The sequence below is a fragment of the Trachypithecus francoisi genome, unplaced genomic scaffold (assembly GCF_009764315.1).
Source record: "Trachypithecus francoisi isolate TF-2019V2 unplaced genomic scaffold, Tfra_2.0 Lachesis_group0, whole genome shotgun sequence".
Classification (NCBI taxonomy): domain Eukaryota; kingdom Metazoa; phylum Chordata; class Mammalia; order Primates; family Cercopithecidae; genus Trachypithecus; species Trachypithecus francoisi.
In genome coordinates this window covers 190,188,536-190,332,714 of record NW_022681453.1, presented here as the reverse complement: position 1 = coordinate 190,332,714, position 144,179 = coordinate 190,188,536, and the positions used below count along the sequence as shown (strand labels likewise).

General features: G+C 36.1%; 1 long non-coding RNA gene across 1 annotated transcript; it reads right to left on the bottom strand.

Moving 5' to 3' along the window:
* Nucleotides 1-74,406: 74,406 nt before the first annotated feature.
* Nucleotides 74,407-126,826, bottom strand: LOC117084387. Its single transcript, XR_004437427.1, has 11 exons — nt 126,695-126,826; nt 120,626-120,686; nt 117,677-117,869; nt 116,054-116,133; nt 113,254-113,381; nt 112,999-113,121; nt 110,624-110,700; nt 103,942-104,041; nt 91,358-91,442; nt 77,626-77,683; nt 74,407-74,463 (listed from the first exon to the last, which is right to left on the bottom strand). It is a non-coding gene; the product is annotated as an uncharacterized LOC117084387 (long non-coding RNA).
* Between the last annotated feature and the right edge of the window lie 17,353 nt (nt 126,827-144,179).

Below are 144,179 nucleotides of genomic sequence, written 5' to 3'. Positions count from 1 at the left end.
CGTCTGAGAGCCCCACAGGGGGACTCTGTTGGCCTTCTTTGCCGGAGGCCGACAGACCTCTTCCCCACACCTTAGGTGACCAAAATAAACTTGTAGTTTTGCTCCTACACTTGCCTACTCCCTGGTTCTTTTGTGCCCGCTCTGGTGGTCTTAGAAAAACAAATCACTGACAAACGCTATGATGAAAAACAAAGCTGGGATACAAAGCGATGGGAAGGTGCCACAATAGACACATTGCAGGGATTTGGTCAGGGTGGTGGGAGTCATTGTAAAATAAATACAAACCTTCTTGGAAGGCTGGAAGGTTTTTGTGAAAGCCTCAGAATAGAGTTATGGCTGAAGGCAGCCTAATCTTCTTTAAGCTACAACAAGGGTAATTAACACAGGAATGTAGAGGAGTCTGTCTAAATAGCTTGTTTACTCATGTGGTTCTAAGACTGACCTTTGACCATTAGTGGGTGCATGATTGCTCTCTCCTCCAGGGTCAGCAACAGTAATTACCTTCTAGTAGGGTTTCCTTGAGACTCTGTCATGTAATGTGTGCTGAATAAATACCAGCAGGGCCAGGGGGTCGAGGCTGCTGCTGCAACTCTTTACAGCACCTTCCTTACTGTGTGTAAGTGGCCCGGACCCACAGCTGGATGGATAAGCAGAGTATCTGTGTCAGTGTATGTTATTCATCCGTCATTGGGTTAGGGTCTGTGGGTGACCCATGCAACACATTTTCTCTGACGTTTTGAAATTTAAGCAGAGAATTTGAATAAAGAAGAAGGTTGAGTTATATGAAGATTTGTCTATGTTCATTAGCCTGAGAGAATATCAAATGCAAGGACCCTGAGTGTGCTTGAGGGTTCTAAGAAAAGTAAGAAGGCCATTGAGGGTTGAGTGGTTAGAGTAAGAAAAAGAGTTATAGGAGATGAGTGTGAGATGATACAGGACCTTAGAAATTATGTAACAGACTTTTGATTTTATTCTGCCTGTAGTGGGAAGAACTGGATAGCTTTGAGTAGAGAATGCTGTGGTGAGATGTAATTTCTGTTTTAATTGGAATGTATCTTTTTTTGTAGATGGAGTCTTGCTCTGTTGCCCAGGCTGGAGTGCAGTGGCACGATCTCAGCTCACTGTAACCTCCACCTCCCGGGTTTAAGCAATTCTCCTGCCTCAGCCTCCTGAGTAGCTGAGACTACAGGCGCATGCAGCCACACCTGGCTATTTTTTTGTATTTTAGTAGAGGTGGGGTTTCACCGTGTTGCCCAGGCTGGTCTCAAACTCCTGAGTTCAGGCAATCCACCCACCTCGGCCTCCCAAAGTGGTGGGATTACAGGCGTGAACCACCACGCCCTGCTGTTTTAAAATGATTACTTTGGCTGCTAAATAGAGATCTGCAGCAGGTTGGTTTGGTGAGGAAAGAAGAAAATGATGGTAGTTTGGATGGTTTTTCATTGACTGTGTATCATTCTTACAACAAAAACATATGATTCAGCAATTAAAAACTGGAAAAGTTACTTGTTGAATTTATAAGTGACTAAGGTTATCAAATCATTCTTATAAAACTTCATACAATTTGATGAAATTAATACTAAAACCTCAATAGTTAATTTATTAAATGTTAGCACAGAGAGATTATCTTAATTAAACAAACCTGAAGACATGCATACTCACAAGTGATCACAGTAAAGCAAACAAAAATATAACAATTCCAATTATGTACTTCATTAACACAGTTTTTTGAAACAGCAATGTACAAATTTAATAAAATACAGTGAAAGAATATTTCCATACATTGTTATTTTAGTGTATATTAGTCCTAAATATGTTTATGCTCTTTGACCTACTGATTTTACATCTCACAGCATATCATATGGAAATAGTAAACTTAGATAAAAATTGATTTATGAGTAGAAGTGTGCCAGCAGAATTTATAAAACATAAAACTTAGAAAAATTAATTTAAACAACAGGGATGGAATATTATGAAGTTGTTAAAACTGTTAAAAAAAAAAAAAAAAGAAAAGAAAAAACCTGACTGCCTCATGTGAAAAACTACTCACAGTTAAGTTACAGAAGCAGGTGAAAAAATTTTATAAATAATGTAATTATAAGCACGTATTTAAAAGTGCTATGGGTATAAAAAAACTTGAAATTAAATGTATGTATGTATTGACATTGGTGATATCTTGCTCAGGTAAATATATGCTTTCATTTTTTGCTTTTTTAAATTTTCAATTTATTTTAATGAGGATATATCACTTATATAAGTATAGATTTTTTTGGATTATGCTAAATTAATTGATTGCATTGCTTAGTAGCTATTACTCAAGTGTGATTTGTAGAACACAAAGATCTTTATAAAGGGAATTGTAACTAATTGGTGTGACACATAGAGGGTGGAAGCATCTGGCTGATTGGGTGGATGGATCAGAGATCAGAGTTCAGGGCTCTGAACAGCTCAGAATGGCTGTGAAATTGAGGAGAGCAATCTAGGAATGTAAATCTGTACAAAGTGAGAACATTGAACTAGGCATAAAATGTCCTTCAAATCCTAGGCCAATTCCTGAAGTGCACACATGTGAGTGAAGGTCCCAAGGAAAACCACACTTGGAAGCCTAATATAGCCAAGGAGAGATGTGAGCAACAATGTGGTTCTATGTAAATAGTGTAGTAAATTCCAGGACTAAAACCATTTGATCTTGGACACAAGACAAAAACAAAAGAGATCCACTCTATAATGTCAAAAGTCATGTTTTCACATGAGCATCATGATCCGTCAGTAATGTAAATGCCTGTTGGATTAAAACGTAAAAAACTCAATGCCTTTCGTAGACAGAATTCAGAGTCATTACATTGTTTAACTCACAGCATACAGTAGACAACGGAAAATTACTAGCCAGGTGAAGAAGAAAAATCTGGAGGAACGTGATCAAATAACTTCCCAAGTCATCATATATTATACTTTATTTTTGAAGAATCATAATATATAAAACATACTTAAAGTTTTGTGAGGTCTACAGGAAAGATATCTGTTTAACCACTATTTCCCAAACTGATGATGGAAAATTTGTTCATGAAAACATAAAACTCTTAAAATATGAACATCCTGAAAGCAAAACTCTCACCCACTGTAATATATAATAGCCATTCTAGTTTGATAATCTGATTCTAATAAAAGGTGTAAGCTTGTAGTGCCTTTCCAAAAACATTTGAAAATACATCAAGGTAGCAACCTACAATCTCCCAGAATCATCATATATAAAGAAAGCACCTTCTCTTTAGAGTCTCCTGTTATAGGCACACCTATACTGGATTATTTCAGTAAGTACTATGATTTTCTACATATTTTATATTTTAGTTGTCTACTTCTCACCCAAAATTCTCATTATGTTTATATGACTGAAATTTATTTAAACCTTCCAAGATGTTAAAAACCATACAGTACTATGTTAAAACATTTGTATAATCATATTTAAAACAAAATGGTATTTAAGTTTTAAACATATGTTCCTCAAGAGAGCTCCTGATTGCTCTATTTTGCATTTTTATGCTTAATCTCATTATTATTTTCTCCTACTCTAGACCTTAGAGAACATAATGTTCTTCAAAAACTTTTCTTTTTGCCATCATGTATAAAACTTTTGAGACCATGTATATAGAATTATGATGATTAATTCTTCTGGGCGCTTCTCTAACTCAAACTACTAAAGTATACACAAGGACAAATAACCGTAATTAGACATTTCTATAAAAGGAAAAATTTGAAACTCAGTTTTCAAAGACAAGAAATGTGTTTTGAATAGTTCTCATTAAGAAAAGAGGAAATAAAATTATTATTAACTCAACAAATTTCAGAGAGACCAAATAACTTCCTATCTATTTAATTTCAGAGGAGATTAAATAAATTCCACTCCATTAAATTTTTGGTTACATGCATTGAGGTGTTTCAGTCTATATTCTTTATGCCAGAATTCCTGGCATAAAAAACATAGACAAAAAAACTCAACACATATAACCAAAAAAATATGGGAAGATATTTAAAAACACATTTACTTTAGAGGGAATATTCTAGTGCTTTACTTCCAGCCTGTTTTGCATATCTGCAGCCCACCTGCACAGACCTAAAATGGAAGCTTGTGTATCACTATGACCTGCAAACTTAACGTAAAAATCCTAATTAGTGTTTTTATTCAAGAGGGGAATTCTTTGATATAGAGATACCATTCTTCAGAAGAAGCTATTCATATATAATATGGATCAATGACCATGACATATGGAAAACATACAGTTTGAAAAAGAACTCAAAGAAACAGATGAACATGAAACACTTCTCATTCATATCTTAGGGAAGATTTGAGAGACAATTTTATTAATTGAAAAAGAAAATAGATTGCTATAAAAAGACAAGAATCAATTCTAAAATTGATCATCTCTAAAAGTGCTACAACCAGGCATTGTGTTTTTATGAGTTACAATATGAAGTACATAGCACCGCTCTGAAGTAAACTTGCCAAGAATATGAAACCTGAACATAAGCAAGCCTTTATCTCTAACTTTGAATTCACAGGAAACATGGCAGACAAAAAAAAGAAAATTAAGATACACAATAAAGATGCAATAAGACAAATCCTAAATGTAGACCAAAGAAGACAAATGATACGACTTTTAAAAACAAGTTAATGAAAGACAAAAACAAAAGAGGAATAGTGAACAAGATTAAAAGAGATTTTATCTGAAATTTTTTCTGTCCAAGTATAAAAAGTTACCTTGAGTACAATTTGGAAAAATTGAAAATGGACTTCATGTTCTAATATACTGATGTATATTTGTATCACTCAAGAAGAAAAAGAACCAAAAAATAAAATATGGCACAACACTAATTGTGGATTCATTTCAACTTCAGAAATATTAAGAGCTGAAAAGATACCTACCCGTGCTTAGAATTAATAAAATTTGGTATGTTTGTAATTTTTCATTAAAAAAAGAGGAAAAAAGAAATGCGTTTTTGGAAGTTAACAAATGTATGTGAGTTAGAGGTGGAATAAAGTTCAGAAAAGTGAGTAACCCCAAATCTTTTTAAAAGAACTCCACCTGGTAAAGGGGTAACTGTGCCCATTCCTGATGGAGGAGGTAGGTTAAACTACCCCGTATTATGTTTTGTGTATTCGTCTGGGGAAACAAGAGAAAGTGCACCATGGCTCATGACTCAGTACAGTGCTTGGGAGACACTTAGGAATTACTATGCTAGTAAAGCAGGGGATCCAGAGTGCCCTAGCTTTTACATTTTGGGGGAGAAAAAGCCCCAAGATAGGAAATAACTTTTTCTGGAAGGATGCAGTAATTTAGTGGGAGAGGAAGTGTAATAAGGTAATTCAAAACAGAAATCTAGCTTTTCCTCTGTGCATTCCCCTCTTTTCTTTCTCCTTTATACTGTTATGAGCACTTTCTCTTCTTCAAGTCACTCCAAAGCAAAAACAAAGCTTCAAGGAACCAAATTCCTACCCTATTTACAAATGCTTACATAACAGGGAAAAATCTTGCTTAGAGCATGTGTATATGTATTTCTCCTAACAAGAGCCAGATAAGCCTGGACCTAGGAGGAGAAAGAAGAGAGAAGTAGAGTGTGGTTTTTGTTTTTTGTTGTTGTTGTTGTTGTTGTTGTTTGAGACAGAGTCTCGCTCTGTCGCCCAGGCTGGAGTGCAGTGGCCGGATCTCAGCTCACTGCAAGCTCCGCCTCCCGGGTTTACGCCATTCTCCTGCCTCAGCCTCCCGAGTAGCTGGGACTACAGGCGCCGCCACCTCGCCCGGCTAGTTGTTTTTTTTTGTATTTTTTAGTAGAGACGGGGTTTCACCGTGTTAGCCAGGATGGTCTCGATCTCCTGACCTCGTGATCCGCCCGTCTCGGCTCCCAAAGTGCTGGGATTACAGGCTTGAGCCACCGCGCCCGGCCTTAGAGTGTGGTTTTTATGGATAAATGGAAATTAGAGGATGGTTGGGTGAAGAAGACCAAGGGTGGAAGGAACTCAAAGCCCCTCCTGGGTGTGGGCTTTCTCCACAAAGACCTTGTACCTTTGAACAACCTGCCATTTGACAGTCCTAGACACTTGTCAGAGGGAGGGTGTTTGGGTTCCTAAATCGTTGGTACAGACAGATGATTGGACCCGAGTTAAGTCAGACAAATCTAAAACAGTGTATGCACCGGGCTATGACTTCTTTCCAGGTAATCTTGAGGGCAAGGCTAACTATATACTTGGGTGGCAGGCCGGGAGACTGTGATAGGGTAAAGATCGATTTGCACACACAGAGGTTGCTGAACAAAGAATGCAGAATCACAGACTATTCCGAGTTCCGTCCACAGGAGTTGTCTGGGGTGTCTAGAAGACGTAAGCAGAAAGATCTGGAATCAGTCCCCCAGGTGTTCCTAGTTGCAGAAGGAACCACTGCAATCTACCAGCAGGAATAAAAAAGCATCAAGCAACTAGAAGCTAAAGGGCTCAGCAAGAAACCTGTGAAGAGCTGTTAAAATGCCCCAGTAGAGAAAGGTCGTCTCTGAACACCCAGCATGCCCAAAGAACTCAAAGCCGGCATATTACAGTAGAAGTTCAAGTAGGAACTCACCCCTCTGCATTTTCCTTATATCCACCTTGGTGAGAAAAGCTACCAGCAGCCAGTGAGGAAGGGAGGAGGCGAGCACAAAGAAAGAAGATGCCAACTTTGCGTGATTTTCCCCGCAGTCTGCAATGGCTTAAGCTGAAAAGGGAGGAAGACTGTAAATGAGTGTGGATGTTTGCTGTTTCAGGAGACTGTAAAATTATTTAGTATCTAAAATTAGGTACAAATCATAACTTTGCTGGAGTTTTTAATCTAGAGCTAGAAGTGCATTATCCCTACTCGATGAAGATTTAAGTGGAAAAAGCATACAAAAGTAAAATTGTTTTATTTTGTCAAGAATCATGCTTTTCTGTTACCTTGCTGTATGTGAATACTGCTCTTTTTAAATCTGGAGAAAGCTCCAAATCAGCTCTTCTCAGGAGCAAGGCCAAATGGGTATAGGACGGCCCAGCCCAATCCAACACTGGGTTATGAGGTGAATTTCTCCCAAGTGACTTTATGTTCTCAGGTTGCATTTGCTGGACCACTGAGGTCAACTGGTCTCCTGATAGAGCTAAAAATAAGATTTCTTTATCTACTTTCCTTCCTCAGGTAATGGGTTCTGGGAACATAATTTTGCCCAATAAATCTGTTATGGGGCAGCAGAATTTATTCTCTGGAATAGTTGTGGGGTTAATGCCCTGATCTTTTGCATCCCATTAACCCTCAGGACTTCTGAAAAGTGAGTCACATCAGAGAATAAGCATTGAGCTAACACAGAATCTGAGACCCTGAAGCTAGTTTAGGCTGAGAGGCAGCCTACATGTTGCTGCCCCGAGGAAAATCAGTAATCCCCAGGCATCAGGCACCTTCTAGATGAGACTGAGCAAGATAAAGAATTCAAAAGCGGCCAGGCATGGTGGCTCACACCTGTAATCCCAGCACTTTGGGAGCCCGAAGCAGGTGGATCATGAGGTCAGGAGTTCAAGACCAGCCTGGTCAACACAGTGAAAATCCGTCTCTACTAAAAATACAAAAATTAGCTGGGCATGGTGGCACGTGCCTGTAGTCCCAGCTACTCGGCAGGCTAAGGCAGGAGAATTGCACTCCCGCCTGGGCTACAGAGCGAGACTCCATCAAAAAAAAAAAAAAAAAAAGCACTGAAATTTCTTTAGACATTGAATATAGTAAATAATTTTATATTGAAACTTTAATTATTTTAGATTTTGGTTTCTTTGTCTTTAACTTCCAAATAATTTTAATCTTCAGGATTTTGTTTTCCCTAGGAGTTTCATATGACATTAAAATTTGGGGCATCTTCGCATTCCTGATTTTTATTGTTGGAATGTCTTCATGAATTAAAAAAGTGATTGAGACATTAAAAATTAATATATTTTTTCTGCATATAGAAGATGGAGGAGGAAAATATTCTGAGTGCTTAAGCTTGAATTCTCTTTATTTTAAAGGTTGCTAAAAGATGGGGAATGTATATATGAATTTTAAATTGTAAACTAATTACAGTCACAATCAGTTTTGTACTTTTGAAAAGTTATCTAGAGAGTGAGCCAGGCATTGAAGACAGAAGAACTAGAAACAGAGAAACTTACTGAAAGGCTGTTGCAGTCTCTGTGAGAGATGGAAACAGGAACTGGAGTGAATGGTAATGGAGGGCAGATGGAGGGCAAGGAAGGAGAAAGAGAGAGAGACATAGTTCAGGATTCAGACTTAGTGGTCTTAATAGTAGGAGATAAGGGATAGGGAAATGCAGGGTGATGCCTTTATTCCCAGCTTGCAAAGCTGGGTAGATGGTGATGTCATTTACTGAAACAAAGACCATTACACAGATAGGAATTTGGGTGGAGACAGAGGTGATTAGGTTATTTTGTGATTTATTAAATTTGAGTTGTCTAAAGTATCTGCAACACTTGGGTGTGAAATCGTCGTATCTGGTTTTAGATATAGAAGGCAGGTCTTCAAGAGAGATTTATCTTGAACACACAGACTTGGAATTTTAAATAATTGAAATCATAGCAATAGATGAGTATGACTCAGCCTGAAGTTTAAAGTGATAAGAGGAAGATAGAATTATGAGGAGACAAATGTTTAAGGGAAGGGCATAGGAAACTTGTTAAAAGGAACAGGGGGAATGACCAGGAAGAAATACATCTTCCTCGTGGTGTGATTAAAGCTTCATCCCAGATTACTCCTGCACTGTTCCTGCAAAGTCCTGGATTTATTCCCTAGCCTCAAGAAAAGATTGCTTCAGCTCTTCCATAAAGAACATGAAGCACCCTAAAACATAACTGCTGTGTGTCTCATTTGACCTGTTCTTTGACTAATTTATTCACACTTTCTCCCGCCCACTCCAGTTACAGAGCAGTGACTGGGTCTTAATCATCATCACTAGACCTTTTCTACCTCATGGTTTAGAGTTTCTTGTAAAGACAGTCTCACTGTCTGATCTGCCATTCTCAAACACATATGAGGTAGTCCAAACAGTGGTTCAAATTATATTAAAGCAAATGGTAACATAGGAAGCACTGTGCTAAAACTACAGTGGATGCAGAGAAGACTTCCTAGTCAGCTGTGGAGATACTCAGTCCCACTGGGAAGTAAGACATGCACATAAGTGGCGACTGTTAAGCCAAAATTGGAACAGTGCTTTCATGAATAGGGTGTTTACCCCTATTTTATTTATTTGTTTATTTGTTTATTTATTTGAGATGGAGTCTTGCTCTGTTGTCCAGGCTGGAGTACAGTATCGTGATCTCGGTTCACTGCAACCTCCACCTCATAGGTTCAAGTGATTCTCCTGCCTCAGCCTCCCAGGTAGCTGGGATTACAGGTGCGTGCCACCACCACACCCGGCTATTTTTTTTTCTTTGTAGTTTTAGTAAAGATGGGGTTTCACCATGTTGGCCAGGCTGCACTTGAACTCCTAACCTCAGGTGATCTGCCCACCTCGGCCTCCCAAAGTGCTGGGATTGCAGTTGTGAGCCACCGTGCCCAGCTGCCCCCAGTTTATATATGAGTGGAGAGGGATTTAGATTCAACAACAGCCATCATGTAATGGGCATTATTCAGGCTTTCCATATGCATTTCCACTAATACTCACAATAAGCCTGGAAGAAAGAATATTACGATCTTTAGTTTATACAGATGAGAGCAGGAGTAAATGAAATGAGTAAAGGGGAAGGGTTCATCTGCGATTGCAGAGCTAGTTAGGAGAGAAACTGCCATGAACTCATTTTGGCTGGCCCCAGATATGCCATATCCTTTCTACTCAGACAAAATTCCTACCTTTTCAGATTCTGTGACCTATTCCAACACTTTGGGCATTTAAAGAGCATTTGTTTATTTAACTGTATGCAATTTTCTGAAATTGAAGCAAGAATACTACTTAAGGATATTTTCTGAACCATAAGCCTTTTCTATTTGACTGTCTCTGGGTTAACTGTACATAGTTGGTGAGTGGGGTGAATTACTCCAAATAGGCTGTCTTCCTGTTACTAGTAAGGTTATGATTGTTTGAAAAGTACTTGAATTTTGTTATATTATGGTGAGTGGATGAGAAGTGTGCTAGAAAACAGGCATGAAGACTTAAATCTTACAAGGAGCAAAACATAAAAACAAGTCCTAGTGAGCCTTGGAATAATATTCCATTACAGTATGTTTCTTGCAACATCTTTGACTCACACACATACACAAGCACAAATTCAAAAACAAAAATCCAGAATATGTTGGGATTCTTTATAATCGACAAATTAATATAACAAAAATTATAATGATATAATATTCCTATCTTCTGGATTGACAATATAGTTTAAAAGCCTAAACATATAACACACTGGAATAGTCAAAAACCTCTATTCTCAGTGAAGTTTGGTGAAGTGAGTATTGCTAAAGCTAATTTAACCAGGTAGTAATGTGTGTGGGTTTTTTTTTTTTTTTGTATTTTTGTATGTGTGTTTGTTTGCTTGCTTTTTATAGGATCCAGAACAATGTACTATAACATATATCTTCCTTGCTTTTTATTTTACTAAACTTCATCAGAGTAGCTACAGAAAGGCATAGAGAATATTTCCCAGTAGATGACTAAATTTCAAATCAAAAACTACCTACAAGACTCACGGGTTCAAGTTGTGCTTCTGCTTAGGATATCGGAAACTGCAAGATAATGTCCCTTCCATCCTAACAATAAAGAAAGTCTAATAATCTAAAAAAGTGTAATTTGTTTAACCCTCCAGAGATCTTAGGTTACAAATCAACTAAGTGAAGTAAATCCCAAAGAGTTAAAAGACCCTTGAGAAGAAAAGGGACAGTGAGAACATTTACTTTTGGCAGTAATGGTAGGAAAACGTAGCCCGCATAGAAGCACGTTAGAAACAGTTCACTAAATATTAGAGAGCTCATAAAGGTTAGGTGGTAGTAGTCCCAGAATCAAAGCTCTTTTCTTCTATAAGCCTCCATTGGGTCTTCAGAAAAAAATATCTAAGGCAGTGCAAGAGTCTGGAGAAAGGCCGGTCCATGTCATACGCTGCTGCTGGAGAATAGGCACAGAACAACACCTGCATATTAAGTAAACAAACAAACAAAAAACTTGAAATATGGGAGAAGGGGCATTCAATATTCTTTCTCCAAGGCAAGGGTCTACTGATTCTGGTGGAAGGGTAAAAACAAAATCTGTTGAAGAATAGGGATTCTTCCCATCCACATCCAGGAAATAGGCAAAGATCCACTACTTCTGAAGGGATTTGTTGAAGCAAAAGTGCTCCGCTCTAGAGAGGAAGAGAAAATCACCCGCTACAAGAATAATGCACTAGCACAACGAAGAAATCTGGTACTAGTAATGGAAGAAAAGAAAGCTCTCCAACCCAAGTCCTGCCACAAATATAAGGCAGAGTTTGGCTGACAAGGGTGTCAATTTTCACGAAGAAGTTATTGTCCTTTTGTACCTATCCAACTGCTTAGCTTCAAAGAGCATTTTTTAAAAATGGTAGAAATGAGAAATAGACAAATCCACAATTACAACTGGAATCTTTAATACTCCTCTCTCAGTACTTGATGGGAAAAGTAGACAAGAAGTCTTTAAGACTATTAATGACCTGAAAAACATTATGAAGATATTTGACTTAATAGACATCTGTAGGACATTCTACCTATCTACAATTGCACACGGAATACTCACAAAGATAGATGATATTCTGTGTCAGAAAAATAAACCACAACAAAGTTAAAATAATGGAAACAATACAAAATGCTTTTGTTTCTTACCACAACATAATTAAACTAGACTTCAATTATAGAAAGATATGTGGAAAACATCCAAATATTTGGAAACACTGATAAAAAAATGCCAACTCTTCAAAAAAGTTTTCTGAAAATTAAATAATTGGGAAAGTTTTCTAGTGAATTTTATGAGGCAAGAATTAGCTTGATTTCCAAATCAGCCAGAGACATTTAAGAAAAGGAATCTGCTGGACCAATATCCCTCATAAATGTGGAAATATAAACCATACGAAGACATTAGTAAGTCAAAGGCTGGCATATACAGACAGAACGATCCGTCATGAACAATTAATGTTATCCAAAAAGTCAAAGTTTAATATAGCATTAAAAAATCAGTGGAATTCACCATGTGAACACACCAAAAAAGAACAGCCATATGATCATCTCAAGAAATGCAGAAAAAGAAGTATTTAATATCCACCATTCATTCCTGAGTAAAACTCTCGGTAAGCTGGCAATAGAAGGGAACATCTTCCATGACAAAGAATATCTATGAAAAACCTGCAACTAGTATCGTATTTAGCGGTGAAAGACTGAATACTTTCTCCCTAAGAGAGGGGAACAATGCAAGAATGCATTATCTGGCTGGGCACAAGGCTCACGCCTGTATCCTAACACTTTGGGAGGCTGAGGTGGGAGGATCTCTTGAGCCTAGGAGCTTGACATCAGTCTGGGCTACATAGAAATACCCCGTCTTTATCTTTGTTAAAAAGTAAATTTAAAAAATTTGGCCAGGCACAGTGGCTCACACTTGTAATCCCAATTTTGGGAGGCCAAGGCAGGGGGACAGCTTGAGCTCAGGAGCTCAAGACTAGCATGGGCAACATAGACAACCTGTCTATACAAATATTTTAAAAATTAGCCAGGTGTGGTGGCACACCTCTGTAGTCTCAGCTGTTTGGGAGGCTTAGGCAGGAGGATTGCTTGAACCCAGAAATTTGAGGCTGCCATGAGCTGTGTTCCCACCACCGCACTCTAGTCTGGGTGGGTGACAGAGTGAGACTTTGTCTCAAAAAAAGGAAATAAATAAATATATAAAGTATCATCACTCCTATTATCTAGCATCACACTGAAGTCCTATCCAGTGCAATAAGGCAAAAGAAAAGAAAACAAAACATACAGACCTAAACAACAACAAAAAGTGGTAAGACGAACAAAACTCTCTCTATTCACACATGATATGTCAATGTAGAAAACTCTAAGGAATCTACAAAAGAAGCTACTGAATCCAATGTCTGATCTTAGTAGTTAACAGAATACAAAGCCAATGTACTAAATCTAGTTGTTTTGCTGATTACTATAAATAAAATATTTGAAGATTAAATTTAAAAAGTATAATTTATTCCAGACACAGTGGCTCATACCTGTAATCCTGGTGTTTCAGGAGGCTGATGCAGGAAGACCACTTGAGGTGGTCTTTTGAAACTAGCCTGGACAATACAGTGAGACATCATCTTTACAAATAATTTAAAAATTAACAAGGCATGGTGGCATATGCATGTAGTTCTAGCTACTCAGGTGGCTGAGGTAGTGGGATCACTTGAACCCAGGAGTTCAAAGCTGCAGTGAGCTGTGATTGTGCCACTGTACTCTAGTTTGGGTGACAGAGTGAAATCCTGTCCTCCCAAATATATACACACACAGATAGATAATAGATAGATACAGATATATAATTTCAGTACATATATTACTATATATATAAATTATGTGTAGATATATACCATATATGATATGTGTACTGCAATTATATATAGATATATATACTGATAATTATATATACTATATATAGAGGACAATTATATACATAATTATATAATCTATAGAAAGAACATTATATATAATTGCAGTATACTATATATAATTATATACTGTATATAGAATTACATAAACATATACTGAAAATTACATGAATTATCTATTATATAGAAATATAGTATATATATCTACATATAATTACAGCATATATAATTTGCAATAGCATCACATCTATAAATACTTAATAATAAATATAAGAAAATACGTGAAATATTTGTGTGCTCAAAACTACAAAGCATCGATTAAAGAAATTTGAGGAACTTTAAAAGATATAAATTAGTGCAGAGATATGCCATGAATAAAGGTCCGAAGGCCCATTATTGTTAAAATGTCAATTCTTCTCAAATTGATATATAGATTCAAAACAATCCCTATCGTAATCCCATCTGTTTTATTTTTGGGAGAAATTGACAAGCTTACTCTAAAATTTATGTGGGAAATGTAATGATCATGAACAGAAAAAGTCATATTGAAAGAGATGAACAAAATTGGAGAACTCACACTGCCTGATGCCGAAATTAACTGTAGTGAAAGCTATAGTCATCAAAGGAATATGATCTTACTGTGAAAATATTAATATGCATCAATGGAATATAATAGAGGGTATAAAAATAGACTCATATCTATGTGCTTAATTGGTGTTTGAAGAGGTACAAATCAATTCAATGGAAAATAACCCTCCAACAAAAAAATTCCTGATATTTGACAGCATATTCAGTATGATAAAAATCTTGTTGAATCAACTCTCTTATCATATTAAAAAAATGTTGAAATAAGTCATTGACATAAATATAGAGAGTTAAAAGTTATAAAAGCCCTAGAAGAAAACAGAGGAGAAAATACTTGTGACAGGGTTAAGCAAAAATTTTTAGGACACAAAAATCATGAATCATAAAAGAAGAAATAAATGATTCAGGCTTCATCAAAAATATAATCTTATGCCCTACAGATATATGTAGAAATGTAAAGAGAAGCTACATATTGGAAGAGAATATTTGCAAGACAAGTATATAGTAAAGAAATAAAGACATAGTTCAAAAGGGATCCTTACAACACAAGGATAACATTGTAAACTAATACATAGGTAAAGGATTATGATTTGAACAAATATTTTAATAAAGATGGATATGAATGACAAGCACATTTAGAGATGCTCAATATAATTGGTCATCAGGGAAATAAAATTAAATTGAAACTAAAATGAGATACCTGATAGAGTAAACTGAAAAAGAAAAGACAGTACACAGTTCTGAGAAAGATACACAGCACTTTGACTTTTCTTGTTTTTTTTTCACTTTGACTTTTCATACGTGACTTGTGGGAATGCAGCATCTTTAGAAAACTGTTTGGAGGTTTTTTATAAAGTTGAATCCTAGGATGCAACAATCCTGCTTCTTAATATGTACCTAGGAGATATGAAAAACTACAAAGGGCTGTACAAAACGTTTATAGCAGTTTTGTTCATAATAGCTGAAACCTACAAAAACAAAACAAAACAAATAGTGAAAACTCAAAGGTCATCAACTGATGAATGGATACATCGAGGTACGTTCTTACAATGGAATACTATTCCTTATACAAAAGAATTGAATTACTGACGCATGCAACACCTTCATTAATTTAAAAAAGAATTACCCTAAATGAAAGAAACTCAATACAAATGGATACATAATGTGTGAATCCTATGGCATTCTGAAGAAGGCAAAACTACAGGCGTAAAAACAAGAGCAGCGACTGCCTAGGACAAGGTGGAGAACAGAGCATACCGGAACTCTCCAGTGATGTAAATATTCCACATCTTGATTGTGGTGGTGGTTACACAACTGTATATGCTTGTCAAAACTCTGCACTGAGCATTTAACTAAAAAAGAGTGAATGCTAATGTATTTCAGTTCTACATCAATACACATGACCTATAAATGAAATGTGAATTTCAGTTGTTTTCTTTTATGTAGCTACTGACCCTGGGAAATCTATTGCATTTTTTTTTTTTTTTTTTTTTTTTTTTTTTTTTTGAGGCGGAGTCTCGCTCTGCCGCCCAGACTGGAGTGCAGTGGCGCAATCTCGGCTCACTGCAAGCTCCGCCTCCCGGGTTTACGCCATTCTCCTGCCTCAGCCTCCCGAGTAGCTGGGACTACAGGCGTCCGCCACCTCGCCCGGCTAGTTTTTTGTATTTTTAGTAGAGACGGGGTTTCACCATGTTAGCCAGGATGGTCTCGATCTCTCTCTTTTTTTTTTTTTTTTTTTTAAGTCTCTGAATCTTAGATTCTTCACAAGTAAAATAGTGGTTTTAAACTAAGTATGCCTAAATGTTCCATCTGATAATGGCAATTACATTAACTCTTACTTGGTGAATCCGCAGGATTAATGAAGCACACTTCGCTGCTTTGTAACTTATTGATTGAATGTTTTTATCCAAAATTTCCATAGCCCTTGTATTTCTCGGACCACATGCAAAGGAAATATCTTGAGGGTACATCCCCAATGGCTCAATTACTGAGAATAAGAAAAACCCTTATCTTAAAGTCTAGATCCAAAAACAAACTGGCTTTTCTCTAAAGACTATTGTCAAAGAGATTGAATCCCATCTCTATCGTGAAGAGAAAGTGCTCAGAACTTAACTAAGTCCTTATCTTTTAGTTTGCGGATGTTCCACAAAAATATAGTAAGAGAATGAAAATTTATAGATAAAGAAAATACTAAAGTTGGTCTTACTCTGGTTACTAGCAGCAATGAATTCTATTAACACATAAAATCATACTTCATGTCACATGAATGATTCAAAAATTGATAATTGAAAATACTAACAGAAATAAAACTTTGAAGGGGATGCAGACTGATATCTAAGTAATAGCATATTTCTGAGGATAAATTTGTGTTTTATGATTAGATGTTGAAACATAGCATTTTCTGCGAGGAGCAAAATCATAGCATCTCATAGAAAGTATTTTTTAATATAATAAATCATCCCTATTTAATCTGTGCAGCAAACCACCATGGCACACATTTACGTATGTAACAAAACTACACATCTGGCACATGTCCCCGTGAACTTAAAATAAAATAAATAATCACCCATCTTTAAAAATCCATCTTTCAGCTAAAACAACTCTTTGTCATCAGGGATTGTGTATTTATTTCTTCTCTGCCTCCTCAGCACCTAGCACAGTGTCTAAGGCTGTATATACTATATGTATACTATATACAGTATACATTCATATTGACATTCTTAAATAGTAAGTCTGGACTGTTTAACTATTAATCACCTATTAACATCACATTCACCTATCTTAAGCATACAGTAGCCCTTATATTTAAAGGCAAATGAAAGCAATCAGCTGCATTTGTAGGTAAAACTAAAAAGGAGCTTTTAATATACAAGAGCTCCAGACAGGATGGTGATGCTTAATTTTGATGAAGGTAATATTTCTGAACATTAACTATCTGCTCAATTACTTAAAAGATCTGAAACTTTGCCCTGACTTTAAATTGCTCTGTGGTAATTGTCTTGATTTCTGGAAGTACCAAGCTTCGTTTCTCCTGACTGATGATACCAATTTCTAGTTCACGTATTAAATTTGAAGTAAAGCAGATAATTTAGCACAGTCATTCATCTCATCTCCCAAGATGTCAGTAGGGGGCTTATCCTTGTTCCTCCCATTTCAAAATAACCATGTAGCTTTGATTTTATTAACTAAATATCATATTTCCCAAATATATTTCCTCCTCTCAGTTCCTATCACCATTCTCATTATCATTCACATGCTTACTGCAAATGTTCTGAAGGCTTTCAGTCTTGCCCATTTCAAGGCATTCTCCATATCCCTTCCAGAATTATCTGCCCATAGTCCAACATTTAACTATTTGACTCTACCACTGATTGCTCATCAGTGACTTCAAATTGGCTACAAGTTCAGGGAAAGGTTGTAATATACATTGTAGGCTCTACCTAATCTGGCCTTGCCTATTGCTAGCCTTATTCCTACCTGCTCTCTGCCTCGACTGATACACACCAACAGGTGATTATATGTACAATTCTTTGTACAAACTACTGTTTCTTGCCTCTTTGCCACTGTTTACACTATTCTTCTTCCTGGAACACCTTTCACCTGCGAAACGTCGTCTATGAAAGAGCTGGAATGTATTTGAAAATTTCAAGAATTATCTTCTACAAATTTCTCCTGCTAGCCATAACCTCCAAGTTTGGATTAGCTATTTGACCATTATACTGCTATAATATTCTGTGCCTATCTTTATCATTACATTTTCCAGAGTGTAGTACAATCATCTTTCTATTATTGTTTCCCTCATTCTGTTTAGATTGATGGAACCGCAAGGTTATACACTTCATTTTACTTCCCTTATGTTCACAGTGCCTAAAATAAAGTTTGGCAGCGGACAGGAACTCAATAAATGCTTAGAGAATGAAGAAATGAATATACGAGTGTTTAAAGTGCCAGTTAACCACTTGGGAAATCAATTTCTTCACATCTTTGTGAATTCCTCTTAACTAGAACACATTAAAAAGAGTGACATTTAGATATCTGGAACAACACAATAGAATGTACTGATTTCTAATTTATAGAACAGCCTCCTACTATAACATAAGGCAGCAATTATATTTAAGTACATATAATAGCCTAGAATGACAGCAATAATCTACATTTGTAAAATAAATTTAATTTTTTCTGATATACTAGATCATCAGCCAGAATTTTAATGCTTACTTTGGATAAAATTGTTAATTGACCTAAAATTAACTACCTACTTGATTACCTAAAAGATCTGAAACTTTTCCTTGACTTTCAATCAATTTCTATTGGAATGCATTGTGCTGATTTCAGAAAATGGTTTAGTTTTTTGTTTATTTTTGGTAAAGCAAAGAAAACAAACAGAAACTAATTGTGTAGAAATACAAGAATAAATGTGCTCCTAGTTCAGAAGTTTCTGGGCCACTACCCCAAAATTGTGCTATTCAATGTTAAATTATTTATAAAGAAGAGAATTGTTGCAAGTAATTTTTAAAGGTAGAAATTAGATATAACATGTACTGTGTTAATTATATCTAAAAATATTCCAAAGATTTTTCCTTTAACACATAAACATCTGTTGGCATATGCATAGATTCTCTTGGATTCCACAATAAATTAAATGTTTTCCTTGAATATGATCTAGAATGTGACAATAGACTACTAAGATAATTGTTTAAAAATTGTTAATGTTAATATCTGCCAGCAAATTGCTTTGGCATTTTTCAATGCTTTAGCATTTGTATTCTTTGTCTTGACATCAATATTTATTCTTATGACCTCTAAATGAAATATGCAGACTATCAATAAAAAATTATTTAAAATCTAACTTTAATATCAACCATCCACACACTGACCAAAATTATTTTGTGGTGCTAATGCCTGTAGACCAGATTCTTTCAAAGAGTTGTGTGGCATTAACATAACTATATAATTATCTGTCTTCTTAATTGCTGTATATTGAAAAGTAGTTTACTAAGAAACCATCTGTAATATCAGAGCAGTAGATTATGTTACAGTCAATAATCACAACATGTAATTTAGTTGTTCCTCAAACAACTCCTATCTGCTATTGCCAGGCACTGTACTGAACAGTAAAGGAAGATAAATAATTAGAATGCGATCCTTGCTCAAAGAAATTCAATTTTGCAGAGCAATAGATTTAGAAGAAAGAATTTTGAAGAATATTAATTTTAATTCAGCCAATACAGCCTAAGCATTCAGAACGATTACAATAGAGGTAACCATATACTATTGGGAGAAAGGAAAAAGCACAAAAATCTATACTGCCATTTATTTTTAGAATGTAAACATATTTCAAAAGTTTATCATTAATCAAATATGTAACAAAAATGATCAGTTGTACAGTTTATCAATTTGGTGGGAGTAACCTTACTATTTGCAAGGCAGGCATGCTTAAATGTAAGTGAAATAGGCATATCTATGTAGTGCTATTTGGCAAACTCCTGAAAAGGCCTGTCCTTGTCGGACACCCAAAGTCCTGAGTTTCAGCCTTAAAGATATATTCCCCTAGGACAAACGTTGCTACTTCAGCCGAACTTTTGTAAACTACATACACAAGAGGGAGAAGGAGAGAAGGAGTATTACAAATTTGTCTTCCAATATTTTTTTCTGTTTTATTGAGATGTAAATTATTTTCCATCATTGTTGGATATAGAGGTTGGCCGTACTCCCTGAGAGTAGTTTATTAATGGTAAAAGTAGGAATAGACTACTAGTTCTCTGTGTATTGATTATCCTACCTCACAGAGAAGGCACAGTATCTTTGTACCAATTGTTGGGTTTCAATTTTAAGAAACTGTTGATTTAGACAACATATTGAAGCCCTGATGTAAATTTTTAGGCTCTTACTGCCTAAGCTGGCATCATGCATCTAAATGTGGGGAAATTGTTTATTTCTTCCTTTCTTGTATTCATATGGAAATATTTGAGAAAACTTTGGAAAAGCTGAATTGGAGTTTACCCGGCAGAAATCATTTTGAACTGGAGGTAATTGATTTGATTTTGCACACTAACAATTTTATTTGTTATTCAGTTTATCCATATCCTTATGCCATTTTTCTGCAATTGATAAGAGATGCTGAAATTTCCTATTGATTATTGATAAGTCTCTTTCAATTTTATTTCTGTTCATTTTATGTAGTTATCTTTTTAAGTACATGAAATTTTAAATTATTATTTTTTCCTGGGGGATTTAATCTTCTATCATTATGTAGCATCCCCGTTTATCCCTGGTAATGCTTCTTTGTTATAGGCTACATAGTATAGCATAGTTACACCAGATTTTTAAAGGTCAGTTTTTCTATCATATATCTTTTCACTTTCAATTTTTTTTTGTTTTTGCTTTTAAGAAAGACATATAGTGGATAGTTTTAAAATTAATATGACAATAGTTTTCTTTTAATTATATGTTCCATTAACATTTAATACAACTACTGATCTATTTTAATTTATATCCACCATCTTGCTTTTTTTACTCCATATATTTTCTTTCTTGCCATCTATAGAAACAATCAATATTACATTTTAGCCTAATTTATTATTTTTTACTATAAATTTAGTGAATGTACAAAGAATACCAATATCATCCTTGACTTATCACAGTCTAATAAGAAATTAGTACTAGTTTATAACATACTTTGCAAACAATGCTAAGACCTTAATGCTTCAATTTTATTTAGGAATTCTAACATTTTGAGTTACTATAGTCAGACGTTTTAATTTTATATAGACCTTAAAACACATATGACATTATCATGCTTGGGTTTTTAAAATTTTTAATATTTACTTTTGCCCAAATTTTTGTATTTCTATTGTTCATTATGTACTTTCCATATTTCTGTGGTGCTACCTGGGGTCACTATTCTATTGTCTGAAATGCTCCCGTTAGTATTTTATTTTAATACAGCTGTCCTAGTGACAAATTATCTTAGTTATTTGCCTAGAAATGTCATTAATTTGCCCTCTTTTACAAAACATTATGTTTGCTTGGTATAAAATTTTGGGTTGACGGTTACATTTTCAGCAATTTAAACATGCCATTCCATTGCATTGTAGCTTCCATTATTTATGTTGAGAAGTGAATCATAAGTCTATTGTGGCCTAAAGTCTTTTTATTTTATCTGCTTCTAGTATTTTCTCTTTACTCATTAACAGTTTTACTATGATATGCCTAGATATTCTTTTTTTGCTGAAGGTTTATCTTATTCTGTAACTATTGATTCTGTAAATTTGAGAAAATTCTTAACCATCATCTATTCAAGTAATACTTCTACATCATTCTCTCTCTTCCTTGCAGATATCCAGTTGTATGCATTTTGACATGTATTTCCTGTCCCATTGTGTCTTATATTCTTTTCTGTTTATTTCTCTCTGCATGCATCGATCTAGTTATTTTTTATTACTCTACATTCTAAATAACCACTGTCCAATAGAAATACAATGCAAGCAACATATGAGTTCTCTATTAATTACATTCTAAAAAGTAAAAAAGAAAAATTAATTTTAACCATATATTTTATTTAACTCAAAGTGGTATAATTTTAATATGTAATCAATATTAAGAGATTAATGAGATAGATTACTTTTTTATCTAAGTTTTTGAACTCCTATCTGTATTTTACACTGACAGCACATCTTGTTTCAGAATAGCCATTTTCCAAATGCTCAGTAGTCTAGTGTTTACCATTTTCACAGTAATCTCATTAAGTATGCTCTGCTATTTAATTCTTACCTTCAATTATTATATTGTCAACTATGTAATTTCTTTTTGATTATTTTAAGTCTTTAAAATTCCTAAAAAAAATCCATCTCACCATCTATTTTCTTAAATATAATAATTACAGCTGCTTAAAAATGCTTATCTGATAACTTACAAAGATCACCTGCGTATCTGTTTCTATTATACATTTTGTTTCCCTTGGTTCATTTTCTTTGTATGCCTGGTGACTTTTTGCCAATTTCCAGACAGTGTATGTAAGAAGTACAGAAATTTCCTCTGAAGTATGTTTCCCTTATCCTCTGTAAGGTGTCTAGAACAGGAGGCTCTCCTCTCAGTGTAATCAGGTTTGGGGTTGCAGTTCATTTTCAGTTTTAAAGATTCTGAAGATGTTGGGTTTATCTGCTACTTTTAATGTGTAGTCTTCGGGAATTGGAAGAGAGCATGACTGGGACATTCACCAGGGTCTTCAGCTTTGGTAGGGCCAGAACTCTAGCTTTTTCTTCTTGGCACTGTCAGTCTTCCAAGAGTTCTTCTGAGTTTTCTGACTATTTCTTTATAGCCTTACATACTATTGGCTTGTACAGTTTAATAATTCACAGAAATATTGAAGAAAAGTACAACTCAGAAAGTTAGGCTCACTTTTACATGCTTCCTTTCTCTCCAAAGTCTTTGTTCTAGCGGCCAACACTAATTTCTATCTCCTTTGTCCCTAATCAGTAAAATCACGGAAGTCTCTGCTATTTCCTCTGTCTTGTATCAAGTTTCCTCTCCCCAACTTTTTAGACTGTCACGATTTATGATTTAAGACATAACTAGTAACAAGGAGACATTGGGCACACAGCAGTGAAATTACTTTTTTACTGAATTCATGGCCTTTTAATTTCTGAATGTCTTTGAAACTCTCTAGGCTGTTCACACAATTGTTGCTGTTGTTTTTCAGTTATTCTTAATGTGAGTGCTGGTTCGTTACAAACTACTCTCTCATAGCTGGAAGTAGATGTTAAAAAATATATTTTTCAATTTGTATTGATTAATATGTTGGGAATTTCAAGTAAGTGGATATTTTTGTAATTCACAAGAGAGTAAGCTTTTTGCTATTTTGACTAAATTATATTAAAATTTCTAATATTATTGCATTATGTTCAGAGAATGTGGCCATTACAAATCTTACATCAGGGAATTATCAAGTCATGAAAAATGAAGCCTTTCCATCTTCTGAAAAGGAAAGGAAACAGTTTGGTATTGGTGGAAAATGTAAATTTCAGGTGTAGTGAGAGATACTTGAGTTCTCACTGGATGGCTTTTATTTTCTGCAGAAAATGTGAAGCAATAATATTCTCTACAAGTTATGGCAGTGTATTATTCTATTGCCCTGCAGCCAATTATCACAAGCCATTTAAAACATCACACATATATTATGTCAACATTTCTCTGAGGCAGGAGTCTGGGCATGGTTTAGCTGGGCCCTCTACTTAAAAACTCACTAGGCTGAAAGCAAGGTGTCAGTCAGACTGTGCTCTCATATGGAAACTTGCCTGGGATCGCTCTTCTTATAATTTCATTCAAGTAGCTAGTAAATTAATTTCATTACATTTGTAGAGCTCGTCAATAGTTACATCTTCTTCAAGATGTAACTGTGTCCAATAATGTCTCCCACTATTAATGTGTGATTATGTAAGTGTCTTTGTAAGTCTCTAAGAACTTGTTTTATGAGTGTGGGTGCTTCAGTGTTGGACATACATATATTTAGGATAGTTAAGTCTTGTTAAATTAAACCTTTTATTATTATGTAATGCCCTTCTTTGTTCTTTTTGGTCATTGTTGGTTTAATGCTTGTTTTGTCTGAAATAAGAATGACAACTACTGCTGTTTTTTGTTTTCCCTTTGATTAATATATTTTTCTCCATCCCTCTACCTTGAGCCTGTGGGTGTCAATGCATGTGAGATGGGTCTTTTGAAGGCAGCATACAATTGAGTCTTGTTTCTTTTACCTACTTGCCACTCTGGGTCTTTTAGGTATGGCATTTAGCCCATTTATATTCAAGGTTAACAACGATATTTGTGGACTTGATGTTGTCATTGTGTTGTTAGCTTGTTGTTATGTAGACCTGATTGTGTAATTGCTTTATAGATTAAATGTTTTATGTACTTAAGTATGTTTTTGTTGTGGCCAGTTATGGTCATTCTTTTTCATGTTTAGTGCTCCCTTAAAGGCTTCTTGTAAGGAAGGTCTGGGTAATGAATTCCTTTTGCTTATCTTTGTTTAAAAAGAATCTTATTTCTCCTTTGCTTCAGAAGCTTAGTTTGGCTGTATATAAAATTACTGATTGGAGATTTTTTTTCTTTAAGAATGTTGAATATAGGCATACCATCTCTTCTGGCTTGTGGGGTTTTTCTGAAAGATCTGCAGTTAGCTTGATGGGGTTCCCTTTGTGGGTGAACCTACTTCTCTCTAGCTGCATTTAATTTTTTTTTTCTTTTGCATTGACCTTGAAGAATCTGATGACTATAGATGGTCATCTTGTAAAGTATCTTGCAGGAGTTCTCTGAATTTCCTCAATTTGAATGTCAACATCAGTATCTCTAAAGAGGTTGAGAAAATTTTCATGGACAATTGTGTGACTGACTTAATTCAAATAACTGGTCTTTGAACTCTGAGATGCTTTCTTCAGCTTACTCTCTTCTGATATTAATAGTTCCAATTATGTTATGGAATTCCTGTAGTACATTTTTAGCTCTATCAGATCAGTTCAGTTTTTTCTTAAAATGGTTATTGTGTCTTTCATCACCTGAACCACTTTACTGGATTCCTTAGACACTTTGGAATGGGTTTGACTTTCTCCTGAATCTTGATGATCTTCATTGCCATCCATATTCACTGAGAGTCTGTCATTTCAGCCTTTTCATTCTGGTTAAGAACCATTATTAGGCCGCCGTGTAGTCATTTGGAGGTAAGGAGATGCTGTGGCTTTTAGAGTTGTTGGAGTTCTTGTGCTGGCTATTTCTTTTGTATGTGGGCTGATGTTCCTTTAAATGTGCTGTAATTTGAGTATCCTCAGTTGGCTTCATTTCTGAATGCCTTCAGAGGGCTGAGGCTTTGTGCAGGGTCTTTATTCATGACTGAAATTCTTGTACTTGGTTTCACAGGTGGGTATATTAGTAAAGTATTTGGGGGTTGACATTTGGGCTGTGATCCAGTAGATGGTGCTTAAGTGTAATGGCCGGTAGACAGGCTCATACTCAGCCATGTGGCTTCTCTGTATTTCCTGGAATTTGCAGCCATGCTCCCTTTCAATGCGCTGAGTGTGTGGGCTCTTCTCACACTTAAGTGCTGGCTACAGATCTCAGCTTGGAACTCCTGAACTAGGCACTGTAGCCTTGGGATGATCTCAGGCTTTCTGTTCCCTCTCTAACTCGAAGGACAGCAGTGGGGACTGCTGGCAGTGGCAATGGCAGAGGGCCTTTCATTTGTCTCTTGGGGCTCCTCCCCAGAGAAAGGCAGAGCTTCTGCCAATTGGAACAACCAGCTGGGGATGGGGCAGCTGCACTGTGAGCCCAGGCAAAGAGGCCCTGCCTAAGAAAAAAAGGGTTGGTGTGGGTGGAGGGCCAGTAGGGAAGAAAGTCTGACCTTTTCTCTAGGGTGGCTATGGCATGCGGGAGGTGCAAGTAAAGCACTCAGGCTCTTCGTTCCTTCTTTAGGCTGGTGGCAGCAAGACAAGTACTGCCCAGTACTGCTGCAGTGCCAGTGGCAGAGGGGCTGTCATTTGCCTCTAAGGACTCTACCCCAGAGTGACAGAGAGCTGTTGCCAATGGGAATGTTCAACTAGGGGGAGAGTTGCTATGCTCTGGGACCAATGGGCATGGGGGCAAGGGCCTGTCTGTTGAAGGGCAGAAGGTGGGGGCTCACAGGCTAGAGAGACTGTTCCTTCTGTATGGTGGCTGTAGCATGCTGGAGGTGCCAGCAAAGTGATGAGGATCTTTATTCTTTTCCCAAGCCAATGGTCAGAAAGGGTGGTACCACCGCAGGGGCAATGGCAGAGTCTGGATCGTCCCTGGAATTTCCTTCCCAAAGAAACACAGAGCCATCACTGACTGACATGATCAGGCGGGGGCAGGGCAACTGTGCCGGGGACCCAGGTCAGGAGGCCTTGCCTAGTGAGAGCAGAGTCAGGGACCCATGTGGAAAACCATTTGGCTGCTTTTCTACAAGGCAGCTGTAGTGTGCTGGAGGCCCACAGTAGTTCTTGGGCTCTTTGCTCCCTCCCTAGCCTGAGGACAGTAGGGGCATGGGCTGCAGAAGCAGCAAAAGCTGTGGGTCTGTCAGTTACCTCTGGGTGCTCCATCCTAGAGAAATGCAGAGCTGCATCTGGCCCAAGTGCGCAGTCAGAGAAGGGGTGGCTGCACTGGGGTCCCGGCTTGTGGGCTTTGCCTGATAAATTGTAGTGGAGGTGAGGCCAGTAGTCTGACCACTTTTCAGCACCATGGATGGGGCTTCTATTCTAGGGGCATGCAAGAGAGCCTGGCCTCCCTTGGTGAAGCTACCACAGCTAGTGCCAGTGTGCTCAGGAATCCAAAGCCCTTGGGCTTCATGTGAACCTGAGTGGTGGCTCTGGTCAGGCCCCGTGCAGCTCTGTGTCAGTTTGGAGGCCCCAGAGGGACGGATCAGGGGAGATCACCAGTGCTCAGAATTGCAAACCTCTGTGGCAAAAGCGTAGGACCCCAGGCACTCCTGCCCACTCACCATTTCCTTGTGATGGGGAGCCTCCCTTGCTTTCATGCCAATCCTGAGTGGGCAGCTGTCCTGTCTCACTCCTCTCTGCTCTCCATGGGTCATGGTGCTTCCTTGATGAATACCAACCAGCGTGTCTTCCTGGATAATCCATTTGAAGAGCTAGTGTTTACTGCCCACTGGATCTCCTCTCCATGAGAGTAGCACACACTAGCTGCTTCTCATCAGTCATCTTGGCACCTCCCTGTCCTGTGTATTTATATAGTATATATAATAATATTTACTGTGTCTAGTCCAAGTGTAGTGGTGATTCCAACTGATTAGTCGCAATGAGTTACAGATGTCTTTGTTCCTTCTCCACTCTCAATGCTTCACTTGACCATATATACATATATATACACATATGCACACACATATATAATGTTCATCATATATACAGTTCATCACATATATATAATGTTCATCATATATTTTATATGCAATGTATATTTATATACAACAAATGCAGTTGTAAACACCACTGCATTTGGAGGAGACACAGTAAATATTGAAATCAAATGAAAACATTGTATTTTCAGCACTCTTTTATTTCAGCCATTAGTTGACTACAACATTCATTTTTCCTCTTCCCTCATTCAGTTTTAAATACTTGTTAAAATAATGTGGGATTTTAAATTCAGCCGGGCACGGCGGCTCACGCCTGTAATCCCAACACTTTGAAAGGCTGAGGCGGGCGGATCATGAGGTCAGGAGATCGAGACCATCCTGGCTAACACAGTGAAACCCCGTCTCTACTAAAAATACAAAAAAACTAGCGGGACGTGGTGGCAGGCGCTTGTAGTCCCAGCTACTCGGGAGGCTGAGGCAGGAGAATGGCGTGAACCCGGGAGGCGGAGCTTGCAGTGAACTGAGATCGCGCCACTGCACTCCAGCCCGGGCCACAGAGTGAGAGTCCATCCCAAATAAATAAATAAATAAATAAACAAACAAACAAATAAACAAATAAATAAAATTGTGGGATTTTAAATTCTTTTGTACATGTTTAGTCTGTAAGTTGCCCTTGTACACACCATTGTTATTAGAGATTACACCATCCCTATCTTGGGCTCTTAAATTTGCCTTGTCAGTTATTTAGAGTGCATTTTCTGGTTTGTTTAAGAAGGACATGCAATTGTCATTTTTTTTTTCTGGCGAATACATTTTTCAGAGTCTTTCTGTTTCCTTAATTCAGAAAGAACTACTTGGCAGCATATGAAAAATCTAGGCCGGGCGCGGTGGCTCAAGCCTGTAATCCCAGCACTTTGGGAGGCCGAGACGGGCGGATCACGAGGTCAGGAGATCGAGACCATCCTGGCTAACACGGTGAAACCCCGTCTCTACTAAAAATACAAAAAAAACTAGCCGGGCGAGGTGGCGGGCGCCTGTAGTCCCAGCTACTCTGGAGGCTGAGACAGGAGAATGGCGTAAACCCGGGAGGCGGAGCTTGCAGTGAGCTGAGATGCGGCCACTGCACTCCAGCCTGGGTGGCAGAGCAAGACTCCGTCTCAAAAAAAAAAAAAAAAAAAAAAAAGAAAAATCTAGGATGACAATAGTTTTCCTCAAAACTGATTATTTCTCCTAGATGTTATTAATATTGCTGAAAATCAGAGGATACACTTATACATTTCTAATTTCATTCTTTTAAAGTATCAATGTATATAAAATTTTTTATGTATTGGCATAAATATCTTTCCCATTGTTTAACCTTCAAGATACTATTATTTTTTGATCTGCATTGTCAGATCTTAGGTCAAAGAAACTATTTTTCTGCTATTGTTTTCAATTCGTTTATTTCAGACTTTCATTCAAAATCTTGCATTAGTTTTCCAAACGAAAACTTCTACAATTGTGATCTTCTTTTACATAATTTTAATATTGCTTTTTCAGTATATTCTGAAATCCCCAAACTGGTACTTCATGCTGTTGATACATACGCCCTCAGAATAAATTTTGATTTTTTTTTTTAACCATTTCCAATGCTAACTTATTTCTTTTACTACATTTTACTTTCTTTGCAATCCCTTTCCTATGTCATCCATTTATCTTTTGTATAACATTGAGTTGCCCTTTAAGTTCAGATCATTTTTTATGTCTGTTTCTAATTCATGGAGTTGTATATCCTACTGCTATATTCTGAAAACCACAATGAGATACCATCTTATGCCAGTTTGAAGGGTGATTATTAAAGGGTCAAGAAACAACAGATGCTGGTGAAGCTCTGGAGAGATAGCAATGCTTTTTGTTTGTTTGTTTTGAGACAGAGTCTTGCTCTGTTGCCCAGGCTGGAGTGCAGTGTATAATCTTAACTCACTGCAAGCTCCGCCTCCCGGGTTCACGCCATTCTCCTGCCTCAGCCTCCCGAGTGGCTGGGGCTACAGGCGCCCGCCAGTACACCCGGCTAATTTTTTATATTTTAGTAGAGACGAGGTTTCACCGTGTTAGCCAGGATAGTCTCGATCTCCTGACCTCGTGATCCGTCCGCCTCAGCCTCCCAAAATGCTGGGATTACAAGCATGAGTCCCCGTGCCTGCCCAGGAATGCTTTTACACTGTTGGTGGAAATGTAAATTAACTCAGCCATTGTGGAAGACAGTGGGGCAATTCCTCAAAGACCTAGAACCAGAAATATCATTTGACCCAGCAATATACCCATTACTGGGTATATACCCAAAGGAATATAAATCATTCTATTATAAAGATACATGCACACATATTCATTGTAGCACTATTCACAATAGCAAAGACATGGAATCAACCCAAATGTCCATCATTGATAGACTGGTAGACTGGATAAAGAAAATATGATACATATACACCATGGAATACTACTAGGCAGCCATAAAAAGGAATTAGATCATGTCCTTTGCAGGGGCATGGATGGAGCTGGAAGCCATTATCCTCAGCAAACTATTGCAGGAACAGAAAAACACTGCATCTTTTCACTCTTAAATGGGAGCTGAACAATGAGAACACATGGACACAAGGAGGGGAACAATATACACTGGGGCCTGTTGCGGGGGCAGGGGAAGGGAGAGCATCAGTGAAAAATAACTAATTCATGCTGGGCTTGTTACCTTGGTGATGGGTTGATAGGTGCAGCAAACCACTATGGCACACGTTTATCTATGCAACAAACCTGCATATTCTGCACATGTACCCCAGAACTAAAGTAAAATAAAATAAATTTTGTTCAGCTTATACATTATTTTCAGAGGAATTCTGTAATTGTGAATCTTCATTTTTCTTGTTGTGTAGTTTTTAATTGGCCCCTTTAAAAAAATCTTTATGTATCCTCAGAGAATATGGAATCTATACATATGTTCTATTTTTAAACAAATGGGGTATGGATTGCTTTTGTCTCACTCTCGGCCTATTGATATGGCTGCTAAGTGCAATTTACAGGTCTCCAATGGAGAACAGATTAAAATCTATACCTCCAAGTTTCCATCAGCCTCCTATCCAGGTTCTGTCTGCTCTTCGGTAGTGCTTGTCTTCACGGCATGACTTTCCAGTACTCTGGAACAGCCTTAATTCCTAGTGGTTATTCCTGCCTGGGCTCTTTCTGTTTCTGCCTTTCCCTATAATGCTTGTTCAGTACCCGACAAATATTCCACAAATATGTAGTTTAATTGTCTGCTGTGTGCCAAGTATTCTGCTTGGTGCCAACGTACAGTGGTGATCAAAATAAACAGTACATCACGTCCGTAACCTCATAAAGAGTATTGATCACAGGGGGATGCAATCAAATAACTACACATAGAAACAAAAACACAACTAATAAGGCTCTGATGAATGCCATTTAGTCACTAATTCATTTAGTCAATGAATATTCACTAAATGCATTCTTAAAAATAACCACTATTCCAGGTTTCGTGGCTAGATTACTAAAGAAACACAAGTTTCCTGCTCCCATTATAAGTGTTTTCTTTCTGAACTAGCTCATTGTTAAGATCAAATATAAAAAGTTATCTGATCTACTTTAGTCCTTAGTAAAGGCTTCTCTTAGGCTATGACTTTTGTACCTAGATATGAAGAATCGAATCAGTCAAACCATCAATTTGTTAAAAGTGAGTAGGGTAAAAGGAAGAATATTCCAGGCAGGAAAACAACAAATGCAAAGGTGCTGAGGAAGGCTGGAGCAGAAAGCTGTGTAGCAATGTATTTTTTTTAATTCTGAGGAGCAAAATCTATTAAGGTTCTTCTAGCCAGATGACATTTTAAACGGCAGATACTAAGTCCCTTTGTAAGAGCAATTTTAGTTTCTTCACACTGTTTCTTATCTCATGTGGTTCTCTCTTTATTTCTGCCTCTCAGCCAGCTGCCTTTTCATCTCAGTCTGTTTTCTCACATTGTTGTTTTATCTCATCTTTGAACTCGTTTCATAGATTCTATGTTTACCGCATTATATTGGCAACAAAATCCAGAAGCTGTGTTAAATTGATTTGTTTCCTAAAGTAAATCTACAAATAAATGTTCTTCTTCTATCATCCTTTAGTATTACATGCGTCTCATTCTTTTAGATGGCAGAATTTTTTCATAAATAGCCTATCAGTTGTACCCATTCAATCCGTCTCTGACCATTTAGAAAAACAAATAATTCGACCTGGAATTGAATTATTGAGGACTGGAGAATCTGATTCTCTTGGAATCTGAGTTTTAGTCTAGCCCTGGATCCCATACCATGAGCTAAAGTAAAACAAGCAACCAAGGGGATCCACTTACCCCTGTGTTGAAATTGATTGATACACACACATACACACACACACACACACACCAACACACACACACACACACACACAAAAGATTTTATTTACGTACATCTGTCAAGTGGCTACAACAAGTCTAGGCACTAGAAAGAGGTACTTAAAATTTCACTTCATTTGATGTTGCATGTATTAAGTCACGTCAAACCATTTTTAACAAAAACAAAACAACAAATAATATGTATAAACGCAGATAACAAAGTATGTGTGCATAATGTATCTATATGGGAACAAGCTTCATTCTTGTCAATCTATCGAACCTAGAAAGATAATTTTCAAGTCATCCGAATACTCTGATCAACTCTCAAAAAGTAGATATTAAGATGAGTAATCTTATTTCCCAGGTACTTCAAACACCAAATCTTGGATATCAAAATATCACCTTCTAGTCATGGAAAAGTTAGTCTCCCCCATGCATTTGGCTTCTTTCAATTTCAAATAATTATGATTAATGTGAATCAATTCCAAAAATTGATAGCTTTTGATGGAGCCCATAGATAAACTATCTGCCCTTGTAAAACTAAAAATAAAACTCTGGGCCATCATGACCTCGGAGAAGAATTGCTCCTGAGAGGAAAACCAGATTTGTTCTCTTTATCATCCTTTTAGCTATAATACCTCTAACCAGAGCCAGCTTAAGCATTGCTAAACTCTGCAGCAGTGCTAAAATCTGTAGCTCCCAACACATTGACAACCCTTTAACTGCCAAATATCTTTCTTTTTAAATCATCATTGTGCTCAAAATGCCACTTTTCAAAACTAATTGATTTTTCTCCCAAGAAACCTCCATTAAAAAAAAAGAATAGACTTGGAAACTATGTTACTACTTTAAATCAATCTCAGATAATAATGGGAGCACGTGCACTCAGTAATTCCAATGAGTAATAAGATGCTTAACTCAAAATAATCGTCACTCAGCATAGAATTTGGGGAATGGTGTAGTAATATTTTAATATATGTCTAAAAATGTTTGTTGAATCAATTTTGGGAGAAGCAGTATTTTGGTTCCGGGCCAAAGATATTCAGGCAGCAGGAACAGAATCGATAATTCCCACACATAAGCAGCTTTTGTTCAAGTAGATAAAAATCTATGAATTTCTAAATAATCATATCAAGATAGTAAAAACTTATTTTAATAAATTATAATCTGGTGGTTCCTACCTTTAGATATTGAATATTAATTTATAGGTGATAAACAAGCCCTGTTTTCAGTCATGGAAGAAGTAATATTAGGAAGGAATATGATTTCTTATAATTGAATTATGTTTCCATCAAAGTTAAAAGTATACTATTTACAGATGCCCATAAATTTTTATATTTCATTTTTCACTGTCATATTCCATTCTATGTATCTTTTATGTCAATGACATTCCACTCTACAATGTAATAAAATTGCTATGAAAACATTAAGTAATCACATTTATCTATTTTATGACTAAATATACTATAAATTAGATTTCATTAAAATTTTCCTGTTTTAGGTCTTTAAAAATATGAATATTTTGTTGCTGTAAGAATGATTAATTTGGTGTGGGTGTTTATAAAAGAATTCTTATGCACAAATAAAAGACTTCAGGTTTATATTCATTGCATTCTTTCCTTTAAACGTTTACAAAAATATAAACTTGGCCTTACAAATCTTTTAATTAATAGAAGTCTAAATTTGAAACTGTGCACTTTTCATTTTCATAATCGAGATATCAAGAACAAAATAATGTGGCACCTTGTTCTGTTTCACGAAGTTTGCATTAAAAAGGGAAAATATAAGAAACCAGCATCCTTTTTCGTTTAACGAACACATGATATGTTCAGTGAATTGTGCTGATATTCTAAGTCACAAAACTGGGAGTAAGGGACTAAAAGAAAGATGAGGGGATTTCATCAGAGGAAAGAATCTCTCTTGATCACAGCTGTCAGCCTAGGTAGATCTTTTGAATTCTATTTAGTAATTCCCTTCTGAAACACCATCACTCCAAATCACTTCAGTAATATTTCTCACCGAGCTATTTCGCCTTGATGAGATTCTCCTGCAGTGTGAAGGCGTCTTGCTGCTATACTACCTGGGGCTGCTGCTTCTTTGTCATACTTTAGAGCTGCAGTGAGGAGGGTTTGCTTGGATGGCTGCCCAGAAAACCAAATAGGAATTATGCTTTTCTTCTCTCTGAATCACATTTCTGCTTGACCCTTAAAGTTGGGCTGGGTTGTGGGTGTGGAAAATATAAAGTCTAAATTTCTAATTACTTGCAGAGATACATAAGAGATTTCAGTCTTTGGTACATCATCAATAAGATGTAAAAAGTAGATTTCATATTAGATTCCATAGGCAATAACTACTGATTACTGTTCAGTTTCCTAAAACTTAATAAGTCATCAATATGGCCAATACTTTCATCCCTGCTTATTTGCCACTAAAGACTATACAATATTAATACTGATCTCTTCTCATTTTAATGGTATACTCATTTCACTTGATACTATTATCTTGATTGGGCTTGCTTATCATAATCAGCTTTGGAAAACCAAAACAATTAGCCTTAATCCAATAGAAAAAACATAGAGGGACACTTTATTAGAGCATATAGATGCATACAGTCAGGACAGAATGGCTAGTTAAGCAAATGAACAAGCAAAACAATAAACTGCATACTGAAATGCTAAAATTGTACATTACTGGTACATATTGCCCTTACGTTAAACAAATGTACAGCCACCATTACTGGTAGTTAAGAATGTATGCTCAGTGTGTCTGTGTGTGTACATGTCAGTATTTCTATACTCCGTAACACTTAAATCTGCCTAACATTACATCTTGCATGATCCAGTGTTTCAGTTCATTTCTTTCGTAGGCAGAGGAAGAGGTGGAGCTTAAACATTTTCACAAAGAACATCATGAAATGAAAATTTTCAATTATGGCAAAATAACCAGAGGAAGAAAAACAGGACTGGATTAACTTATTATTATTTTTATTAGCAGTGTGTAAGAAAGGGAGGGAAAATCTTTGTATGGGCTATTAATACACAAGGTATACCAATGGTGAACCTTTAATGGAACAAAGAGGTATTGTATTTGCGGTTTCATAATCAACTCAAATAGAAAATACTTCTGGCTATAAAGGTCTGCTCAGCTCTGAAAGCTCCAGTTCTTCTGGGTAGATATTACTTTCTCTATCACAAGACCTAGAATATTAGCTTCATAAAAAGGAGTAGTGTCCACCAGCCTGACTGGGGATTTATCCACGCTGCCTTGTTGTGCTCTACCTTGTTAGGAATCTGTTAGTCTTCCATTAAAAACAAAAAGTCTGTGAAAATTGACACAGTTTTCTTAGCAGCAGGGGTACTAGAAATCTTTTGATGAATATCTCTCATTTAATGGATCCATAACCCTAAAAGTTTGGTGCTTTTCTCCCATTAAATTTGAACTGGAACCAAGATCTCCCCAACTAATGCTATTTCATTTATACTTTGCAGCATCGTCCAGAAAAAACTTTTGAGATGGGAATAGAGATCTAGCACATTGTGATTCTGATAACCACAGATGTAAAATCTTAAATCCTGGGAGACTCTAAGAGACAGGAGTGCTATATGGTGAAATGATCAGGGAAATAAGATCCAACCAAAAGTCTCAGCTTCTCCACTTATTTATGGCAGATCATTTTATCAATCTCTAAATTTGCTTCCCCACTTATATAATAGAAATAAAAATCTGTGTTTGTTTTACAATCCTCCAGGATTGTTGAAAGGATTAAATAAAGTAATCAAATAAAGACATTTTGCACATCCATGAAATACTGTCTAAGTACGATGAACTGTTGCCTTGTAGGAAACACTACAAGCTATTAGTGGCTGTTTTATTAGCAGATTTTTCTCTCTGCATAAAAATAAATCATCTTCATTTTTTTAAAAAAGGAAAAAAAGTACTTATTGTAAATAAACTTGATTCACCACCCTCCTTTCTATTGCGTGATGCTCAAAGGTAATTGTAAAATGATAATACTCTGTTTATCTGCATTAACGTTCTTTTCATTCTGCTGTCCTCCAGTGCCCGTTAATATGGTTGATGTATCAATTAACTTTTGGCCCAAAGCTTATTTTTTTGAAAATATTATTAAAAAGAAAAGACCCTTTTTCAAGCTTAATCATGAGGAAATGTCTAATGATTCAGTACAGCCATTATAAAGCAACAGCCGTATGAAGATCTGGACCATTAGAAGTAACAGCACAAAGAAAGGCCCGGAGGTGCCTATAATTTACATCTGTAATTAAAATAAATTTCTAAAGAACTAGAAAAATAGTTCTCTTATTTTTCATGAAAAAATCCTGATGTTTCTGTGATCTCATGAGATAAAATTTATTATCTATAAAATAACTAATATCTGTATTTTAGTATCATTTGTTTCCATGAACAATTTTTAAGTATCTCATCCTTTACTGAAATGAAGACTTTTTTTATTTTTATTTTTGAGACGGAGTCTCGTTCTGTCCCCAGGCTGGAGTGTAATGGCACAATCTCAGCTCACTGTAACCTCCACGTCCCTGGTTCAAGTAATTCTCCTGCCTCAGCCTCCCAAGTAGCTGAGACTACAGGTGCGTGCCACAACGCCCAGCTAATTTTTTTTGTATTTTTTTTACTAGCGACGGAGTTTCATTGTGTTGGCCACGAGGATCTTGATCTCCTGACCTCGTGATCTGCCCGCCTCGGCCTCCCAAAGTGCTGGGATTACAGGTTGAGCCACCGCGCCCGGCCAAAAATGAAGACTTTCTAAGGAAAAAGGGGAATCAGGGAAAATGAGCCTTATGAACAGTAGCAGAGCGGATTCTTACCCTGACAGACCACCAGCTTGCTGCGGGACCTTGAGAAGTCCCTTACTTCTGGATATTAGTTGCCTCATTTGTAAAAATGGGCAGCTTAAAATGCATGATTCTAAGTTAAGTGAGTTCTAAAGCAAGTTAAAGATCTAAGTTTTACTTCACGTCTTTTATGATTCTAAAGTATTTGAGGAAGAGTATGCAAAAAACAAAATCATTCTGCATGTATCACGTGAAGTGCAGAAGAAACGCTTTTTTATTCCTCTTTTAGACAACTATCCTGTGGTTTCAGTAGCTTCTTTTCAACTGTCAGCATTTAAGTATGAAGATTAATAGCTGTATTATTTTTATGTGCAAAAGCTAAGAGCTTCCTAATTGTTTTGAATGGAACATTTTAGAAGAGCTCTATGTTTTCTACATTATAGTATATTTTTTCACCATAAGACCTCTGATTTAACACAGTGCAGAAAAAAAGAGATCACTTTTAAAATACTGAACTATTTAAATCAAGCAAATGTGTAATTATTTCACCACATAATTATATTACCATGTATTAGGTTGGTGCAAACGCAGTGCCCCAAACTGCAACTACATTTGCACCAACCTAACAACTTTGACTCAACTGTGGATAACATTCAGAATGCAGTTGATAAGACTTGTGTTCTTCCCAAAAGGACAGTTTCATACCAGGACTGGGTAAGAATTTTCTAAGTAGGTAGGTCAAAATATTGCTACCTTATTTTTGGTGAATAGCCTGTAATGTGGAAAGAAAGGCACTAAAATCTACTGAAAATTCAAGAAGATCAGAGAAGACTGGCAAAAATGTCATTTATTTGATGCATTTCTAAACATAAGTAGCCTCTCTGAATGAGCCACAGCATCAATAAGGGCCAGAAAGCATAATGGAGAGACCTGGAAAAGCTTTAGTTAACCATAACGAGGATTGCGTTGAGAATAGAATAGAACAGAACTGAAGATTAGGTTGCCTCATTTCCATTCTTTTTTCATTTATACAAAGAGTTGCATGGAAAATCACCTCCTTTATTAAAGTTGTTTCCTCAACTGGTAAGAAAAATATGGACTTCCTACATCTTATCCCACAGCCTTACCACCAGAATCTACTCTCCAGCAAGCATTTAGCTTCTCAGGAAACAACACAACCATGTACAATTACCAGGCATGACAAGGTCCTATGTCCTGTGACCCTCTATGGCCTCCTTGCTATCCACCTGCCTATGCCCTGCATTTGTTATTCCAACCTCTGCACCATCATTTCCATTTCTTGAACATCCCAATCTGACTCTAATCTCAAAGATTATCACTTGTTCTTTTTGCTTAGAACACTCTTCCCTAGTAGAAAACATCACTGGCATCTTCTTTTTATATTGGTTTTAATTCAAATATCTCTTATTAAAGAAGCTTTTTTAGCCTAAATTAACTGCTGCTTCAGGACTAAAAGTTACATGCACTTATTTATTTTAAAAATCTATGTAGTGTCTCTCTGCACTCAAAAAGTATGAACCCCATAGGAACCAGAACTCTCCCTATCTTGTTCACTACCGTATCCCAATATCAAAGAACACCACCCAACACATAGTAGAAAATCAATAAATATTTTTGATTGACTAAGGGAGATGAGTTGAGTAACCTGTAAGGTTTTATCTGCTTGATATTTTGTAAATGCTTGATATTTATGTAAAAAGGGGAAATCGTGTAAATGGCAATGCTTTTTCTACACACCTCCACTGCTGGAGGTGTCATTCAGGTCTCCAATTCTATAATTGTGAAAACTTGTAATTGTTCCTTGGTTGTCTTTTTTACTGTCATCATGCTTATTCCATTTTATTGCTGTTTTAATAATGAATCCAACAAATACTGTAGTAGAAATTGCAGGAATACCAAGAGGAAGAAAGACCATAAAAAGATAAAATGAGGATGGGAATCACTTCCCTTCTGAAGAAGGGAAGGACATCAGAAAAGAAAGTAGAATTCCAGACCACAATAAGATAGCAGCCACTGGTGAAAGGACTTAAGAGAGTTGATATAATTCTATTAAACCTACGATTGATATGCCTTGGAAGACCAGAGGAAACTAAGTATGGCTGCTAGCTTTCACAAGGTAAAACTGAATCCAAAACAGTCCAGGGAAACTAAAAGGTAGAAGTAAAATTGACTATTTGACTGGAATAGAGCTTCAGGATGCATTCTATCTCTCTGCAAGTCACATCGCAAAACATAGTGTCCTGAAGAAAATATATAAATCCTAAGCCATGAATCTAGTGCATCTCAGAATGTTATGTGCCATAAAGGAAAAATAAATAAAATGATTTAGGTGAATAGGTTCACAGCCAAAGTTTAGTCTGGATCCTCACTCTCCATATGCAAACTACATAATTAAAGTTGATGTTTGTGACTATCCTGTTCATCAAAGGATGATATCATTAAGTGAACACATTCAGACGTTTAGAAAAAGGGGATAACAGTGCCTGGCAACATCTCAGGGAACAGTTTCCTGGAAGGAATTATGAAATATGACAGGACTTAGTAAGTTACCTTGTTAAAAAAATCTTAAAGAGAATGCAAGTCACAAGGCTGCTGGCAGATCCACAGACAGATCATCAAACACTAATCATAGAGGGTTTTCCTGAGAAAAGAACAAAATAACAGTTTACTGAGGAGTGAAAAGAAATATGGGTCACATCTTATCCTTTAGGCTTAAGGTTCCATTTTAAGCTTGAGAGTTTTCATGTTCCCACTCACTGTCAAAATGTTCTATGCTTTGTATAGAAACATCGTTGTCATCCAGAAGCTTATATCTTTATAACCATTAGAGGTCCAGAAACAACTATAATGCCGAATGCGTGTATATTTCTCATATGAACTAGCAGTTTCTGAAAGGCAACTATATATGGATACTCTTTTAAGTAATATAAACATATTAACCTATTTAATTCTTTAAAAAAAAGCTCTTATATGTAGGAATATTATTTTCCCCACGTTGCGGATGAGAACACTTATGTTCAAAAGGTGAATTACCTATTCTTTACACAGCTTTCTAGGGCTTTCCTCTTCACTCTTTAACACTTGTCAGAGTTTCTAGCTCATTTTTACACAAGTATATGACAATATTTTCCCATAATCCTTACAGTGTTCCTATGAGGGAACAAGTGGGTTTGACGCAGGGCAGGCAAGACCCAGGACTGGGGCTTAGTCTGGGAGAGTTCTTGGATTCACCCAGGAAAGAATTCAAGGGCAAGCAGTGGTGTTAGTCAGCAACTTGTATGGAAGTAGCAGCACCCAACAGCAGCAAAGGTGCCGCTCCTTGTGGAGTCGGACTACGCTGTAAGCAGTGTGCCCAAAGTAGCAGCTCAGGGGCGGTTCTGCACTCATATTTATACCCACTGTTAATTACATGCAAATTAAGGGGTGGATTATGAAAAAATTTTAGAAAAAGGGTGGTAACTTCTGGGTTGTTGCCATGGTAGGGGGCAGTAACTTCCAGATGTTGCCATGGCAATGGTAAACTGCTGTGGCACCGATGGGTGTGTCTCATGGAGAGGTGCTTTCACCTCTTTCCTGTTTCAGCTAGTCTTCGATGTTGTCCAGAGTCTGAGCCTCACCTCTGGAGTCAAGTCCCATCTCTTACCTTGGGTTTATTCCCATTTCACAACTGAGAAAATAAATTCATAGACTGGAGAACAATATTACTCCCTCCTCCCCAGGGTTTAGTTACTGGTAAAGCTAGAAATCAGAAGTTTTAACTTAATAGTTTAAATTTTCTTTTTTCACTGCATTCAGTTATAGTATCTAAAAACCTGCTTTTCCTATTAAGAAAGTCAGCCAGGTCAATGTCATGGAATTCAGTGAGGAAAACTAATAGAGTGTGATTGTAAAATCCCAGAGAATTGCTGAACGATGCAGTCTGCAGTGCTTTCTTTTCCTGGCATGCATTATAGAAATAAATAAATCAGAGAGGCATCCTGTGTTTGCGGAGAGGGGAGAGAGAGAGAGAGAGAGAGAGAGAGAGAGAGAGAGAGAGAGGCAGAAGTGGTGATCCATTATGCATTGTTTCCCAGAGTGGGACACGGATCAGTCAGCAGTGCCAGAGCCAGAACGTAAATATTCATGAGGATGTGGGTGGCTACCCAGAATAGGTCGCACTCCAGGGAAAGCCATCCCACATCTTCTTGTCACAAGATGCACTCTGCAGTCACAGAGAAATAACACTCTCCGAAGGGGAAAACCCTGGGTCCCCTTAGAACAGTGTTTAGTAGCTTCTACTCAGGAATAGTAGCAAAGTCTGGGAGAGATGGTCTGATGGAATCTGCAAAGAAATTTCCTTTGCAGAAAGCTGGGGAAATTATGGAATTAGTGTTTCACACAGGCTTTATGCCTGTGATTCTCATCATTTGCTTTGCCTCTAAATCTGATATGGCTCTTGCAAAACAGCTTCAGTAATAGAGCCAATGTTCATACAGTTTCTCAACCATAACAATAGAAAATACATTCTGTGATTATTGTGATCTTGTTATTTTAAAAAAGAAATTATATCTCTAAAATAATGCACTTGGGTCCAAATAACAATATTTATGATTTCATGGGAAAAGAAGTGATTATTTTATAAGAAAAGAGAATTCCAATTTTCTCAAATAAGATTGATTGGGCTTAAATAAACACATATTCTAAGACATGTGAATAAGGAAGAAGATTACAAAATAATCCTGTAATACACTATAAATAGCTGCCCAAGGGCATGTTAAATATCTTACATTTGTTTTTACATTTGTTATGTACAACAAACAGTTTTAAAAACATTTAAATCTAAACAGAAAAGAGAGAAAGAGTAAAGGCCACAGAGAGAGAGAAAAAAAGAGAGGGAGAGAGATATAGGCAGAGGGAGGGGAAGGGAGAGAAGAAAATACAATTTTTGTCACTAAACAATACTACTATTATTATGTGTAATGCATGCTGATATTTTCTATTCTATTCCATTTTGTTCTATTTGATTCTATTTCCTGAAATATGATTCATGACACCTTAAATTGACCATATGATCCACCATTCAGTCCCTTTAGATTTCAGTAAAGATATGTAAAAAACTCTCTCAACTAAAATGATTAAATTGCTGAATCACAGGTTAAACATATGTATATATTTCTTTATGTGATATATTCTGGAAAAGTAGCAAGTGCCAAAATTTGCCTCCACTTTAAATACATCCGTGTAACTCTGGAGAATTGAGATTTTATTTATGCAACTTTTCAGTGTGTGGATATCAGGAAATAAACCGAAGTACCAGAAAAGGGTATCATATAATAGGAAATGCCCACAATTAGATGAGACCCCAAAAAGTTATAAGCAAAATATAATGGTGACTGAGAACTAAGCAATGGAGCTCAGTAAAGCAAAGCAAGACATACTCATCAGTTACGAGAACAAAAAAGTCTTCCTTGAAAAGCCAGAATCATAAACAATCCTCAATCAACATTCCAGTCTGAATTCAGGTACTAACATAGATAAATAAGCCTCTAAAAGATGATTTAAAGTGTTTTAGGTTTTTAATTACTCTCTCCTCACAAGCAACCAGCAAATGCAAGTGTAATTCTTAACTTCAATCTAAGACTCAAATCATTTCCACAGAAAAAATTCCTAGATAAATAAACAGGTCAAGAGTCAAGAATTACAAAACATAATACAAAAAAAGCAAGCCACTATAGGTGAATACAGAAAAACAAAGAAACAAGAAAATAATACACAGTTGAAATAAACCCAAAAGATCTTGAAATACTGACTTTTTTTTTTTTTCAAATAACATGGATGACAGAATTAGCTAACTAAAAGTTATGTCCAAAGAGACAGGATCCAGAATGTAGCCAGAGAGTAAAAAATTGCAAAGAAATTATGATAAATTAAGAGCTATGGAGGTTAGAGTAAGGGAATCTAATGAATATAATCAGAATTTCAGAAAAAAAGATAAATGAAAGAATGGGAAAGAGGTAAAATTGAAAGAATTAATGGCTGATAATTTTCCACTGATGAAAAATACTGACAGATCCAAAAGCCCCAAGAAAGATACATAAAATGAAATCCCCACCTAAACACAGCAAAGTAAAATTATACATACATAACAATATATACATACACATAATGGCAATAATTGGTTATATAATTGGTTGTATCAAATTATAGTTATATTGTCTAATTTTGAGGACTAGCAGTCTAAAACCAAAATTCTTAATAATGGCAGAATGTAAATCGGAAAAGGATAATTGGCCTTGCAGTTTCCTTGGGCATTTAATGTGTTTGCAAGGACTGGCTTTATATTTGCTAAATCTAACAGATATATGGAAAGGACTGAAGTAATCTCTAAGATAATAAGCAGGAAGTGAAATTTCTAAAAATAGACAAGGATTCAAGCATTTCAGGCAAGAAAGAAGGTAGAAAAAGAATTAAAAGTAAGACATGTAAGAATAGTATTTGGAAATTTGGTATATATTAATCCAAATATATGAGGATTATTATACATTTAAACCGGTTTGTGGTGGATTAAAGGTTGCTGCAAATTCTTTATTACTCTCCTTTGGAAAGGTAGCATTTATTTCCTTTCTTATTAAATCTGGGCTGGCTCTGAGGCTGCTTACTAAATAGAATGCAGTGGAAATGACACTGGGCAATGTCTAAGCTTAGCCTTTAAGAGGACCCTCAGCTTTCACTTTCTCCTCCTTGGAACATTCACAGAATGTTCCTGGGCATAGCCCAGCAACTGCATGGAGAGGCCCCATGTATGCACAGTGGTTGAGAGTCCCAAAAACTCCTGCCTGACCATCATGTTAGAGAACTGTTTTGGATATTACAGCCCAGTGGTGTCCCCAAGTGATTGTGTTCAATCAATGCCATGTGGAGCAGAAGAGCTGCCTAGCTGAGCCCCATAAACCTGGGGAATCATACAAGATGATAAAATGTTGTTAACTCAATAGATTTCAGCATGATTTGTTTCACATCACAGATAATTGAAATAGGACCAAAATCTCCAGTTACTATACCAAGATTATTACACTGAATTAATAAAAGCAACTCCAAAAATAGACTACATTTTAAAAACAAGTTTAAAACTATACACTCTTCTTAACACTTATTTGTATCATTCATTCCACACAGCACCTCTAGGATGTAAAGGTATTATTATCCTGTTTTACCAATGAGAAAAACAAGAACTGAAAAGTGGTTTAACTTGACCAAGATCACCTGGGTCATAGTTTCAGAGCAAGATTTCAAACCCAGGGCCTGTAATTCTAGATCCTGAGCTTAACCTCTATGTATGCTACATCTTATCACTTATTGGGCACTTAGTATGTGTCAGTCTGTGTTCTAAATTATTTACAGTCTTTTTTAAGATGCATATTATGTTTGTTTATTTATTTATTTATTTATTTTTGAGACAGAGTCTCGCTCTGTCGCCCAGGCTGGAGTGCAGTGGCCGGATCTCAGCTCACTGCAAGCTCCGCCTCCCGGGTTTACGCCATTCTCCTGCCTCAGCCTCCCGAGTAGCTGGGACTACAGGCGCCGCCACCTCGCCCGGCTAGTTTTTGTATTTTTAGTAGAGACGGGGTTTCACCGTGTTAGCCAGGATGGTCTCGATCTCCTGACCTCGTGATCCGCCCGTCTCGGTCTCCCAAAGTGCTGGGATTACAGGCTTAAGCCACCGCGCCCGGCCGTTTTTTTATTTATTTTTATTATACTTTAAGTTCTGGGATACATGTGCAGAACGTGCAGGTTTGTTACATAGGTATACATGTGCCATGGTGCTTTGCTGCACCCATCAACCCGTTATCTATATTAGGTATTTCTCCTAATGCTATCCCTCGTCCATCCCCCAACCCCACTACAGGCCCTGGTGTGTGATGTTCCCCTCCCTGTGTGCATGTGTTCTTATTGTTCAACTTCTACTTATGAGTGAGAAAATGCAGTGTTTGCCGTTCTGTTCCTGTGTTAGTTTGCTGAGAATTATGGTTTCCAGCTTCATCCATGTCCCTGAAAAGGACATGAATTCATCTATTTTTTATGGCTGCATAGTATTCCATGTGGTGTATATGTGCCACATTTTCTTTATCCAGTCTGTCATTGACGGGCATTTGGGTTGGTTCCAAGTCTTTGCTATTGTGAATAGTACTACAATAAACATATGTGTGCATGTGTCTTTATAGTAGAATGATTTATAATCCTTTGGGTATATACCAGTAATAGGACTGCTGGGTCAAATGGTATTTCTGGTTCTAGATCCTTGAGGAATCACCACACTGTCTTCCACAATGGTTGAACTAATTTACACTACTACCAACAGTGTAAAAGCATTCCTATTTCTCAATATCCTCTCCAGCATCTGTTGTTTCCTGACTTTGTAATGATCGCCATTCTAACTGGAGTGAGATGGTATCTCACTGTGGTTTTGATTTACATTTCTCTAATGACCAGTGATAATGAGTTTTTTTTTTACATATGTTTGTTGACCGCATGCAGAAAACTGAAACTGGACTCCTTCCTTACATCTTATTCAAAAATTAACTCTAGATGATTAAAGACTTAAACATAAGACCTAAAACCATAAAAACTCTAGAAGAAAACCTAGGCAATACCATTCAGGGCATAGGCATGGGCAAAGACTTCATGACTAAAGCAACAAAAGCAATGGCAACAAAAGCCAAAATTGACAAATGAGCTCTAATGAAACTAAAGAGCTTCTGCACAGCAAAAGAAACTATCATCAGAGTGAACAGGCAATCTACAGAATGGGAGAAAATTTTTGTAATCTATCCATATGACAAAGGGCTAATATCCAGAATCTACAAGGAACTTAAAACAAATTTACAAGCAATAAACAAACAACCCCATCAAAAAGTGGGCAAAGGGTATGAAGAGACAATTCTCAAAAGAAGATATTTACACTCTTAACCACACACCTGACTACCTTATTTAAAACAATGAAAATTTAAACATAGAAAAATACATATTATGCCAATGCTACTAAAAAGCATGCTGGAGTAACCTGAATAATGTCTACCAAAATAGACTGCGAAAACAATTACTAGAGACAAAGTAAATCATTTGAAATGATAAAAGTTTCAATAAATCAGCAAAATATAATAATTCTAAATTTATAATCACCTAGTAACACAGACTGTAAATATAACAGTAATTTATAGGTTATATTGAAAATTTTAAAACCCAGCATTAGAGTATTTTAACACTAGTTATTTCAATAATTTATACATTAAATAGTAATTCAGTAAGGCAACAGATTGGAAAAGTACAATTAAAAAATTTTACATAATTCACATATCTAGAATATTACACTAAAATTAAAAATTATGCATTCTTTTCATGCCTATATTAAATATAATAAAGATTGGTCAAATTTGGTGTTAGCCAGCAAGTTCCAAGAAGGTGGTGGATTTCAGATAATCTTTTTTTTTTTACCACGATGCAATTAAGACAGAAATCAGTAGCATAAACATAACTAGAGAAAATCTGAATGCAGTTAGCCAGTCTTATGAATGAGCAGGGAAGCAGAATCCTTTATAAAAATGAGCAGACTGAACCCAACAATGTACTGAAAAGTTAATTCATTAAGACCAATCTAGATTAATCACAACAATAGAAAATTGATTACACATACTATGTCATTCTATTAGGTTACTGTAACCATTATATATATAAACTTATGAAAATGACAAACTCTCTTAATCATCTGTCTTCTGAGCTATAAAATGGTGATAAAGATCTCTGTTCTATCTCTTTCTAAGATGATAAAGATGAGCAAATGAAAATGAAAATGGTTGTAAATGTGGTTTGTAAACTGAAATACACTGTAGTATTCATATGAGTTATATTACTATGTGCAAAAATTGTTACTAACATTTCCTTTTTACTTTTAAACCCCTGTTACATAGTTAATGAGCTATATAGAACAGCATTGTCTACATAAGGAGCTTAGTGTGTTCTTAAGATGAAATTGTTTTGAACGATGCTACATTTACACTTGTTGTCCATATCTCATTGTGTCTGAGCGTACAAGAGTTTATCTGGATTTTACACCTAAAACTTAAACAATTGTGTCAAAAGTTGCCATATTTAAAATATACTAAGAAATTCCCAACTCTTTCCTGAAGTGTTTGTACCTATGTATATTCCCATTAGTAACGAGTGAGTGTTCTTGTTATACTCCATCATCAAAATTGAAGGTATCACCCAGCTTCTCAATTGTTACTTTGATGGATTTGAAATGGTTTCTTATTGAGGTTTTACTTTGCATTTCCTTATTTACCAATAAGGTTAAGTATATTTCCTTTTTTAATTGGTCATTTATTTTCTCTTCTGTGAAATGCCTCAATGTCTTCTGCCCATTTTATTTATAATTTTTTATTATTAAAGAAAGGTACAAAATAATAAATTAACGATATGCCTAAAAGACATGAAGACCTATACTTTACAGAATTATCTTTGAATTTGCCATGTGTCCTGTGTATCCTTCCTGATCCCGTTCTCCTTCCTCACCCAGCAATGTAACCACAATACTAAATTGTGTCCTTTGGCTTTTGTTTTTAGCTTTTCACTCTTCTGTAATTTTTAAATATCGTTTTACTATATATACGTGAATAACAAACTTTTCTCCCCATCTTCATGCTTAATAACACTTTTTTTTTCTGTTAGCATTAGCTGGACTAGTCAGAACTACTCAGGAGAGTGATTAAACAGCATTAAATAAAATGCTGCTGCTACTTACCCTTCAGAGAATTACATAGATCTGCTGATGTGAGCAGGTGCTTAATTGCAAATCATTGCCAACAGTTCAAAGCCCCAGCTCTTCTGACTTTCCATTTGGGGGTTATGTTTGAACTGAGTAGGTGTTTTATTCTTTCTCCCCTTTGTATTTAATGTGATGTTAACCTTCACGTCTGTCTTTTGACTGGCATACACTCAGGACTTAGATAATCTGAACAATCAATATTGAAGGGCGTATATATTCTCCTCATGTTTTTCTAATAGTAAGGTTGAATATATGTTCTCCAAAACAACACGCAATATTGGTTTATTAATTTATAAAATTTAAGTACAGATTTTCATGAAATACATCTTTTTGTTTATAGAATATTACCATTTAATAGGTATAAAGGCAGTGTATTTATTTGGAATTTTGCTTTTTATTATATTACTACCACAACCTATTATTTTCACTTAGTGGACATTTTAAAAATGTAGCTGGCTACGTGTGGTGGCTCACACCTGTAATCCCAGTACTTTGGAAGGCTGAGGCAGGTGGATCACCTGAGGTCAGGAGTTTGAGACCAGCCTGACCGACATGGTGAAACCCCATCTCTACTAAAAACACAAAAATTAGCTGGCCGTGGTGGCGGGTGCCTGTAATGCCAGCTACTTGGGAGGCAGGAGAATCGCTTGAACCCGGGAGGCAGAGATGGCAGTGAGCTAAGATTATGCCATTGCACTCCAGCCGGGTGACAGAGCAAGACTCCGTCTCAAAAAACAAACAAACAAACAAACAAACAAACAAAAAAACAAATAAAAATAAATTAAAAAGAAATAAAAATGACAAAAAATAAATAAAAATAAAAATGTAGCTATAAATGGTTTTAAAAAGTGACATGCAAGACCTTTACGGACATGTGAGTTAATACAAAGCATCACGCTTTTCATCGTTACTGAGCAAGTCTCTAAATTATGCCTTTTATTATGAACTCTCATTTACACTCTTATCAAAATTTGGTGATATTCTTGTGGATATATTATTGGAAATGTTCTTGCTTGAAATTTATTAGAGGTTATACATATATATACATATATATCACAATCTATTCTACATGTCTGTTAACCTTCTCTTCATAGTTGAATTTTTATCCAATAATTGGAACAAATTTGGAACAATCAGAAAATAACTTTAATCTCTCCCCCTTCTACTAATCACATCTACTCCATGAGTTGTAATATTTCTTCATCCTTTGGTTTCCTGTGATCATTCTATGACTACTTTCATTATTCTATGATAATTCTGGTTACACTGAGAAAAATTTTTGAATTTTCTAAAATTTTTTTCTAGTCACTTCTACACACAAAATAATCTAAATCATGGAATGCAAATGACCATTCTTAGACGTTCTAGATCCACTGTGGCAGAGTAAGCTCCCAGTAGCCCATGACTCCTGAAAAGCACAGCTAACACATCTGGAAAAAAATACAAAATTGACCAATTGAGGATACGCGAAAATAAAAACAGGTGTACTGTCGAATAATAAAATTTGAAGAAATGACTTGATGAGGAGAATTTCCTGCTTTGTTTCACGATGTTTGTTTGTTTGTTTGTTTTTAAGTGGAATCTCACTCTGGCGCCCAGGCTGGGGTGCAATGATGCAATTTCGGCTCACTGCAACCTCCGCCTCCCGGGTTTAAGCGATTCTCCTGCCTCAGCCTCCTGAGTAGCTGGGATTATAGGTGCCCGCTACCACGCCCAGCTAATTTTTGTATTTTTAATAGAGATGGGGTTTCACCATGTTGGCCAGGCTGGTCTCGAACTCCTGACCTCAGGTGATCCACCCTTCTCAGCCTCCCAAAGTGCTGGAATTACAGGCATGAGTCACCGTGCCCGGCCTCACGATGTTTTTCTCTCATGGCTTTGCCCTGAATTTGAGGCCCACTCCCAGAGCTGTGTAGGGGCACTGGAAGCTAAAACTCAGACAGAAACCTGACAACTTCCTGGCCAGAGGAAATTTCCTGAGCTAGAGACTGGGTGGAGAATGCCAGAAGGAAGATTTTTTTTACTACAATTTAATTTGTAATTGTGTCGTTTTAAAGAGGAATTTCACATACTTTGAGATGTGGAAGATTGAAATTTTAGTAGCATACTTATTTTGAAGTTTCCTGTGTACTTCTGCTGGGCTCTTACTCATGCAATAGTTATGCTCAATTCTCAGCTTGAGATTTCTGTAACTATGTGCATACCACACATTTAGACTTCACCCTCACATATGTTAGAGGTTGTGTGCCACTGGTGAGGATGATTCTTTTTCCATCCAAGGTTCCCCCCTGCCCTTTCTCTATCTCTCCTTTCCTCTCTCCCCCTTGTCAAACATTTCGCTTTACTCCATTCTCTCTTTCTTGATTCCAGGCTTTATTTATTTTATGTGATAATTTAGTACCTACTTCTTTAATGCATGTGCTGTCTCTCCCAGTGGGAAATAAACGGTTTGTGTTGGCGTTGAGTCGTAGTCATTCTTTATATAATCTGGATACAAGTTCCTTATTTGATACAGGATTTACAAATACCTTTGCCTTTTCTATGGACTGTCTTTTCCTTTTTTTGATGGTATCATTTGAAGCATAAATGTTTAAAATTTGGTGTGGCTCAATTGATCTTTTCTTAAGAAAAAACTCATTTGTGCTTTGGAGTCATTTCTAAGAAGTCATTACCTAATAAAGGGTCAAAGATTTGCTCCTGTGTGTTCTTCCAAGAATTTTAACTTTTAGATCTAGGTATATGATCCATTTTAAGTTCATTTTTGTATATTGTGTGAGATAAGGGTTTAACTTCATTCTTTCACAAGCAGACGTCCTGTCATCCCAGCACACCATTTGTTGAAAAGACTGTCTTCTCTCCCTGTTGAATTGTCTTGGCACCCTTGTAAAACAAGTGATTCTGCATGACTGTATGGCTCTATATTTCTGAACTTTAAATTCTATTCCATTGATCCATATATTTGTCTTTATGTCAGTACTACATAGTGTCAACTACTGTAGCTTTGTAGTAAGTCTTGAAACCAGAAAGCATGAGTATCTACTTTTATTTTTCAAGATTCAAGATGGTTTTGACTATTCTGGTTCCATTGCATTTCCATATGAGATGAGAGGTTAGTGCCTCTTCAGGCCTTTCCGGAACAGATGACCAATTCTGCTCATTCATGTGGCCTTCTAGAGTCCAAAGAATATGGCAGAGATTTTGAAAGGACCCTAAGGACATCTCTTTCCTCAGTTTTTTCTTTCAGTGTTTTCAGTCAGCCTCTTTTTAGCCCCAACTAGTAGCACCACCTCAGGCAGCTGCAATGTTAAAATCTTGCTACTGACTGTTTTTGAAAAATTGGCTGGAAATAGGGCTATTCACTCACAGTGAATTCTGAACCAGGTCAAATAAGGAAAAGCTCTAAAATGAAACTTTTCAGTGAGCTGCCTGAGTGGTCAAATAGTGACATTTTCTTCTCTATAGGCAAGGGTTTTGGGAATCTTCAAATCTGTTCTTCCCCCTCCAGTGGCTGGTTGACTGCTGGATCCAAAGCCACTGTAGTTGTAATACTGTTTATTTTCAAGGCTGCTATGGAGCTGGGGAGAAGATATGGAATTAGGGCAAGTTAAAATGTCACAAAACTCAATGTTACTACCGAGATCCAGCTGTTTTTCTAAATAACGCTCTGGATTGTTCCAAGTCTTTGGTTAATTTTCAGAGTTCTGAAAAAGTTGATTTTGAAAGTGCTCTCATTGCTTTTGTGGAGAAGCAGATTTTCTAAGGCCTTCATTCCATCATTTCAGAAATGCTTCTATCCCTGGTAATAGAATTTAAAATCCTCATACCCAGCTAGCTGGGTCTATATTTAATTTTGATTCATTATAGGTTCTTTCCCATAGAAATTAGCATTTCTGCTTGCTAATCTTATACCTGTTCATTTGGATATTTTCCTTTTATTATTATTATACTTTAAGTTCTGGGATACATGTGCAGAACATGCAGGTTTGTTACATGGTATACAAATGCCATGGTGATTTACCACACTCATCTACCCGTCATCTACATTAGGTATTTCTCCTAATGCTGTCCCTCCCCTAGCCCTCCAACACGCAACAGGCCCCACTGTGTAATGTTCCCCTCCCTATGTCCATGTGTTCTCACTGTTCAACTCCCACTTTTGAGTGAGAACATTCAGTGTTTGGTGTTCTGTTCCTGTGTTAGTTTGCTGAGAATTATGGTTTCCAGCTTCATCCATGTACCTGAAAAGGACATGAATTCATCTTTTTTTTAATGGCTGCATAGTATTCCATGGTGTATATATGTCACATTTTCTTTATCTAGTCTATCATTGATGGGCATTTCGGTTGGTTCCAAGTCTTTGCTATTGTGAACAGTGCTGCAATAAACATATGTGTGCATGTGTCTTTACAGTAGAATGATTTATAATCCTTTGGGTGTATACCCAGTAATGGGATTGCTGGGTCAAATGGTATTTCAGGTTCTAGATCCTTGAGGAATTGCCACACTGTCTTCCACAATGGTTGAACTAATTTACACTCTAACCAACAGTGTAAAAGCATTCTTATTTCTCCACATCCTCTCTAGCATCTGTTGTTTCCTGACTTTTTAATGATCACCATTCTAACTGGCATGAAATGGTATCTGATTGTAGTTTTGATTTGCATTTCTCTAGTAACCAGTGATGTTGAGCTTTTATTCATATGTTTGTTGGACACATAAATGTCTTCTTTTCAAATGTGTCTGTTCATATCCTTTGCCCACTTTTTGATGGGGTTGTTTTTTTTATGTAAATTTGTTTAAGTTCCTTGTAGATTCTAGATATTAGTCCTTTGTCAGATGGATAGATTGCAAACATTTTCTCCCATTCTGTAGGTTGCATGTTCACTCTGATGGTAGTTTCTTTTGCTGTGCAGAAGCTCTTTAGTTTAATTAGATCCCATTTGTCAGTTTTGGCTTTTGTTGTCATTGCTTTTTGTTTTTTAGTCATGAAGTCCTTGCCCATGCCTATGTCCTAGGTTTTCTTCTAGGGTTCATATGGTTTTAGATATTATGTTTAAGTCTTTAACCCATCTTGAGTTATTTTTTTGTATAAGGTGTAAGGATGGGGTCCAGTTTCAATTTTCTGCATACAGCTAGCCAGTTTTCCCAACACCATTTATTAAATAGGGAATTCTCTCTCCATTGCTTGTTTTTGTCAGGTCTGTCAAAGATCAAATGGTTGTTGACGTGTGGCGTTATTTCTGAGGACTTTATTCTGTTCCATTGGTCTACATATCTGTTTTGGTATCAGTATCATGCTCTTTTGGTTACTCTAGCCTTGTATTATAGTTTGAAGTCAGGTGGTATGCTGTCTCCAGCTTCGTTCTTTTTGCTCAGAGTGAAGAGATTGACAGAACAAGAAGAGCTAACTATCCTAAATATATATTTAGGATAGCTCCTGTATTGGATAATACAGGAGCACCCAGATTCATAAAGCAAGTCCTTAGAGATCTACAAGGAGACTTAGACTCCCACACAATAACAGTCGGAGACTTTAGCACTCCACTGTCAATATTAGACAGATTAATGAGACGGAAAATTAACAAGGATATTCAGGACTTGAACTCAGCTCTGGACTTAGCAGACCTAATAGACATCTACAGAACTCTTCACCATAAATCAACAGAATATACATTCTTCTCAGCATCACATTGCACTTATTCTAAAATTGACCACATAATCGGAAGTAAAACACTCCTCAGAAAATGCGAAAGAATGGAAATCGTTATGAACAGTCTCTCAGAGCACAGTGCAATCAAACTAGAACTCAGGATTAGGAAACTCACTCAAAACAGCACAACTACATGGAAACTGAACAACCTGCTCCTAAATGACTACTGGGTAGTTAAATAACAAAATGAAGGCAGAAGTAAATAAGTTCTTTGAAACCAATGAGAACAAAGACACAACATACCAGAATCTCTGAGACACAGCTAAAGCAGTGTTTAGATGGAAATTTATAGCACTAAATGCCTGCAGGAGAAAGCAGGAAAGATCTAAAATCCACATCCTAACATCACAATCGAAAGAACTAGAAAAGCAAAAGCAAACAAATTCAGAAGCTAGCAGGAGATTTTCTTTTGTTTGTGTCAAGGTGAAAAATATTTTCTAATGTGTACATCTCTGTATTTGAGATAGATTGGGATATATTTTTACATAACATCTATCCACGATGTTAAATAAAATTGTGAAAACACTTTTGTAAATGATGGCAAGAATTTGGTAAACTGAGATGCTTTAAAGATCAAGAACAAAAATGTAATGTTTACAAAGTAATGGGAAGAGATGGGATCCGTAGTAAAGGTGATAGCATAATTCTTAATCACGTACAAGGCCAACTCTTCTAAAATAGAGAGAAATAAGAACACAATGGTAGAATACCGGAAAGTCAAATGTTAGTGGGAGAACCAGGTAAGCAAATTTTTGTCTTATGTCATGTTTTCTATGTGAATAAAAGGCAGACTTTTTTTTCTCAGAAAAAGGTTAAAAAGGATAGATTATGTTCTTGGCAAAATGGATACATGTTAAGAGAACAAACGTGGAAGATGGAGGGAGAGACCTAAGGATTCAGAGAATAATTTCTGTCAGCTTTGGGAACTTGGTAGAGTAGAGATCATAAATCGGTAGTGGCAATAATGCGCAGCATTGTGTGATTTAATATAACACTGGAGCTCCTGTAACTGCAGCTATAGCCCTGTGGAATCACTTTTATTTTCATAAATATATCATGTTCTTTCATTCCTTCGTTCCTTGTTCAATACCATTCTGCAGTTCCTCATGATATAGAGCATCTTATCTCACTTCTTCTCTCATGTGCTTCTCTCCAAGGAAAACTTGTGACTTATCTGATTAATGAGTTGAATGAAGAGTCTCAGTTTATGCATGGCACAACTGGATTCTATCTACGTCTCAGATCACCCTTCATGCACGTAACCCAACTCTGATGGGGTTCACTTATGGGGAGAGGTCTTCCCTGACTTCTGTGGAAGAAACAGTTCTCTGACTGTGATGTGTTTGGATATATCAGTTCATTTAGTATAGCTTGATAGTTAAAAACTCCATTTGTATATCTGATTCGGGCTTCGTTACCAAAAAAATCTATTCATTTGAATCTTTATGTTATGAACAAACAAGTTGATTCATTTCTATTTATTTTATATGTTACTATCATCCTCAAATGCTAGAGACTTCTTTAATAGAAATTCTAACATATTATTGATCATCTCTATGAGCTTATCTGTTGTTGTAAGCTACATTTTAACCACCTTGAGTGCAACAAACATAATGGTCACCACTGAATACCTAGTACTTAACCAAGTGACAAAACATAACATTCACTGTAATTGTTGTAATTGTTGATTGGAGAAGAGGGCAATTTCCTTATGACAAAAGAAAGAGATCAGACCTGCCATTTTGTACTTTTAAAAAAATAAATTATCTGTAAGAAACTGCTAAACAAAGCAGTATACTTTGAAAACAAGCTTAAAGGAAAAAGACAAATACAGCACGAATAATAGATATAATTTCTTTCCGCGACTCTACAGAAAACATAAATGTCAGAGTTTGAAGAGCCCTTAAAAGTCATGCATTCCAGTTTTTTGTCTTTGTTTTGTTTTGTTTTGTTTTTGAGACAAAGTCTCCCTCTGTCTCCCAGACTGGAGTGCAGTGGCACGATCTTGGCTCACTGCAAGCTCCGCCTCCTAGGTTCATGCCCTTCTCCTGCCTCAGCCTCCCAAGTAGCTGAGATTACAGGCATTAGCCACCACACCCAGCCTCCAGTCTTAAAAAGAAATAAGGAATAACTTTACATACTTCTATGCTGTGATCTCTAGGATATATTGAAAGTGAATAAATGAAGGTGGAGAAAATTTGTATAATATGCTAATGTTTATGTAAGAAGTGAGAAATATGAATATACATAGGCATACGCTTTTAGTAACAATATATGTAATAAGTACTTAGAAGGTAAACATGTAATAATTAGCCTCCAGTTATAACTTATAAAGGTGAAATTTTCCTTACCCTTTATAATAGATATATCATTTTTTTTTTCAAGTTCATACCTTCCTTTTAAAAACACTTGAAAACGTCACCTTTTTTGATCACATTATTATCTGCAATGAATGTGTGATGTTTTCTTCAAAGAGTGCAGGTGTTTGCATGTGAGATATGACACTTGTGTTACGAGGGTGACAGTCTGCTTCTTGGTAATGGAAAATGTAATATTAGAGCAAAAAGATGTGCATATAGACCAGCTACAAAGTACATTTGAAAAAGAAAATGGCTTGTTCCAATATTGAATGAAACAAGCAAATCAGGAAATGTGAACTCTCAGACTCACGTTTTTCAGCTAATCTCTACATCTAAGGGAGCTTCTCCTACCTCCTTACCCATGTTCCTAATGTTCTGTTGCATTTTACTTCATTCCTCAATTAAGCTTCCTCCTTTATTTGCTTAAGGTGTGAACAGTTGTTTACAGCTTCTAAAGTGTAACACTTCCTTAAAAATAATTCACTTGTATTCTATAAAGGTAAAAGAGAACTTCACCCCTTTCTAATCTAGAACTTTTGAAGAGACACTGATGTGACAGTGCTTAAATGCTCTTTCCTCAAGTCAGACGCTTAGTTCATTGGCCTCATGATATTATTACATGAATATAACTATCTCAAAATCATTCATTCTGAGTTGGGAATATAAATTCTGAAATCCAGAAAGTAATTATCACAAGCACATAAAAATTAAGTCAAAAAAATAAATCAACCGTCTTAGTATTTTATATTTATTATTAATGACTTATTTAACTAAGGAGAAACCAGTACCCTCAAATTTCAGTTCCATCTCTTTAAAATGAGATAGAACAACAAGATTCCATCTGAGAGCCAAATGAAGAACACAATTCCATTTAAAAAGCCACGCACAAAAAATAAAATGTCTATAAATACATCAAATCAAAGAGGTGAAAGTTCTCTTCAAGGAAAACTACAGAACATTGCTGAAAGAAGTCATAGATGACACAAACAAATGGGAAAACATTCCAAGCTCATTGATTGGAAGAATGAATATTGTTAAAATGATCTTACTGCTCAGTCTACAAATTCAATGCTATTCCTATCAAACTACTGTCATTTTTCACAGAATTAGAGGAAAAATACTGTTCTAAAATTCATATGGAACCAGAAAGAGCCCAATTAACCAAAGCAATCCTAGGCAAAAAGAACAAAGCTGGAAGCATCACATTAACCAACTTCAAAATATACTATAATGCTACAGTAACTAAAACAGCATAGCATGGGTACAAACACAGACACATAGACCAATGGAACAGGTTTGAGAGCCAAGAAATAAAGCAACACACGTACAGCCATCTGGTCTTCAACAACGTTGGCAAAAATAAGCAGTGCAGAAAGCATTGCCTATTCAATAAATGGTGCTCGGATAGCTGGCTAGCTGTATGCAGAAGAATTAAACTGGACTATTAACTGGACTGTTTCACCATCTAGAGAAACCAAATCAAGATGGATTAAAAATTTACATGTAAGACCACAAACTATAAGAATCTTAAAACAAAACTAGGAAACACCATTGTCCTTTGCAGCAACATGGATGGACCTGGGAGTTATTATCCTAAGCAAACTAACACAAGAACAGAAAACCAAATTCTGCATGCTCCCTCTTATAAGTGGGAGCTAACTTTTGAGTGCACATGGACAAAAAGAAGGGAACACTAGACACTGGGGCCTACTTGAGAGTGGAGGGTGGGAGGCGGGTGAGGATCACAAAACTATGTATCAGGCACTATGTTTATTACCTGAGTAATGAAATAATCACTGCACCAAACCCCCAGGACATGTATTTTAACTATATTACAAACCTTCACATATAATATTGAAACTGAAATAAAAGTTTAAAAAAAAAGAAAGCCAGATAAACTCACTGACTTTACCACTAATGTTGGATATTCTGTATTTCACACATTTCATGTCCTATTGTAAATACATATTTTCTTTTTTCTTTTTTCTTTTTTTTTTTTTGAGGCGGAGTCTCGCTCTGTCGCCCGGACTGGAGTGCAGTGGCCAGATCTCAGCTCACTGCAAGCTCCACCTCCTGGGTTCACGCCATTCTCCTGCCTCAGCCTCCCTAGTAGGTAAATACATATTTTCTTTAGCATCGTCATTGCAAAAGGAATCAGCATTCTCATTCCTGACTACTGAGGAATGATTATGATATAATAAAGTTTGACTGTATGACTAGTGGGTATAAAAACATATTGCTTCTCCTGCTGAGCTCTTACAAAAAGCCAATTTAATTGCATAAATAAAAATCGGCAAAAATTTAAAAATGTTAAAAGTGTTTATCAAATGACTGCTAGGTTACCTGTTTTGCTATCTGCCAGGAGGTCTAGATGAAATATTTGATTTCTTGTCAAGGAAAAGTGCTATGCTTCCACTGATTATAAAGTCTTTTATAGATAGCAGACATTAATTTTTAAAATTAGATAAAGACATATGATTAGAAAATGTGATTTAGAAAAAACTTTGAAGAAAAACTACAGGGAGTTTAGATAATGTATAACAGAGTTTCTTTTTTTTTTTTTTTTTTTTTTTTTGAGGCGGAGTCTCGCTCTGTCTCCCGGACTGGAGTGCAGTGGCCGGATCTCAGCTCACTGCAAGCTCCGCCTCCCGGGTTTACGCCATCCTCCTGCCTCAGCCTCCCGAGTAGCTGGGACTACAGGCGCCCGCCACCTCGCCCGGCTAGTTTTTGTATTTTTAGTAGAGACGGGGTTTCACCGTGTTAGCCAGGATGGTCTCGATCTCCTGACCTCGTGATCCGCCCGTCTCGGCCTCCCAAAGTGCTGGGATTACAGGCTTGAGCCACCGCGCCCGGCCGATAATGTATAACAGAGTTTCTACTCCAATGTAAAGATAAATTTGAGAAACTTTTCCCTGAGGAAAGTGTATGTGAAATGAGACCTGAAGCATATAAGAGTAAAGTAGATGAAGAGCAGAGCTAAAAAACCAAACTTCTAAGTGGGAAGAATGGCATACGTGGAAAATTGGAGATGGTAAAGGACTTGGTGTTTACAGGAGCGAGAAGAGGGCTTATGTGGCTGGAACTAGGGACAGAGGCTAGATCTTGCAAGGCGTTTAGGCAACATGATGATTTGGATTATATTCCATTCTATGCCAACTGTAATTAGAAATAGGTAGAAAAGGTGGGAAACGTTTCAGGCAAAGGGACTGGCCTGTACAAAGGTCCAGGGTCATCACACAGCATGACCTGGATGTGAAACTGCACAGGGCACAAAATTGGAGGGACAGGAGTTAAATGGGAAAAGATGAAGCTGGGTGGTAAGAGAGAGCCGGATCATGTAGGGCTTTTGGTCCATGTTGAAGAGTCAGGGTTTTAACTCATAGGTAATGGAAAGACTAGGGAATTCCGACATGATCTGCCATGTTAATGTCATCATATCTCATGCATTTCAGATGTTACATGGCGCAGTGTGCACTGCACACTACAGAAGGAAGAGATCTGAGGTAAGGGGGCTGAACAAGTTAGTAAGATAATGCAAGAATCTAGGTACATTTTTAAAAGATACAATATTTATTGAGCATTGTTACACGAAATATAGAAACACTGCAGGGTTGCCTTTTTAATACATAATAGGTAATTACGTAAAAACGTAATAACGTTTAATAGGTACATAATGTTTATTACAATATTATATTTGAAATAAAACCAGAAGTTGGGTTTTTGAAAAGATAAACAAATTTGACAAACCGTTAGCTAGACTAAGAAGAAAAGAGAAAACTCAAAGAAAATTGTAATAGAAAGAATAGACACTACAATTGATATCATAGAAATACAAAGATTCGTAAGAGATAACTATCAAAAATTATAAGCCAACAAATTGGACAACATAGAAGTAATGGATAAATTCTTAGAAATACATAACAAGACTGTAAGATCACAAACTATAGGAATCCAGGAAGAAAATCTAGGAAACACTATTGTTCTTTGCAACAACATTGATGTAAATGGAGGCCATTATCCTAAGCAAACTAATGTAGGAACAGAAAACCAGATGGAAAATCTGTACCCCTCCCATCCTTTCCATGGGGGCCCTAAGTCCCTTGTATCTTTCCTAGGTTTTTGAATTCTAAAGTAACTGAATTCAATTTCTGCATTGAAATTTTGCTGCATTGAGCCATCAGAACTTTCTCAAATTAACATTACACCTTCTAAATTATTTGATCTTTTAAATATATTTTAATATTTGGTAGGACAAATTACATTTTAATGTTTTTTATTCAAAAAAGAAATTATTGTACAGTGTAAATTACCAAACACTAAAACAGAAAATAACTGGGAAAGAGATCAAGTTCATATTATCTAAATTAAAATTTGAGTGAGATGAGTGAGAGAACTTAAATTATCTAAAAATGTGGATGTGATGATCACATTGTAACCTTATCATCAAATATCTCCATCTCCTACCTCATTTTATTTATTTTGTAAATAATTACAACTTTTATTTTATATTCAGGGGGTACATGTGCAGGTTTTTTACATGAACATATTGTGTGATGCTGAGGTTTGGTATATAAACGATTCCATCACCCAAGTAGTGAGCATAGTATCCAATAGATAGTTTTTCAACCCTCGCTCCCCAATCCTCCTCTAGTAGTTCCCAGTGTCTATTGTTGTCATCTTTATGGCCATTGAGTACCCAGTGTTTAGCTTCCACTTATGAGTGAGAGCATGTGATATTTGTTTGTCTGTTCCTGTGTTAATTCACTTATGATAATGGCCTCCAGCTCCATCCATATTGCTGCATAGGACATGATTTTGTTGTCTTTTATGACTGCATTGTATTCTATGGTGTATATGTACCACATTTTCTTTATCCAGTCTGCTGTGGATGGGCATCTAGGTTGATTCCATGTCTTTGTTACTGTGAACAGCACAGCAGTAAACATGCACATGTATGTGTCTTTATGGTAAAATGATTTCTATTCCTTTATATACCCAATAATGGGATTGCTGGGTCAAATAGTAGTTCTGTTTTAATTTATTTGAGAAATCACCAAAACTGCTCTCCAAAGTGGCTGGACTAATTTACATTCCCACCAGTAGTGTGTAAGTGTTCCCCTTTCTTGGCAACCTCGCCACCATCTGTTATTTTTTGACTTTTTAATAATAGCCATTCTCACTGGCATGACATGATATCTCATAGTGGTTTAAATTTACATTTCTCTGATGATTAGTGATGTTGAACATTTTTTATATGCTTGTTGATTACATGTATGTGTTCTTTTGAAATGTGACTGTTCATGTCCTTTGTCCACTTTTTAGTGGGGTTGTTAGTTTTTTGCTTGTAAATTCCTTATAGGTTCTGGTTATTAGCCCTTTGATTGGATGCATAGTTTGCAAATATTTTCTCCCATTCTGTGGGTTGTATATTTACTCTGTTGCTGGTTTCTTTTGCTGCACAGAAGCTCATAAGTTTAATTAGATTTGACCATTTTTGCTTGTGTTGCCATTGTTTTTGGCTTGTCATGAAATCTTTACCAGGGCGTATGTTCAGAATGGTATTGCCTGGGTTTTCTTTGAGGGTTTTTATAGTTTGGGGATTCACATTTAGGTATTTAATCCACCTTGAGTTGATATTTGTATATGGTATAAATAAGGGTCCAGTTTCAATATTCTGCATATGGCTAGCCAGTTATCCCAGCACCATTTATTGAATAGGGAATCCTTTTGCCTTTTATTATTTTTGTTAATTTTGTCAAAGATAGGTGGTTGCAGGCAAGCAGCTTTATTTCTGGGCTTTCTATACTGTTCCATTGGACTATGTATCTGTTTTCATAACAGTACCATGCTGTTTTAATTACTGTAGCCTTCTAGTATAGTTTCAAGTTGGGTAATGTGATGCCTCCAGCTTTGTTCTTTTTCCTTAGGATTGCTTTGGCTAATAGGTCTCTTTTTTGGTTCTATATCAATGTTAGAATATTTTTTTCTAATTCTGTGAAGAATGTCATTGGTAGTTTTTCAATGAGTTGTATTAATAACTTGCAGTTAAGGAAGTAATCACTTAATGATTAAGTGATTATGATTTTCTTATCACAAAAATGTACAGTAGGTCAGTATGCCTCAAAATTTGCACATTTATTTTAAACAGAAACTCAGTGACAGATTAAATGAGAAATACATTTCAGCACCTTGATTGGCTCAGTATTTAGCACATCATTGGAATTCAGTTCTCATCACTTATCTTGAGTTATCTTCTCTCATACAATGTAAAATGATGACGATTTAAATAAAACAGTCCTTCTTTTCATTGTAATTGCATATAAAGTGTTGTTGGTAAGGGATTTAAGAAAGAATAATAAAAAACATTCAGTATTTTTTTCTTTGAAAAAGCAAAAATCATGTTCAGAAAGTGATGAAAATTAGAATTTTGGTCTCTATAACAACTGAATACAATTTTAGCAAATAATCTTTGTATGGATATTAATTTCTGCTGTCCTTTAAGGGTGATCAAATCTGTGGACTTTTTATTGCCTACATGTAATTGTTCTCTGCTCAAGGATGTGTTAAGTATATGCACAGAGCCTTAGGTTTCTTTTATACAAGTGCATGTTTTCCTTTGCAATATTTTAATGGAAGTTTTGCATATTTGAATGTGCAACAAACATATTCTCCATGAAAAATGCAAACAACTATTTCATTTTCAAGGAGTGAATGGCTCTCCCTAGTTTGTGTTGTTGAAGAGTATATCTTTTTAATTTCATACAACAAAATTTGCATGTTGATGTAAATCTTATAAAATATTCTGACATTTCATATCTTTTTGGATCTTCAAAAAATCCTCAAGGATTGTTAGACAGGGTATATATTTCTGTTTGACTGATGAAGAATCTGAAGCCCAGAGAGACCTGATTTGCAAAAGATTGTTCTTACAGTATTGAACATAAGGTTGAGCTATAGCCTTATTTTCTGCTCCTGCATAGAGTCTAGCATGATATATATCTTGAACTATATTGCAAATTATAAGTATGTGCATATATATTTCAAATAGCACAGACTCCCCTAAAAAGTGTGGGTCTGAGTGTGCCATATTTCAAATAGAACAAACACTCACTTTTAAAGAGTATGCAGTCTTGGCTGGGCACACAGGCTCACGCCTGTAATTCCAACATTTTGGGAGGCTGAGACGGGTGGATCACCTGAGGTCAGGAGTTTGAGACCAGCCTGGGCAACATGGTGAAACCCTATCTCTACTAAAAATACAAAAACTAGCCAGGCATGCTGGCGGGAGCCTGTAATCCCAGCTACTCAGGAGGCTGAGGCAGGAGAATTGTTTGAACCCAGGAGGCAGAGATTGCAGTGAGCCGAGATCACACCATTGCACTCCAGCCTAGGCAACAGAACGAGCCTCTGTCTCAAACAAACAAACAAACAAACAAAAAAGGCAGGGCGCCGTGGCTCACACCTGTAATCCTAGCACTTTGGGAGGCCGAGGCGGGTGGATCACCTGAGGTTGAGAGTTCAAGACCAGCCTGAGCAACATGGAGAAACCCCATCTCTACTAAAAATACAACAATTAGCCAGGCGTGGTGGCACAGGCCTGTAATACCAGCTACTTGGGAGGCTGAGGCAGGAGAATTGCTTGAACCTGGGAGGTGGAGGTTGCAGTGAGCCAAGATCGTGACACTGCACTCCAGCCTGGGCAACAGAGCAAGACTCTGTCTCAGAATAAATAAATAAATAAGAATGTGGGGCTTTAAAAATCTTGCTTTCAATTGAATTTTGCTCTCTATTGAAATATAAGTGGGGAAATGTTGGTTTTGTGGTTAGAACACTTCTCTTCCTTTACCTTTTTAAAAAGCCAAATGTTTATTTCTCATTCCACGGACATGCTTTATCTGTGCCTTACTTTAGTCTGTGGATGTGTTTTATCTCTGACCTTCGAGTTTTTGTATTCTGAGATCTATGCAAAAAGTGCATCTCCCATGTGGGCCCTGTACATTCTTGTGACCAAAGACTGAGGGGCAAGAGAGCAGATAGGGACTTGAAATGCCTTTAAGAGCTTTGATTATCTGTGGAGTACACCATGTTTACTAGTAATCTTGACCAAAGCATGCTACAAGGCTACATTCCATGTCAGTGTATTGCAGATGTAAATTCCTCCCATAGGCCAAGTGCGGTGGCTTACGCCTGTAATCTCAGCACTTTGAGAGGCCAAGGTGAGTGGATCACCTGAGGTCAGGAGTTTGAGGCCAGCCTGGCCAACATAGTAAAACCCCATCTCTACTGTATATACAAAACTTAGCCTGGTGCAGTGGCGGGCACCTATAATCCCAGCTATTCAGGAGGCTGAGGCAGGAGAATCTCTTGAACCTGGGAGGTGGGGCCAAGATTGTGCCACTGTACTCTAGCCTGGGTGACAGAGCCAGATTCCGTTTCAGAAAAAAAAAAAAAGCCTCCCATAGGTGCCATTGACAAGTAACACAGCAATTGATGAGCAAGTATAAACCTCTCACAGAGAAGTTAATAGCTGTGAAAAATAATGTGACCTACCAAAGACTTCACAAATACATCTCTCTTATATGTGTAAAATATTCTGCTTCTTTCCTCAATGAATATACTCCAAAATTTTACCAATACCCCAAATCCCATTACAGCTCCTCTTAATCAGAGACCTTTGTGCTAAAAAGACAAATTTTGCATCACCATACACGTTCATATACAAACCATTTTGACATGTGGAAAATGGGAAGCATCAAGAATAACTTGATTCTGAAAGTTCTTAATTTCTTTTGGGCAAATATTAGGCAATTTCTTACCCTAAAGATTAGTAATGTGCATTGATGGAGCCCAAGTTCCACTTCCCACATCAGGCTCCAATTCATGATTCTCTATGAATATTTAATCCTCTGAGAGTACCTTTCTTTTTCATTATCCTTTTCTGAATTTGAAGAGAGCAATGGAGAACATGGCTTTCTTGGGAATTGAGAAATTTTCTCAGCCTCGTTTACTCCTATAGATATTTGGGAAACCAATAATTGTTTCACATTTAAACAGTCACAGTCTCTTTTAATTTAGGATACACCTGCATGTGTATATTAGATATTTTATATAAAATATAAAATATTTTATGTAGGTATACACTGAAATAAAATATGTAAGCGTATAACAATATATATATTTAATGCAGTCAACTACATTTGTTATTATCTACCCCTACAATACTTTGTAAATTCTGCATTTCTCTATACTGAAGAGAGCACTTTTAATCTCTTCTTCTTGAGCCTTTGGGTCCAACTAAAAAGATTCACGGGGGTCAATGTTCATTCGTGCACACATTTTAATGAAGTAAACCAGAGCCACATCCTTGATTCTGGTGTATGCCTTGAGACTGAGTATGATTCTTTGTATAATTTCTCAGTTTTTTCTCTTTTACGTATTGGACAGGAGAAGTTGCAACTCTCAGTCCTGAAAGTTTGAGAATTTCTGGATTCTTTGCTTTTCCTTATTGCCCTGCTTGCAGGTGAGTCAATTCTTTTCTGAGCACATACAGTGGTACCTGTCTTGTACTACTTGCTTCATGTGACTAACACAAAAACTCTGAGAACATTTTGCTTCTCAAAATCGAGCCACTAGATCTCACAAGCTTACTAAGTACATTGCTTGCTTGTAGTACTTACTTCATGTGACTAATAAACAAAACTCTGAGAAAATTTTGCTTCTCAAAATCTATCCCCTAGATCTCACAAGCTTATTAGATACATTGCTTGCCTTTCAGGTTCCTAAAACCTTCGGTATTTTAAGGTTTACATTTAACCAAATGTTCACCAGTGCATGATATCTAGTGCCATTTTTCCATTCTCCAATAAAATGTCATCACTGGCATGTTACACATTTCTAATGATATAGCTTAGGTATTTTGTTGGGGCTGCATCTATTTCTGATACTACCTTTTGCATAGCAATTAGTTTTGCTGTATAAAAAATAGCACTAAAACTTCAGTAGTTCACAGTAATTAACTTTCTTATTCATGTTACATGTAGGCTGACTCTGGTTGCTATGGCTTTATTTATTGCTGCTCCATATGAGTTTTCATGCTGGAAAACAGTCTTTAGGAGCAGCATCTATATAGAACATACTCATTCTCATGTCAGAGAGGAAGAGGAAGAGGTATGATAGCATTTTTAAGCAGAAATGAATTTTTCAGTTCTATGATTTGGATATGTCTCCCAGAATGTTGGAAATGTATGCATATGTTGGAAACGTAATACCCTTTGTAACAGTGTTAAAAAGTGGAGTCTTTAAAAGTTGATTAGGCTCTTCCCTCATAAAGGGATTAATGCCGTTATTGCTGGAGTGAGTTTGTTATTGCAAGTGTGGGCTTCTAATAAAAGGATACCTTTGGCCTCATTTCTTTCTGTCTTGCACACTTACTCTTCATGTGATGCCTTCCTCCATTAAATGACCTTCCATGTCATGCTCCTGGACTTTTCGGCCTCAAGAAATGTGAGAAATAATTTATTTTCTTTATAAATTACCCAGTCTGTGGTATTCTGTTATAACAGCAGAAAATAGAGTAAGACAGTTTCCAGGATAGGGTGCCAGGTTTGTTTTGTTGACAATCTTGTTTTGCTATAAAAGAAGCCCTTGTGGCATTACTCTGAGTGATGCTCTACAATAGTGCCTATATGCTTTGCAAAAAATCTTAGATTTATTGGAGTTAGTAGATCTCCAGAGATTAAGTAGGCAACATTATTATCAAACAGATGAGTACATCCAAGGGTAAAGAGGTGTATTTCAAAGAGCATTTCAAAGAGCATGGCATTTCAAAGAGTAATGCCATGAATTAGTATCTAAACAAGGGATAGAATTTGGCTCATCTCATATTAGTATAGAGTTTTGTCTACTATTCCACTTTATGCTTCCTCAGAAGAAATATAAACTTATTTAGTGCAACTATTGCTTTTTATTGTTATTGCTGTTTGTGTTGTTAACACATAGAGGGAGTGATTTCATCTCCTCTTCTTCAATCTCAGACTTACACATAACTCTCTGTCAGATTAGGCTAAATTACACAGCATGTCTGTGCCAGGTAATTTAGGCTATGTTATGGTAACAAATTATCTCACAACCTTAGACTTAAGACAACAAACACTTATTTCTTAGTCATATTCACATGCATTGGAGGGTGTTTGTGACTTTGCTCCATGTTCATTTTTCTTCCAGAATGAAGGATAAAAAGATTCTATCTGAGACATAATCGTTTCATGGCAATAAGAAAGTAAGATGGTAGGGCCATGCAATAGATGTATTTTATTTTGCTGGGAGGTCACCCAAATAACTTCTGTCCATGTATTATTGGTATATTAGTCCATTTTCACACTACTATGCAGAACTACCTGAGATGGGATAATTTATAAAGAAAAGAAGTTTAATTGACTCACAGTTCTGCCTGGCTGGGGAGGCCTCAGGATACTAACAATCATGACTGAAGGTGAAGGGGGAGTAAGGCACATCTTACATGGTGGCAGGAGAGAGCAAGTTATGAGGGAACTTCCTTCCCCCACCTTTAAATCATCAGATCTCATGAGAACTCACTCACTATCACAGGAACAGCATGGGGGAAACTGCCGCCATCCAATCACCTTTTACCAGGTCCCTTCTCTGACACATGGGGATCACAGCTGGCCATGAGATTTGGGTGGGGACACACAGCCAAACCACATCAATTGGCTAAGCCTGATGTCACTGTAATGGATTAGTAGTCCTTTTATAGGTAAGGATTCAGAGCAGAATAAGGGAGGGCAGCAAATATTTTCACTGTAATACAATGTGCATGCACATACAATATCTCAGAGAAAATGATGTGTCCATCTTCATTATTTCATCGGAACAATAGATTTTAAAGAATGTTTGATCAAAAAATGACTGAAAATATATAGAAAACGGAGTTTTTATTAGCTTTATCATGATATGTGTATGAGGATTTCTGCCTGAAGCATAGAGGAGTGAGCTCCTAATAAATTAACCTTCCCACAAATAAGAGCTACTGACTCTCAAAAAAGAACTACCTGAAGGCACCGGACACTGGAGATGGAAGCTGCGCAAGAACTTTTTGAAAGGGAATTGGAGCTTGGAGCCTGTAACCAGCGTGGGCATTGAAATTTGGAGTGTGTATGTTATTTTTTAACTGCTCGACACAGAAGGCAATCATAGCAGTGGTACTGGGCATGAGGTGGCTCTAGCTCTGATAGAAAATAACTCACCCTCTTTTAGGCAGAGGAATCAAGGAAGAGAGTTAAAATACAAAAACAGCTTCTGAAAAGGAAGAATCCAGAGAAGAAGAAATCTAACACCTAAAATCTTGACATCTGATGAATGCACGAATAAGCAAGCTGAAGCAATCAGGAGTTAAGATTTAAAGAACTAAACTGCACTCTGAGCCTCTGCCATCACAGAGAGACAGTCTTTAATCTGAGCTTCAGTCATTTTTCTGCTAAACAATAGCATCAACACTTTTTAAAGTGATATGAAAAAAGCCAGAGCCTAGATTTTTATTCATAATTCCATTCACAATGTCCACAATTCAATCCAAAAATCACTTCATATACAAAAAGCCAGGAAACAATGACTCATTTTTTAGGAGAAAAATGACCAAATTATCAGACATGAACTTTAAACAGAGATAAAACTATGCTCTATCAGGTAAAGAAAGATACACATGGAAGGAACAAAAAAAAAAAAAAAAAAAAAGAAAATACCGGCATAAAAGTAGAAAACATAAAAAGGCATAAAAGAAATTTTAAAATTGATAAAAACACAAAAATATAAATTTTCTGGGTAGGCAAAATTATTAAAATAAAGATATCAAAAGAATCTAAGTAAAACCAAATAGAAATCAATCGAAATCATGCAATTTGAAAAAGAGACAACAAGTTTATGAACAAATACAAACTGTGACAGGTGCGGTGGCTCACGCCTGTAATCCCAGCACTTTGGTAGGCAGAGGCAGGTGGATCATGAGGTCAGGAGTTCAAGACAAGCCTGGTCAACATGGTGAAACCGCATCTCTACTAAAAATACAAAAATTAGCTGGGCATGGTGGTGCGTGCCTGTAATCCCAGCTACTTGGGAGGCTGAGGCAGGAAAATCGCTTGAACCCAGGAGGCAGAGGTTGCAGTGAGCCAAGACCACGGCACTGCACACTCCAGCCTGGTGACAGAGTGAGACTCTGTCTAAAAAAAAAAAGAAGAAATAAAAGAAAAAATATAAACTGAGCCCAGAGAACAGTGGAACATTTCAAAAGGTCTAACACCTTAATTAGGTAATTGGAGTCCCAGAAAGAAAGGAAAAAGTTTGAGACAAAAAATATTTGAAGAAATGATGACCAAATCTTTCCAAATCTGGTAAAAGGCCTACATTTATAGATTACTAAAGGGCAGCAAACTCCAAATAGGACACATTTGAAAGAAGCGTCTACACAGGTATAGGTACCTCACAGTAAAACTGCTGAAAGACAAAAGGAACAAGAAAATCTTAAAAACACCCAGAAATTAATACTTCACATACGGTGGAACAATGATCAAATGATGGTGGATGTGACATCAGAAACCATTAAGGCCAGATGACAGTGGAGCAACAGATTTAAAATGCTGAAAGAAAAAGAAAATAATGGTTAACCTAGAATTCTAGATTTAGTGAAAATAGAACAGAGTTAAAGACATTTTCAGACAAAGTAAAACTATGGGAAATGCAAATAAAATTATTCAGGTTTGAAGAGGGAATTGATATAGAAAAATTCATATGTTAGGAATGAATAAAGTTTAAATGAATAAAGATGAAAGATAGTGACTGCATGGTTAGATATAAACATAACAATTTTCTTATAATGTTTAAACATAGAACATTAAAACAAAATTAATTGCATATTATATACTTTCAGCAAAGACATAGAAAACAAAATTTTAAGAATTTAACATACATTTACCCCCCCCCAAAAAATTATGAAATGCTTACATAAAAACAACAAAATATACACAGGACTTTTACACTATGAAATAGAGAATAAAAGAAATTAACAAAAACCTAAATAAATGGAGGAATATTACTCATTCGCACATTGGAACAATCAATATTATTAAAATGTAAATTCTCTTCAAAGTGATCTATAAATTCCATGCAATCTCAACAAAATGTCTAGAAAGTTCTTTTATACAAAGTGACAAGTTGATTTTAAAATGTACGTGGAAATGAAAATGTTGTAGAATAGTAAAATGAATGTTACACAAAAGAAAACACAGAAAAAATACACTACCAGACTTCAAAAACTACAATAACACTGTAGTAATCACAACAATATTATATTGGCGTAAGCATAGATATGTATATTGCTGGAGCAGAATAGAGCATCCAGAAATAGACCCAAACATATATAAAAAAAAATGATTTTTGACAAAAATGCCAAGGCAATTCAATAGGGGAAAAAGTACTTTCCAAAACGTGCCACTGGGAGAGGTGTAAGGACTCACATCTGTAATTCTAGTGCTTTGAGAGGCGAAGGCAGGGGCATCACCAGCCTGCACAACATAAGAAGACCCCATCTCTACAAAAAATAAAAGAAATTAGCTGGGCATGATGGCACACACTTGGGGTACTAGGTATTCAGGAGGCTGAGGCAGGAGGATCTTCTGAGCTGAGTAGTTTGAGGTTGTGGAGTTATGATCGCACCACTGCACTCCAACTTGGGTGACAGAGCAAGAGTCTGTCTCTAAAAAGAAACAAAAAAGGCACTGGAACAACTTGATGTCAGTAAAAAAATAAAAATATCTGAATATTAATTCACATAAAATTAATCTAAATGGGTTATTCACCTAAATATAAAAACTGAAACCATATAACTACTACTTAGAAACAAAGCTAAACTAGACATAATCTTGGAGACTTAGGGATAGGCAAGCATTTCTTAAATCAAACACCTAAGGAAAATCATAGGAGAAACTTTCACAATTGGGCTTTATAAAATTTTAACACTTTTGCTCTTCAAGATACAATTAAGAAAATAAATCCAAAGAGAGAGAAAATATTTAAAACACATATTTTTATAAAGAACTGTGCCTAGAGTATATCAACAACTCTTATATCTTAATAGTAAGAAGACAACCCAACTTTTTAATGCTCAAAATATTTGAACAGGCATTTACAAGAGAAAAAATATGAATAGCCAATAAATACATTAAAAAATACCCAACATCATTAGTCATCAGGAAAATGCGACGAAAACACAATGAACTACCACTAACCATCCATAAAATGGAAAAAAAAATTAGAAAGACTTACAAAGTATTATTAATCAATAAAGTGCAAAGTAAATGTACACATTGAATGGAATACTAATCAATTCAAAGGAATAAACTACTGATACATACAACAATATACATGAATTTCAAAATATTTTGCTGAGCTAAAGACACAAAAGACATAGAAGATTATCATATGATATTATTCTAATTATAAAACATGCAAACTAATCTATGTAACAAAAATCCAGTAGATTGTTGCTTGCAGTTGAGGATCAAGGGAAGGACTAACTGCGAAGGTATAGTAAGGATCTTTGAGAAATGATGAAAAATGTTACTTTTTTTATTGTGATGGTGGTTTTACTGGTGTATACAGCTGTCAAACTCATTGATTTTACGTCTTACATAAATGAAGTTTCTTGCATAGGCTTTTTTCTCAAGAAATTTGATATATTTTTATATACCACTGATTTTTGCTTTGTTTTGCTACCATAAAATCTAATAGTAATATTTTTTATTCTTGTCAATGATAGTCTAGCATATTTCAGATCAGCCGTTCTTTTGAGACAGCGATAAAACATGAAAATAATATTGAAAAGGATTTATGTGAAGGTATTCAATATCTTCTAAGGCCATCATCAGACTTGGCAGGCCAGCATGTCAGAGAAAAGTCTAGAAAGGTAAATACAATATTCAGTACACTGATGCTTTTTCTTGGTGAATTTGAAGATTTACAAGCTACATCTAAGAGGCTAAGAAGGCAAGCAAAATTTCTGGCATTCTAATGGAAGCCACTGAAAAAAACGAACTCATGAACCACCAAGTAGGTGGGTCTCTGGTAAATGCCCTTGGTTTGCCTGTGGTCCAGAACAATTTCCATGTACACACACAGCAAATATGACAGTATTGAGAAAGAAACAATAATTCTTCTTGGATGGAAAATACATATGATGTATAATGATGATGCTGGGCTTTGAAAATAAGTTGTATTTTTTTCACTGAAAGAGCGGAACGGGCATTTTTAAGCAGAAATCTTTTAAGATCCAGTCCTTCAAAAGGTTTCGGAGAGAGCTTTGTTTTCTCCGTACAGAGCAGGGGGAAAAGACAAGGGAAATTCAGGGAGGTAGAGAAAAGGTTCTATGCTTTTCTCAGAATACATAATTCATGCTTTTGCTTCCTCAGTTTCTTTCCCATAGTTAATCTATATTCCTCCAAAAGCAGAGTAAGTCCCAAAGACTGTCCTTCTCACTATTTCATAGCTGCCAGGAAAAAATTTAAATACCAGGAGGATGAGAACTCCTCTTTTAGACCTCTGTCTCCAATATCATTCTTCAAAATAAACTAATTTTGTGACCAATATTGTGCAGGAAAAATGTCATTAGCTGGCTTTAATCAACCTCTATGCTGCTCTTGGGGTAAAAAAAAAAAAAAAAAAAAGTCATGTTTTTATCTTTTTTCTGCTTATGCAAGACTGTGACCAGTTACTTCACCTCTGAACTTTTGATTCTGACAATGCCATCAGGCTAGGATATCATGCCATTGAATGACATGCTTACAGTGGCAGAAGAAACATGAAAAATGGCAATCTATTTACTATATACCACACTGCCTTTAATAAAAGTCAGTCACATATATTCTGCCTACTCTGTGGGTTGTCTCATGCTAAGCCTCTTGTTGGTGTGTAAGCCTATATAATGTTGCCTGTATCACAATAATTTCTGTGAATCTTAAAATATTGCTGACATTTTCTTGTATTAAACATTAGAAACAGATCCAGAGGGAACTGTGCCTCATTATTTTTCTTTGAACTTTTCTTTCTTTCTTAAGCTTCCTCATTAAATTGGCCATTTTCTTCCTTGGATTTAAAAGTAGCTGACACAAAAGGGCCACACTGATGATATAGTGATGAGTTTTACAGAATCAATTTTTAATTTTAAAATGACTAAATTAGAAGGGAGATAAAGCACGCAATTAAAACAAATTAAAACTGGTAATGATTATCTGTAGAAAAAATTGTGTCCTGGTTTTTTCCAGTATGCCATACCCCTTACAAAACTAATTCCAGTCCCTTCAAAGTTACTTGTTATAGGTAAATTTTTTTTAATACTCTCTTGTAACAGAAAAGTTGAATTCTTTGGCAAAGATCAATTGTATGATATGAGTTTTGAGCCATAGTTTATGGTTTATTTTTAATTGCGTATTTCCAGAATTTTGTGAAATTTTTTACAAGTAATTTCTAAGTCATAGTCACAAACACATGTGAACACTCATATCCATACATAATCACAAATCACAAATGCATCTTGTAAGGTGTGGTGGAAATTTATGATGGTTATTTTTTAATGTTTTCAACTCTGTTCAGGTTGTAATTCAAATTTGCTCATACCAAAATCCTGAGCTACTTTTAGTACTCTCTTTTCTCAATACTTTTTTTTTTTTTTTTTACGTGCTAACGGCTGTCTACTTATTCTTTATTTTTGTTATTATACTTTAAGTGCTAGGGTACATGTGCACAACGTGCAGGTTTGTTACATATGTATACTTGTGCCATGTTGGTGTGCTGCACCCATCAACTCGTCAGCACCCATCAACTCGTCATTTACATCAGGTATAACTCCCAATGCCATCCCTCTCCCCTCCCCACTCCCCACAATAGGCCCCAGTGTGTAATGTTCCCCTTTCAAAGTCCAAGTGATCTCAGTGTTCAATTCCCACCTGTGAGTGAAAACATTCGGAGTTTGGTTTTCTGTTCTTGTGATAGTTTGCTGAGAATGATGGTTTCCAGCTGCATCCATGTCCCTACAAAGGACACAAACTCATCCTTTTTTATGGCTGCATAATATTCCATGGTGTATATGTGCCACATTTTCTTAATCCAGTCTGTCACTGATGGACATTTGGGTTGATTCCAAGTCTTTGCTATTGTGAATAGTGCCGCAATGAACATACGTGTGCATGTGTCTTTATAGCAGCATGATTTATAATACTTTGGGTATATACCCAGTAATGGGATGGCTGGGTCAAATGGTATTTCTAGTTCTAGATCCTTGAGGAATCGCCATACTGTTTTCCACAATGGTTGAACTAGTTTACAATCCCACCAACAGTGTAAAAGTGTTCCTATTTCTCCACATCCTCTCCAGCACCAGTTTTTTCCTGACTTTTAATGATTGCCATTCTAACTGGTGTGAGATGGTATCTCATTGTGGTTTTATTTGCATTTCTCTGATGGCCAGTGATGATGAGCATTTTTTCATGTGTCTGTTGGCTGTATGCATGTCTTCTTTTGAGAAATGTCTGTTCATATCCTTTCCCCACTTTTTGATGGGGTTGTTTGTTTTATTCTTGTAAATTTGTTTGAGTTCTTTGTAGGTTCTGGATATTAGCCCTTTGTCAGATGAGTAGATTGCATTTTTCTCCCATTCTGTAGGTTGCCTGTTCACTCTGATGGTAGTTTCTTTTGCTGTGCAGAAGCTCTTTAGTTTCATTAGATCTCATTTGTCAATTTTGGCATTCGTTGCCATTGCTTTTGGTGTTTTGGACATGAAGTCCTTGCCCATGCCTATGTCCTGAATGGTATTACCTAGGTTTTCTTCTAGGGTTTTTATGGTATTAGGTCTAACATTTAAGTCTCTAATCCATCTTGAATTAATTTTCGTATAAGGAGTAAGGAAAGGATCCAGTTTCAGCTTTCTACTTATAGCTAGCCAATTTTCCCAGCACCATTTATTAAATCCTTTCCCCATTTCTTGTTTTTGTCAGGTTTGTCAAAGATCAGATGGCTGTAGATGTGTGGTATTATTTCTGAAGACTCTATTCTGTTCCATTGGTCTATATCTCTGTTTTGGTACCAGTACCATGCTGTTTTGGTTACTGTAGCCTTGTAGTATAGTTTGAAGTCAGGTAGCGTGATGCCTCCAGCTTTGTTCTTTTGACTTAGGATTCTCTTGGCAATGTGGGCCCTTTTTTGGTTCCATATGAACTTTAAAACAGTTTTTTCCAATTCTGTGAAGAAAGTCATTGGTAACTTGATGGAGATGGCATTGAATCTATAAGTTACCTTGGGCAGTATGTTTAATGTAACATAACTGTTGACATTATCCTTAAAATCTATCCAATCTGACTATTGTTCATTATCCCAATTTCTATCACTCTAGTCTAAGTCACTAGTATATCTACTTTGATCCCTGTCATGCCTATCATTCCTGTTTCTGCTTGTATTGTGCTAAATTGCATACCACACATAGGAGCTAAAATGATCCATTTAAAACATAAATCATGTCATGTTGCTTTCCTGCATAGACTTCAATGACATTTCACTGAACTTAGAATAAGGTGCAAACAATGATCATGGTCTACAAGAGACTATATAGTCAGACAACTACTCAAGACATTGCCTTTCTCTCCTTCCACTCTTCTCTCATTCATTTGACTTCATTAGTACTGGACATGTTGGTATTCCTTGGAAATAACAATTCTGTCCTGGCTAAGGCCCTTTTGTGCTTGGTGTTTCCTCATCCTGGAGTATCCTTTCCCCACATCTTGGTCTGAATTGCTGCCTTTCTTCGTTAAGGGATCTGTCCAAATATCTCAACAGAGAGAGTGTCCTTTAATAATCCTATTTAAAGTGGCATGAGACAAGTATAAAGTAGTCTGTGTTGTTTAAAGTGCTAGAAAATGTTGAAACTTAGTATTCTGGGGAAAAATCACTGAAGATCTTTGCATGGTACTTTTTCTTATCAGCTAGAAAAGTGGGAGAAAATAATGTATCTTCACAGAGTGCGGCAAAAATCTGAGAAAATATCTGCAGGATAATGGCTCCTTAACTGCATAACACAGTAAAGATATAAAATTCTATTTTATTGGTGATTGTAAATAATTGGGGGCAATATTTTTCTGACAGTGCTGATATGGGAAAACCATATACGCAGCACCTATATTTGTATGATGTTTGGATTTTACAGCTTCACAAATATTTGTATAGTTTTCTTCAAAGTCATTCTGTGACAATAAAAAATAGTACTACCTGTATTATCATCATTTATATATGAGAAACTGAGGCCCAAAATAGTGAAATGGCTTGCATTCACAGCCTACAAGTGCTAGATTTTGCACCTTATACCAACTTTTATCACTACAAATTTAGTATTTTTTCATAGCACTATATAACAGAAGGGGCAAATGCTAGAGGAAAATATATAAACCCAAATAGTCAATCTAATTAGATCCATGTCGAAGAATTATCTAGTAATTTTGATAAATTATCTATTAATGCATTTATACAAATAATGAACCATTTCTCTTTGATAAATTATCTATTAATGTATTATACAAATACTAAACCATTTCTGCTTATGCAAGGAAAGATACTTTTTCTATTGCTACAGTTATAAAAGCAAAAAGAAATTACAAAATGGTTGGAGGGAGTTAACAGTAGTTGTTGAGTTCCTGAGTTTGTCACCACAAATGGGAGGCTTTCACAGACCTTAAAATTAACTTCCTTCATTGCCAGTTGACCGGCTGCACAAGACAGCCTACAGATCTTCATTAAGTGGATTTAACAAGCTTGCTATGTTTTTCTTTCTAGCAACACAAGCTATATGACAATCTCCAAAGAGAATGCCCTTCTTGACAAGATTGATTCCTGACAAGCTGTCAAAGCAGCATAAAGCCAAGGCTAAGGCTGGGCGCGGTGGCTCAAGCCTGTAATCCCAGCACTTTGGGAGGCTGAGACGGGCGGATCACGAGGTCAGGAGATAGAGACCATCCTGCTAACATGGTGAAACCCCGTCTCTACTAAAAAATACAAAAAACTAGCCGGGCGAGGTGGCGGGCGCCTGTAGTCCCAGCTACTCGGGAGGCTGAGACAGGAGAATGGCGGGAACCCGGGAGGCGGAGCTTGCAGTGAGCTGAGATCCGGCCACTGCACTCCAGCCTGGGCGACAGAGCCAGACTCCGTCTCAAAAAAAAAAAAAAAAAAGCCAAGGCTCCAGTGAATTAATATAAATGAAGATCACCACCCTATGTACAATATCCAAGAAGGAGATGTCTCCAGGTCATAGATCCTGGAACTGTATGTTTAAGAAAGTTTTTAATCTGTTAGAATTCTAGGTATGAGAGGCATTGTGTGGCCACTCAAATCTTATTTTACAATTACAGAGGGAGCACCACACTTTAATTATGATGGTTCTAGAATATCATTTTCATGACCACTGCTTCAAATTTTAACATGTTATCATCAGAGAAATCAGCACAGAGCACAAAGCTTTCAGTTTAAAAATGTATGTTATTGTTTATTGTTTAAATTTTTATTAATTGCTACTATTTTCAATGTTCTGTGTTAAATTCCACAGAAGACACAGAGAAAATTATTGATTTTCTGCTCTATCATGGTTATTGTCTAGAGGATGGATGAGATGTTTATGCAGATGACCAGGGGATGAAGAAGAAAGTAGTCATTTCTATTAAAAAATACTAAGTTTGAGAGTTTGGGAAAATGCTTATTCTTATCATAGAGTCTGGGTTTCAGAGCTGGGTAGTTAGAGATTATTTAGTCTATTCTTCTCATTTTAGATATGAGGAAATCTAAGCCCTGGTTGGAAAACTTAGTTTTTTAGTTCATGTAGCTACTTAGTAACAGATTCAGGAGCAAAATAAGCTATCTGAGTTCCCAGTCTTCTAATATTTATAGGAATGGATGCACACAATGGTTAAGAATAATAGTTAGCCTTGGAACTCAGGAGAACTGAACACCTGGATGTATTTTATACCAGGCAGCCAACTGGTGGCCACTTCACCATTTAGAATCCTGGCTAGCTTCTCACGGCATATCCAACTATGACTTTTCCAGTGAGAGCTCTTCAGGAAAATGGGCCAGGGCTTTAAGAAAAGAAAGAAACAAACAACAACAAACAATTCTAGCCTTCAACAATCTGTACAACATCTAACTCTTAAATTGCTCAAGATTCTGCCTCATCACAACTCTCTCACAACCTTTAACACCAGTGCCTTCAACTACTGTCATTGACACAATATCCTGACCGGTCTTCATCCAAAACCCAGGTTCATACTGCCTATTGGACAGTTACACCTTAACATCTAAATAACATATCTAAATGGAAATATAACTGTAATAAAATGGGAAATCTCTAAAGCTGAGGTCCTTACCTCTGTTGCTGTGGTATATTTCTCCTGTTCTATGCTCCCTCTCTCCGTGCAATTAAACCTGCAAAATTTTAAAATCATTTGTCAATTGTGTTTCCACATTCATAAGTCATTTTCTTTCATGCCTCCTGCTCTCTAAAAGCTTCCCTGGCTTTTCTTTTCTCTGTGCTCTACCACTTACTAGAGTTGACAAATTTCTTAAAATCCCTGGGTGTCAGCATTTGCAATTGTAAAAGAAGGATGGTCATTTCAGTTACCTTAAAAAAGATGATTACGCTGGGATCATGGGGGTTATTGGATGACTTTTTCTGCTTATTTTTCTTTTGTGTTACTTTCTACATTTTCTGTAAAGAGCATTATTTACTTTAACAATAGCCAAATAAATGCACAAAATTAAAGCAAAAAAAAAAAAAAGAATTTTTTGTGCCACTTTTGTATTTTTATTTGAAAATGATATTTTCCTCTTTTAAATTCAAGCAGTAATAACTAATTATACAATGAAAAATCCCTTCATCTGTGGCAAAAACTGGTAACTATCGAGCAAACTTTTTTGCCTCTTACCGTGGCACGCAACCAAATTGCCGCATTGTCAGACTCACTGGCACTTAGGTGTGACCATGTGATAGTTTCCTAGCCAACAAGTAAAAGTAGTCATGTGCAACCTCCAAGCCTTCCCATAAAAATCTCCATCTGCAATGCTCCATGCTCCTTCTCCTTCCTCCAATTGAATTTTGCTCTCTATGAGAACTTTAGAAGTCAGTGGGAAAAAATGTTACGAAGTCGGCCATCCTGGGCTGCTGAACAACTGTACGACATAAGACACCCCCACCCTCATCATCACAATTAATGTAGAATCTCAATGAAGCGGTATGTGAGCAAAAAAAGACTCTTCCATTGCATTTGAGCCATCATGTGACTTGGACGGTACATGTTACAGCAGTAAGCCCATTTTAAATAGATCTGACTTCCCAGATGAACCGCTTATAACAATCAGAATAGACTAGGTTTTATTTGGTGGCAAACAAAACCCAAAATTCACAACAATTTAAAACACTAAAAGTTTATTTCTTGTTTCTGTAAACTTCTTGATAGTCCTGGTGACTGTCAGGCAGTTGTCCTTGTATATGAGTCAGCCATTCAAGCTGCTTTTACCCTGTGGCTCTACATTTTCAACACAAGACCCTGTGCATGCATACTGGCAGAATTTAAAAAGGGCTTTTCGTTTTTGTCAGCTCAAAAGTCAGTCGCACTCATTGTATTTGCCAGCTCTAGTTTCCTGGCTTCAGTTAACTGCAAGAAAACTATAATCTTCTGTAAGTCCAAGGAGAGAACAACTAGCTGTTAGTGAACACAGTCATGTCTACTACACAACTGTTATCTATTTCTAGAGAAATGAGGGTCTACCATATAGACAGTGTTTAAACTTTTGCTTTTTCATTTAACATATTTTGCAGATTTATATATAAATTATTCCTTTCTAATGGCAGAATTTATTTAATATGTCACTCATTGTTGGAAATTTACTTATTTCCAGACATTTTCTATTGCAGAGTATTGCTGTGAACATTATTTGAGTATATACTAGAATATCTATGAGATAAATTCCTAAAAATAAAATTTCTAGGTCATATTTGCATTTTTAATTTTGATATATAGTTTTATGATACATATATGTAATTTTATCCAATGAATTTGCATGAATTTACATCATTGGCAACAATTTAAAAAGGAAGTTGTTTCCTTTCAAGTTTGCAATGACAGTATATTATCAAAATCATGTGAGAGTATTAGGTGTAATCTGCATAGTAGCCTATCACATTGAGTCATGCATTATTTAACAATAGGGGTGCCTTCTGCAAAATGTGTCATTAGGTGATTTCCTCATTATGTGAACATCACAGAGTATACTTACACAAATGTAGATGGTATAGTCTACTATGCAATTAGGCTAGATGGCATAGCCTAGAGGCTACAAAACTCTATAGCACATTACTGTGCTGAATAGTGTAGGCAACTGTTGCACAATGTAAGCATCTGTGTATCTGGTCATAGAAAATGAACAGTAAAAATACAGTATATACTCTTATTGGCCTGTATATGTCACCTGTCTTGACTGAAACATCCTTATGTGGTACATGATTATATTTATATTTAACAGAGTAAACGTTACTGAATATTGATTTTGTTTCTAATATTCAAATTACATAAAACATTACACATAAATATGTACCCACATTTTAATTATTTTATTAGATTTTCCTTTTAGAAGTGGAATTACCATATCTACAAGTGTGAACTATTTTAATTTTCTTGATATTTTATCCAATTGCTTTACAAAAAGGTTTTACCAATTTACACTTCCTCCAGAGTTATGTGAAGGCCTCTCTCACTTCACTTCCACCAATATTAGGTTTTATCATTTTTTAATCTTTGTAAACTAGTAAGCTGCATAAGGGCAATACTGGAAATTGACAATGCCACCTCTGTAACAACTAACTTATGAGACATTAGCATGACAAATTCCATTATCAAGAATATTCTAAGGGGTTTTCTTAGCGTTGCATCTTTTTACAATGTAGCATCTTTTGGGAGGTAGAATCACTATTCCCCAGTGGCATGTGGTTTTTGTGAACATTTCAGTCATGTTATCTTGTTACAGGAATTCCCTATTTCCCTGTTCCAACAAATACCCTAAGCTGTGCCAATTCAAGACCTTCCTTAATATTAATCTGCAGAACCTGGAATAAATAAGCTGTTGCCCTTTAAGGGAAAGGGCAGTGTTGCTAAACTGAGAGGAAATACTACTGGAATGGCCAGGGGCTGTATCTTATTTAAAATATGAAGAATGAAGCTAAGCACAGATAACAAAAGAGAGAGATAATATTTTAGCAATTCTGAGTGTATAATTCCTGCCCTAGGTGCTTTGTTTTTCTATATCTCTTGCTTTCAACTTTAAGCTATTCTTTTCTTCCCAGCCAGTGAGTTTCTTTTGTATAAACTAATTTGAGCTGAATTCTTACCTTTTGCAACTGAAATAATTCCTACTAATACACACACTAAAGCAGTACCTTTACATACTTCTCTGCTACTTTGCATTCTGATAACCAGAACGTTAGTCATCATAGACAATGTAAATCTTATTAAATTTCATAAAGAAAGCAGTATTAGATCCACAAGTGCCTCCCAAATATTCAAAGATATTTTTCAGAACTTGCTATAATTTTAATATTACTGTATTGATTTGATTACAATATATTATTATAAACTGGAGATCCTTTTCTTGATATGTAATAGATGAGTCCAAAACCTATTAGCGTCCAACCTTGCTGAGTACCTGTTACAGAATTTTACTCTTTGCTGTCCCTTGAAGTAGGAGTCAAAGGCTATATTTTGGAGTAAGAGGCAGGTGCTTACATCTGGACACCTACCCAAACTTTAAAGCTGAACTAATCTAGAGTAGCTAGTTTTACAAAATTGAATAGATTGTTTTAGTTCAGTTTCCTCACCTATAAAAACCTCATTTGAATGACTAGTAGAATCCCTCCTTGTTCTCACATTCTAATGAATTTTATAGTAAAAATGAATCAATGTTATAGTAAATTTAACTTCAAAGTAGCAAGTCTGACCTTAATCCAGTCCAGTTTATGTTGAATAAATAAAATATTGCTTTCATTTATTCTCCTGTTGACATAAAAATGAACTGACACTTTAAAAATCTTCTGCTTTTATTTCGTTTATACAGTCACAATGACTTAGGTGTTTCTGAATAGCCTAGATCAATTAAAGCATTATATATCAATTGACATTTCAAAATCATTAGTTAAAAAAAGTTACATTTCTGGTGGATAGATTATTCTGTGATTATAAAAGGTCTATAAAATTTGTCCCTAGTTATATTAATAAATAATTATATTTGTAGGTTTATCATAAGAACTGTAGTTCTAAACACCTTTTATTTAAATAAACTCATGATTTTTCTGAATGGCAGTTCAATAGATATGGACATCTTTTTAGAAAACAATTAAATCAAGGTTTCCTTTGGGCATGCAATTGCTTGGCCTTGATATGGATTTTTAAGTTAGCATGCTAAAACTGTGGGATTCTCTTTCTTTTCTTTATTTTTTATCAAATCAAGAACCCACAAAATGAAATGATGCTACAGTAGAAACTACATTTGGCAAATAGAATGAGAGTAACAGCTCCAATTTTCTACTGTTTTTTTTTTCTTCCACATTAACATAATTCCATTAAGAATATCTACAGAGAGTTTCTGGTGTGCAAGACCATACATCAGATATTGCAGAAGATAAAAGAAATGAAACAGAAGTAACTGTATTCTAAGGTGAATGCCTTCTCCAGCAAAATGAATAAAATGCACACATACAAAAAATTATCATTGTTACATATTTATTGGGCATCTTTTGTCTCCAGGAAACTTACATTTTAATGAGAGAGACATACATAAAATAACTTTAAATACTGCTATGAAGAACGTAAAACATCACAATAAAATAGACAGTAACTGGGAAGTTACTTTACATTAGATGCTTTCTGCAGCAGTAGAATATAAACTAAGACCTGGATAACAAGAAAAAGCCAGTCAGAAAGATCTGAAGAAAGTATTTCAGGATGAGTGAATAGTTCAAGGCCTTAAGGCATTAATATAACATATTACTAACAAAGGAGGCTTAGGCTGAGGACAAGAGGCCAAGAGAATTCAGAGGTGTAAGAACATAAGTAAAAGCAGATATAGGAGATTTGTGAGAAACAAATTAAACCTACCTCAAATTTGAGCGGGTTTCATTAAATGGACATGTCAAGGTCAAGGAAGAGAACCCAAGATACAAGGAAAAGCATAAACTAGGAATTTCTAACACACAGTTACAGTCTTAGATTATGTAGTGAGGTTTAATATTTACCAAAATGAAAGAGGAGCATCAGGAGGTCTTTAGTGGACTTTTCCAAAAATGTCATGAAAAAACAGATACTGACTTCTTCTAGAATCTCAGAGCAAATACTTCCCCATAATCCAAGGTATTAATACTTTAGGAAATAAATCTGCTTTTAATTATTAAACTTGAAATTACATATCTTATTCTCCTGTCCTGTGTGATTTTTTAAATATTCATTTACAAAAATCCTTCTCTCAGAATTTTCCAGGGAATAATTATAATTATTTGAGAAATGATTTGTATAATTAAGAGCTAAAAGAAACTTTAAAGCTCACCTAACCCAAAACTCTAAATTTACAGATGAAGAGATCCAGAGAAGTAAATCTTGCCCATTGTCACAAAAATAATTGAAGAGATAATCAAGATTTGAACCTAATTCTGCATTGATTCCCAGTCCAATACCTTTTATTGTTTCCTTATTTTTAATTATGAGCATAATTACTTGTATACACCTATAACAGTAAAATTGTATATATAATGTAAACCATAAGATGTGTGTACAGTGTGTGTGTGGGATAATTAAATCAAGCATTTAACATATATTTTTATGGAGTGAAGGTTGTTGGTCAAAGGACATAAAATTAGTCAAAGGGCACAAAGTTTCAGTGATGCAAGGTAAATAAGTCCTGGAGATTTACTATACGGTATAGTGCCTGTAGTTTATTTTACATTGTATACTTTCCAATTTGCTAAAGGGTGTATCTTCTGTTATCCCTTCTTATGACAGAAAAGTAACAATAAATAAAGAGGGCAGGAGGAAATTTTTGGAGGTAATGGATGTGTTTATGGCATATATTGTGATGATGATTTCCTGGGTGTACACTTATCTCCAAAATCTTCAAGTCATATAGATTAAGTAGGTATAGCTTTTTTGTATGGCCAATCATATCTCAATAAAGTAACTTTTAAAATATCTGAGAAAACTCAGGCAACTAAAACAGAGTAAGATATGAAGTATATCAGATATAATTTGCTTAAATGAAAATTTTAAATATCATATCTTTGGATGCCTTTAATATTTTACAACTAGAGATGATCCAAGTTTTTTTCTTTAATGTCACAATCCTTCACTTGCATTCAGGTATGATTTCTTTTTTTTTTTTTTTGAGACGGAGTCTCGCTCTGTCGCCCAGGCTGGAGTGCAGTGGCCGGATCTCAGCTCACTGCAAGCTCCACCTCCCAGGTTTACGCCATTCTCCTGCCTCAGCCTCCCGAGTAGCTGGGATTACAGGCGCCCGCCACCTCGCCCGGCTAATTTTTTGTAGTTTTTAGTAGACACGGGGTTTCACCGTGTTAGCCAGGATGGTCTCGATCTCCTGACCTCATGATCTACCCGCCTTGGCCTCCCAAAGTGCTGGGATTACAGGCTTGAGCCACCGTGCCTGGCCAAATTTGTAAGATTTATTGACAGAAAGATTTCAATCTATCTGAAATATCACACTGTTCTATCACTCACTCAGCATTTTTGAAATTTAGCCTCCTTTTTATCTAAAACCACAATGTAAAAATTTGTTGATGCAGCTTCTGAATATTTTATACCAAATCCCTAAGTATTGTTCAAGAATTAGGGAAGAAACTTTAAGACCCTTGTATTTATCTTTACTAGATTAAGGATGATTACAGGCCAGGAGCAGTGGCTCATACCTGTAATCTCAGCACTTTGGGAGGCTGAGGCGGGCGAATCACCTGAGGTCAGAAGTTCGAGACCAGCCTGCCCAACATGACGAAACCCCATCTCTACTAAAAATACAAAATTAGCCAGGCATGGTGGTGCCTGCCTGTAGTTCAACTACTCAGTAGTCTGAAGCAGGAGAATTTCTTGAACTCGGGAGGTGAAAGTTTTAGTCAGCCTAGATCGTGCCACTGCACTCCAGCCTGGGCAATAGGAGTGAAACTCCATCTCAAAACAAAAAAACAAAAAACAAAAAAACCAATGGTTTTTAATTAACTTTTAAATATAAAAATGTTTACATGAAAGCACAGCGGGTGTATTCTCAAAAAAGGTTAAACTCTATCTTTTTTTTTTTTTTTTTTTTTTTTTTGAGGCGGAGTCTCGCTCTGTCGCCCGGACTGGAGTGCAGTGGCCGGATCTCAGCTCACTGCAAGCTCCGCCTCCCGGGTTTACGCCATTCTCCTGCCTCAGCCTCCCGAGTAGCTGGGACTACAGGCGCCCGCCACCTCACCCGGCTAGTTTTTTTTTGAATTTTTAGTAGAGACGGGGTTTCACCGTGTTAGCCAGGATGGTCTCGATCTCCTGACCTCGTGATCCGCCCGTCTCGGCCTCCCAAAGTGCTGGGATTACAGGCTTGAGCCACCGCGCCCGGCCTAAACTCTATCTTTTTAAAAAAATCTCTCTTTTAATGCTATTTGCATATGAAACTTGTATTCAGCTGCCTAATTTTTATCTTATTAAATGCAAAATAGATCTCTAAAATCCTACTAAAATAAAACTCAAAATGGACACACTGCATATACATACTTTTAAAAAACTCAATGTATTAGTTACCTTACAAACTGCAGTTTGTGTGTGAATCATCACAGTCATCACTTAACAAGCAGTTATTTTTGGATAGAATGCCTAAGCCCAATAGTGACAACAACATCACAATTCAGTTTAATGAGAATGGCTATTTCTGAGTGAAACAGAGAAAAGTGAGAACAAGAGCAACATGACTAGTTCCTAAGAATGCATATAACTTCCAATTATGCCAGCTAATGGATTTTTAAAGATTGTCCTAGATCTTTCCTTTAATTCCATTGATTTGATTTTCCATTTCTTTCTCTGTTCTCAGATTCATTTTTGTTGTGAGCACAGTCAAAGCAGCACTCAAAGCCAAAAATGTTTTCTAGCAAGTTGGGCTAGGGTTCGGTTGGCACTGGTTGCTCAAATATAAAAAACAAATGAGAAGATGAGAAGTATATTAGTGAAGTGCAATAGCCCCAAATGGGAAAAGGATAGACTTGTTGAATATGAAAGAGACACCTTAATTCTCTAACATTCATTTGGCACAACTGTAAAAGTAGAATATTAGATTTACCCTTTATCCTCTAATATGGTTTTGATCTTATTACTACTGTATAAACTTTTAGAATTAGATGATCTCTAAGTTAACTTTAGCGATCACCCAAAGTAGTCCATACATCATTTGAGTTGGATGAAAAACTTCGTGCATTTATTTCTATGGAGTGGCTCCTTAGAAGTTTCTGGCAAATCAAAGAATTGTCCTGAATCACTCCTTATCTTTCAATGGTTGGGAAATTCGGGACCTCATAAGAAACCTGACTTCTCTACTTCACATGCTCAGCATCAGTAATTGAGGGAAACCTCACAACCTCAATCATAGGCTAGTATTTTTTATTTGACATCAGATGATATTTAGTCTTTGAACTAAAATTGTTTGTTGATAATACTCAGACTCTTCAATTCAATGTGGTTCAATGTCCTGGCACAGGATTTCTGGAAGATTTTGGGACAAAAAAATAAAAAACAAACAAAAAAAAAACCTTCTTATGATTAACTCAGCCTGTTTTCTCTCAGCACAGGGAATTTACTGGAGCTCAGAATAACAGTATTCTGAAATAGCTCTTATAGATGATATATGACTGCTTGAGCTTCTATCAGTAGCATTCCTTCCATACTTTCCCTGTACCCAGATATCTGCCTAATTATTTAACCAACAATAAACCCCAATATGTACAGTGAAGGTGAATTTTGAATGGTCTTGTGATTCTGAATTCAGTTTAAGTGAGGTTCTCGCCAGCATGGAAGCTTGTCCTTAACATAATTTCCATGAAAATGTACAATATTAAACACCTTTCTCTGTCTCTCCTTTACCTACTCACTAAGCTCTCTTGTGGATCAGACACAGTCACAAATTACCCCTTCTGATTTATAAACATCTAACAGTTTTGCTTTATCAATCTTAATTAACTTGCTTTAGAAGTACTAACCAGAAAGGAGAAGCAAAGGGAAAGAGATTAGGAAAGAAGCTTATGTTGAATTTTAAAGAATGCATTGCTGGGAGGTCAAACTTAATACTGTATTCCTTTCAAATATGCTATTCCTCATGGGCATGAAAACACATTAGTAGTTAACACACACTCTCCTCAAGATAAAATAAAAGTTTCAAAAATCAAAATATTGATGACATTGTCCCAATAGTTTGTTTTTAAAGACAGGAAAGAGTTTTCTAGTGACTTGGGCTAAGCTTGGGATAGCACTGGTTGCTCAAATACAAAGAACAAATGAGAAGATGAGAGGTACATTAGTGAAGTGCAATAGCCCCAAATGGGAAAAGGATAGGCTTGTTGAATATGAAGGAGACACCTTAATTCTCTAACTTTCAGTTGGCACAACTGAAAAATTAGAATATTAGATTTACCCTTTATCCTCTAACATTGTTTTGATCTTATTACTGCTGTATAAACTTTTAGAATTAGATGATCTCTAAGTTAACTTAGGACAACTAAGTTATCATCTGGGATCCATGGACCCGAAGTAGTCCATACATCATGTGAGTTGGATGAAAACCTTTGTGCATTTATTTATTTGGAGTAGCTCCTTAGATGTTTCTACCAAATACAAAGAAATTTCCAGAATCACTCCTAATCTTTCTATGGTTGGGAAATTCAGGACCACACAAGAAACATGACTTCTCTACTTCACATATTCAGCATCAGCCGTTGGAAACCTCATACCCTTAATCACAGGCTAATATTCTTTATTTGATATCAGACGTTATTTAGTCTGTCAACTAAAACTGTTTCTTGATAATACTCAGACTCTTCAACTTCAATTCCGTGTGGTTCAATGTCCCAGCACAAGATTTCTGGCAGATTTTGGATAAAACAAAAACAAAAACAAAACACCCTTCTTATTATTAACCCAGCCCAGACGGTGATATCTCACACATTGTCCTTGCTGGGTTCAATAAATCTGACACTTGTCCTGCTGAGCTGATGTAATCCACATCTTGTCTCTCTTCAATTCGTTTGTATTCCTTTCATCACAATTGCCATGTATTCTGATGCTTTTATTTATAACTAAGAAAAACATTTTGGATACTGCCTTTGGCTTTCTTCCAAAAAGCCAACAAGATGACACCTTTTAATTCAACAGCCAACCCCTCTGTAGCTTAACCATTTCGAGTACATTCTAATATTGATTTTTATATATTTTTCCATTGATAATGATTTTCTATCTTTAAAAATAGGTACTCTCTTATTTCTTGCAATCAACTTGCCTGTCTTTTACTGTGCTAGAAGTTGTTATTCATCTTGTAATAAAGCAAGGTGGTCTAAAGCCAAAGTAGCACTTCAGTCACACCACATTGACCTACGAGATGCATTACCCTAAAATATGACTTTAAAAGATCCGGATAGCTCAGTTGAGGTCTTGGGGGAATCTCCTACAACTCTTCTGTTCAGGCCACAAGTTTTCTCTTAACTTTGTTCTTAATCTTTTAGATAGATCTGTAAGATTTTATAGATATTATAGATTCTGTAAGTTTCCCAGCTCTTGTTATTGAGAGAAAGATGTCTTCATAAATCTCTCACAGATAAATATGGAAGATTAAGCTGTCAGAACTAGAAATTGTGTGCTGCAAGTGATTTCTTGTATGACATTAGGTAAACTTCTTCACTTTGCTTGTTCTCATCTTTTTTTGTTTGTTTGTTTTGTTTATGTAGTGAATGTCAATTACACTTATGTTTTCTGTTCTTTCATAGAACATATGACTGGGACAACATGAGAGAAACAGCTTTGTGGGTTTTTGCATACTGCAATACTGTGATTATTAAAAACGAAAATGCAATAGAAACATTAGAAATAACAAGTAGAACCTAAATGGTCTTCAACAGAGGTGCTAAACGATTTGACTGCAGTAATCGTACAGGCTTTAGCTAAGCGTAATGTGACTGATTATCAGCTTTAACACAAAACATTTTCAGGCTTTTCTTAGTTGATGTGACTACATCAAAGTGAGCACCTCCAATGTTAGCTCACAAAAGTTTTCACTGGCCGGGTGCAGTCACTTACACCCGTAATCCCAGCACTTTGGGAGGCCGAGGCGGGCAGATCACCTGAGGTCAGGAGTTCGAAACAAGTCTATGGCGAAAACCCGTCTCTACTAAAAAAAATATAAAAATTAGTTGGGGGAGGTGACAGGCACCTGTAATCCCAGCTACTAAAGAGGCTAAGGCAGGAGAATTGCTTGAACCCGGGATGCAGAGGTTGCAGTGAGCTGAGATCGCACCATTGCACTCTAGCCTAGGTAACCAGAGTGAGATTCTGCATCAAAACAAACAAACAAAAAATATAGTTTTCATTTAGCATACATAGTTATTGTTTCTGCCTCAGGAATCATCATGTTCCAGGAAAATAAATAAGCCAGGTCTAAATATATCCTAAGAAATTTTGATAAGAAATAAGTAGCATCCTTAGTTCTGCCATGAAGATATTATTAATCTTATACTATATTTAATGAATAAACAAAGTTATATATGAAGTTTTTGTGCCCTAGCATTTGTGGCATTGGTTGTGTTAATAATCAGAATAATTATTAGTGATAATTATCAAGATAATATGCCAGGAACATTTCTGAATTTTTTTAGTTTACTTTGAAAATAAAGTTGAATAAAGGACAAAATGGCCATTGTCATTGTGAAGAAACTTAGTAATGGTTTTCTCCATCTGTAAAATGCATTAACCTGCATTTTATTGTACTAATTTCTTTAATAATTATATAAAAATTATATAATTTACATTTATATGATAGCACATAATATCTGACTTTGGTTGGTTAAAACCACCTATCCAAAGTCAGATGTTACGTGCCATTGTATAAATGTTTTTATCTAACTGTTACTATTTGTGTTGGTTATCCTTAAATACCACATATAGAGTGTGCTCAACAATTTAAAAACTAAACATAGAAAAATACAAAGACTTCCATTATTTTGCAATATGGCAAACTAAACATTAATGGAATCACTTCCCATAACCATAAAACTAATTTTGATGAATAAAATGTGAAAACAACAAAAATCCTATGTACAGAATAGGAGAGAATTCTGTGAGTGCTGGAGCTTACATTAACCTGGAGTCAAGTGTCCATCACTGATAGCCTAAAGCCTCTATTATAATCAGTCAACTGCACTGGAGAGAGGAGGACAGTGACTAGGGTGCTGGCAGAATGGCAGCTCAGTTAAGAGAAATGCGGAGAAAAACAAGGCTTCTGAACAATCATAAGTTAAAGTCAGTTAAAACCTGACTGGAGAGAGTTAGCAGAGATATGTTTACCAGTCTCTGATTCCAAGTGAAGCTGAACAAAGAAGAAAATGTTTACTACGAAAATTCTTTAAGTATTATTTTGTTTATAATGGACACACGATAATTGCACATATTTATGTGGTGCAGTGATGTTTCATTGCATGTATACATTGTATAATAAAAGATAATTAGCATATATGTCATTTTAATTTATCATTTCTTTATGGTGATAGTATTGAAAATTCTCTCTTCTAGTTACCTTGAAATATACAATACACTATTAGCTATAGTCACTCTACTGTGTAATAGAACACCATAACTTATTCTTCCTGTCTAACTGCAACTCTACACACCGAGCAACTGCTCCCCCTTCCTGCCAACCCGCTATCTCTGATAGTGTCTATTCTACTGCTTATACTTTGTTTTGTTTTGTTTTGTTTTGTTTTTTGAGACAGAGTCTTGCTCAGTCACCCAGGCTGGAGTGCAATGGTGTGATCTCAGCTCACTTCAACCTCCCTGTGCCGGATTCAAGCGATTCTCCTGCCTCAGCCTCCCAAGTAGCTGGGATTTCAGGCATGCGCCACCAGGCCCACCTAATTTTTGTATTCTTATTAGAGACGGGGTGTCACCATGTTAGCCAGGCTGCTCTCCAACTGCAGACCTCAGGTGACCCACCTGCCTTGGCCTCCCAAAGTGCTGGAATTGCAGGAGTGAGCCACTGCGCCCGGCCTCTACTGTCTGCACTTCTATGACAGTAACTTTTTTAGGTTCCATATATGAGTAATTTCATGCAGTGTTTTTGTCTATCCGGGCCTGGGTTATTTCGTTTAACATAATGTCCTCCAGTTTCATTCATGTTGCTGCAAATTTCTTTGAGAATTCTTAACAGCAAGTTTGCATTTATATGAGTCTGGGGACAGATTTACCACCACCTTTGGGACAAAAATCTCCAAGCTGAAAATTTCTTTTAGAGTGGTTCCAGGTTGGTATTACCCTCAGACTCCTAGAAAAGGTTAAAAAAAAATCCAGAAAAATGTGTATTTTCAAAACAAGTCTCAAAGAATTCACATAAAATTCTAAGTTATATGATAAGCCTAAAATTAATATATATATAAAAGGAAATATTTAAACATTTCTCTCCATATGAATTAGCAGAAAATAATGAAATGTTAAACCCATAAAGTCTGCAAGTATTAGAATTATCAGACAAGAATATAATGTCGATAATGTTGAATATGATTTTTTTTAAATGCTTTGAAAAGTAAGGCCAAGTAAATCTGAAAAATAATAAAATGTAAAATGCAGACATTAATGTAATAACAGGATTTAGAAACTCAATGCACAAAACATACAGTACAGTAGAAACATCAGATGTATCCTCCATGAATAAAATGGTGAATAGTAGTAAAGTAATTAAACCAACTGCAGAACAGAAACTACATGAAAAATAGGAGAGATTGGAAGATATATTGACTAAGGTAAGAAGATTTAACATAATCTATTTTTAGAGTACCTTATGCTTTAGGAGGCTTAGGAGGGAGAATCTCTTGAGGCCAGGAGTGTGGAACCAGCCTGAGAAATATAGCGAGACCCTGGGTCTGCAAAAAGAAAAATAAAACATTTAGCAAGACATGGCACACACCTACATTTCCAGCTACTCAGGAAGCCGAGGCTGGAGGATCACTTGAGCCCAGAAATTTGAGGTTGTGTTGAGCTATGATTGCACCACTGCACCATTCCAGCCTGGGTGACAGAGCAAGGCCCTGTCTTTGGAAAAGAAAAAAAAGGTTGCGGGGAGTGGAGAGAAGAAGCAATAATTTAAAAACATAGCAGAGAGTTTGAATACTGATGGAAAAAAATTATTCCTCAAATTGGTAACATAAATAATTCAAAAAGTAAATATTTTTTAAAAATGCAAATGAGAACATAGTAAAATACCAAAGACAAAATTAAAAGCAGTCAGTGACAAAATATAGACTAACTGTAAAAGGTCTATGATTAGATATTGGCAACAATAAAATTTAGAATATAATGTAATTACATCATTACAGTGATTAGCTAAAAATATTTAAAAAGTAATCTTGGAAAATCTATGCTCAGTGAAATTATCTTTCAGTAATGAGGATAAAATAAAATTATTTTTAGGCACACTCAAAGTAAAAACATATTCTACCAGTAAACTGTAAAAGAACTTCTAGAGAAATTCTTTATTTAAAAAAAATCAATTCCAAAGGAAGGTCTGAGGTTCAAGAAAAAATACTGAACGAAGAAAGTGATATTATATCAGTAAAACTAAAGGCAGAAATTAATTATATTAAACAATAGTAATAGTATGCAGTTTAAAAATTAATCAATTAACATATATATAAATCATGACCAAAAAGTAAAATAGTGGCAAGTGAGAGGAATTCTTATAGGGATAGATTCAATATAATTCTTCGTGTTAGCTTTAGAATTTATTAAAATGTATATATTAATTTTAAAAATTATAGAAAAACTACTAAAATATAGATTTGATATAAATTCTAAACCAGTAGGTGGAAAAATTACAATGACTGAAAAAATACCCTCAAATGGACTGACAGAATTTATAAATGAATCATAATCAACGTAAGGCTAAAGTAAATATTGTATTAAAATAAAAATAAAAATTGTCACACTGTATTTTAAGAATATATTTTTAAAAATATTTCTATAAAGAAGAGAAAAAACACATGAGGCAAATTCAAGCAAAATAAATATATTGGATGTGTCTATATTAATATCAGATAAAAGGTACTTTAAATCAAAATACAAATAAACAGAGTAATCAGATATTGAGAAAAGATTCAATTCACCAGAAAGATTATAAAGTTGAATGCAATTAACAGCAAAGTTTCAAAACTTATAAAAAAGAAAAATTATGGAATCCCAAGAAAATGAAAAATTTATCATCATGAGAGGTTTTAACATATCTCTATCAGATATTAATGAAAAAATAAGAGATTAAATTAATAAGTGGAGGATTTGAAAAATTCAGTAGACTTTTCTGTGTCTTTTTTCCCCCCACTCCCTCTAGAAATCCCGTTACAATGATTCTAATGGAATAAATGGAATTAACCTATCACCTGAAAATAATGGGAGACATTACCTATAGTGGATGAGTTAATTTAACAAATTTATGGAAGACAGAATGTGAAAGTGATAGGAGAGAGAGAATCACAGAAGTAACAGACTAAACTATACATAAGGGAAAATGTAATGGGAGAAAGGAGATCATTTTCCAGACAGAAACCCAAAGATGCCCTAGCATAGAAGTTCACAGGTACAGAGAAAGTCCAACAGAAAACAGGAAGTTAAAGACTCTCTAAAAACCTGCCTCTGACTTAAAAATATATTAAAAGTCTTTCATTATACTTTTGTAACTATAAATTTTCTCCATTTTTAGAAACAATTAACCTAAAAAAGATATGCAGGAAAAGCATGCTGTGAACAACATAATGATAATTTTTTAAAAACATCTCATGAAAATAGGAAAAAAAGATACTGCTCACAAAACTGTAGCTCATACAACTGTCCTTTACCCTTTTGCTAGCTAGATATGCTGAGGCATAAAATTACAAATCCACATTTCCTTGCAATTAGTTATGTGAATATAAAGTGGAATCTGTAAATTCTTTTTTCTGTGTGTCTTTAAAGTAACACTGCAGCCAGTGGCATCTTCTTGATCAGTTGTGGTTTTAGAAATAGTACTCTTATGTACTGTCTTTTCAAAACTCAGAACAGTTTTGCCTTGTTCTGAGTGACAGCCCTGAAGGCCTAATCTACAACCTAGACTGGCAGTACTTTTAGTGATTTTCTGACTTGCCATATCCTTTAATCAAATTCCTTCCTTCTTAAAGTACTTGTAGAATTTTCTGTTCACTATAGTTATTCCTGACTGATAAAGGTATCCACTATCATTGCTTCTCACTTTTTTTATTTGAATATCTTAGCCAATATAATAAGATCAGAAAAAAGAAAAAATATGAGTAACAGAAAGGAAGTAAACTATTATTAGGTGCAAATAATATGATTGTGTATATCTACGTCCATTAAATCAAGCTTGTTCATTGGGTGGTGTAAAATCCTCATTCTCACTCAATTTTGTCAGTAAGATCAATTACTATAAAAGGAGGGCATATTAATGACCCCATTTTAGTTGTATACTTGCCTACCTGTCCTTGTAGTAGGATCACTGCAACTCAGCAGAAATATGATTTAGAGTGGTCAGAGTATTTTCATAAAAATACTTTGTTGCCAACATGGCGAAACCCCATCTCTACTGAAAAATACAAAAATTAGCTGCGCATAGTGGCAGGCGCCTGTAATCCCAGCTCCCTCGGGAGGCTGAGGCAGGAGAATCACTTGAACCCAGAAGGCGGAGGTTGTAGTGAGCCAAGATGGCACCACTGCACTCCAGCCTGGGCAACAGAGTGAGACTCCATCTCAAACAACAAAACTGAGTAGACGACAACAACAAAACAACACTTTGTTTTTAATTGTCTGAACTGTTTTTTTTTTTTTTGAGATGGGATCTTGCTCAGTCTCGAAGGCTGGAGTGCATTGGTGCCATCTCTGCACACTGCAACCTCTGCCTCCTGGGTGCAAGCGATTCTCCTGCCCCAGCCTCCCGAGTAGCTGGGACTACAGGAACCCGCCACAACATCTGGCTAATTTTTGTATTTTTGGTAGAGACGGAGTTTCACCATGTTGGCCAGGCTGGTCAGGAACTCCTAATCTCAAGTGATCCACCCGCCTCAGCCTCCCAAAGTACTGGAATTATGGATCTGAGACACTGCTACTGGACTATCTGAATATTTTTTTAAAAATTGGTCTTGGCACACCATTTTGGATTATTTTTTTCTCAAACGTTTTGAAAATGTTATTCTATGTTTGGGTTTCCATTGTTTCTATTAAGAAGTCAGCTAGCAATCTATTATTTGTTAATAGCAATCTTTTTTTTCTCTCATAAGTCTTTTATGAACATTGCCTTTTTAATTATTTAGTTTTATTACTGTGTGACAATAGGCATTATATTTTATGTATCTTACTATGATTCATTTGGTTTCCTGAGTCTAATGATTGGTGTTTTATAAAAATTTATGGCAAATTTTTTAGGCATCATTTGTTCCAATATAGCTCTATTTCTTCAATTTTTAAAATTCAGGTGATTCAATTACGTTAGATTTTCTGATTCTCTTCTTTATGTTTCCTAATGTTTCATGCTTTCTATTTCTTTGTTTTTCTGTTATATAGTCTGATTAAGTTCCTGAATATATTTTCCAGTGCATTCTTTCCTCAGTTGAATTAAAACTACTGATAATGCCACTTATTTATTTAAATGTTTTTAATGATTATTTAAATGATTTTATTTTTCACTTTCAGAAATCTTATTTAGTATATTTTTTCAAAGACATTTTGTCATTTTCATTGTCACATGTTACTTTATGTTTTTAAACTGCATTAACAAATTTGATTTTATGTCTATCAATTATTGAAAATGTTTTCTCTTTCTACCCAATGTCAAGTTGAGACAGAAATTCCTCATACTTATTCTGGATATGAGATTTGTCCATTGTCCTCTGTACTTCTTCAGGTCATTAAAATCTAAGCTCAGATGTCTTTGGTTTGGCAAATACCCTCAAGTAACCACCTGTTTCAGTTCTCTGCTTATAACTCTGAGTTTCTACTTTCAAATATTTTTTGGCATCTAAAAATTTCCATCTTTCTTGCAAGATTGTCTGTGTTTTGAGAGGAATGGGTTTGTAAGAATATTTTATCTAGCAATTGCAATTGATTTCAACAAGAGTTTGTTCAGTTATCGAACTGTTTGTTCATATCAGTTTGTTCATACCATCTGAAACAAGAATTGATTTTTTCTTGTTTATTACTTCTTTCCCCAAATGCAATGAGGTAAAAGGAAAGTCTGGTACTTGGCCTGTCTTAATCAGCACTATATCTTGTCCATATGAAACAGTTTCTGATATGTATTAATATTTATTGAGTAAATACAAATTATGAGTCCCTCTAGTTCATTTATTTTAATATTTATTTGCATTTTATGATTTCAATACAGAAAATTATTAACAATTACTATAACCTCTAAGTGTATTTACAACACTTTTATGTATTTCCTTATTTTTCAGCTGTGAGTGTGCATTAGTTTTTAGTAAGAAGATATTGTTTAAGAATTAAAGATGTCATATGATAAATACATTTTAAAATTGCTAACTACCCAAAGAAAAAAGTTACAGGTAATAAAACGACAAGTTAACAGTAGCTATCTATGGGTGGTAAAGGATAGGTTGTTTGTTTTTTAAAATTTATTCCATCTTTAAAATGTTCTAAAATTATATTGTTTTCAATAAACAAAATGTTTATTTTAATTCAATAGACACTCTAGATGGTCTAGAGGCAATTATTTTCTTTAAAATCCTATGTAAAATGTAAACACCTATTTTTAAACTGAAATATATTAATTGATTAATATATGTCTGACTCATGCTAAGTACCTTATGTATATTGTATCCATTTTTACAAGCCAATAAAATCTTTTATGCATAATGAAACTAAATACAGTTAAGGAACTTTCCGTGACCCTACATGTATGTAAAAGATTGTAATAGCAGAGAAATGACAACTGCCAGGGAAGACATAGAGCTGAAACCCTTAGTCTGTGACTTTTATGGAATGTCAAAGCCATGTCTTTAAATATTGGCCTAAACTTCCTCATCCCCTGTGAAGAGGTAGTGCTCCCATCTATGAAACATCAATGGAATTTCATTAGAGAAGCAGTACTCTGGCTGTATTAGTTTGCTAGGGCTGCTATAACACACACAGATGGGGTAACATAAGCAACAGAAATTTATGTCCTCACAGTTCTGGAGATTAGAAGTCTGAGCCCAAGGTGTACGCAGGATTGGTTTCTTCTGAGGCCTGTCTCCTTGGCTTGTAGATGGCCACCTTCTTGCTGTATCCTCACGTGGTATTTCTTTTGCGATCATCATGCACCACGGCTGTCTCCCCGTTTGTCACTCTCCTCTAATAAGGACATCAGTCATAGTGAATTAGGACCTACCGGAATCACCTCATTTTAACTTAGTTACATGTGTAAAGCTCGTGTCTCCAAATATAGTCATATTTTGAGATACTGGGGGCTAGGACTTCAACATATAAATATTTAGAGTAAGATAATTCAGCCTATAACACAGCCATACTGAAAGAAGTGGGCAAAAATGTAGTTCTATGTTAATAATAGTGCTCTATAATAACTTGAAGCTAAAAAAGACAAAATCCTTGCAACTCTGTAGAATACAGTCTTTGATTAATACATACGGGTATTTCTGGCTTGATTATGTTGGCATTTTCCCAATATATGGTTATAATTTGTTGTGATGAACATTTGCTATAATTTAGTAGTTAAATTCAACAAGGAGCTATTGTGTTCCAAGTACCATGGGACATTTCTAGTACGAATCCTTGATGCAACACCAAAGAGGCTTACGATATTACTAGTGTGGGAAGAGGAATCAAAAAAGATGTATATTAACTCTTGTAATAGCAGAGAAAGCACTCAATAAATGACAGCTGTTAAGTAAATTATATAGGAGAGATACACAGTACATTGGATTTTAAAAGAATAGATTTCATTTTAGGGGCCCTATAATATCAGTGTGCTTATTATTTTAATTGTGCGGTGGTTTGTGTGGACCCTTTTCCTCTTCGATTTAAGCATATGAGGTAAACATCAGCACAGCTTTTGGGAAGACCATGGTTTTGTTCAGACATTATTAAAATCTATTTGAAAACATTTAATGTTTTTGTGGTATCTGATCATGTGACAAAGAAGGAGATGCTTTATAAATTAATCTTACAGAATAGAGTAAGATTTCTTTTAGTATCTCTTGAAAAAAAACAAATAAGGAAAATTATTTCAGTCACATAAATAATATATCAATGCAAAAAAATTCAATGGTAAGACGTTATGGTTTTTAGAGATATAAAAAAGCAACAAAAGCTAGATAACTAAAGTAAGTGCAAGACACGATATAAAAATAGAAGGGAAGGATCACAAATTAGTATTTTAAACAAGGGTAATATTGTCTCTGAAAATTTGTCTCAAATGGTGTGCTTGACAATGTCTTAATCGCATAAATATCACACTAGTGCAATGCTAAAGCAATCGAAGATGCCAATAAATTCTAAATCTCAGGGAAATTTCTGAGACGCTGCCAGTGGAACTCTCATAATATGCATAATCTATTTGAGATTTAGTCGGTTGACAGAAATCAACTGATATAGAGAGGTCTATTTTATTATACCTATATGTCTGCTTTCCTACCTTATGTCCTCCTTTGATTAATGCTATTGTGGTTCTTATGATTTAGAACAAAACAGAAGAAATCTATGTGTTTTTTGTACTTTAAAAGCAGTGGTTCTTAAATCGAGTAAAAGTCCCCTTTAAGAATTTAACAAAAGCTTAGACTTTTAGAAATATTTATTCATTGACTTATTCCTTCAATACACATGTTGAATTCCTATTACGTGTTAGGCATTATTTGAAGTATTATGAATACAGCAATGAATTGAAAAGATAAGATATCTTATATTATAGTAATAGGAACAAGGCCAGTCAAAAATAAAATAAAAAGATTATTGCAGGTTGTAATAATGTAATGAAAGAAATAAGCAAATTAATCAGAGATGAGACTAACTGTAGGATAACTGTTGTAGCTAGTGCTTCAAGGAAGCTGGTGCATCTCTGAGAATTGTATCTTTGAGCTGAAACCTGAAAGGTGAGGAGAACTCCAGGCAGAGGGAAGAATAACTTCAAGCACCCGGGGGTGAGAAGGACTGGATATATTCAAGAAACAGAAAAGACAGCGGCAGTCACACCATAACGGGTAGAAGAAGAAGTACAAAAGTATGGAGCTTAAGTAGGGACCACAGTGTTTCAAGTCTTGAAGACAGCAGTAAGTAACCTGGGTTTCAACTAAAGCTTAATGAGGTGCTTCTGACAGTGTACAGGCATAATCCTATTAACATTTCAAAAAGATAGCTCTCTTTGTGGTGTTGAGGGTCAATAGAAGCAGCAAGAAGATCATTAAGTAAATGATTTTAACCCATCAGACACGGGAGGATTGTAGCTGGGGGGTAAGGTGATGGCTGTAAAAATGAATATAACTATAAATAGAACTGGAAAGATTTAGAATGGCAGAGATAACCAGGTGATTTTCTGGATTTATTTGGCAGGTGAGACAAAGGAGTGATCAAGATAATGTCCAGTTCTTAGTCTGTAGCAAATATGTGATAGTGATGGTAGTTCCATATGTAAAGATAAAACAATCTGGTAGAAAAGAGAATCAGGGATTTCTGTTTTGCATTTATTGAGACATATAGATACATCATAATATGTATGTACAAAAAAACCTCAATAGGTCTACAAAACAACTGCTAGAACTAATGAGTGAGTCTAACAAGGTTACAGGATAAAGGGTTAATATTAAAAATGTTTTGTACTTGTATATGTTGGCAGTAAATAACTAGAAAATAATAATTGTTCAAAATCCATTCACAATAGCACTAAAATTCATAAAATACTTAGCTAAATACAATAGAAAAAACAAAGATCTCACACTAAATATTATAAATATTCTTGTGAGAAATTGAAGGTCTAAATAAATGGGATGATAAATTACTTTCAAGAATTGAAAGTCTCAATATTGTTAAATGTCAATTACTCAAAAATTATGCTTTCAATGTAGTTCCAATCAAAATCCCACAGGTTTTTTTTGGCAAACTCTATAAGCTGATTCTACAATTTATATGGAAGTTCAAAGAACTTAGCATTACCTTGCTAAGCACTTTCTTTAACAGAAAAACAAATTTAGAATAATTACCATACTTGATTTCAACACAAAATAAAGCTTACAGAAATCAAGACACATTAGGAGTGGCAAAAGTTTAAAGATACAGAGGGATGAGACAAAGTCACAAGTTCAGAAATAGACCCACACATATTTAATTGATTTTTTCACAAAGGCGCTAAGACAATTCAATAATCAAAGAAAATACTTTTCAATAAATATGACTGGAACAATTAAGTTTCTAAATGGAAGTAAGATAAGAGATTCGTATCTCATGCCATAAAATGGAAATTGATTACAGACTTAGATGTAAATCCTAAAATTATAAAATTTCTAGAGAGGTTAAGAAACGTTTCCTTAGAACACAAATATTATTAACCATTACAAAAACATTAATCAATTGTTTAATCCAAATTTTTGCTCCTTGGAAGCACAGGTAACAGAAGCAAAAGGCAGCCCACAGACTAGGAGATAATATTCACAACACACATACCAGATGATCTAGAGAACCCTTAAAATTCAAAAATGAAAAATGGAAACACTGTATAAGAGGTTCTGTCAATTGAAATATGGAAAGTAAAAGCAATAAAACATACAAAGTTAGGAAATAGGAAGTAAAACTCTCCCTTAGGGAGATAAAACTTTGCACATGCAAAACATACGCCCAATAAGTTTACATATTCACCAACGCTTGATTTTTTTCAGTCTTTAATCCTAGCCATTCTGAAAATGCATAGCGCCATTCATTATGGCTTTAATTTGCATTTCACTGATGACTAATGATGTTCAGAATCCTTTCAAGTGCTTAGTAGCCATTTGTATATCTTCTTGTCTGATGTGTCTGTTCAAATCTTTTGCCCTCTAATAGACTGCTAATGAGAATCACAGGCAATTGTAAAGGTGGGGTCACTGTAGAAAGAGAAAGTGTTGGAAGCATCCAGGGTTATTTTTCACAAAACAAAACCAAAAACAAAATTAAAACAGGTTAAAAAAAGAAATTCCTTTATATCCCAGCTCAAATATAATCTTTGTTTTCATTTCTTTGCCACTCATCTTTTCCACAAAATTACAAAGTGCATCCCCTGTTCTATCTTTTAAATACCTACTATGTGTCATCATCTTGCTAATCAACATAGTTAAAAGCAGTAGCCAAGACAGTAGGTCCTGGCTGATTTGGGACTTAGAATCTGTATGTTTTCAAAATACATAGTTGATATTTCTATTAGAGCATATGTATGGTATTTTTATACTTAGCATTCGTCTGTCTTCCCCATGAGGTTGCTCGTTGACTACTGAAAGGTTATATGTTAACTTGTTTTATTCTACAACACCCAGCATAGTTCTTTGCACACACTAGGTACAGGGAAAGAAGAAGGAGGAAGGGAGGGAGGGAAGAGGAAAGAGGAAAATGATAATCCATTTGGTTTACTCTTTTATTTATTTGAATACTTCTCAGAATCTGAGATAAACAATGTTTCTATAAGATTACGAAGCCAGCACTGTTTAAAGAAAAATAAATCTCCCCAAAATCTACTGTTGGACATTGAGTTCATATTGAGGTATAATTATCTAGTTAATTTGACATTTATCTGGAAGACTGGCTACCCAGCTGAAAGCCAGTTTAGACAATATTCGCAGCTATTTCATGGAGATTTGCACAAGTGCTCATTTGTGCCTGCATGTGTGAACTTCCTGCTGTGAAGCTGACTTCAGGACCAGATTTCAAGATCAATCTGTTCCATGAGCAACATCCCAGCTAGAGTACTGTCTTCTGAAGTCAGTCTTTCAGCCAAGTGCTTAAGTGAAGGAGGCTGATTGCTTTAGGTTGAATACCTGACTTTGGCCCCTCTCAGCCTACAAAACCGGAGCTAGCAACATGGACTGCCTGTGGATTCCATACCATGGTTACACACAAAACCCAACGCCTGAGTCTGCCTTGTGAACCCTTCTTAATATTCCCAGAAATATTCTCTTTCGAGGTGATATAGTTTGGGTATTTGTCCTGTCAAAATCTCATGTTGAAATTTGATCTCAGTATTAGAGGTGGGGCCTAGTGACAGGTGTTTGGGCCATGGGGCACATCCCTTATGAATGGCTTGGTGCCCAGATCATGAGTTCTTGTTTTATTGGTTCCCCTGAGACCTGATTGTTAAAACAGTTTGGCAACTTTCTCCTCCTGCCTCTTTCTCATGCTCCATCTCTTAATATGTGACATGCAGGCTCCTCATTTCTTGGGCCATGATTGGAAGTTTCCTGCAGTCCTCAGCAGAAGCAGACGCTGGCACCATATTTCTTGTACAGGCTGTGAAAGCGTAAGCCAAATACACCTCTTTTATTTATAAATTACCGGCCTTAGGTATTCCTTTATGGTAAGGCAAAATGGACTAAGACATTTGGTGTTCTGGATTTAGTAAGAGAGAGAGGATCTGCTGCAGCACATTCCTGACCACTGGTATTTGAGAGCTTTACAGTATTGCCTCAAAATTAGAGTCATAACTGAAGCAGAAAGAACCAGGTAGTCACAACTTCAGAAATCAAAAAATACAGAGAAAATACTACTAATAATAAAAATAACAACAATAATTTTCTTTACTTTATAATGTTCTAATCAAATATATAAATATAAATTCATAAGATCAAAACATTCTATATTTTATGCAAAGGAGGTGCTGCTAGGAGAGTAGAGAAGCATTTAAGTCACAGTAGTGCAGCAGTTCAGAGCTAGAACAATCATTTTGTCCCAAGTTTAACTTCATTTTAAAGATGAAGAAGGAAGCTTGAAAGAGATTAGAAATTTTAGTGTATTATATAAATCATTAAAAACACAATCTTTACTATAGAAACATTAATAGTGATTTCACCAGTAAAAGGGACAGGCTAAACTAGTTCTGCAAGAGAGGTTAACCTGGATTATACTTTTTTTTCTCTAAAACCTTTTCCATTGCTGTTTGCTCTGCCTGGAAATATTTTTTTAGATACATACATAGCTCAATACCTCACCTCTTTTATGTTCCTGTTCAACAAATGTCACTTCGCTGGTAGGACTTCTCTAATCATCTATTGTAAAATTGCAACCCCTATCACTTTCTATTCCTTTTCTCCATTTTACTCACTTTATAACACGTATCACATTCTAATATCATACTTTGCATGTATTTCCTTACCTGTTTATTTCCTACTTCCTCCTCTAGTATGTAAATGTCGATGGCAGGAACTTTGTCTTCCTGGTGCTTTCTAACAGTGGCTGGCATGGATTAAACACTCAGTAATTGCATGGGGGATTGATGGATAGATGAGTTTTCTCAGAAGCTCATCAAAGTCAAGCTTCTCCTTGTACTCTATCACTATCTCCACATTGCCTCATGCAAACACACAGACACACACACACACACAGCACCTACATTAACACACATGCACATGCAACCACCACGCATACACAAGAATTTTCGTCTTTACCAAATTCAGCAAGCTCTAAGCTGCAAGATCTCCACTAGGTTCTGCTAATTTGGGTGCAGTATGTTAAGGAAGGAAAATGGGCTCACGATTTGGTCATAGCCTTCTAAGAACCTATTGTCTGGTTACAATGAATTGGAGAAAAGTTCATCTGACACACTGACTGTTTATGATGTTTGAGGACACAGAAATATAAACTATTCTATTTTGCTTTATGGAACCTTAAAAGTCTGGAAGGCTTTCAGGAAAAGGGCAATGAGCAGCATTCCAACCAGTAAACAAAGATGTATAAAGGCATTCCAGATATAAGAATCTATGCAAAAAATGACGTAAAGGAATGAGAAGGCAAGGCATGTACAGAAACAATGTCCAGCTTCCTAAAGGACTGAACACAGCAGGGGCAAGTTCACTGAAAGAACATGTTGGTTCCAGTTTGTGGCATGATGTGAATGCCATTGGTAAACATTTGGAATTTATTCTCTTGGTGATGGGAAGCTATCTATGGTTTTGCTTGGGGCAGAAACGTTAAACAGCGATCTCAAAATCTTTATTTAATATCAGGCATCATGCTAAAATGTAATATGCATAATCTTGCTTAAACCTTGCAATAAGTCAGAGAATAAGATTGTAAAATTGAGGAAACAGATTTTTTAAAAAGATAAATAAAATGAAAAGGTAAAACAGCTTGAAAGTACAAGAAATCGTTTAAAAAAAGGTCTCCTAATTTTGGGTTCCTGGTTTATTCCAGTTCACCTACCTGATTAAATCTGCTATTTAAAATATTTCTTTGGAACCATTATTTATGAGATACGCTATTGAAACAAAAAATTCAGTTGTAGAGTTCATATAGGAGTTTTCTGCACAAAAAGAAAAAAAAAGTATGAAACAACAAGGGCCTGAGCTAGAATATGGGATGGAAATAAAAGCACAGATGGGATAGGTTGTGTGAAGTGATTACATAGACCACTGGACAACCGGGTATTTTCCCTCTGGGCTGCTTTAATTTTGAAGAAGAAAATAAAAACTAAATTGCATTTTATTATTATTTATTTATAGATCAACTAGCTTAAGGGAAGAAAAATTAAAATAGCAGTAGAATATAAAACCAAGTGCCAATAAAGGCTTTTAAAAGAATGGATACTCTAATATCATTTCTTCTTTCTTTTCTGAAAACAAACAAGAAATAAAAGCTTTCAATGTTTTTAGGTTTTCAAATCCACCCACTTACACCTGTTCAGAAACATCTGTTTTCCTATAAAAGGGAGACCAGAAAAAATCAAAAGGCCAGCTAGTAATAACATATGGTGAAGAGAAAAAACTTGTTAGTTTATTTAGTTTTTGTTTGTTTGTTTGTTTTTTGATTTTTAGAATATATCTTTAAAACTAAACTGCACATGATTGATTAGGTATGACTATGGGAATCTCCTCCATTATGCTTTGGATTCCTGGCACTCCCTTATTTGTTAATGTCATTAGTGCATCACTTATTTTCATATGCTTTTAGAGATATGTGGTTATTCTGGGTATTTCATGGTGTTAATTTACTAAGATTTGGATATATAGAGAATACATTCCATTATCTTAGAATACAGCTAAAACTCCTGACATCTTTTATTTTGGAACTGCAATGACCTTAAGCACGTCTGAATTAATTATAATCTAGCACAACAATGAATCTTAGCAAGGTACTGTCTGGCAAAGAAGATGATACATTTGACTTGAGAAATAAATAAAGGAGACAAGCCGTACTTAAAATAGGGAAGAGACTATCCCAGACAAAGTCAACAATAAGGGAGAAGACTCTGAAACCAAAACAAGCCTGGAATTTTCAGTGAATAGAAAAAAGTCCAGTGTGTCTGAAGCCAGAGAAGATGAAAGAAACAGTGGAAGAGGAGCTTGAAAAGAAGGCAGAAACAAGATCAGGCTTGCTTTGGAGGCCATGAAGAAAATATTCTTTCTATTTACAATGGGAATTCATTCGAGTGTTTTAATTAAGAGAGTAACAGATCCAATTTACATTTTAAAAAGTTTACACTGATGTCTCTAGATAATGAAAGTGGGAGTGCAGGGATTGAAGCAAGGACACCGGTTAAACAACTTTAACAAATCCAGATAAGAAATAATTGAAGTCTTGGGCTGGAGCATTGGACATGATAGGAAGTGTTCATAGTTGGGATACAGAGTAGAAGAATAACAGATTTGGGTATAAATGAGCACAGAGTTTATGTCACTGAATTTATATTCAATTAGTCTATGTTGTGTAGAATTTATTTTTAAAATCACAAAGAATAATCGATGATATTTTTAACAATGATTGAATAAAGCTAAAAATTAGAATTTATTTGGTACACAATGGTTTTTAGAATGAGGCTATTAAGCCATTTAATTTAATTTAATTTAACTTAATTTTTTGAGACAGGGTCTTACTCTGTCACCCAGGCTAGAGTGCAGTGGCACAATCACGGCTCACTGAAGCCTTACTTCCCAGGCTCAGGTGATTCTCCCACCTCAGCCCCAAGTAGCTGGGACTACAGGCACGTGCCACCACACCCAGCTAATTTTTATATTATTTGTAGGGTTAGGGTTTTGCCATGTTGCCCAGGCTGGAATAAAGCCATTTTAATTCATAAAACGGACACTGACAATATACCATTTATACCAAACACAATTGTTTATTCACATGATTTATTTTTTATAAAACTTCTGAATATCTTACTGTGTCATTTATCTGCTCTTAAACTTGTTGAATTATGTTATTAAGCAGAGGTTTTATTTAAGGAATGTGTCATATACAAAAATTTCAAGAAAAATAGGTAATTATGCAAAGAAATGTATGAGTTAATTTTCAGTGTACACGAGACTTTGGTTTTTCTGTACACTAGTAAAATATAACTGAATCATTTAATAGTAAACATGGCCAATACTTCCAAGCTTAATTTCAACTAGAGAAATGTCTATTTGGTTGGAATTGTGTGAACACTTTACATTTTCTGCTAAAATGTTCAAACTCAAGTAGTGTTTGTATAATGAGATAGTCTACCTTAAGCACTAATAATGGTTTGCTGCATGATCATCATACTAACAATGTGTTGTAATTTGTCACACCTGCCATTGACGGAACTCTAAGAATTTCACAAACAGCCCCTCATTAATCTATTCACTTAGCTCCTTTCTCCTTCAAAGCTTCTAAGCTATTTAAGAAATTATGTAGCAACTATGGGAAAGAGATTTTGGAACATTCAATGAAAAAGAAAGGACTGAAACAGGGTTTCAAGGTTGCAAAGATGTAAATTCCATCTGAAACAATCGGGAGAACTGATACAATTATGTATAATTATATAGCATATATATAAGATATATCTTATATATAAGATATACACATATAATATATGTATATATTAATATAGAATATATAAGATTCTATATTATATATAAATTCAGTGACATAAACTCCATGCTCATTTATACCCAAATATATACATATAATCAATTTGTTTTTTTCATGGGAAACACTCTAAAATATTTAGATCAAGTTCTTCATTTTAAAAATGGAGCATCTCTGTCTAGTTTCTTACTCATCTGTTTTTCCTGGCAGTTTGGAGCTTACTGAAGACCTGACGGTCTGTCACACTAAAACAAATTATGATTGCACCAGTACTATATAATTATAGCTAAAGATTTTTCCCATGAAACTAAATTTGATGCTATGTTCATATACAATATACTCGGTATTCTAAAATATTCTGAAATATTATTTATACTGTTGAATAATAAAGCATAAAGTATACTCTGAATATCTTAAATAGGTATATGTTCTGATTGTTTGGCATAAAATGTTAGACTAGTTAGAATGTTAGTAATTGTCCTTTAATTTTATAATCTCTTTACAGATCTATTTATATTATTAGATAATTTATTTTATAAGCACTTAACAGAAGACCCTCATTTGATAGCTGTTATATAATTTCCCCAAAATACTAAACCTTAAGCAAATATTTTTTATAGATAATAAATAACTCTGAAAAATATTCTGCTGATAAAATGAGTTAACAGTCACCTGAATTTAAGGAATTGAAAAGTTTTAGAAAGATAATAGAGAGATAATTTATATTTACAAAGATTAATTCCCACAATAAAAAGATACTTCACTTTACAAAAACATTCACATTAGGATTTGTATAGACATCCCTTTAGATATCCCTGTGTAAACTGTATATTTTATGTTAAAATATTATTTAAAGCTCACACGATGGAAAACTATTTATACCGGGAAAATATTTAGGTTCTTAAAAGGTAATAGGTTGGATATAGTTGAGAAGCTGCAAAGGTTCATGAGAATGTAGTAGCAAGCAGACCCACCCAATTAATTGTGTAAATGTTAAATCAAGCATTCATCTATAGGTGAAATAGGCAAGTCAAGATAAAACGTCTTCTTAATTAGAAAATGGCAGTCATATTTGCAAGTAGCATATATAGATGTAAATCTCCTTCTGAATAAATGGAATCAGGGCACCTAATTGGATTGAAAAATAATGTCTTCCTTATTTTTAATGAAAATCAGAATTACCTGCAGAAGAAAGACTAAAAAATGACTCAAAACTTAGTAATTATTGGTACTGGCTAGAAACCTGGGGATGTTTGATCCCAATTAACCTTAATTGTAGAAGGAATATTACAACACACACCTATGTAGACACTGTCTCTGTTAAAATTCAGCCACTTTATCATTATGTTATCAAAAACTAATTTGTAAGTGTTACAAAATATACAGGCAGGGTTGAAGCCTCTCGTGCTCATCTTGCATTCCATGACCCATCTGAAAAGGTACTAAATATGCTTAATTTTGCATTTTTTCAAAACCATTCATGGTTGCATATATTTACCTCCTATATTTGTCTTTATGGAGTAGGAACATTATTATTTTGTATGCTTTAGGCTTTATATAAGTGCTATGTCCTATACATATTTTTCTGCAACTTGCTTTTTGCCATGATCTTACATTCTTTAACATTTATCTTTGTTGATATGTATAAATATAGTCGATTCATTTAAAGTACCCAGTAGTATATCACATTATGGATATATTATAATTTATTCATCTATTCACCTGTTAATGAACATTCAGATTTTCTTCTATCATAATATAGCAATATTCTCTTCTGTTTATGTCTTTTTTTTTTTTTTTTGAGACTGAGTCTTATTCTGTAGCCCAGCCTGGAGTGCAGTGGCACGATCTCTGCTCACTGTAACCTCCACCTCCCAGGTTCCCATGTTTCTCCTGCCTCAGCCCCCCACGTAGCTGGGATTACAGGTGTACACCACCACGCCTGGCTAATTTGTTTGTATTTTTAGTAGAGACAGGGGTTTCACTATGTTGGCCAGACTGGTCTCGAACTCCTGACCTCGTGATCCACACACCTCAGCCTCCCAAAGTGCTGGGATTACAAGCATGAGCCACTGCGCCCAGCCTATATCTTTTTAATCACATGCATGTTTCTCTGAAAATTATTTTCACATCTTTAATTTTACTAGATATTATCAAATTGATCTAATTGTATTTACTATTATCTGCTCCATCAAAGAGCAATCATTAGTGGTTTCATTCATAATTATACATATTATTGCCAGGGGTTTAATTTTTGTATCATATTGGTGATGTATTATTTTATAAAATATAAATGATCCTATTTCCTAGGAGGCATGAGCATCTTTCAGTGTTATCTGACCATTTATCTCCATTTTGTGCTGCTATGACAGATCACCACAGACTGGGTAATTTACAACAAAGAAACAGAAATTTACTGGCTCATGTTTTTGGAGGCTGAAAAGTCAAAGATCAAGGGGCTGGAATCTGGTGAGGGTCTTCTTGCTGCATCATCCCATGGCAAAAGAGCAAAGAAAGGGCAAGAGTGAAAGAGAGAGAGACAAAAGGGTGCCGAATCTGTCTTTTTATGAAAAACCCAATACTAAGATAACTAGCCCATTCTCATGATAATGACAATCCATTCATAAGGGCAGAGCTGACAGGGTTTGGCTGTGTCCCCACCCAAATCTCATCTTGAATTGTAATCCCCATAATCCCCTTGTGTGAAGGGGGAGATCCAGTGGGAGGTGATTGGATCATGGGGGCAGTTTCCCTCATGCTGTTCTCATGACAGTGAGTGAGTTCTCATAAGATTTGATGGTTTTATAAGTGTTTGACAGTTCCTCTTATACACACTCTTCTCTCTTTCCTAACAATGTTCCTGCTTCCCCTTGCACCATGATTGTAAGTTTCCTGAGGCCTCCCCACCCAGCCATGCGGAGCTGTGAGTCAATTAAGCCTCTTTTCTTTATAAATTACCCAGTTTTGGGTATTTCTTTATAACAGTGTGAAAACAGACTAATACGCAAGAGCCTTCATAGCCTTATCACTGCTTAAATGTCCCATCTCCCAACAGTGCTACATTGGGGTTCAAACTTCTCACACATAAACTTTGGGGGACACATTCAAACCATAGCACCATTTATTTATCCTCTGATATGAACCTTACCCATTTTATTTGAGAGTGTTTTTAAATCTTAAAGATGTTTTACTTAAGGATATGAATAATCACATCACAGAGAAAGATAATTAAATAGTCAAGTAACATGTCAAAAAATGTTCATTCTAAAGAATGTTCCAGGATACAAAACCCATCTTCTTGGTATTTGGTATGAGTGTCTGTTTGGGTTTATTCCTGATTACATATATTATTATTAAATTTTTATATTTTACTTAAAGGAAATTATGCATCATTCAATTTTCATAAAACTCTAGAAGTTAAGAATAATAATATGACATTTCATTGACTTAGACCTGGAAAAGTCCATCAACTGGCTCAAATTCACCCAGTCAGAAATGAAAAATGTCAGGTTTGAAACTGAGGGGTATGGTTCTATGCTGTTATTTGTTTAACCATTCCACTAATCCTAGTACCTCTTATTTCTTTATCTTTTACTTCCAGACTCGTTAAGAAGATGATATAATGTTAATAGAAGCTCTGGCATTAAGAATATTAAGAAATTTTTATCTATTCCTACCTTTAAATGAAACACAATGAACATATCAGTTTTAGTAATAACATTTGTTTTTAAATTGATAGAGTAGCTCTATAGCATAGTGATTAAAGAGAGTAGGACTAGAGCCAAGGCACCTAAAATGCAAATCCAAGGGATATGGTTTGGCTGTGTCCCCACCCAAATCTCACCTTGAATTGTAATAATCCCCACAGGTCAAGGGCAGGGCCAGGTGGAGATAATTGAATCATGGGGGCAGTTTTCCGCATAATGTTCTCCTGACAGTGAATAAGTCTCACAAGATCTGATGGTGTTATCAGTGGGAGTTCCCCTGCACAAGCTCTCTTGCCTGCCACAATAGGAGCAGATAGGAAGAAACAGGCTGTTACCCAGGCACTTACCCACCCTCCATCCATTGACAAGAATAAAGTTTTCATTTCCACATTGTGTGCTCTGGCCTGGGTTTTATTAGCTCCCCCTGTAAAATAAAGGGGATGAAGTAGATAATTTATGGATCTTTCTAAAACAACATGTAGATAGCAATTGATAAATGAAAGAGGCAGAAAAACTAGTCAGAAAGAAAAGAGTTTTCTAATCAAATACTGATTCCAAATCAACTGACTCCCCCTAAGAAAAAACAAATAGTATTTGCTATTTTACACTGTATACAACATAAATTTCAAAGTAAAATCTTGAAAAATAAAGCCTTAAAATTTTAAAGGAAAATATTTTGTATTACCTTGGTATAGAAAAATAAATTTAAAAACAGGAATTAGAAAGTATAAAACTTAAAGAAAAATAGAATTAGAATTGACTATCTTAAAATTACATCTATGAAATACTACAATATCAATATATAAACATTAAAGTACAATTAAAATATATAAAATGTTAATACATAAATTTACTAATAGTTATCCATAACATATATATAAATTATATAGATACATACACAACAAAGTGAAAACAATGTCTGTGATGAGCAGAATATAAACATACTAGTATCAGTAAGTTAAAGACAAAAAAATGAATGCAGAATGGGAGATTTTTGGTAGACTTTAAAAGACAACTAGAATTTTCCACATGAAAATTATTTTAGGTCAGGCACATTGGCTCATGCCTACAAATCCTAGCACTTTGGGAGGCTGAGGCAGGAGGATCGCTTGAGCACAGGAGTTTGAGACCAGCCTGGGCAACATGGTGAAACTCCATCTCTACAAGAAAAAAAAAAAAAAAGCCAGGCATGGTAGTACACGCCCATAGTCTCGGCTGCTTGGGAAGCTGAGGTGAGAGGATCACCTGAGCCCAGAAGGTTGAGGCTGCAGTAAGCCATGATCATACCACTGCACTCCAGCCTGGGCAATGGAGTGAGACCTTGTCTCAAAATTATACATATATTCTTTAAAATTCAAAGATGATAAGCAGTTACTCTGTTTAATTTCCTTCTGGGGTAACAAAAACATGTTAGAACTAGATAGAGGTGGTTGTTGGACAATATTGTCAGTGTACTAAATGCCACTGAACTGTTAACTTTAAAATGATTAATTTTTGTTATATAACTTTTATCTTAACAAAATCAAAGACATTAGGTAAAAAGAATCTTGTTAATTTGATCACAGAACTTAAAATTAAGTTATTATGGTTCTTTTAAATTAAATTATATCATAAAAACAGAGAACAATTTGATATATTTAAATATAGAATGTGATTATTTTAATGTACTAAATATGGAATAAAAAGTTATGATTCTAAATTCCTGACAATATGAAGGACAAAAAAAAGTTAGAACACATCCTCTTTGCCAGATGTCTAGCACAGTAAGCCAAGGTGTTGCTTGAAACAATATTTTGCACACTGCAGAAAATGTTTTTGACTTTCACTGAGACTTATCAAACTGCCTTATTCATTCTCTGATGGCTGCATGTTCAAGGGGCAAAAATTATTCCCATTTTCTCTTCTTTTAATTCTTTCCCTTTCCTTTTAACATCAATTTATCAGTTTACAATTCCTAAGCCACAGATAACTACACGGATATTCCCATTATCTCATTTCCACTTCCTCCAGAGGACTAGCTGACACGGGAGTAAATCTGAGGTCAGATTGTTCAGGATGAACTTCATTTAGAGAGTTGGTCTGGGAGTGGAAAAACACGATGGTTAGAATATGCTCTCAAGGTGGCAGACTCCCTGGCTTTAAATCACAGCTGGTAATTGATGCGAACTCCCCACATCAACTATGTGACCTTGGAGAGGTGACTTAAATCCCATGCACATTAGTTGCCTGACTTGTAAAATAAAAATGACGATAGTAATAGTACCTACCTCCAAGGGTATTTGTTTTAAGAGTTAATATAGAACATTTAGAACAGTCTCTGTCACATGGTAAGAGCACAGTAAATTTTAGCTATTGTTATGATCATCATTAGTAGTACAGCTTGAAAGCAAAGTTTGTTTCTCATTAGGGCATCAAATTCTGTTCATAAGGGGTCTAATGGTTTTTGAATTATGAATCAATGAGTATTAAGAGAAGAAACTGCAGCACTAGGAGTCACACACCAACACTCACTCTTTGACTATAAGTATTTGACAGTATACAACTGTGGGAGCTGATTAAAAATACATGTAAGGCTGCTATCCTTGTGTCTGGTACTGAGGCTGAGCTCAGAAAGGGAAATGAAGCAACAATAATATGCTTGTTACATGCAGGGGGCGGGGGGTTAGACGGGGTCCTATGCACTGTTGCAACTTGCTCACATTGTCACTGGTAGCTGACTTACCTTGTTAGTGTGAGGCAGTAGACAGGCCAGTTGTTACTGAGGTTCCAACCAGATTCTTTTTTAGTTACTTTGATTTTTGTCACAAGTGCCATTTACAGCTCTGATGAAGGACTGCAGCATTTCCTGCAGGACAACCAAATCATTCAAGTTGGAGACTTGAACATACTGAAAGATCAATGTGAGTCTCAGTTCATCAGGGATCCAGACATTGATTATGGGTTTGTCCTCACTCTCACCACTGTTTACCCGTCTTACATATCTGACTGCCTTTTGACTCAGTAGACCTTTCAGAATTCATGCCAAACTCCTTTTGTTCCAAGTTTCTTCCAGTAACTTGGAACTCTTCAGTGAAGGGGTTTCTTAGAAATGTAGCCCCAGATTTGCTATTGAGAGAATACAAACCCATCACAGTCCACCCCTTTTTTAGCTGGCTTCCAATTACACCTCTTTGAGCCATACTGAATTTCTAAATAAAGACAGTAGCAAACCCATACTTTCACCTAACATAAGGCAATTATCCCTCACAAAACCAAAAACTTACTAGCCCTCTCCCCAAAAGACTATATGAATTTTTTTCATCTATTTTGAAGTGATGTTCATTTATCTTCTAGCTGAGTCACATTCCCCTTTTGATATTCTGAAATGTAAGTACTAAAATATGAAATTGACTGCTATTAATACACTATTATAGACAGTAAGGAATTGGGAGAAGTAACGATAAAAAAATGCTACTATATACACAAATCTATTCATATCAAAGTAAGGAAGGTTTTGCATGACCAATGCAGTGTTCATTTCTACAACTGGTTGTGTCAACTTAATTAGGATTTATTACTACCTTTTTCTACCACCCATTCTATAACCCCTTTACCCTCAGCAAATACATCAGCTGGTTATGGTTTCTTGTTGTATAGAATGTCCCACATCATCATTCTTGAAGGATCTGGACCATTATCAGGTCTGCTTACTTCAGGCCATTGTAATTTTTTTAATTGATCTTAATATTGGGATATGTGAGTAGTGGGAGGCATTCCACGGGATCTCCCTAGATTATTACAGAAACATTTTCCTCATGATTTTGTATTGTATTTTCTATATGTATTATATTAAATACATACATATGTATTTATATTTACATATATATCAAACAGGGTATTTAGTATAGATGTTTGACCTAATGCCATTGTGTGAGCTGTCTGTTTAGTCTCTGTGAAGCTGTTATATACAGCCTGAATTCCACAGACCAGGAAGTATAAAAGGGAAGATGGGTATGAAGTTGGTAAGAGCTAAGACAAACTGAAACTCACAACCACACCGTGGAACCCCTGAGGACAGAGAGGAACTCCCATCAGTCTTTACCACCTCTAAGCCTCCAACTTTGATGCTGGAAGTGTTCTGCAAGACATGCTGATGTCTTTCAACAAAGAGCTAAAAGTGTGCCTCCCTGGAAGTCAGATAAGTCAAATGAGGTTTCAGATGAGCTACATTAACTAGGAATTATGCATAGAAGGCATTCTGAAAAACATACTTTTAGCCTACCTAAATTGGTGCAATAGGGTACCACAATATATTCCAAGTCAGGCAAACAAACAAACAAACAAACAAACACTCTGTATTAGAACGCAAGAGGTTTCTAATCTTCTAGAACTCATCCCCAGTGGTACTTTTGCTGTTTTGTTTTGTTTTTTTCAAAATCAGAGATTAAGTTCTTACGTTAAAAATGAGAAACACTCTCCTAGAAGTTAATGTTCTACATTCTAGACTTGGTTTTGTAACTCAGTAAGTTTGTGACATTCAGGAATTTACTTTTCTAAACTAAGGCTTTGCCTCCCCACCTATAATTGGAACAAATAACCCAGCCTCTTCTTATTCACCTATTTGTTGATATAAACAAAGGAAATAATGGATGTTGAAATGTTCTGTAGCTTACAAAAAGTAATATACAGACTACTAACAGACTTATTAAATTTGTTTTTGCTTTTGTGAACAACAAAGACAAATGATGTCATCAACTACGGAGAATATAATTGATCTCGATTGCTTATGTGGCCTCAGCCCAGGTCCTTATGACAGTTTTTTCAACATTTCAACAAGCTGCCTGCTTTATGTGTGAGGCATTTTCCTTCCATGTGGCCAGCAGCAGGAAATGAAATCCATTACAGCACCATGTAGGTGGTTAATTTGTTTGAATTGTCATTTAGCTAGATCTTCAGTATCTTCCTAATGATCTCCCTGGTGCAATGCAGTGCGAATCTTCCATGTTACTTGTCATCAAAGCAGCTGTTTTCAAAGATGCTATTTGCTTTTATATTATGGATTAGTACCCTTTTTTACTTTAATGACAAACACATTATTATATACAGGGTACTTGGCCAAGCACTGGAGATGAAGTTTGGGGAGGGGGTGATTTTTTTTTTTTTTTTTTCTTCTTGAGATGGAGTCTCACTCTGTCACCCAGGCTGGAGTGCAATGGCATGACCTCGGCTCACTGCAAGCAATTCTCCTGCCTCAGCCTCCCAAGTAGCTGGGATTACAGGTATATGTCACCATGTTCGGCTAATTCTTGTATTTTTTTTTAGTGGAGATGAGGTTTCTCCATGTTGGCTACACTGATCTCGAACTCCTGACCTCAGGTAATCCACCTGCCTTGGCCTCCCAAAGTGCTGGGATTACAGGCGTGAGCCACCGCACCTGGCCACAAATCATTTTTCTACCTATAAAAATCTCTACCTACTCTAAAAGAAAGACCACAAATAAGATGAGAGAGAGAAATTTCTATTGGAGTCAAAAGAATGAGAGTTTGTTTCAACTGAGGACAACTAGAATAATATCTTGAAGATTCATTCGAACCAGGCCTCAAACAATACTCCAGACTTCCTTACTTCGAGAGGGGTGTGTGCTTTTCGGAGGTATGGCAGAGGGAAAACTAGAGAGAAATGGTTACGTCTGTAAGAAAATGTTGTCATGAGCCTGGTGAGTATAAAGTTGAATAACATAAGAAAATGATTTGTCCATGTCCCAGATAGCAAAGGCCACCTAATCAGTTAGAACTTACCCCAGGAGCAAAAGGAAGCCATGTGAATGGGCTCATGATATAATCAGAGCAGTGCTTAGAGGGTTGCTCTGTTTTTCCACCTATAAAAAAAAAAAATCTGGACTCAGAGTCGAAGTCTTGGAAAATACTTGGCTTATTTTTGTATTAGTGCCTGTATGGGGAAAAGATGCAACGAGGATAGAGATTTGGTTGAAAAAAAGAAAGGATATGAAATGCAGACAAAAAAAAAAATAAAGACATTGTGTTGTATCAAATCTCTGTCACTTAAAATGATTACCTTCTCTCCTTTGAAGTAAGACATTCTTTCTTCACACACACGAAGTTATGGTGACAGGATTATCTAACACAACAACATATTTTGAAATAACACCACTGGGAAAATCTTATAGGCAATCATGAGAGAAGAAGGAGTCTTCAAATTCCCCTATGCCCGTTCTCCCACATTTCCGCTCTAAAAGATGCGGAGGGTCACTTTGGGATACAGAGGTAATAATTGAATGCAGCTGTGCTCAGGGAATGGCTTCAGATTCTCCATGGGTGAGTTGGGCCATCAGCTCACCTCTACAGTCAACAGTAAACCTGGTGGCTTAATTGAAAGTGGATGGGCTGGGCGCGGTGGCTCAAGCCTGTAATCCCAGCACTTTGGGAGGCCGAGACGGGCGGATCACGAGGTCAGGAGATCGAGACCATCCTGGCTAACACGGTGAAACCCCCGTCTCTACTAAAAAATACAAAAAACTAGCCGGGCGAGGTGGCGGCGCCTGTAGTCCCAGCTACTCGGGAGGCTGAGGCAGGAGAATGGCGGGAACCCAGGAGGCGGAGCTTGCAGTGAGCTGAGATCCGGCCACTGCACTCCAGCCTGGGCGACAGAGCGAGACTCCGTCTCAAAAAAAAAAAAAAAGAAAGTGGAATAATTCACATTCCTTCCCCAAAACACAACATACAAAGATGTACTCACTGATGCACATCATCGACTTTTCTAACATCAGGTAAATGCAGCACAGCTGGCCAAAGGCCAGCTCCCGTTTTACCCCCATCACTTGCTGCTTCCATCACGTTTATCTTTTTAATTTTGCAAACATTCATGCTATAGTAATTATGCATGCTTCCATAATTTTACACATGCCACATGCTTTTCTCTTTGCCTCGAGTACTGTAATCCTTCATTCACCCTGTCTGAACAGGGTGAATATTTTCTTACTCAGAAATTCAAGAAAAACCATCTCTCTTAGAGAGATAAATAAACATTAATTTATCTCTCTAACACTAAAAGTTTTGAGAAATAGTTATTCACTCTCTTATCTGTTAAAATTGTACCATGTGCATACCTCTAGTGTTACATTTAATCACACACTGAATTATATCAGTTCCTATATAGTATATCCCTCAGCATGTATATACTGTTACGTAGCCTGCATTTTATGCAATAACCTATATCTAGCCGTATTTTATTGCCCTGTTCTTGATTATCCTTCCCCATAACTTTCTTACCTACTTCTAGCTTATATTATTGTAGAGTATACGGGGTTTTATAGATTACCTAAGTCATATTTGGTGCAAGATGAGGTATATATAAATGCATAAATGTGTGAATAAGCAAAACAATAATCTCTCCTCACTTACTGGCCTGTTCAATCCTTGAGGCATCCATTGTCTTTGGGGTGACTTTTGATGTTTCTGAAGGTGGCAGAATAAATGGCATACAACAAGTGCTCACTGGAGTTTGGTTAAAGAAGCAAACGGTAACTTGTTGAGAGCTACTTCTTCATACTTTTAAACAAGTGAATTAGCATTTCCATCATAACTGATACTTTTGCTGAAAGAAAATGTGCATGCTTTAAAATGTGAATAAAAGGTTATTCTTGTTATGTGGATTAGTAAGGTTTTTTTTTCAAGTGCCTTTCTCAGTGGCATCTACAGACCAACTTTAGGCCTTCTATATAACAAGTCTATTATAGATCTACATGCTAAAGACAAAGGGTAAAAAAAACTCAGAGTCATTTTGTGTTAATCTAAACTGACTGCCTCCTGCTTTAATCACTTACTTGCATCCTGCTAATCTCATGACTTCACCTTTTTGACACTAAAAGAGAGGGGAAAAAAACTAAATTTCTTGCTTTGAAATACACAGAACACTGAAGTTAGATAAAGTGTAATTTTTTTTAACTGACTACTTGGCTTAACTAGGTTTTATTAGTTTTTTATAACTGGCTCCTTATGTAAATGTATTTGATGGACTAAACAGTATATACCTGTACATATGTGCATGGGAACTTTAAGAATGGTGGTAGATCAAATATTCATAATGGTTTAGTCACATTGTACATAGCTTTAAAATAAAATAACTTTAGTAATAACAGTTAAAATAAAGTAACTGTTTAATAGTCTAGTGAAGTTGGTAATCTACAAATGAACATGTAATAGATACGTAACAATGATATGATAAAGAATAAATTAATGCAAGGGAATGGAGTGAGCTGTTGTGCTGCTGTAGATTTGTTGGCCAAGAAAAAGAGATCTCCCTGAAGAGGTAACACAGGAGTAGGGGAACATCTGGGAGGCAGGCTTTCCTAGCAATGGAAAGGGCACTTTAACAATGCTGGACCAAAGATTCTCTGCAATCTATCTCAACTCAGTTGAATGGCAAAAATTGTCAAGAGTTGGTTGACAATACAGATAGCCTCCTCAACTTGTGAAAATCTCAATGTTCCTGAAAGAAATTCCTGCTTTTTACCAGTTTGTTGTAGCTGTTATTGTTTCTGTTAAATAAAAAGTCCCCAATGAGATGTGTGTTGAGATCAGTAATTTTATATTGTATGAGATTTGAAGATAGTAAAATGCTTCTTTTTCGACATCTTGTTTACTTAGTCAGTTGGCATCATTTTCAATGAGAAAACGGACTAAAGTAAAAGTGTAAATAGAACGATATAACAAAGTATGAAAGAATCAAGTGCAATATGACGAAAAAGTTAGTGTTGGCCCGAAGCACTGATTACTGAAAGTTTTGAATGAGCAAGTGTTTAAATGAGAAGTGAAACCAGTGAGTGGAAGTCAGACTACGAGTTATATATCAGAATCAAGCCCCTCTGCCTGCCTCCAGAGTCTGGCAAGCCTCATCTGTAACAACTGATTCTAAAGGGGTCAGTGCTGAAAAAGGATTTATTGTTTGTGATGATGACTGTGAGGTTAAAGTAATAGAGAAATTCAAAGTTGCTTGCTTCATGGAAAAATATGCAGAATTGCAACTTAAAAAAAATACAACTGCCACCATATTAGGACAAACTGGAACCAAAATCATTTCAGAGATTGATGACATGTCATTACAAGCTTGAAATATCCATCTTATTCCTTTAAATTCATATTTTTATCAACCACTTAGGTCAGTGACATAATAAAATCTATTAACCTCAGTTATTTTGTCCTCTAAGTAACATTGGATAGTGCAAGAACAATTTTAAAATTGAATGGATTTCTTTCTGTACTGTAAGATATGCTGCTTGACCTTTTATGTTTTTCACAGAAATGCTTAGTTATTCTAAAAGTGGTTTGATACACTATTCTATTGGCCATAAAATATTTCTTCCTGTAATCTCTCTTTTGTCCTTTATTTTGTATTAGCATCTATTTTATTCTTTTAGTTCAATGCCTGAGATCATTTCAATGGAGAAAAACTTCTAGACCATTTGTAAATTGAAATATTACACCCAGGACAAATGCATTGATAAGAAAAACATTTAAAAGTTTGAAACATCTTTTTATTGATCTTTCCTAGGCTCCAGATACAGATATAAATAATAAGAGAGATAGGAAAGGAAAAAGATTTCGAGCCAGAGGGAAAACCTTGCTGAATGCCCCGTGAGTACAGAGGACAGTGAGAAGAGAGTCCTGGCAGGCACAGCTCAGCTTCAAGGGAAGAGGAAGTGAGTGAGGAGGCCAGAGTAGGCAAGAGGCAGGCAGCAGGGGCTGCTGTCCTTTTGAACGCTGTGAGCCTTCTGTGTATGTCTTACCAACTTAATAATGCCACGATCAAATAAATTGACATGGTTTGGCTGTGTCCCCGCCCAAATCACATCTTGAATCGTACCTCCCACAGTTCCCATAGGTTGCAGGAGAAACCTGGTGGGAGGTGACTGAATCATGGGGGCAGGTCTTTCCTATGCTATTCTTGTGATAGTGAATGAGTCTTATGAGATCTGAGGTTTGTAAAAGTGAGAGTTTTCCCTGCACAAGCTCTCCCTTTGCCTGCTGCCATCCACGTAAGACATGACTTGCTCCTCCTTGCCTTCCGCCATGATTGTGAGGCCTCCCCAGTCATGTGGAATTGTAAGTCCGTTAAACTTCTTTTTCTCCCCAATCTTGGGTATGTCTTTGTCAGTAGTGTGAAAACAGACAAATACATAAGTGGATAATGGAAAATATGGTATATGTAAGATGTAATGTTACTCAGCCTCACAAAAGAAGGAGATTCGGCCATGTGCAACAACATGGATAGACCCTGAGGACATTATGCTAAGAAAAATAAGCTAAACTTTTTAAAACTACAGTAAAATACTGTATGATGATCTTACTTACATGAGGAATCTAAAATAGTCAAACTCATAGAAGCAGAGACTGGAATAGTGATTGCCAGGGGCTGGGGGAAAGAGAAATATGGGCAGGTGACAGTTAAAGGGTACAAAGTTTCACTTATGCAAGATAAGCTCTGAAAATCTATTCTACAGCATAATGCCTGTAGCTAATGTTATGTTAATAATATACTTACAAGTTTCTGAAAAGGTAGATCTTATGTTAAGTGTTCTTAACACACACACACACACACACACACACATGCACACAAATAATAATAGAAAGGGTGAGAAGGAACTTTGGGAGATTATGGGTATGTCTAAGGCCTTGAGGGTGATGATGGTTTTATGTATGTATACACATCCCCAACCTCACTGAGTTGTATACATTAAAGATGTACAGCTTTTTACCTGTCAATCATACCTCAATAAAGTGGGTAAATAAATTATTTTTATTAAAAAATAATAGTCATGGTATCATATTACATCGAAATATAATTTTAAGTGTTTATTTTATGGGAAAATGAAGAATTTTTCTCTATCACCTCTGTACCTACACTAAAAGTTACTTCTAAAAGCAGGAGATTAAGTTATGGGTCTTGAAAGCTATCAAATGTTATAAGAAGGAGGGAAATCAGTTTCCAACTAGTTCAAGAAACAAATGCCAAAGCCCTGAACAAAGGCAAAGATGAAGGAAAAGAAAAAAGTAAGACTGAAAAACCTTGGGTACATGTAGATAAAAAGTTTTAGAAAAAGCATCAGAAACTGAAGATACTACTAGGAGCAGGAAGGTCACATGTATCATGAGCGTGGCCTGGTGAACACATATCTCATCAAAACCTTCAGCTGATGGTTGCATTCAGAGACAGGGCAAAAGAAGTCAGAAAACTAAGGTTTATTTAAAAACTCCCAATTTTTATAATGCTGACATTTAATTCAAATCAATTTAAAATATTAGGTAGCCAAACTGAAATGGACCTGATGGTCACATCTGACTATGTGTTTGACTTCTGAGTTAAAGTCATATGAAAACAACTGAATTGCAAAGCTCTGCATAACTGTGAACTGACAGCTAACATGAGCTGTGCAGGTTAACATAAAGACAACTCAGGAAAATTCTTGAAAAAATTCCACCATTTGGACTGACTGACAGATAAAATTGTGTCCAATTAATTGGGCGCATCAGATTAAGTCAATTCATAACACTTATTTTGAAGGACTTTTTTATACGTGGAAAGATGTTCACAGTGGTTTTATACATATGAACACAGAAATAAATTATATCATTATTTATGTGCAAATACAGCCAGCATTAAAGCTCATAATAGAACTAAATCATGTGTATATATGTGTGTGTATGTGTGTGTGTAGTGTATCTGTTATTAGGACCACTGAATCAAAAGTTAGAATGCCTGTAATGGAGTAACAGTTACACATTTAACGACCATGGAATCCAAGTTATTTCACTTTTTAAATCATTACTGCAGTAAGGATCCCGTTGTGTTTCATCAAATATCATAATGTTCTAAATAAGCCTCAACATTTAGAAAAGTCACTCTTTTATTATTCAAATAATTTATTCTTGAAAAAAGTGGAAATATAAGACCTATAATAGCTGGCAAAACTAATCAGCCTTATAGCAACAAACCATAGCGGATAGGACATTGCTATACAACCTAACCTTACCAACTTGATGTGAAAGTTAACTGGCTGTGTTTACTCACAATATATATCAGTATCATTTGCTTACTGAAAGAAAGCAACGGAAAGAATTCACTGATAGGGGCTTGGAACAGTTTTGTCTTACGTGATTCCGAAAGAACATCCTGCAAATCAGCTATCCTTTATGTGGGATTCTTAAATATAAAATACAGCCTGCAGTGATGCAATATTACATAATTATCCCAGTTGAATAACCTCCTTCTAAAAGCACAGCTTTAAGGGGAAACTCAGCATGAATTTATATGATACTCATTATTCAGTGGTGTCAACTCTACGGTCTGCCATCTCCAGAATATAGTCACAACAGAGAGAAAGCTCCATTAGCCTTGGGCGTCATGGGAACTTGTCCCGCCACCTCTCACAATTCACTGGGTAAGACACCATAATAACACTTAACATTTTATCCACAGCTGTATAACTAACCATTATTGATATAGGATCAGACCCTTGTATTTGCAAATTTCATGCTTTCACAACAACAAGGATTAAAACGGAATTACCAGTTGGGGAATGTCAAGAAAACTGGATATTTAATTCCATTAAGACTATCTTTAAACTGTCATGTGAGCTTGGACAATCTAACTCCTCACTTTAGTTTCCTTATCTATAAAATTAGAAAGTTAGACTAGGTGATCTCTAAGTCTCTATCAAATTATAACATCCTACTATTTATGTGGTTTATTAAATAATTCCATTTGGAATTGAAGAACAAAAGTTGATATCAAGTATGTGTCAGAGTTAGGTACATGGCAAAGATCCTTGCAATGCCCACATAGAAATGGATAAACTTTGACTGGCTTAACAATACCAAAAACTGCAGAGTCAGGTAATAACTTATGACAATCAACTGAAGTGATGTTATTTTTTATTTAATGTGGAACTTCTTCATAAATAATGTCTTAGAGGAAGGCATTGTTTAAAAATAACAAACACCCAGCCAGGCACAGTGGCTCATGCCTGTAATCCCAGCACTTTGGGCTAGGCGTGGTGACGGCCACCTGTAATCCCAGCTACTTTGGGAGACTGAGGCCAGAGAATCACTTGAACCCGGGAGGCAGAGGTCGCAGTGAGCCGACATCGTGCCACTGCACTCCAGCCTGGATGACAAGAGCGAAACTCTTGTCTCAAAAAAACAAAACAAAACAAGCAAACAAAAAAACATGTCATTTGTTTATGTATGTATTTCCATATGGAGGAGAATAGACAGCTTGTCCAACAACTTCATAATACATTATTACTCTATAAAACTAAAATGTATAGCCACATTGTTCTATACCTTTCAAAAATAGTTAAGAAATTAAGTTTAAAATCCTTCCTATGAGATGGTTAAGATTGCTTATAAGCTACAATTATTGATTGAATATATTTTACCTTTTTTAAAGAGTCTGATAGTAGGAGGAGTATGAAATGTAAGACAAGTCCTGCCCCCTTCACGTGCCTGGGAAGATACAGCATTGCACATGCAAGTGTACTCACACACATATACATTTACACACACACACAGAACTACAAAGTGCTCAGCTGTATGAAATTATCCATGTAGTAAGAAGTTAGAAGAGGAAAATATTGAAAGATAGTCACCAAGGAAATCTCCTTTGAAACTGGTAGGACTTGAACTAGAACATGAAAGATGGCTAGGATTTGGAAAGGCAGAAAAGAGAGTGGAAGGAAATTCTCAGGAAATACAAGGAGGCTATGCTTTGACCATCTGGGGACCAGCCCTCACAAGGAGTTAGAAAGACAGGAACCATCAGGAAAATTGTTTCTAAAGTTTTAAAGATAAAATATAGTAGTGCCATGACAGATGAACTAACCCCGAAAAACAGGTAGGGGCCAGGAGATCAGTTAGGAGGCTCTTAAAAAAATTGCAGCACAAAGTGAAGAGGGTCCAAAATGAGTCTAGAGAAAATTGGTAAAACATACCATTTAAATGCAGAATTGCTACACGGAGTAAAGGAGCAGTTTACATACAAAGGTACATACCTGTGTTCCAAGGCATGTGCCTCATGACTGAGGGAAAAGAAGCATTATAAAGAGAAATAAAGTCTTTAGGAAAAAGAACCAAATTGGGATAGATGTTGAGATAGAAGAAATTAAAGAATTGTAAGCTAGAAGTTTGAATCTTAATGCAGCAAATATAGAAATGGGGTATAGAACTAAATTTGGATATGATGAATGTATTTGGAAACTATCAATGTGGAACCATGAAAGTAGATATATTCTGTCTGAAAATAAATATAATGGTGGTTTGTAATACTTTTAAAGTTGCAGACACTTGGAGAATACAACAAAAATTATAATTCTTCTCCCAAAGTAAAATAAATGTTTATACTGACATTTACATAATTTTGTACATATTTTCAGAAAGTATGTGGGCCCCATTTACCTTACATAAATCCCAGGATGGCAAGACTTATTTTGAATAACCAAACGCATGAGGAAATGACAATTGAAAAAAAGATAATATCTACTATGTATTTGGTATTTATTATATGTCAGATTTGTTTTAATATCTTACACATTCCATTTTTATAGTTTATTTTGATCTCCAAAATAATCAATGAGGTAGGAATTTTTTTCTTCTTTTGCCGAAAAAATTCACAAATAGCAGAAAGAAAATAGTGAATTGATTGCTCCTATGTCTTGCCTTTAAACATGTTCAGCCTTGCTAGAAAGAAATTATTATGATATACCTTAAAATGGTAAGAAAGGTTTTATTCAAGACTATTGCAATAGAGAAGAGACTATTGAAACACAGCAAAGAGATTGAACTCAACTCCAAATACAGCAAACACCACTGGGATTTATAGCCAACAAGCATAATGAAAAGTCAAGGATAAAAAATTACTAAGAAAAACTTGATCAAATATCAAGGGCAGGCGGGATTCTTGTTAAGGCAGGACAATGTAATCAAATATCTAGAGTGGGAGGATTCTTAATAACAAGACTCTTCGCTAAAACTGGGTACAGCAGGTCAACGGCAGGTCCCAAATATGAGGCATAGTCAAAAAGAGATGGCTCAGAGAAGCTTGACTAAAGTTTGGAGGAAGCCTTTGTTACCCTCTTTACTTTGCATTCATCTCTTAAAAATATTTATTGAGTTCTAATTATATGACAAGCACTGTGTTCAGTATCCTGAGATCAATTATATAGGTCTGTCCCTGTACTTTCGGAGCTTGGATAATTGCTACTCCTTCTTTATGTTTCAGCTCAGAGGTCTACTCCCTTGTGAAGATCTCCCTGAGTTCACCTCACCTTGATCTATGTCTACCATCATAGGCTTACCTCTATAGGCTGTAACCTCCTATTTACATGTCTATGTAACCTTTTATACCACAAGTTCTATGAGATTATGGGCTATGACATCCTTGTTCACTTATCCCCAGTAAACTAGCACTAAAACTGCCCAAGTAGTAGCTCAGTAAATATTTGACAAAATTTGTAGAATACAGATAATAAAGTCAGAAGTCAACAAGTGATGCCAAATGCTAGTCAAGAAAGAAGCCAAGGATGTATCGTTTCTTAGATACAAGAAATTTAGAAAAACTCAAATGAGTAAGGAACTGAAAAGATGCTATCAAAAGAAGGACTCTTAAGAACCTTTTGAGCTACCCAAGATCTGATGTTCTCAGCGGGCCAAACAGCTAAGAGCATGAGATTTCAGATACAATTCATTAGCGCACAGAATATGGACTCGGTCCCGCGGCAAATGACTCTTGACCCTGGAAGAAACTATAATACTTCTAGCTGATAGAAGCTCCCATAGGTCAGTTTAAGTCATGGTTTAGCACATTTCTTTCTGTGGACCCCATTTTCACCATTAGTGAAATCTGGGGGCTGGGGGACAAAGAGTGGGATATCTGAATACACAGGGAAATACATATGAGTGATAATCCTAAGCGGCGGTGACTCCATGGCCCACAAGTGTGTTTTTGAGACAGTAGATGCTTATCAAAGAAGTTCATTAAAGAGACAATGACATACGGGTTATGGTAAACAGGCCGTCTAATTAATGGTATATCATATTTCTCTTTGTTCAGTCAATTCCAGGCACAACTATTATTTCTTATTTATAACTGAATATCAAATTATAAAAGAACTTTGAATCAGACAGACAGTAAGAATAGTTTTTTTACTGAACAGCAGTGGACCCTGAAGATCAGACTGGACTCTGAAGATGAACTGCCTGGACTTGAGTCTGAGCTCTGTCATCTGTTAGTTAAGTGGCTATAGGCAAGTACTTAAACTTTCTATACTCTAATTTCCTCATGAGATAAATGGCAATGACAGTACCCTCCTCATGCAGTTTTTATAAATATCACACAAACACATTCCTGTGAAGGGCAAGTGTTACCTGGGACATAATAAAAGTTCCACAATTGCAGGCCAAGCGTAGTGGCTCAGCACTTTGGGAGTCCGAGGCAGGTGGATCACGAGGTCAAAAGTATGAGATCAGCCTGGCCAATATGGTGAAACCTCTTCTCTACTAAAAAAAAAGAAAGCAAAAATTAGCCAGGTGTGGTGGCGTGTCCCTGTAGTCCCAGCTACTCCGGAGACTGAGGCAGGAGAATTGCTGGAACCTGTGGGGGTGATGCGGGGGAAGTTCCACAATTGCTTGACATTACTAAAGAGGAAGAAAACCAAAATGGTTGCCTAATAAGTGTCACACACAATGTCAGGCATTTTCACGTAAATTATATTGTTTGATTCCAGCTATTACAAAAACTATAGATCAGAAGTCTTAACAGTCAAGCCTTTCTTCCTATCTCTGTGTCCGAGTATATCAATGAATCCAGTCATCTGAATATGTGGGACTGTACTTGGTATCACCCCAATTCTGGGTTTCATATGAATCTTATGATTCATACTATGAGAAAAGGACCAGGTTAAAAACAAAAGATATTAAGAAGTCTGCTCATCACAAATCTGTATGGTTTTTGCCATGTTTTGTTTTATCTCTAAATTCAATACCATGGGTGACTTTTTTATGCCTAATTAACCTAGTTGAAATGACAACTCTGTACACAATCATATTATGAAGATCAAGAACATGCTTTTATTCCACTTAGTATCTCTGAGAGACCAGAATGATATCTCAATGTTAAACAGTTTTAATGTTTGCTATTAATAATTCTGATTCCCGATGGATTTCCTATTTAGTCTAGGTTCATAAACAACTTAAGACATATTTCTAACCCATCTATTCAGCACAAATAACACAAATTTAATCTTGTTAACCCATGTCTGCATAATGACTTTCACTTTTTAAGAATAATGACACAATGATAATTTATACCCCTACAAATAAAACCATCTTGAGTGGTATAAAAAATAAAGTAGGCCGGGGGCAGTGGCTCAAGCCTGTAATCCCAGCACTTTGGGAGGCCGAGACGGGCGGATCACGAGGTCAGGAGATGGAAACCATCCTGGCTAACATGGTGAAACCCCGTCTCTATTAAAAATACAAAAAAAACTAGCCAGGTGTGGTGGCGGGCACCTGTAGTCCCAGCTACTCGGGAGGCTGAGGCAGGAGAACTACGTGAACCCGGGAGGCGGCGCTTGCAGTAAGCCGAGATGTCACCACTGCACTCCAGCCTGGGTGACAGAGCGAGACTCCGTCTCAAAAAATAAAAATAAAAAAAATAAAGTAAGCCTGGATCAGGATGGAAATTTTTTTCGACTTTTCTCCCATGTCTGATTTCCTCCCAAATGATCATTTCATGTTAAGGATTGTTCATCAAATCTCAAACGAACAGTTTTAAGTACCAGTATCAAGCACCTGCACACTCGAGAGCAATGATCACAGGGGAAAAAATGATTGAACAACATCAGTGTTATTTATCATCACTCCTAGGGTACTGAATATAACGTTCCTTTATTTTTTGACATTTGTATCGCACATTTAAGCTTACAACAAAGTGATGATATATATTATGTCCTCACACAACCCTATACACAGTTGCCATTTCCCCCTCATTTGATATGCCATGAAACTGAGATGCACAAAAGTGTATCAATAACGGAACAAGGGCCAAAACTTCCGAGTTCCCTCCCATCTCACCACCATCCCCACTGCCGGATCATGTTCTCCTCATTCAAATACCACTTTCTTTACACGAGTCTACAGTGATTTTGTACTTATTTTCTGGCTTTTCAGTGAGAATATCTGTAGCCGCGTATTCACAGTGCAGACCTGTAAGGGATCGCTGAACTCAAGTGCACTGACTTTCAACAAAAGCATAGGATCCTCTCTTCACAGGTATTTATTTTTGAAAACCACTTATTTCAGAAAAAAAAATAAATCCATTTGATCACTTCACTTTTAAACTAAAGAGGAAACAACTGCCCTTGTTTGCATTGATACTGCAGGATTTGTAGCCTGATGAGCTACATACAGGTTGTTAAATTTCAGTAATTTGACAATGGAATAGTATGTGCACCTGGCTCTTAAACAGCTTTAAAGGCTTAGACTTCCTCTGAAATTATCTCTTCAGCCAGGACAGAAGACATTTTTTTAAAAATCTGAAATCTCTCCAGGTAAGGAATTCCAAACTTGACTGCACATTAGAATCGTCTGGGGAGGTTTTGAAACGTGCCTAACCCAGGTTCCTCCCCTAGGGCGTCTTCTTTAGTTGATCTGCCATGCTGTCTGAGCAGGTGTATTTTCAAAACCCCCCTGAGTGATTCAAATATGCATTCAGGGTTGGGAAACACCAACTTAAGACATAACCCAGCGCAGTGCTCTCAGCACTGGCCATGCATGGGAATTTTGGGCGGGGGGGGAGGGGAACTTTTTAAAATACTGATACCAATACCCGATTAAATCCGAATCTAAACATCTGAATAGGCTCCAGCGTTGGTGACTTTTAAAGCTCTATAAGTGATTCTGACATGTAGTCAAGTTTGGAAATCATTTATCTAAAAACAAGTACAATTTCGTATGTCGTCTACAAGTGAGCAAAACCAAACAAGCAAACAACAACAAAAAACAACTAGAATCTGAAAACTTGCTAGAATTGAAGAGTTTCAGACTCCCCTCCGGAGGTACTGAGTCAGAATCTGCCTTTTACCAAGGATTCCAGGTAGTGAGTATGCACAATAAAGTAGGAGAAGCTCTATTCTCGACCGCTTTTCTAAAGACCTGAGGATAGTGTTGACTTCCATTTCTTCTTCTCCCATTTCTTCTTCTCATTTGATGCTTCTTTCAAGTTTGGGTGAGTATGTTCTACTGATAGGGACCATTGGGATAAATTGCTACCATGTATTCCTAATGGCCACACAGCACAAACATGATTAATTATAGCTAATTATCACTAATTAGCTATCTACTAAGCTAACTGCTGAGCCTGGAATTCAAGACCCTTCAGTATCTAAACAGATTTATTTCTTGCCTTTTCCCATTTATTCCTGCCCTACACTCTACCCAAATATAGAGTGCTCTGTTCCACGTATGATCCACACCTTCTAGCCTCTTTACCTCTATATCCATCTCTTCCTAACATGCTTTCCTTCCATGTTCAAGTACATTGGCTAACATTCAGTTGATGCTATTGTACTGTGAAGATTTCTAATTCCACCCCATATCCAGCTGGTAATAATTTGTCCCAGCACAGAATACTCATGGCATCCTGTCTGTATCTCTCTTCTGGCCCATTTAACAATCTTCTTCATGTTTTCTAAACTTATTTTATATCCTCTATCAGATGATATGTTAGAAAAGGATTCATGCTGATACAGTGAGAGTTGGGAGGTGTGTCCCCACCCAAATCTCATATTGAAATCTAATCCCCAGTGTTGGAGGTGGGGCTTAGTGGGAGGTGATTGGATCATGGGGGTGGATTTCCCATAAATGGTTTAGCACCATCCACCTTACAACTGTCCTCATGTGAGTGAGTGAGTGAGTTCTCTTGAGAGCTGGTCATTTAAAAGTGTGTAACATCTCCCTTCTCTCTCTCTTGCTCCTGCTCTGGCCAAATGACATGCCAGCTCCCCACTTCACCTTCCATGATGATTGTAAGTTTCCTAAGGCCTTCACAGAAGTTGAGCAGATGCCCCACCATTATTCCTGTACAGCCTGCAGATTCGTGAGCCAATTGAACCTCTTTACTTTGTAAATTACCCAGTCTCAGGTATTTCTTAATAGCAATGCAGGAATGGACTAATATACATGTGTAATTCACTTCTGTAATATTCACACAAGCCTTATCAGAGCTGTGTGTATAGTATGTAATTTTTTTTGTCTTTCTTCTCACAATTTCTTATGCTTAACCAGTTCAAGTCAGTATTCTTAGTATAGTCAGTATGTTTATACTGTTTGCTTTCGATAGATTTAGATCAGATTTTCACAAACAGTAGTCTTCGCAGAATGTGAATTATGAATCTCTAAAGAAGATATTGTATGGAGAAGTTTGGAAATTTTACATGCCCAAGTAGCTTTTTTAAAGAGCTTCTTACAGGTGTCATTTGCTCTGCATGTCACACTTTGGGATATTTTTAATAATAGGGAGTGATAAGTCATTCAAGATAAATTTAGGACAATTCAGGCTTTCGGTGCCTACCTAGATAAATCATCAACATTTCTTCCTTTTCAATGGGAACACAAGAATCCTAGCCAAAAGAGACAGAACACCACAATGGTATTATTCTCTGGCTGGATAGGTGAAAATCTAGAACCAAACATCATCATAAAAAGAAAAAAAAAAAAAAAAAAAAAAACACTGTTCTGTTATTGCTAAGGAAACTCCTGTTTTATAGGTTGACTAACTAGGGATCTTTAACATACTGTCAATTATGTCTGAGAAATAAGGAAGCAGCTATTAAGTTCAAACTAGTCTAGGAAAACTTGCTTTAGTGATGGTCTTGGATGTAGTGTATCCTATTCTACTTCCTTGAAAAATATGAAATAAAATGGGATGAGCAAGTAGAAAAGTACTTTTATTATTTCCTAAAGTCTTAGAAGCATTTATAATTTTGAGAAACAACAAAGAAAGCCACAGAATCCACTATAACAGATGGTTCTAATTAGCATGTTAGAAGTCATTGAAAACTATGTCAAAGTTGATTGGCTATTTGTGAAAATATTTCTGACCGATTGTTCTTAAACTATTTCCATAAATATATTGGGACATCTTATATCACTTTATTAATGTTGAGAAATCCAAAAGAATAAGACATGGTCATGTAGACACTATTTTCTTATTATATTCCAGCAACGTTGGTTTTCTGTCAAAGTCAATGATAAAGCATCCCTCTATTTCCTACTGGATGACTTTAGAATGGAATGGAGGAGAAAAGTAATATTTATGGCCAAAGACTTAAAAGAAGATGGCAGGTATATTTATTTCATGCATTTCTGACATGTATTTATCAACATTTATCTGACATGTTGACTCCATATTCCAATCTCTATGGCTACATCTTCCATTTTCTGCTTCCTACCAAAGGACAAAAATATATTTCTAGAGTATTTCTTATTAATGGTTCCAGAAATCTATGGACTAGAATTTTAGGATCCTTGGTACAGAAAAGTTTTATAATGACTTACTTTATGTTTTTTCAAATGTTGTTTAAATATTGGTTACAGTGATTGAACAATCTCACCGTCAACACAACTTTCCCCAGCCATAAGTTTTATATTTAAATTGTTTTAAATTTTCATAAATGTCTTTGCCAATTAAATTGTCAGATAATTTGACAACACTTTTGCTATCATTTAGACCCGTGATTTCTCAATGTAGCTATATGCTGAAATTACCTGGACACTTATAAAAATATTGATGTCTGGGACCCACTTTCAGAGATGCATATGTAATTCATCTTGTATGTGGCCTGGGGATCAGCATTTTTTAAATCTTTCTACATAATTCTAAGATGCAGACAAGGCTGAAAAACAAATATTTTGACCAAATTGTTCAACAATGGGTTTTAATAACCCTGTTAAACTTAGATGTACTAATGGCATGAATCCTAGTCTCCACTTTTCCATTTTATTTCAGATTTTTCTTGTTGGAAACTCTCCAAGTTCATGAAATCCTTCTGAAAATGAGACTTTAAATCTGGACACAGATGACCTATTTCATGAGGCATTGATAAATAATAGTAAATGACCTGCAAAAGCCCTTTCCAGAAAGAGAAGGAAACGGAAATGCCCAGTCACCACCATCCAGAGATACTAGTCCCATTACCTCTCAGAGCCATCTAAATGTTGACCATTTGCTCCCATCCACTATGAATATAGCTACACTTTTCCTTCATTATTTTTAGATACTCCAACTCTTCTTATAATATACTAAGATTGAATACACATTTTCTACTTTCTTGCTTTTTATATTTCTATGGAAGTCATAGCAAATGATTTTAGATAGCTAAGTGATAGCTATCTAAAGGCATGAATTTGCAAATCAAATTATAAAACCTGTTTAGAAGTCTAATGCATAAAAACTAATGTATAAAAATGTAAATTAAGGCAAAAATCAATTAGCTCAATGTGACATTCATGTGGCTTCTCTTTCTGGACTCTATGTTCTCGCCAGTGAAACACTGACTATATTATATGCAACAAGGAAAATAGCCAAGGTGGATGGCCCTGTAAGATACAGTTACAGCTGCCAGAAAATAACTCTCAATTGTGGAAAAACAGCTCAAAAGGTGAAAAAAAAAACATTTATCTTGGATAGGCTCAATACCAAAAAGGGGACATAATTATGAGCTATAGTATTTACTGGTACATAGATATATTCTTCACTCACATGCTTAATTATTCCCTCTTTCAAACTGTAGAGATGTTCTTTTGAACTGTCCTCAGCCTATTTGTCATGCCCAAGCCCAAAGTCTTTTGGTAGGGAACAGCAGTTGCTAAAGAAGTTAGAGTTTGGTTAGCTCTCATCAACAACCTTGTTACCAAGTCATAAAGAGAGCAAATCTCAGACAAATTTGCCTACACAGTGACATTTATTAATTAAACATTTATTAGCAGGTTAGCACATATAAATTATGCAATCTGTATTAGGGCTTTAAAAAATACAGACTTCTCATTCTTCCAGCGATTAAAATGCCATAGCACAAGAATAATTCACTGGATATAGCCATATCAAGATTCCAGAAGCAGGATTCTGTTGCCCTTAGAGTTGTTACCACTACAGTTTTCATGGGGCTTGCAGAGATCAGAGTTTCCAGCTAACTAATAGATCTTTGGGGGTTTCTTTGATTAAGAATGGTGGCCTTGGGCTGGGCGCAGTGGCTCACATCTGTTATCGCAGTACTTTGGGAGGCCAAGGAGGGTTGATCGTCTGAGCTCAGGGGTTTGAGACCAGCCTGACCAACAGGCAGTGAAACCCTGTCTCTACTAAAAATACAAAAATTAGCTGGGTGTGGTGGTGGGTGCCTGTAATCTCAGTTACTTGGGAGACTGAGTGAGGAGAATTGCTTGAACCCAGAAGGTGGAGGTTGCACTGAGCCAATATCATGCCATTGCACTCCAGTCTAGGCAAAAACAGAGACTTAGTCTCAAAAAAAACAGTGGTCTTGCTAGATTCTTAGACACGGTTCAACTGTGGATCTAAAGTGTCTCTTAAATATACTTGACAATCAATTTCGTTTAGAAAACTATAATTTTACCAATACAGGATTCCTTCTAATATTCATCTACTAACCATATTAACTAAGAGTGCACCAAATTCACCAGGAAAACCCACTTCTGGCATTCAGCATGAAAACCAGCAAAGCTTTGGTTGTAGCCCAAGTTCTACATAGCTGCTTATGGAGGAGAGGCTTACTGATGAGAATGATTGCTATCCCTTGTGCGTCCTTGATTAGGATTCGAGATGTAAGTGGGGGCTGCTTAATTACAAAAATATTTATTTGCTGTTTATATATATAAACAAGCTAATACATATTATCTCTATATACTCGCATTGTCTTTAAATGGCTGCTCGTTATAACAAAGCTGCTCTGACTCTACTCTGGCAGTTGTTTCCTTTCTGTTTCTTCATTATTTTTTACATGTCTGCTTCTCTTACAGAATGAAAAATTCCTTGAATTCAGAAATATGTTGTATATTTGTCACCTCCACCTCCACATTTTTAGCATGAAACTTCATAGAAAATATGTTTAATAAGTACTTTGAATAAACTATTTTCTAGAAATTTCTAATTCTTGTTTGATGTTTAACATTTTGCCTCTCAACACATCTTATTCTTTGAAATCATGTCTCGAGATTTGTATCTGAAATAAAGGGTATCTAGGGAGAATTGCTTATTTTATTTGAAAAAGAAAGGAATCTAGGCAAAAATAGCTTTGTGGCCATTAGACTTCAGAAATTAAATTGTCACTCTTTGTCATTTTGAGGGGAAAAAAAAAAAAGAACCGCAAGTGGCCTCACATGACTCAACCATGCAGGAGAGAACACATTTTCCAAACCAAGCCCATACAGTTGTCATCACTAACAAACAGCCCCACGGTAATCTCAAATTCCCGCATTTATTTTGTGAGAGAGAAGATAAATTGGAAAGATGCAATCATCATTACTCATCTACCTTGCTGGGGTTTCCATCTTTTTTGCTCCAGTTTCTGCCTCACAGGCACGCTGGAAGATAGATGTTAGACAGTTTGCCAGATTCATTTTGAGAAATCACGGACTGGGAGATTCAAACTGACATTTATTTTTGCTTCTATAATGGCTGAGTTTTGAGATACCTAAGCATTAAAGTACTTTAAGAGTGAGTAACTCGGCCGGGCGCGGTGGCTCAAGCCTGTAATCCCAGCACTTTGGGAGGCCGAGACGGGCGGATCACGAGGTCAGGAGATCGAGACCATCCTGGCTAACACGGTGAAACCCCGTCTCTACTAAAAATACAAAAAACTAGCCGGGCGAGGTGGCGGGCGCCTGTAGTCCCAGCTACTCCGGAGGCTGAGGCAGGAGAATGGCGTAAACCCGGGAGGCGGAGCTTGCAGTGAGCTGAGATCCGGCCACTGCACTCCAGCCTGGGTGGCAGAGCAAGACTCCGTCTCAAAAAAAAAAAAAAAAAAAAAAAAAAAAAAAAAGAGTGAGTAACTCTTAAAAGCCCCTGACAATTTGTGAAGCTAATTGTATCTCCCATGGTTTTATCCATAATCTGAACTTGGCAGATTTTCCTCTCAGCAGATAGCCTGTTCCTCAGAAACAATATAGATGGGCACAATGAGTAGATCATTAAATTCTTCTCCATGATCATCAGAGCTTATCTGTGGGCCAGGATTATTACACTAGAGAATGAAGACCCTTGTTCCTAATGCTGCAGCTACTGCAGTCTCCAGATGCACTCACCGCATCCAAGAAATTGGAGCCATTTTTTTCAGAGCTGAATTTCAAAGTCACCTTCTCTGGAGATGTACATTGTTTAGTTGTCCCCAAAGAAGCATGCACCAAAAACAGTAAGAAATATCATCTTCTGGCTCAGTTCTTGTATTGTTCTATCTTTCCAAGCACCTCGCAATTAGAGTTACCAGATGTGTCCTTGAAAGTAGAACGAGGCAGAGTTTCCACTGTGACTAAGTAAATAGACATCATCAAGGCTAAAGAAGTTAACAAATTTTGCTAAAATTCTGAATCTTTCTGAAGTTTCTTTATTATTGCTCTGAACTAAATAGAAATACTACAGCTCAGTTTTATAGAGGGAACAATACATATGCCTGGATGTGAGTCTCTGGTGAATTATCGCACTGTCTGATTTAACTTCCATGACGCTCTTCCATCTGTTGACTTAAATACTGTAAATATAAAGGGTATTGTGTAAGAGACCATGAGAGACAAATGTATAAACTAAATAGGTTTTTCTTCTGGGAAAATGAACATGAACAAGAGTTGACTGATTTAAGCAATTATAATAACATGTAGAAAATACATAAAAATGAAAATAGATATTGTAAAAATTTGGAATTACCTGAAGTGTGTTAACTATACAGAAAACAACCTCAGATATGATTATAAGAATAAAAATTATAAAAGGAAAGAAATGTTACTGGATAATCGAAACACTAAAAAGATAATAGAAAGAAATTAAGGAACTGAAAATCCTCCTCACTTAGGTCAAATAAAGTTGATCTCTGAAAAATAGAAATTATTAAAACCTCTTTCAACTACTGAGTCATGGCAGATGTTCATGATTTGCATCAGTTGTGGAGTATATTACAAATAATTTGGGTACAGTAATAGCTAAAGCGTGAGAAGTTTTGTTTTTTTTTTTAATGCTGTGTCTTTCCTTTATAAATTGGAACAGATATAAAGCTTCCCTTTAATAACTTCAGTCACACTTTCTTGCCTTTCCTTTTACTATCTTATAAGGGAGACAAAGTTAGAGCAACTCCTTAGGTGTTGCACAACCTCATCTATCAGATGTGCCAGAGCAAAACACAAGAAGCAAACAAACCAATGAACCAACAGGAAAGGTCGAGAACTTCTCCATAATCGATATTCACTCAGACAGAGACTGGCCTTGGTAGAGGGTAATTAACAAGTGCTCTATCTATATAACATGTGCTTACAATTCAGGAATCTACTCTCTACGGAAACCATGTTGGTATTATTTCTTAACTTCTCTGGCTTTATAGTGCAGAAATAGATTAATATGGAGAAGTTCACTCTCCAGAGGCTGAAATTTAATAAAAGAGATGATGAAAGTTTACGCTGCTACAATTTACTGAGCATTTATTCTTTTTCAGATTTGTGCTAAACACTTTACATGTATTATCTCACATAATCCTCATAAGAACATATGAGTTTGGTATGATTGTCTCTATTTTATTAATGACAAATATGAGGCTTTAAGAATTTAAGAAAACTAATCTGTTATGTAAATATTGGTCAGAGAATTGGAATTTCATACCAAATCAATCTAATATCAAAGTCAATGATTATTATTTTATATTGCCTCAAATAACAATAATGGAAGTCAGAAGATGACAAGTGCCCTGAGAAGATAGTACATTAAGAACTGTTGGATTGGGGAAAGAGAGAGAGAGAGACTTCTCTGAGGTAGAAACCTAGAAAAAGCTTTAAAATTTAGGTAGTATATAAGAAAATTGTAAAGTCCCTCAGTATACTCAGGGCATTGGTTCCAGGACCACCTACATAGACTCAAATCTGCACACACTCAAAGCCCCACAGTCGGCCCTCCGGATCCTGTGTGAATGAATGTTGGCCTTCCATAGGCATGGATTTTGCATCCCTAGAATATAGTATTTTGGATCCATATTTGATTGGAAAAACCTCTGCCAATAAGTGGAACCATGCAGTTCAAACTTGTGATGGTTAATATTGAGTGTCAACTTGATTGAATTGAAGGATGCAAAGTATTGTTCCTGGGTGTGTCTGTGAGGGTGTCACCAAAGGAGATTAATATTTGAGTCAGTGAACTGGGAGATGCAAAACCCACCCTTAATCTGGGTGGGCACCATCTAATCAGCTGCCAGTGCAGCTAGGATAAAAGCAGGCGAAGAACGTGGAAGGACTAGACTGGATAAGCCTTCTGGCCTCCATCTTTCTCCTGTGCTCGATGCTTCCTGCCCTCATACATCAGACTCCTAGTTCTTCAACTTTTGGACTCTTGGACCTACACCAGTGGTTTGATAGGGGCTCTCAGGCCTTTGGCCACAGACAAGGCGGCACTGTTGACTTCCCTACTTTTGAGGTTCTGGGACTCAGACTGGCTTCCTTGCTCCTCAGCTTGCAGATGGCCTATTGTGGGGCTTCACTTTGGATGGTGTGAGTCAATACTCCTTAAAAAACTCCCTTTTATATATACATCTGACCTATTAGTCCTGTTCCTCTAGAGAACCCTGAGTAATACAAAACTCATATTGTTCAAGGGTCAACTGTATTAGTCATGATTCTCTAGAGAAACAGAACAAATAGGAGATTATCTATCTATCTATCTATCTATCTATCTATCTACTTGTCTATACACACATACACACACACACACACACACACAGAGAGAGAGAGAGAGATAGAGAGAAAGAGATTAATTGATTTCTTAGAAGGAACTGATTTATGTGATCATAGTGGCTGAAAAGTTCCACCATCTGCCATCTGCAAGTTGGATACCCAGGAAAGCCAGGCTGAATCCAGAGGCCTTGGGACCATGACTGCTGATGGTGTAAGCCTCAGACTCAGGGGAAGAGGAGATATCCCAGTTCAGTAGTTAGACTGAGAGAGGAAATTATTCCTTCCTCCATCTTTCTGTTCTATCTAGGCCTTCAAAGGATTGATGACACCACCCATGTTGGTGAGGGGGAGCTGCTCTACATAGTCTTCTGATTCAGATGCTGATCTCATCTGAAACACCCTCAGAGACACACCCAGAAATAATATTTAACCAAATATTTGGGAACTCCATTGACCAGTCCAGTTAGCAAAATGAACCATCATAGAGGAGAATCAAAAGAGCCTAAAGGCATAATTCAATCCCTGTGTCTTAAGGGATTTTGTTCAATCCCTTTGGCCTCTCCCTTGAGCCAGACAAGTTACCAACTGAATTGTGAATATGGCACTGCCTTTGGGACTTATTTGCAGAGAAGAGACAAACTTAATGGAGGACTTGCTATCCCCTCATTTTCTCCAAGAACTGCAAAAATCCGCAAATTTTATATGAAACTCAGGAAATCATTTATAATGAGTTATTTTCCTACTCCAGGGCTTAAAGGAACACTATGTTTGCATTATTGATTGAACTGTAATTTAAATTGCCTCTGTTCTAAGGTAGCTTGTGAGTTGAATTTTTTTTTTAAAGAATGTCTTGGAAAACGGCCATAATGTCCATATCTCATTAGCATGATCAAATAACAAGACAGTTAATGTGGCCTCGTCCATCTTCAGACTATAATCTGGTTTGCTGTGGGTTGATGGAATAGGGATAGATAGAGCTCCCAAACCTGCATTCTTTATTAGGGCACCTGGGTAGCCTCAGATCTACACCAAGAATCTTAGAGCTTCTCCAAGCCTGAAGCAATTCAAAAACTCTTATGTTTTTAACAGTTTTATTTTAAACAGAGATTACCATTCATTTAATGATCAAAGTAAAACCCAATCCTGTTTTCCTTTCATTCTTAGTTCCCAGAGGGCAAAGCCATTTTAAAGTTTATCACATAAACATAATAATTACATGAGGAAAAACCTACCATAGTTTTATTACTTGGATTTTGTCAATCATAGCAGAAGCATTTTTCATGTCAATACATATTCTTCATAATTAACATTTTAATTACGAAGAAATAATTATTGAGTCACTTGTTGCACATGAATTTTTTTTCAGTGTTTGTCAAAGTGAAATAGAATATTCAATTTTATAACCATTGTATCCCAGGATTTTTGAGTAATTATTGTTGTGTTTTTTTCTCTGTATGATTTCTAAATCTGTATTGCTATCTATTTATGTTATTTATATGCCCTATTTTAAGTATTCTCAAATTATTCCTGAAAGTATGAGAAATGTACCTAATTAGATGAGATAAGCAAATGAACATATCCTAAAGATCACATGCTTGGATTTTGTTCTAGGTGAGGGATGAGGGAGGTAGCAGGCAAAAATGGAGAGGGGATCAGTATTTCCACTCGGAAGTCTTCATCTCATTGGTGTTAGGTCTCTCACTCTCATTTTATCCTGGTGACAAGTCTTGGCTTTCAGAATATATTGCAAAGGACAACAGCTTTTAAAAGGGTTATTTTCTAGTCATGAAATTTCCATCAGGCTTACTTCACAGAGAAATACTTTTAAGGACTTTCTTCAACCACTGAAATGCGGTGAAAACTTTGTCCCAGTTACTTTTCCGGCATTTTGGAGTGGGTTGGGAAAGTTTCCATAGTTATGACACCTTCTGGGCATTTCTCAAACTACAATTCTCGGGTCTATTCCGCTCTGGGTCCCATCACATTGAGGGCCCATTCCCACCACAAGATGAAGTACATGTTTACCCTATTGAGTCCTAGAATTTCCATTGGTTCTATATCATAGCTTTTATTTCTCCACTGTTATGTCCTATCTTTGATTTATTATGAGCGCATTTTCCTATATCTCATTAAGCATAGTGTATTAACTGCCTCGAAGTATTTATCTGCTTCTTCTAACATCTGGGCCATCTCTGGTTTAGCCTCCATTGTTTGTTTATTCTCTTAAGAATAGGTCAGATTTATTCTTCAAAAGAATGATAATATTCTTCTATGGTAGGTGATTACTTGGTTGGTCATAAACTGCAAACTTGGTCTCCTAAACAGTAGCTCAACTTAACCTAGTTTTTGTTTTTTGTTTTGTTTTGTTTTGTCTCAACAGGGCGTATAGTCTGCCCACACATGTGTGATTCAGAGGTTCACCAGAAATTGGAGCAAAGTTTCCACACTGAGTTAGAGGTCCTCCTCTCTGTCTTTATGTTTTCTGGGATTCTACCCTCACTCTCCAGATTTGTAAATACGCTAAACTCTATCCTCTGATTGCTCAGGTCAGAAAGTCTGAAGTTATTGGGGTTGTAGTCTTTACGCGTGGCACTGCCTTCAGGCTGAAATACTAGAACACTCACTCTGTGAACGTCCTTTTCTCCAACTTTCAGTTCCCCTCATGTTCACTCTCCAGATCTCTTACATAGTTACTTTTCATATTTTGCCCAGAGTTTATAGTTGTTATCTATGGGAAAGTAAGTCTGGTATGAGCTCATTTGGCCATTAGAAGAAGCAGAATCTTGACTTATAAATCTCTTTAAAACAGACAAAGGAAATAAATTTGAATACCCCGAAAGAGTCAAAACTGAACCAATCACATGAAGATCTCTCAATTTATGCTCAACTTGGGCCTGAGGAATTTCTTTATGAATAAAAGAGCAAACTCCTTCAAGTAAACCTTATGACCTTTCAGGAGGCACCTACCTGTAGCCTGACCATGCCAAGAGTTCTAGAACAACACGAATACAGACCTCATACACGCAAGCCTGGACTTTGCAGTTGCTTTCTAAATTCTCTTTACAGCTTATCTCTCCTTTCAATCTAGGCTGAACATTAGTTTTGAGCATCTCTCTGCTCAAACGTTTTAATTGGTTATTATTTACCTAATGAATTCTAAACTTCTGTATCTGATCCTTTTTTTCACTTTTCACTTTATAACTGGTAAGTTTTAAAAAATATACACAACATGGACTGAGGAAATCGGTGCATAACTCCACATTCTATAATATATATGAGCTCAGAGGAGTATTTCCTATAAGGAGGCAGTGAAGTCACCTAAGCTGGTTCGAGTCTAAGCTTTATGCTTGGTAATTGTGTAAGTATGGATGCGTATTTCAACCTCGGCAGCTCAGTTCCCTACCAGTAAAGTGAGTTTAATATAATGCAACTTCATGGGGTTGTTTTACAGATTAACTAAGAGAACACTTGAAGGCATCTTAAGATAGTGCCTGGCACCTGATGCCCCAGTAACTGTTAGCTAGTATCCTTATCTGTGTCTTGGTTGCATTCTCCATAAAATATAGGACATAATTCTATTTGAAAGATTAATGGTTTGCATGCAATGAATGTTAAAAAATTGAAAACACTGTTCCAATGTGAAGGCATAGAACTCAGCTTTAGCTGTACAGACCTACTTGTCACTTCTTGCTCTGTATAATATGCAGTTTATACCTTCCCACATCAAGATGATTTTCATGTGTGAAAAGACCATCTTACATTTCTATCTGTTGAAATTCTTGCCTTTCTTTATGGCTAAGCAAACATAACACCAACCTACCCTAAAATCATGTATGATCTCACCCAACTAATGATTTCTTCCTCTAACCTTCCAAAGAGGCACATCTTACGTTTCTTATGTAGATTTTCAGTTCATGCCATATTCTTTACTCTGGACTGTGGACTACTTGACAATAGTCACTTTATCTATCATTGCATCTGTAGCTATACCTATACATAATGTCAATAAATATCTGTTGAATTGAACTAAAACACAGTACTCAAAAATTACATGAGCACTGGGATGCTGATGCAGGAGAATCGTTTGAGTTTAGGAGTTCAAGACTAGCCTGGACAACAAAGTGAGACTCTGTCTCTAGCAAAAATTTAAAAATGAGTCAGGCATGATGGTGTGCACCTGTTGTGCTAGCTACTCAGGAGGCTGAAGCTGTCTGGAGGATTACAGCTGTCTGAAGCCCAGGAGGTCCCACTACAATGTGGGCCCATCCCCATCACAAGATGAAGTACACATTTACCCTATTTAGTCCTAGAATTTCCACTGTTTTTTTTTTTTTTTTTTTTTTTTTTTTTTTTATGGAGTTTCACTCTTGTTACCCAGGCTGGAGTGCAGTGGCACAATCTCGGCTCACTGCAACCTTTGCCTCCCAGGTTCAAGTGATTCTCCTGCCTCAGCCTCCCAAGTAGCTGGGATGACAAGCTTCCACCACCATGCCCATCTAATTTTGTATTTTTGGTAGAGACGGGGTTCTGCCATGTTGGCCAGGCTTGTCTCAAAGTCCTGACCTCAGGTGATCCACCCGCCTTGGCCTCTCGAAGTGCTAAGATTACAGCTGTGAGCCACCATGCCCGCCCCACTGATTCTATTTCATAGCTTCTATTTATCAAGGCTGCAGTGAGCCATGTTGCACCACTGCACTCCAGCCTGGGTGACAGAACAAGACCCTGTCTCAGAAAAATAATAAGGTATATTAGCAAATAAAAAAGTAAATTTTAAAAATGCCCATGTTTATACCAGGAAAAATAAATTGTCATATTTCTTAAGTGATAACCCAAATTAATAATATCTTTTAAAAAGAGAAAATTTCTCTTTGGCGGCATATTTTAGAACTTCAGCTAACAGGCAGTTGAATTTCATGGTATAAGTAATGACGTTATTTCAAATTCCAAAGTCCAGCCACTTGGCCCCTTTGGCTCAATGCAATTCACAGCTAGCAAAAACTGCTTAGTGCTGGATTTCACAGCTGGTCTCCTGGGACAGGATGGAAGTGCAGTAAATAATACTGGAAAAGATCATAAAGATGCCTAAGAACCATCTGTGCACAGTGGTATAAATGACAAACCAAAGCATTTCATCTGTCATCCCCAAAGTTAACCTACTACCTAGGGGACTAAGACAAACAGAAACAGAGTCTCTTTCTGCTGGTCTGACACAAGCTTCGCCTTTGCATCTAACCGAAAGCAAATGCAAAGTGTGCAGGCAAATAAACCCTGCCCCATTACCGAGTGCTTGTTCTTGCTGCAGTGGTGTGATTCTGTAAGGCTACCCTTTCAAGCTGTTTTTCTGAGATCCATCTGGAATTGTTTACACAAGGGCAAATCTTATTTGTTTACTTCAAAACATCACTACTTGTCCTCTACCTAGCCTACATACTGCTCAGTAGACACATAAAAGGATACTGATACATAAATGCTCCAGATATATGAAAGAAGACTGCTTTAGTGGGTTGAGAAAAATAAAATACAGCTTGTATTTTTTAAAAATCCTCAAATGTTAAACTAGAGGTACGCTGAGAGATTGTATATCTCTTTCCTTTTGTTTTATAACTATGAAAATCAGATTCTATGCCATAATAATGCCAAAAGTACAAAACAATGAGAGCCCCACAATGTGGAATGTGTTGCCTGGCTCTCCGTTCCCCCAGCTGATGTTCAGTGGCTTTACATGTCTCTGTTGGTTTTGTCCTCTGTTAAATAAGCAGATTGTGTTAAGTTTTCGAAGGCCATTCTAGCTCTAATTCCTTAAGTCAAATCACCTACAAGTTTTCTGAACACTATTTAGGTTGTTTACAGAATTCATTTCCTTGGAATTATAGGATTGAAGTTCTCATTTTCCTGTCAATTGTTGGCTAGAAACAGC